Below are 144,179 nucleotides of genomic sequence, written 5' to 3'. Positions count from 1 at the left end.
AATTTCTAGATCATCAACATATGCTTAATACAAGAGAGAAGATCCCATTATTCTATTTGCAGAGTACATTTTCACCACAAACATAGTTGTACCATGTATACATCCCTGTGGCACATCATATTTCAGGATGGATAGGAGGGAAAACGCTGTTGCTAGAAGGACTTGAAATGTTACATGAGACATAAAGTCGGCTAGACATTTGAGCATTTTTCTACGGATCCATAGGTATCGCAAATATCTTAACATATGAAATCTCCAATAGTATGGTATGGTATGAATAACTTTATTTAGGTCCTGAGGGATCAGTCTGGGACTGATGCGGGCCGCTCCGACGTCGGTACAGAGAGGCCGAGCCCCTCTGCCATCACACGGGCCCTCTGGACAGCCCTGAGTTGGTCCGCCAGCACTTCACTGTGCAGCATTCGCTGCCACCACTGTTCACCTCGAGAACCATCACCGGCCAACGCCAAGCAGCGCCACAGCATGTGTTGTAAATCGAGCAAACCCCCACACTTACTACAATAGACTGAAACCCCGCAGTCCGGATTAATTTTATTCATGATGACCGGGTTAGGGTACGTCCGTGTCTGCAGAAGCCTTAATGTAACCGCCTGCGGCCTACTTAATTTAGGATGTGGCAACGGGAATGCCCAGCGCCCTAAGTAGTAGTGCTTGGTGATTTCGTTGTATGTTAACAGTTGGTCCCTGTACTCAGGAGCGGGAGATCCAGCCCCTTCAGGGAGTACACGGCACACTAATCCTCGTGCCTCCCTGTGCGCCACCTCGTTGAGGTTACGCGGGGCTCCCTCCACTGTCCCCATGTGCGCCGGGAACCAAGTAACGGTATGCGAAGTGACATCCCGACCCTGCAGCAGTCTGTTAGCCGGTTCCGCAACAAGTCCTCTCGAGAAGGCTGTAATCGCAGATCGCTAGTCGCTAAACACCAAAACTCTTCTAGAATCAATTAGTGCTAGAGCAATAGCCACCTGTTCAGCAACCCCCGGGTCTTTGGTATAAATGGAAGCAGCATTTCTAACGCTCCCTTTGCCATCTACTACCACGACCGAATAAGCATTTTCACCATTAATCCATGCGGCGTCAACAAACGCAGACTCCTCCTCCTGATCCTTTGCCTCTCGCAACAAAGCCCTAGCTCTCGCGACCCGCCTCCCTACATTGTGCACGGGGTGCACATTCCGCGGAAATGGACGAACCGTGATATTTGCCCTAAGGTTCACGTTCAACTCGTGTAGGGGCGCCCTATCGTGCGACACAGCCACCGATTCTTCAATTGACTGTAATATATACCTACCCGCTGGTGTACCTAGCAACCGCTCCCTCTGTGCGGTACGTTGAGCCTCAGCAATTTCATCTAAAGTATTATGCAAACCCAGTCGTAACAACATATCGTTTGACGTAGTCATAGGCAGACCAAGCGTAGCCTTGATGGCTTTTCTGATTAATGCTTCCAATTTATTTTTCTCCCCCCTATTCCAATTTAGCATAGCTGCCACATACGAGAAATGACACGTAATAAATGCGTGAACTAAGCGCATCCCACCTTCTTCTCCTAAACCCCTATGCCTATTAGAAATCCTTCTTATAAGTCTTATGGCCTCCTCCGTTTTCTTGGTAATACGCTGAATGGTTCTAATGTTCGATTCGTTCGCTTCAAGTACAAAACCCAGGATCCTGATTGCTTCAACTTTGGGTATCACCGACCCTTCCCTAGTATGAATTGTAATGCAAGGCTCAACTTCCGGTACCCAACTCCTCGGCCTACGACCTAGCTTCTTAGATTTGAAGATCAACAGCTCCGACTTTTTAGTGGAGCACTTGAGCCCCATGAGACCCAGGTACTCCTCCGTAAGCGTTACCACCTGCTGCAGCCTGGCCTCAAGCTCTCCATCACTACCACCGACACTCCATATAGTAATATCATCCGCGTAGATAGAATAGCCAATATCCTGGACAGTGTCCAGTCTATTAGCCAACTTCGACATCGCCAGATTGAATAACATAGGCGAGAGTACGGATCCCTGCGGAGTACCACAGCAACCCAATTTAACGACTTCCGATTTTATCTCCCCAAACCTGAGGCATGTCTTTCTATCCGTAAGGAAAGCCTTGACAAAATTGAAAAGCCGCTGCCCCATATTCAAGTCCGATAGCACCCGTAGAATGAAAGAATGTCGGATTTTATCGAAAGCTTTTTCCACATCAAGTCCAATTAGTGCCTTAGTATCCCTTGTTCGCCGGTCAAGGATCTGATGCTTAATCCTGATCATAGCATCCTGAGTCGAAAGGCCGGGCCGAAATCCTATCATCGAATGCGGAAAGACCCCATTGCCCTCAACATAACGCGTTAGCCTATTTAAATTGGCATGCTCAGCGACTCTTCCCAAACACGACGTCAGGGAAATGGGTCTCAGATTTTCAAGCCCTATGGCCTTGCCCGGTTTGGGTATCAGAACAGTAGTTGCCAGTTTCCACTGTTCCGGGAAAGAGCCTTCCTTCCATAGGCAATTGATCTGCCGCGTAAGGAACTCAATTGACCCATCGTCTAAATTCCGTAGCATTTTATTCGTAATGCCATCCGGCCCTGATGCCGCTCGGCCATTAAGATTCTGCAGCGCCATCCTGATATCACTTGCAGTAAATTCCGCCTCCATAGCTGCATTTTCGTCTCCACTATATTCAAAACCACACCAGGTGTATCGTGCCAGGTCTCCAAAGGAAGGTATCTCTGAGCCAAATCCTTTAGCAACTCCTGCTCCGTGGAGTCCCGACACGCCTGATGGACCAGCTTACCTATCACAGTCCTCTGATTAGACTTAGTGTTTGTCTCATCTAGTAAATGTCTGAGCAAACTCCATGCGCCTCCCCTCTTAATGCGACCATCAATAGAATTGCACACTTCATCCCATTGCTGCTTGCACAGTACCCGACAATGGTCTTCAATTTTCTGATTAACCACTGCTATACGCTTTCTAAGCCTTCTATTTAATCTCTGACCCTTCCAGCTCGCTAACATCGACTGCTTTGCTTCCAACAAATGTGCCAGGCGACTATCCATGTGTTCCGTGTCAATATCGGTCAGAACCTCTTTATTGGACGCCTCAACGTCACTTTTCAGCTGACTAGTCCACTGTTCCATGGTCAACTCATTTCCTTCATCATCGATTCTCTGCGCTCTTCTTTTCCTAAATGCATCCCAGTCAACCATCCTGAATGAGCGCTCCTTTTTATTAGCGACTGCCAAAGTAATCATAAGTATGTAATGATCGCTACCAAAATCTTTATTAGAATTGGACCAGGACGAATCCACCACCCCCCGAACAAAAGTGAGATCAGGTGTCGAATCTCTACATGTCGACGTGCCACATCTGGTGGGATACGAGGGGTCTGTAATCAGAGTAAAATTCAAGTCTAGTGCCTGCTGCCACAGTCTCTCCCCCTTAATAGTGCTATAAACATACTTCCACACATGATATGGTGCATTGAAGTCCCCTCCAATAAGCAACGGTGCATCCTTAGCCAGATTGGTTGCCTTGGTCAAGAGAGATTTGAAACTCTGCTTCGTGTCCCGGGGGCTACTCTACAGGTTAAGCAGGTAAACGCTCCTCTGACATGACCTTTGCCGACCTAAGATTACTTCCACCATAATATATTCAATCTTGCAATCTGCCATGTAAAGATCATGTCTAATATACGCCAACCTCCTATTAATGAGAGTAGCGAGTCCTCTGCCCTGTTCATTATCCTTAACTTCCGCTTTGAAATTCGTTAAGGTCACGTTAGACGTCAGTGTTTCCTGTAACATGATAACTTGAGGCTTGACACCATGCGTTCTAACAAACTGCTGCAGAGACGCCTTCTTATGATTGAACCCCCCACAATTCCACTGCCAAATACTAAATGAACTATTTAATAGAGCCATCTTGACCACGGAAATTTGGTGAACTAATTTTGAGCTCAAGTCCACTCGGCGACTTACCGTGCTGGGCTAGCGGCCGAGTGCACTCCCGCTCCATAACAGGGACCACTGTCTCGTTTAGATATATTTCAATTTTGCCTAATCTCTGATCCGTGATACTTTCCCGTTCTTCTATCCGCTCCAGTCTACTAATGATCTGATTTACACTTTCTTGCAATGTCGCCATCATTGCTTTAAGCTCGGAACCGACTTTACCCTGAATCCGTACGGTCGAGGATAAGGCCCACTTTTTCGGAGCAGGCGTCTCTTCGTCCGCCATGTTCTGTTCTGCGACCTCCACAGACCTTGGTACCTCAACCGAGTCATCATGTTTCCCAGTCTGTCTTAAGCTATCGTTGTTACCGGAAGGTAAGCCGTTCCTAAGTTCAGCTATCTCTTTGATAAGCCCGTCAATGGCTGCTTTTAAACTACGATTCTCTCTCTCCAATTGCGCAATCCTATCCCTATCCTTATTACCATCCACATGCTCCTGGCGCTGCTCGGGCGCTCGGCCGGCGCTGATGCCACCCTTGACCTTGTCAGCCCAGGTGGTCTGGCTCCCAGCTGCGCCGCCGCCGCCACCAGCTGCAGGAAAGCGCACCCGCGCCTCCATAGAAACGGATCGGCTCCTGGTCGTACGAGTCCCAGAAGATGGCCGCTGCCTCGACCTGGAGCGGCTCCTAGAGCGCGAGCGTCCCTTAGAGCGTTGGCGGGCGCTCACCAGCTGCACCATCTCGGCTGCCTCATGTTCCGTCGTTAGCTCCGCCCTGGCTCTCTCCTGTCGTCGAACACGCACGACGTAGGGAAGCTGGTATCGTTGTCTGCATTGTTTATCCGCGGTCAGGTGTCGTCCGCCCAAAGCTTGCAACAAGGCACACAGTTGTGATCCTCTTCAGGGTTCCGAGCCCCGCATCCTCGGCATTCAAAACAATCGGGGGCTGGGCAGACGTCCGCCCGATGTCCAAGCTTGCCACACACATAACATACATCCAACTGCTTTCGATACAGGAAGCACCGTACCAGAGTTGGCCCATATCTGACGAAATTGGGCACCTTTAACCCATCGAAAACAATGATGACTGATCGTGTGTTTTTGATGCGTTTGGCCGCCATAGCTAGCGGATTGCGATCGTTAACAATGTTCCGCTCAAGTGTCGCGGGGCCATCCATAATGTCTACATTGCGAATGACCCCCTTACACGTAGTGTGTGGGGCCGTCTCGTACGCACTGACTTCAAAATCCTTGTCTGCCACTCTGATTCACCTGAGTCTCACATATCGTTCAGCGTTGCTCCTTTCTGGCGTACTAGCCACCAAGATATTTTGCATAAAGTTCTGGCAAATAACATCTTCCCGAATCTGTTCAATACGGAGGCCTGCCGCCTCTACGATTGCCTTGCCCACCGCTGTAGAGCTAACTTTCTCCAAATTCTTCAGTCCACCCCGTGGGCGAATGACTATTTTGATGTGTTCTTGTGGCATCGGTGGCATGCGCGACGCCTTCACAATGCGATTCTTGATTGCCGAGCCTCCGCGTCGTTCACCTGCGTCCGGTCGTTCAGGCATCTCACTTGGCGAACCGCCATCACCTAATCCATGCCTCGTCGTAGTTCTAGATTTTCGGTTGGACACTGTTCCCCATCCCAGGTCTTCAGTAAAGTCCTCCGCCGGTAGCACTTCCCCTTCAACGTGCATGGCTGCCATGCCCCGCTAGGTCTACCAGACGCTAGCTCTCGGCCGGGTTCCGGGTTTCCGGGTTCCGTATTTCTCGTTCTCTTCGCACAAGGGGATCAGTTGTTGAGCAGTTTTTTTTATAATCACACTGGTAAATGTCTAGGATATTTTGTTCTTGAAGAGTGAATAGCAGCTTTGTATTTATGATGCTTTCGTGGGGTTTCACAAAACAGCCTGTGAGAGCAATGGGCCGGCTGCAGGGGGGAGATATAGGCGACATTCCGGATCTCAAGAAAATTACTATGATTGCGTTTTTCGTGATTTTTTTCATTAGTCCTGTATCGCATATTTTCTTGAAAAATTCTAGTAGAGCTTTTGTAGATGACAGTGTAAGGAGGGAGAATGTTGAGCTATAGATGCCGTGACGGCCAACAGCCCCTTTTTTCAGTGGGAAGTACGCTGTTTATTCTTGAAGTGTTAGGGCAGCATTATAGGTTTCATTCGATGTCCCTGTAATAGGCAATCCCTGTTTCTCTGATAACTTTATTTTAGAAATGTATCAGAGCAGTTCGCTGAACTGGAAACATTGAAAATGTGTTCGCATAGTATTTCATCTTTTTATTGTAGTGTTGTTTGGATAGCTGGAGCTTTGAGCAAAGGTACTGTACATTATGAATAATCATCCCTGAACTTCCTAAGCTGATCGCACAATTTTTTGGATATGAATCAACTAATAATTAAGGACGTATTTTCTTTCCATAATGACTTTTGCCAGGCCTCCAGATATCGTGTTTTCACTTTACCATGTTTAAAGTTTATAAGAAAACTATGAGGGCTCCATTCTAATGGTATTCCAAGCCTTGTTTTGTTGTTTTTTTTTGTTTGTTGACGATAAGGTGTCCAGCAGAAATTTACATTCCGTAAAACAATGTTCGATGACTGCTGTATCGCGTTTTCTACTGCGCCACATTGACTGCTGTGTTTTGCATTCATTTCATGTATGTTGAGTTCAGGTGAAAGCACATCTTCGAGTTGCAAGTTCTCCATAAATAAATGGCGGTCCACATGCTGTAATCCCAGGTAGCGTGGATTATAGATTATTATGGGTAATGTGGATGATACTTTGATGATTACCGATATATGACCACTTTCATATAGAGTGTTGAGGACTTCCCGCTTAATATCATTAAAAACAGATCACGAGCAGAAAATTAAATCTAAACAACTAAAAGTACGCCAAGTCGTTAAAAAATAGCTTGACGCACCCGAGTTCATAAGGCAGATATCATTTGGCAAAATAAAATCTTGAAATAGCTGCTCTATTGTGCCAGTTTTGTTACTGCACCAAAATACAATGAGCATTACAATCTCTTACCAGAAAACAAATTCAAGTAGCTGTTCATGTGCCTGGGCGTTGCCATAAAATCCAGCCTGAGTTCGCAATGTTCACGCGGAAATGTCTTATCGAGCATAAAAAAGACACTATGGACAAAATCCAGTCATTTCCTTCACAGGGGTTGTTTTGGTTGGCGGTGCATGAAAGGACGGAAAAATTTTGTGGGGTGAGGCTGAAGTCCTAGAATACCTCCTCCCACGCCCCTAGCTACGCCCCTGGCAAGATGTCATGTCTTGAGCCGACACTGAGCTAAGGAACTGGTTTCACGGAGCGTTCGGTTGCCTAGGCTGGATGCGTTACATAGTGCTCTCTCCTTGCTTTTTCCTTCCTCCATGTTCGTCAAGGCCGCCTATTGAGTGGAGATCACTACTGCCAATTTACGAAGCCAGTTATCCTTTAAATTGCATAAAGAAATTCTCTAGATAGCCCTAGAGTTTTGCAAGAAACAGTTGTTCTGATTGTCAATATGGTTTTTGCAAAGATATACTTTCTTGGTATGTAAATAGGTTGAAAATATACATTTTAGCTCGATTTGTAAAGTTAATTATTGATATCGCGGCATTGTTGCAGAAATGATGTGCAAGTGCAAATGTTAAGCAGATTCGTGATAACAAGTCTCCTCTTCGAAACTACATTCGCAGAACAAGACATCAGCACGTTTATATTCGCTCCACATGGAAAAGAAATTTAAGCAGCAAAACGCACAGATTGACACGAAACCTTACTGTAACTGTAAGCAAGCTCGCAACGGACTACAGCGGATTACAGAATAGTTAGCAATGTCAAAACAGTGTATCACTTCACAAGAGCAGTATAAAGTATGTTCAACAAATTTTACTTTCAAGCTGAATTGTAATGACGCGGCAACACAACGTTTGTACACTTACAAGTCATTTGCAATGAAACACTTAGATACGTGGCCAATTTTTTTTTCCACACTGCGACTCTGTTGCTTTTCCTGCCGACGGTAAATATGAGCGCACAATTATCTATGCAGTGCTCCGACCTCATAGTCATGCTCAGCGCTGAGCATATGTGTCCGCTTAAGCCAAGCTGTGGAGGTGCTGCTCTGATTGACATTACCAGATGCTTTTGTTTTGCAGGTTACAGATAAATACTCGATATAAGGGGCACATCCACACCTTGTCATTTACTTTACGAGAGGCGTTTACTGCACTGCAAAACGAATGCTTGCATCCTGGTTTTAACGGCGTAAAACGTAGGCGGGACACAAGACGAGAAGACGACAACACAAGCGCAGCGCTTATGGTGTCGTCTCCTCGTCTCGTGTCCCGTCTACGTTTTGCACTGTTAACACCAGGATGGAAAACCAACGAGCCCAAGCGGCTAGACTGCTTGCAGCAGCTCGACAGTCTTACAGCAGTTTGTTGTTGGTGCTTGGAAGCCCATCACTTTCTTTTCAAAGAAGCTTGCACTCCCTGAGCGCTGCAAAAGTACGTTCAGCCGAGTTCTGCTCGCCATCTATTTGGCTGTGGAGCCCTTTCAAAATTTTCTTGAGGGATGCACCTTCCAGGATTTTACCAATGATAAACCACTGACTTCCGCCGTAGCGTCTAGGAGCACCTCGTATGCTCCCCGCGAAATCAGACAGCTGACCTACATTCCTGAACTCACCAGTGAAATTCATCATGCAAGCGAAAAATCCAACGCCGTTGCTGACATATTTCCTGGCACTGCCATCCATGCAACAGACCACGGCAAACCGGTGATCAACTTCGCGACCATGGCTAGAGACCATGGTCCAAGTGTCGACGCCGAGCTTGAAGATAGCTTGCTTGGTTACTGCGGCGTGCCCCTCGTTTGTGATACTCCGACCAGACATCCTCGTCCTTACGTGCCTCGCCTGTACTGCCGGGCTGTCTTTGATGCCCTCGATTTTTTAGCTCATCCTGGCATTTGCTCAGCACAGCTACCCATCACTTCTCTATACGTGTGGCTCAGTGTCAACGAAGATGGTTGTCGCAGGTCACGCGCGTGCCTCAACTGTGAACAGTCTAAAGTGCATTTTCACACTGCGACTGCTCTTGGCACATTCCCGACCCCGGACGCCTGCTTCAGCCAACTGCAAATCTACATTGTTGGCCCCTTTCCTCTCTGCGGGAACCATCGCTACCTGCTAAGCTGCACTGACAGCTTCACCAGATGGCCTGAAGTTCCTAGGCATGACGTTGGAGTCCATATCTCGGGCACTGATCACACGGTGCTTTAGCCGCTACGGTGTCCCTTCCACCATTACCACTGACCGTGGTCACCAGTTCCACTAACATTGTTCGTCAATCCATCTCGTCTTCACTGCATCAATCGCATCGTCTACTTCTTACCACTCGATATCCAATGAGATCAACGAAGCTTTTCCCCGCCAACTGAATGCTTGAATCTAAGCTTCGACGTTGCCTTTCGTTATGATTGGCATCCGCACCGCTCTTTGCAGTGATCCTTGTACCCACGCCGCCGAGCTTACGTCTGGCACCACTATACGAGTCTCTGGTGAATTCTCTGATGACTCGCCCACCGCACCTGTTGATGTTACCGACTATGCCGACCCTCTACATAGGACTATGTATATTGCGCATAATGCTACACACACACACACACACACACACACACACACGCACATATATATATATATATAAATATATATATATATATATATATATATATATATATATATATATATATATATATATATATATATATATATATATATGTATACATATATACATATATATTTATTTACAAATACTGCAGGCCCTATTCGGGCCCAAGCAGGAGTGGTTACATCAATAGTAACAAAAAAAGGCTGGAAATAATAAAAAAAGAATAGAATACAGAACAATAATAAAGATATATAAAATATAATATACAGGAACATCAGCCTTTGAAATTTAGACTTATCAACATAAATACGATATAGGAACAACAGTTGTAGTTTGCAACTCAACAACAAGTACTGACAAACCATGTACACACAACAGGTCACTCAATTCAGCATTTTCACCTAATTTTATTACAAAACACAGACAATGATTAATTAATTGCTTTCCCTATGTGCATGCTATTAATCAAAAGAAAAACCATTCACAAGATGAACGAACGATTGTGTGGTATTAGCGCTAACTATTTCTTGTGGTAATTTATTCCACAATGAAATAGCATGAGAAAACAGAGAATATTGATGCATGCTAAGGTGACTGAGTGGTTGCCTAACTGTTTTGTTGTGTTGTGTACGGGCAAAGCGTATTGACGGCTCGGTTATGTGACGTTCACGCTGTATGTTAAAGTGACCATGGTAAAGCTGATAGATAAATTTTAATCTGGATACCATTCTGCGATGATCGAGTTTTTTCACCTTCGCTTTATCGCGAAGAACTGATACGCTCGAAAAGCACGAATAGGTAGAATAGATGAACCTCCAGGCCATGTTCTGAACCCTTTCTAATTTTTTAATTAAATATTGCTGATACGGACTCCAGATTAGGTCCGTATATTCTAATTTCGGCCTAATGAGAGCTTTGTATGGTGTTAACTTTACAGCAGGTGACGCATGACGTAGTTATCGTTTTAAAAATGCCAGCTTTTTCAGTGCGTTACTGCAAACATTATCTATATGGTGTTCCCAACTCAAATTAGTTGTGAGTGTAACACCCAAATTCTTCACCTGGTTAGTTTTTTTTAATATAAGCATTTTTAATGGTGTAAGCAAATTGTAAAGGTTCTTTTTTGTAACTAAATGTTATGCTTGCCGTCTTCGAAGTATTGAGTTTCAAGCCCCATTTATCACACCATGCACTGATTGAATGCAATGCATCATTTAGTATGACTTGATCAGCGTGTTGATTTATGCTGGGATAAACGACACAATCGTCCGCAAACAGTCGGATCTTTATAGGAGGTTGCACTGAAAAATAGATATCGTTGATATAGACCAGAAACAACAATGGACCGAGCACCGACCCTTGTGGTACTCCTGAGTGTACATCTAGTGTATCAGAGGTGCAGTCGTTAACCGCCAAGTATTGTTTCCTTGAAGCTAAGTAACATGCTATCCAGCGAACAATGTTGTCTTCAATACCAATAGCATGCAGTTTAGTTACTAAATCGTGATGTGGAACAACGTCGAACGCTTTTGAAAAATCTAAAACCACTGCGTCAATCTGACCCTTCAAATTTAGGGAATTTACGAAATCATCGGTTATCTCGGCTAGCTGCGTTGCAGTGGACAGACCGGACCTAAAGCCATGTTGATTGTCATGAAGCAGTTGGTTATTTTCTAGATGTATCATAATCGCCTTAAATATATTACGTTCTAACATCTTACAAATTGTGGATGTTAGGGAAACTGGTCTGTAGTTTAATTCTAATGGTGATCCAGTCTTGTAAATTGGGACTATCCTTGCGGAGCGCCAGTCATCGGGTATCACACAAGATTCTATATATTTTATACAAATATTCTGCTACCCAGGTCGCATATCTGTTAAGAAAAACGTTTGATATTTCGTCAGGACCGGGTGATTTTTTTATATCAAGTGTACGCAAAAGGTGAAGAATGCCCTCTTTGCTTAAGTTTACTTCAGGCATTGGTTCAAGAAGCGCATAAGATGGCAAATATGCGTGTGACGCCGTCAGCGTGAAAACGGACTGGAAGAATGCGTTGAATTTTTCAGAAATTATGGAGGGGTCGTCGATGATTACGCCCGACTCATTTATTTCTGTGATACCACTTTTATCTTCAGACAAATAACGCCAAAATTTTTTGGGTTGTTCTAACATGAAAGAGGACAGAGTGCAGGAAAAAAATTGGTTTCTTGCTGCGCGCACTTTTTCCTGAAATGTTTGTACAAGACTTGGAAGCTGTTGTTTGTCACCACGTTTACGACAGCGTTTAATCTTCCGTTTTGGATGAATGAAATCACGATTCATCCATGGGTAGTCCCTGTTGACACGTTTCTTTTTTTAAAGGCACATAACTGCGCTCACAATGAAGTATCATTTCTTTAAAACATGACCATAATTCCTTAACATCTCTTATTTCATTAAAATATGGGAACATGGATTCCATATAGCTGACTACTGCATTGTCATCCGCATGCGTGTAGTCCCTGATAAAAATGTCAGAAAGCTTGACGGGTGATCGTGAGCCAGAAATAGGACATGTTAACACGACTAACTTATGATCAGATATCCCATCTCTAATACTAACAGAGCAGTTTAGCAGCGAACTGCTTGCAAACGCAAGGTGAAGAATAGAAGAAGAATTGGAAATCCTGGTAGTTTCGGAGACAAGTTGGTTTAAGGAAAAGGTAAACGCATTTAGTAGTAGAGGCTCAGCATTTTTAGAATCCTTGCCGTCATGGGAAAGACTGGACCAATTAATGCCGTGCAAGTTGAAATCGCCAGCGATAAGGATGTTTGAACGTGAATTGGTATTTCGCAGCAAGTAATCATATAGTGCTTCTATATACTCAGGGGGAGCATTCGGAGGATGATAGACACCACCCAAAGTTATATTCTTATCAAAAAATTTCAATTTGCACCATATGCTCTCGTGAATGTTGATAGCATCTAAGCGAGTAAATTTAATGTTTTTTATCGCGATTGCAACTCCGCCACCACGTGATCATCTGTCTCTACGGATTAGCGTGTAGGAAGATGGAACTATTTCAGTATTTTGCAAATCTGAATGTAGCCACGTTTCTGTAATCACTAAAACATGTGGCTGATAAGTCAAAATTACATCTTCAAGTAACTGTACCTTATTAAAAACACTGCGTGCATTATATATATATATATATATATATATATATATATATACACGTGCTATTCTGTCAAGGGGTTATCACCTGCACATACATACATACATCAACTCTTTAATTGAAAGCGTGATGAACGCGAATGCAGAGAGATCCCTCGTCAGCTCTAGAAATCAGTTTAGATTCGTATTCAGCGCTCCTCCTTGACGTCGCATGTCCATGCGCGTCTCTCTTGCGCTGACGCTTTTTCAAATATGCGCCAATACGCCAAATTCGCCACGTTCAGAAAGTTGCTTTCCATCTTGCTATTTGACGATCACTAATTCTTAAACAAGCTGCTAATGATAGATAAGCGTTGGGTGATCATAATGATCCTCACAAGGGAAAGCAATTTTTTTTTGTTCGGAAGCTTTTCCGTCAAGCCCACTTATACAGCATGCACTGCTTCAGCGAGACAAGATTGTATTTACCGCCGTTCCTGCAAGAACCATCTCTGTAGTCTTAACAATTTGCGATCAGTTCTCATATTTTAATGAAATTTTGTCCCGCATTCAGGAAATTAAGACCAAGTGACAGCCTCCGCGCGGCGATAATCTTTACATGGTTTATTTATAATTTGTGCTCTGATATCATTTGGAAAATGCCGAAAGAAGTACAAACCTTGCGGGCTTTGTATTTGGCGGAGACATCCTTCTTGTGTTATTTCAATGCGCTAGGGCTACTGAGCTCTTCCTGCTAAAAAATGATAAGGCTTAATGAATTCTTTTATTACGGAGTAACCTGGTTTGTACAATGTTCAACGTTACCTATACACTCCGTGAAATTGTACCAGAAGCATTTACAAGTAGCGACGCCCTAATAAAGCCCGTGACTCTAATTCCATTGTGCTAACTTCCTGTGCACCAAACGACAGAGTATTCAACATGGCGGGTCGGGAAGGCTGTAGCTGGCATATTATGATCCTTCGAAAAAACATCCATAGCCGCCGCTCTGTAATTTTATAGTGGGGAAGGCCAGTTCGCCACCGAAAAAGAGAAACTATAAACATTGTATTTAATAGGGATTTGAGAAAACACAGTTCACCTTTTCGACAGCGAAACCTAGTAGGAAATAATACAGCTTACAAAACTAAGTAATTTTGTTATGCTAAGGATCGAAAGCTGAAGTGAATGACAAAAACAGCGACTGTAATTGGGCTGTATATCAGGTCTAAGTAAATCATAAGTCACTTGGTCAATCATGAGGGGGTACTATAAATTACGCGGCACGAAGCTGCATGTAATAAAAGACATACATGCGCCTTTAATCCTTCTATACAAAGCCTGCATTACATGATTCTATTTATTACTGCATTTCGATCTCGGAAACCCTCATCACGTGAAACTATACAACGAAGATCAAGCTCACATGGTTCCACGTATTTCATATCTCTTCGAAGTAGGTTGAAATGCAATGATGTGATGGAACAATGAAATATGTTCTAGAAAACGAGCAGTAAACAGCGCTAAACAACAGGACAAGGAGAGGGACACAGACAAAATCGCTGTTGTCTTTGCTGTCTATGTTCTAGAAAACGTCAGCGAAAACAAGGAAACCTTGCTGAATCTTGTTCATTACTTTTTGGCTGCCGGTAGCATTGCTGTAAGCTGATCACCGGTTGACATTCGGGTGCATTTAATGAAATAGGACGTGTGTGCACATTGTTCACAAGCTCTAATGAGAAAAACACGCGGATGAAAACTCATTTCACCGTATCCTATTTCTAACGACGTTTCCCTTCTCTATAGGAATTATTAGCAAAGAATAACAATAACATCACGGAAATGAATCAACCTTCTTGCGTTCGAAACCAGCGCGAGAGAGACGAAAGGTGCAAACAGTATTTCCGGGTTCGCAAATGCAACTTGCTGTTGTAGTACCTAAATCTCAATAATAGAAACATCTTAATGACTCTCCTTACTACGCATTTCCGAGCTTGGAATATGTTCATCACGGTCAATGGTGGTAATTTAGCATTTCACTTAAGGTTGCGCCTATGTTTCTGCGGTCACAGAATGCATGTCAAAACTCAATATTTGACCGCGATATATTTTGATGTTTCTCTATACTTTGTACTCCATTATAGGGAAGCCAGGCTTGAGTTCCGGAATAATTGCACCCCAAGCCATAGATGACATCATTGCTGTCGCAAGAACAGCGATACTTATGGTTCGGTATGGTTCGAACTCACTGAGTATCAATATAGAAATTTCGAGAGTTAATATGCAGTGAAAACTATTAAGATCTTATCCATCAGGCTCCAGGATTCTCCTAGGTTTGCAAATAAGCATGGCGAAAGAGGCAATGACTAATGTCAATTACATTGCATGTGTAGTGACGTGTACATAAGCGACATTGATTACTCAGCCCGTACACTTCGGTGTTGCGTTAGACTTCATTACGAAAGAAAATGTGGAGTGGGTTTGTAATATAACATCTTTTTCTAACGCAACTCACTGCTTTTCATTCCTCAGACCACATTGAAAATTGCGTAATGATGTGGTGCTCAAGTCCATTGGCAATATTAAGGCGTACTTGGTAAATACTGGAGTACGCCTAATGTGGAACACCAGTACAATGAAGGTATCTCGTAAGCTGTGGTATATTAGACACGATACCTTAGCTGAAGGCGAACAAACGCCGAAAATCTCACATAGTTTGCGGGTTATGTTCAAGCGGAATGTTTGGTATTACTAATATACATTATTTTCCTTAGACCTGTAGGGTATTTAGCAAGGTTTCCCAATGAGACCAGATAGTTCTCGTGGGAAAAGGCGTATCGACATTCGAACGCCATAGATGCACGACGACAGTCATAGTGACACGTATGTTGTCTATAACTTTTGGACGGCCGTTTTTACCAGGGTAACAACGTTTGCCAAAACTACTGCGTGGCCCAAGACACGCTTTCATTTATCAGAACCTTCTCAACTTGTATCGCTAAGGAATCTGGTCGAACCAGATCGCGTGCGCGACGCGAATAGTGATAGGCAATTCTGCACATACAGGAGCACTGCCACTGAGCTGCAATGTACGATTATACATTTATGAAAACCGAAGTCCTTGCCCGTAACTAATATATTCATGGCCAATGACTGGGGCCGCCGATATTATTGTGCTTTTAGGGTTTGATTTGCTGTGCGTTCACGCACCAAATGATTATTTAAAAACTATACCTACCTTCACCGTCACAACGGGATATCTGAAGAAGGAGCTCCATTGCTGATGCTGAAGACATCATGAATAAAGCGTCAGCTAGGACACAGGACTAAAAATATTTGAAGAGTATTTCTAAATATCCGGTACGAACTTCGTTTCACACCCAGTGCACTCAAGTTTGCCTGCGTTCTGCATGTGATGCAAAATTTGTCCCGTAGATTGATTTGCTCTCATGGAGTGTGCATGTTCAACCTACAATTATTGGTTTTGAATATGCAGAGCTACTTTTGGGGCACGTTATTGCGCTCCTGCGCCCGTGGCACTTTAGTGCATTTACGTATTCTATGTGACTCATCGGGCAAAAAACTCACATGTAAGAGCTTGTTAAAGTAATTTCCGCAAAGAACGCTTCCAGGAATGCTAAATAAAATGCAGAAAACAATAACAAACCGGTCAAACTGGTAGTTATACAGGCCTGCGGCGCAAATACGGAGAGAGATGCGCGAATTGGTTTTACTACAATTACTCGTCATCTGAGGTTTCTAACTAGGTAGCACATTGCTTTCCTTTCTTGCGTACTCTCTTATTCACCACATTATGTAGGTAATGCACTCTACCGACTCGCCCATTTTAAAGAAATTTGGTTTTAGCTATCATATTGGTGGCGTAAGCTGATTGTTCGCGAAAATGTGCTCGAGAGCTTCCGTTTACACCTGCGCAAAGCAAATATATTTTTCCAACGTTTCTTTACAGCTGTCGAGAACAGCGACGTTCCTTATTTGACTTACTTATCCTTGCAGCGAATACATATATATAAAGCTTGACAGGTCCAAGGGCAACATGCAGTTAGTTTCCTGCCTTCCGTTCATTTCCAGGTAAGCTGACAAATGCTGTCGGGAAAACAGACGCGACTACATGCTACTTTCTTTTTGATCGAATAAACGTAAACGTAGGCAAGGTATAACACACTAAAAGGGGAAGAAGATGCATTGAACGTGCAACTATTAGCCGGTGTATGCAAGTAAAAACTTTCAAAAATTGCAGAGGATAAGAGAACCCAATGCTGCAGCGTTACTTGCTACGTATGAAATGACTTATCTTATGGTAATCTATTTATTAGTGAAATAAAAGTCTACGCAGGCGGGGCTTTCTCTGAAAGCAAAATTATTAGCCAAGGAGTGCATCAGGGCTCGATTTTAGGTCCACTATTATTTTCCATTTATATAAATGATTTACGTGACTGCCTTAATTATACCCTACCTATATTATACGCAAACGATACGACTGTTGCCCTCTCGGATGAATTATTACTTTCGCTAACTTTGAAACTAAAAAAAAACTGCCAAAAATTACTGAATGGTGTATTGCCAATTTTGTAGCTATAAACCCTACGAAAACGCAATTCATGTTATTTAAGTCATCACAGAGACATTTACATTGCTCTCCGACCATAACTCTCAATGGGCATGACATTCCTGCCTCCACTTGTGTTTCTTTCCTCGGCATCAAATTAGATCCCCACCTGACGTTTACTAACCACATTGCCCACATAAAAAAACAGCATTTCGCGAAGGGTACTACTCAAATCACGTGCATTTTTTTCCAGAGAAGCATTATTATTGTTATACTTCTCTTTCAATTATAGTCATATCATTTATGGTATCACTTCTTGGGGTAATACTTATCATTGTCATCTTTCCTCTATTCAGCACATTCTAAATCAGCCTATGCGCATTATAACGCGAAGCCATTTTTTCTCTTACGCCTCTTCACAACTGCGTACAAATCGCAATCTTCAAGTTACTGATTTGTTTCACTATCATTTAGCGATATTATTCTACAAATTACTAACTTAACAAATTTCTTAAAACTTCGTTAGTTCTGATCCCCTTTTTACTCCCAATAACACAAGGTTTGAAGCACAAGAAAATTTCTTGTTGCCTTTATGTCATACTAATTACGAAAAGATGGCTTCCTCTTTTTGCGCGCTTAAACTTTGGAACATTCTTCCATATTCCCAAGTGGGTATCTACCTACCTTGTACACTTTCAAATATGAACTCAAGAATTATTTGCTGTCTGATTAATTTCCTACACTGTTATTTTGATATTTAGAAGCTGTGTAATTACCATTGATTGTGCATCTTTCCTCATCCTTTTTTCTTTTATGTGTGTTGTCACTCAGTTTCTTGGTTATATTTTGCTTATTTCATAATTTGTTTCTCTGCTCTTTATTGCGCTTTATTTTTTTATATAACTTTTAATCCAAGGGTCGCGGTGCAGCCTCTGACTTTGGGACCCTTGTCTGTATGAAATTTCTTGTAACAAAGTGTTATGAACGAATGATAAACTGAAACTGATATTTGTCACTTCTCGAATGAAAAAGAGTTCGACCAACGTCATGTGTTTCCAGGGAAGGGTGCTCTACAACCAACCAACTCGTGTGCATCGTGGCTAACATTCGCGAAGCATTAGTAAAGAAATATTACCTTTTGTGAATTTACCGTGGTATGAAAGAAACCAGCGACGTCATGTAGCACCATGGCATCTTGCGAGATCTCTAAGAAACCGCTTTTCGTTAGATCCTGCTCAACGTATGGAAAGCTACTTCACATACCGGACATTCCGTGTTTTAACTCGTAATAATTTATTTAGGCTCCTTATCCAATAACTGTGGCGCCACACAGTGGCGTAATTACTTGCATCATTTTATTATAAAAATTATTTCTTCATTTTGATCAGTTTCACAGAGTATCTGATTCTGTATTTGTCGATGAGGAGCGGATAGATTTTAGATCCTGTGAGATCGCCCTCTGTGAGCAACACGTTCAGCTTTGCCTAAAAAGTGTCCAAATAGGCCAAGAAGAATTTGTTTGTGTAAGATCACAGAAAAGCTCCTGTGTCCATCTTTACAAGAAAGGGAGGAAAGGGAGCCCCCTATCAAACTCCATGGACAGCACTTATCCATGAAAGCGGAGCACAACTATTTTCGTGTAACACTAGACACCAAACTATTCATCATTCCCCATCTTACGTATCTCGAAGTTAAAAGCTTAAAAATAATAACGTTCTTAAAATACTACCACGCACAACGTTGTGTAGTGACAGGGAGTGTTTATTCAATCTGTACAAAGCCTCGTACCATCCCGTTTAGATTACGGCGCTGTGGCGTACTACTCTGCCGCACCATTTGTGTCAGAGATGTTGGACCCAATTCACCATTGAAATATCCGGTAGGAGACAGGTTCCTTCGGAACAAGTACATTACAGAGCCTCTATGCTGAATCGCCTGAATGGTAACTTAATTTGTTTACGCGTTTCTTTTGTTTACTTTTTGTTTACTTACTTCCTGAAAGTTAATTCAAGCCCTGCAAACCATTGTAACGCCGCGATAAACAATATCACACCTGCCACTGAGTTAGTATTGGACATACAACAGAGGCCTCCTACCTGAATGTGAGAAAGGTCAGTGATGAAATGGGTGTGCCATGGTTTGAACAACTCCTTAGGCCACATGCAAAACTGCTACTTCCATTGCAGTAATGGGCAGCAGAATGTCACTTGGTTTACCGAAGTCGGGAAACGCGCTCCAAGGGCACACATCAAATGAACTTTTCAGAACTTAAGCCGAAGTGCTCTTGCCACGAAGTTTACGTGGACGCGTCACAGACACATCCTAACGTGTCTTACGCAGGTGTAGGTCCCTCTTTCTGTGAATGAAGCGTTCTGCTTCCTCAAGACGAATATATCTACAGGAGAAGTCTATGCAGTACTGTCCGTGGTTAAAAAGATCAAGGAATTAAAACTCACAGGGCGATAGTTACTGTTTCGTCAACTGTTGTGAAAACTTTGCTTTAATTACATGCAGACAAAATCCTGCTTTTATTTATTTTTATTCACTCGTGTGGACTACTTATTCATATCTTCAACATGTGCTGGTATGCTGAGTTCCTGGACATAGAGATAGAGAGAGTCGCGGATCTAGCAAGACAGTTGACTCACGTCGCGCATCTCAAGCCTTACCACCATCGATCGTCCGACTGACTCGCCCAGTGGGCATCGTATGGGAACTGGTAAGCAAGATGTGCTAACGGAAGGTAAAACAGGCGCACTAATTTGGGATCGCTTTGCGGTTGTGTTCTTAGATGGCCTTCCTCGAGCTATCATCTCTCATCCGCTAAATAAACACAACCCATCGTCATAATATTGCAGTACACTTTATAATCTCTTCAGAATGTACCTTTTTGTGTATAGTGCACTTTATTCGTAATTACCATTATTTTACTGCATGTACATTTTACCCACATTATTCGTCTTTTTTTTGGCCACTTTACTGCCGTGTCACAACCACCTCTTTGCAATTCATGACTTGATTGTCAACACACTGCTTGTAACCTGGCGCTCTTTGGCCACACATGGCCCTTGCACTACAAAACACCAGACTCATTCTTGTTATCTACAAAAACTGTCCCAGTTTCGTTCGAAATGCGAAGAATCGATTGCGATAGCAAATTATAGACAGCTATAGGAAATACGGATAGAAATTATATCGGCAGTGTATCCATTCACTTACTAACTAAATTAATACTCATGGTGTCATCACCTACGGGAAAATATGAACCCATCACACTCGATGACCGCGGACACAGGTGGGGAAACGCTGGAATGAAGAAGTGCGGCAGGAGCAGCGAGCGAATTGACCTTGGGGCTGTCTATCGTTCCACGCAAGCTGGACAGCGAGAACTCCGCACTTTCGCAGGTATGTTCCACTTTCAGATCGCTTTCAAGATAGGGCGCGTACGACCACGCATGGCCACGCAAAGTAGCGTAACCAAACATCTTACGGATCACAAAATCTGAGAAAAAACTGATTATCTGCGCAGCCTGACTCAGCCAGGAATTCGTATTTACAGCCTCTACCAGCATGTGTGAACAACATGCTCATATTCAGTTTTAGTGACCACTGTTGCATGCTGCTCGAAATGGAATGTTTTCTGAACTCCCATGGTCCGCGAACTTTGGTGGTTGGCTGTACGCAGTTTCTGCCGGTGTAGAACGCCGCTCATGTCCTTCCCGCGCAACCTTCCCCTCGTTCCCCCTTCGTGCGAGCGAGACTGAGCCGCGACCATCGGTTCCTCTTGCACGCGGTCGCGAAAAACGCACTTACTGCCGGTGTAAGCACCGCACCCCCTTCCTCCTTCCCCTACCTCGAGAGCCTTACGCGACGGAAGACGGCGAGTTTCCTCTCCGCTTTCCTTTCTTGTGTGCGCTAGATTGAGCCGTGGTCACCGACTCCTCCCGTGCGTTTTCACTTGCGTATACAGCATGTGGTGTGTGGCAACGGTGTTATCGCCGTTATACTTTATACGGAACGTCACGGCCACGGTGACGCCGACACTAAACATGTGCCTGAAGTGTGCGTATCATTTGGTATCGCAATCAAAGGTACATCTAATTTTTCTACAGAACATTTTGAAAGCAATAACAGTGCTTGTCACAGCCGTCGGCGGTGTAGGTATGCTCCGTTGTAAACAAACAGGGAACACTGAATTTGTTTTTAAGCAAAGGTCACTTGCTATATGTTGATTGCAACAACGGTTGGTTATACGTAGCAATCAGCCCTGTTCAACTTGTAGTCTATGTTATGGAAATCTTTATCTGGCCAGGGTGTTTTATCCGCTGTTGCATTTTAAAATAAGTTTAGGTATTTGTATTCCTATTGCTCGAAGACGTACGTTGCTAATGCGCCTAAAGAAATATTCAAAATTTTGAATTGCACCTGCGCAAAGCAAAGACGGGTTTTTCATGTATCTCATTTTTTAACTGTCTGGGACAGTGCCCAGAGGCTTCGAACAACTACGAATGAACACAAAATATGCTTTTGCGTATCTGAATAACCTTGCTGCCTAAGCCCATATATAAAGTTAGAATTGGTCCATGTTCCGCGCGCTGTTAGATTTCTCCGTTCCGTTCCCCGTAAGTTGAAAAATGATGCCGGAAAAAAGGCGCCACGTACTGTAATCTTTTTTTTAGCTAACAAGCGCGAGCATAGGCATTTCGTAGCCCACTGATATCGTTCAGGGGCTGCAATATGCGCGAGCTAATAATGGGTGTTGGTGAGTATGAATGCCATAAATTTGCACCGTATAAATAATAAGGAACCTAGAATAGCCTTTCAGAACTTGCTCTACAAAAGTTATGAATATAAATTTTGATAAGGCAGAAACGTTCTGAGAAAAAAACAAGGAATGCCGTTACTTCTGCTATCGTGAAAGCAACGGCAGTGTATGTTTCACCAGAGAAATTCATCTGCTGTCCTAATGCTTTGACCTACATGTTGCGCAGGGCTACAGGAATATCGTGAAGAGAGGACCTGCGTTTTTGCTACAACAATATAAAGCATTAGATAATGAAGTGTCAAAAGGCATAGATGTAGTCGTTGTTACGTTTAATATATATGTAATAATAAGAAGTAATGCACAATTTATATGACGTTCTTTGAAAGCACTCGATTTCTTGGGCCCGGACAAGATCATTTAGCTGATGTCGGTGATCTTTTCTTGTTTCTTCCGACCATTCACAATTGTGGAAACTAGCGAACCAGTACGTGTGGTGTGTATTGCTTCATTGCTATGCCTGAGCTTTTAGAACCGAGGTAAATGCAGCACCTGCATTTATTGCCATAGAGGTGTTGCCATGCAGTACGGCCTTCACTAGGAGAATGTAGGTATGTTTAGAAGAGTGGCTCAAAGAATTTTTCGCATCTCTGTCAGAGGTTTCTTCCATTGTTTAAGCTCTGCGGCTTCAGAAACAACGCTGGACCAACATGTGGACAGCTACTCGAGTCAATGCGGACATATTGCCCACCTAGTTGCAGCCATAAATGATAGTGGTTCTAGCGTTTTAGACAATAGATGTTTGAAATGTCCCTCGAAACACCGTAATAATTTACAATGAGCGTTTAATTTGTGCGTGTTGTAAATTTTCCTACATGTTTGTTTTGAAGGTAAAGTACAGGATTAAGGGTTGTTCTAAATCCAGGGAGGGGGTCACGGGTCTCGATAATGCACCTATTCATGCCTGACGCAATCTTATCTCCAAACCTTTTCCAGGAAGTTTCCTAAGGACTATGCGTCATTTCCAAGGCGGTGTCGGCGTGAAAACCGCACTCAGCATTGTTTTACTGCTGTCAATCATAGATCCGGACAAAGCATGCAATAAGCAACTCCCTCTTAAGTAATACTTTCAGCCAGAAGCTGTACTGTTGCTGGCACTCTCCACATAGAATAATCGAAATCGCTATATTTTATGAAAGCTGAGCGATATATATTTTGTTCTACATTTGGACACTAATTATTTCTCAAGTGAAATTCGTATTAGGAGAGAGATATTCCAGGAGAGAGCTCCTCAGATATTGTGTACCTACCATGTAGTCACATGGCTTCATAGCAATAGTCATATTTGCTGCAGACCATCTAGATCCAGGTTTCGGTACCTACATGTCTAGTAAACTACTTGAAAGTATGCTTTGAAGATCTACCACCTACCTTAGGATCGCAACTTAAACGCTTGCGCATTGCCGTAGGTTGTAACTACCGAACAATCGAAATTATAGAAATTTTTTCGCAAACTATTATGTGGTTATGAGACACGCCTTAGTGGTGTTTCCGGGTTAACTTGTGCTACATGGAGTTCTTTAGCCCCCATGCTGTACTCAGTGCACGGTACACCGACCTATTTGCATATTGTCACGTAGCAGTGACGGTAAAGAAGGCAGCAAAACTGTGATGAATGAAACTAGCATGTTATTGGGCGGACTTGTGCCCTCAAAAGCAGGCTACAGTCAAAGAACAGCGATAGCGGCGACCTCACTCGGCGATCGTCGAAAATCTGATCAGCGGGTCAAGCGAGTCGGCTTTTATACATCAGTCGTCGAATTTTCCAGAGTAATCGCTGAGACCCGCGTGTCTTCCACAAAATTCTACATTATTCGCGTCGCGCATACATACAATCAGATTGCACAAGATTCGGCCACAGACAGCGGATGGAACCATCGGTAACATTGTAAAAACTTACTATACATGCAGGCGCGTCCTGTGCTGTGCGATAACATTTGTTAGGCGGTGAGACGTGGTCGCCCAATAAAGATGAAGTAGTGCATGCGTCAATATCACCACCATCGAAAGACGAACGCATTAGCCAGGTTTCAATCCTGCGCCCTCAGGCTTTGGAACGCGACGCCAAACCAACTACGCAACCACGGCGACTAATAATCCAGCGTCTCTGAGCCAGTTTTCGATGTGCCCCAGTCAGACGCAGATGTTAAATGGAGAAGTACGTGCAATGAATGAATGTAATCTTCTAAGGCATGGTTATTCCTGCCGTGTTAGTCTTTCAAAGCGAAAATTTGAAGCAATCAACTTCATCGCATTGCAAAACTGTGGAGCTTGATGCAGGTTTGGGTCAGCGGCCACCTGGATGGTAGTTGCGAGGAGCCTCGGGTGGTGGAGAAAGTGAGCCTGGTGAGAGCCCGCGTTGGTAAGGACTCGGAGGAAGCAATGGGTCTCTCTCATAAATATCATAGACGCGGCGTTCGTCCTGGTGTCGTCTTCGTGAAAACGCGATATGTGCCCCCGAATACCGCAGTATCAACAAATGGGGCGGGGCGTAGGCCGGGTAGCGTAAAATCCTGTGTAAATCATGTGGCCGGGTAGTGTAAATTCCGGGGTGGTAGAGTCGCCAGATTGTTGGGGCCTGTAGCAGGAGTAGGAAGCGCTGTCCGAGTGAACGCTGGTTGCATAGCCGCAACCTGAGCATACGAGGTGGATGGCGAAGGAGGGCCACAGCTCGCAGCACAGGTCATAGAGGACTGCTTCTCTTTGATGGTGTCGCGCAGACCACGAAACGATGGCTGAGGCTGGAGAACGGGAGGACTGACCAGGCCACACGCTTGGAGCTCTTCGCGTATGAGAGTCCGAATCAGCAGACGCAGGTCGGTATCCGACGAAGGCGGCGCGTCACCGGCGACAGGTTGTAACCGGATGGCCTGCAGTGCTTCCAGGTGTTGGCAGGTCGCGATCACATCGTTTACGGTATTTGGATTCTTGATGGCCAGAGCGTTGAATGCGACGTGAGCAACGCCCTTTAGGATGTGCCGAACACGATCAGATTCCGTCATTGTGGCGTCAACATGGCAAAAAAGGGCGAGGACGCCCTCGATATAAGAGGTGTATGTTTCCCCGGGAAGGTGCGTGCGTCCATCAAGCTTTTTCTTGGCGACCTCAGAGCGGACGTTGGAAGCGCCAAAAATCTGCCGAAGATGGTGTTTGAAGGCCGCCCAGTCCGGCAAGGTGCTCTAGTGTTTCAGAAACCAAGTCCTAGCAACGTCACTGAGGTAGAATGCAACGTTGCGAAGCTTGTGCATGTCATCCCACCGGGTATACTCACTCACGCGGTCATAATTGTCCAGCCAGTCATCAACGTCGTCACTGCAAAGGCCAGCAGGCATGCTGGGATCGCGCTGCCGCGTGCTGATGGTCCATGAAGGAACGGCCGGTGGAGCAGAGACGGTGACGCCACAGGCTCCTGGAAGATCTTTTTGGGGCATCCAGGTGGAAAAGCAGAGGAAGCAGCGGCCTGAACGAAGCTCCAGGGAAACTCGAAGGCGTAGAGGACCAAGGGATCGAAAGCAGCCTCCACCACTTTCGAGACAGCTGTTAAGCCACAACGGCTTATTTCGCACCTCGCGCGCTGAAGAAGATTACGCTGGCTATGATGACGAATATATACAGATGAAGAAGATGAAGGGGTAATATAATGCTCACACAGGTTAGAAGAAATTGTTGAAGCCCAAGAGTTTTCTTAGTTTGTCAGACTCTCCGGTACCCCAGCGGGCCGAGCCATACTTGGCAAGCTGGGACGTAACCCCATGGTCGTCACTCTCGACGCTGTGAAGCGGCCCAACCACCTAAGATCCAAGCTTTCCATACACCGGATGCCACGCAATATGCATCCCACCTAAAACGAAGAACGAAGGCGAGCCAGGGGTAAAGCTCTGCTCGCCAGTGACCCCTTCCACAAGGATCGAACATGCTTCGTGGACGCTGCTTCATACGCTCAAGAAGAAGCCTTCCCCTCAGTAGTCATCGACTGTGATTCCAAAGTACTCAGCTGCGCTACCATCCGCACTTCTAGTTCCAGCTCTGCAGAGCAGGTTGCTATTGCTCTTGCATTGACCGACAGTGTACATGACACTATCTATTCTGATTCCAAGGCTGCTGTCAGGGCCTTTCAGAGGGGAATGGTGGCCCTACAGGCCCTACGTAAAATTCAAAATGCTAAAGACATCAAGCATCACTCATTGGCCTGGTTCCCTGTGCACCGTTGAACCAGTGAGGGTGCCTCGCTGAACGCCAATGAGGAGGCGCACGAGGCTACACGAGGCTTGACTGACCGTGTGCCGGGTAACGCTTCCTCTCCTGGGCGACTCAAGCCTCTCTGCACGCACAACGAGATCTGCAAACATAGTTATCTATCAAGAAGACTCCTGCCTTTGCTGCACTCGTCGCTTTGCAGTGCCCATGCAGCCACTGTGAGACTTCTGCAAAGAAGCACGCGGCGCAAAGAAGCTCCGCGGCGCTGCACAAAATGTACCCCGAACGGTTCCCAAACCCAGACTGCCCTCCGTGTGGTGGTTTTGCGGATTCGAGCATGTCATGTGGGGCTACGCCTCAGCCGGTACCCCTTCCACCCAAGAGGAAATGATGAAGCTCAGTGGAGCACAGGACCAGACCTATCGAATCGTGTTAGTCCAGAGGGCTTGCGAGAGGGCCGTCAGGTTTCACCTGACGGTCCCCGAGTGGGCCTAGCCAGGCGACGTTGAGTTACTCGCGTCTGTTGTGCACCAAATGAGGTTGTTTCACTCACTCACTCACTCCGAAGGTCACGAAGTCACGTGGTTCCTCGCGCATGCCCTCATGGCTCTGCGCACCGAAGCGCTGTTTCGCGGTGCTACAATGCTATCGCGTTACACACTTAAAGACGAAGCTTAACCATTTGCCATGATTTAGTAGTACATTTAATATCTCTTCAGAACGTAAATTTTGTTTATGTAGTGGACTTCAGCCGCTGTGCCACAATTTTATGACACATACGTTTTACGTACATAAAGCCACTTTTTAGGCCTCTTTCAGCGATGTCACAACTAACTCTCGTATTTCATTACTTCATTGTAAACCCATTACCTGAAATCTGGCGCTCTCTGCCCATACTTGTGCCTTGCGCCACAAAACGTCAAATTCATCGTGTTATTAATTAAAGAATGTCGCAGTTTCGTCAGAATAGCGCGGAATCCATTGCGATATCAAATAATTAGAAATACGGTCTAATAATAGCCGTTTTATCGGCCGTATACGGTTGCAGAGATTCGCTTACTAAATTAACAAGCATCATGTTAGTACACACAGGCACACCGAAACAGATCACATTCGTTGAACGCGGACAGTCGCTGTGAAAAGTCTGGCGTGAAGCGCGGCAGAAGCAGCGTGCGAAGTGACCTTGATGCTGTATACCGCATCAATTCAAACTGAGTGGGGAGAACGTATCCAGGGACAGAGATATGAGCCGCATGCATATCGCTTTCAATATTGGGCGTGCGCGACCACGCAGATGAGCGCAACGTACCGTCAAGAAAAAAAATTTACGGAGCCTAGTATTTCCATTTACAGCCTCTGCTAATAGGTGTAAACAACAATTTTCTCGGTTATACTGACTACTCTTGCAGGCTGTTCAGAAATAGAACATTATCTGAGAGACCGTGGTGCGTCGAGTTGTGTGGTTCACTGTACACTGATGCTGCCGGAGGCGAACGCCGTCCCTCTCCAGCCCGCGCCACCTCGTGACTTTTCTATGTTGTGTGCGCAATACAGAGCCACGATCGCCTGTTCCTGTCGCACGCGGTCGAGAAACGCGCAGTTGCTAATGCAGTGAACATCGCACCCCGGCCTCTGCTCCTCCCGGGGCCCTTAACGCGACGGAGGACGGCGAGTTTCTTCACCGCTTTCTTCCCTTGCGTGCGATAGATAGAGCCGCCATCGATGGCTTCCGTCTCGGGCTTTCACTCGCACGTACAGCACGTGGCACGAGGTGGTGGTGTCATCGCCATTAGCCTCTTTAGACAACGTCACGGCGACGGTGTCGCCGAGAGCAAAAGTATGCGTGGATTTTCCAGATATTTTGGTATCGCAATAAAATCGCCAACTAATTTTCATACAGATAACGTTCAAAGCAATAATATCGCTTTTACAAACTTCTGCGGCGTACGCGTGTTCAGTCGTGAGCAAAGGGAGAGAATGCTCAATTTCTTTTTAAGCGACAGTTAATCACGATACGTCTATTCGAAGTATGGTTGGCTATACGTAGCAAGTGGCGATCGCCTTGTGCTTATATTCCTTATTACACCACACCTTTATTTTACTAGCGCGTTTTATGGAGTGTTGCATTTTAATACACCCTCAGGTATTTGCATTCCTACGGCTCAGAGACGTACGTTTTTAATGCTCAAAGATTATTTTCAAAGCCTACGATTGCACCTGTCCAAAGCAAAGACACGTTTTTCACATCTTTCATATTTAGCTCTCGAGAACAGCGCCCCGAGGCTTCTAGCACATACGAAAGAACAGAAATTATGGGTTTACGGACCGGAAAATCCTGTGATAACGTTTGTATTGATACAGGGTCCTCTCGCCATTAATTTTCTGAGTCCCGTTCCTTTCCTTGTAATGGTGTCGGCAAACGACGGCACATGCTGTAATTCTTTTTCAGCGAATAAGCGTGAGCACAGACATATTGTAGCCCACTGATATCATTAAAAATATAAAGACGCCAAATAAATGGACACACACACAAGAGAATAGAACGGGACAGGGCGCCACCCCTGTCACGTTCTCTTCTCTTGTGTGTGTCCGTTTATTTGACGTTTTTATATTTTGTAAGGAACAGCTACGAACAAGCCTAACACGAAGTGCTTTTAAGCCACTGATATCATGCAGAAGCTGCAATGAGCGCAAACTCTACAACGGTGTTGGTGAGTAAAAACCCCTTGAATTCGCATCGCGTAAATACTAAGGGACACAGAATAGTATTTCAGTATTTGCTCCGGAGAACATATGAATGTGAACTTTGATAGGACATTAATATTCTGAGGAAAAACAAAGAACACCGTTACTTTTTGTTTCGCAAAATCAATGGTAGTGCATTTTTCTCCAGATAAATTCATGTGGCATCAAATTGCTTGCGTCTAACATTCCGCGCCAAGTTAGGGAAATATGCGAACCCGAGTCGGTAGGACAATACACAGCCGTGATCGTCTGACAAAGAGGCAGCAGAAAGCATAGCGGTACATGTTTACATCAAATGTAAAACTAGAAAGAAATGCACAATTTTAAATGCCATTTTATGATAACGCTTCATAGCCTGGGCCCTGATCATACATTTTTGCTGAAGACGGTGATGTTTTCTCGTTTATTCTCGTGCTTGAGAATAGTAGTAACTAGCGATCGCGTGACTTTAGTGCGTGTTGCTTCGCTGCAACGAGAGAACTTTCAAGACGGAGGCAAACATAGGCCAGGCAGTTATCCCAGCAGAGGTGTTACGATGCAGTACGGAGTTCAGTACGAGGATGCAGTGATGTTTTGAGGAGTGGTTCAAGAAGCATTTCGCACCTTTGTAAGAAGGCTTCCCGTTTGCTTAGGCTTTTCGGCTTCAGAAACAGCTCTGATTAAATATGTCGACAGCTAATTTACCCAATATGGAGGGATTGCATACCTAATTGTAGCCATCAAGCCTAGTGCATCAACCGTTTTAAACAATACTGGTTTGAAATTTCCCTATAAGCACTCTAAGCCTGCAATGAGCGTTTTATTTGCGCGTGTTGTAGATTGTCGTACATGTTTGTTTTGAAGATAAAATACAAGATTAAGGGTTGTTCGAAATACACGGAGGCGTAATACCGATCTCGGTAACGCAACTATTAATACCTAACGCAATTTTATCTCCGAAATTCTCTTTAGGTAGTTTGCTAAGGACTATGCATCGTTTCCATGGTGGCATCGTCGTTTTACTCAGCGTCGGTTTACAGCTGTCAATCATACATCCGGACAAAGCATGCAACGATCGACTCCCTCGTAAGTAATTCTTTCAGCCAGACGCTGTACTATTCCTGGCACTCTTTATATGGCATAAGTGAAACTGCTATATTTCTTAAAAGCTCACAGATTTGTATTTTGCTCTAGATTGGGACGTTAATACTTTCTGAAGTGAAATTCAACATAGGAGAGCGCTGCAGCTCCTGAGACATTAAATAACGCAAATCTATTGTGTACCCCCGCCCCCATCCTAGTCAAGTAGCTTCTTAAACAGTCATGTTTGTTGCAGACAATCCGGATTCATACTTCTGCAATTACAGCAGTCCTAGTAAACTACCAGAAAGTATGCACTGAAGTCGAATCTTACACGTTTGTTCATTGCCGTAAGTTGCAACTTCCGAATAATCTGAACTAAATTAAGGTAAGTTTACCCTAAAGCATAATTTCCTTGTGAGGTACCACGCATTGGTGTCTCCGGGTTAAGGTAGAAAACCTGGGGTTACATAGCGTGCCCCCAATGCATGGTACGCGGGCATTTTTTCATTCCACCGCCATAAAAACGCGGCCGCCATAGCCGGGTTTCCATCCCGTGCCCTCGGACTATTCAGCGCAAAGCCAAACTACTACGCCACCACTGCGAGTAATAATCCAGCGTGTCTGAGCCAGTTTTTGACATGTGCCTCTATCGGACGCAGATATATCCTAGAGAAGAACGTTTGAAGAATGAATCTAATTTCACAAAACATTGTCATTCCTGCTTTGTATATTTTTCACAGTGAATACTTGAAGCTGTCCATCTCATCATATTCCAACGAAGAGGAGCTTGCTGCAACTTTCAATTCAATTCAGCTTGATGCAACATCTGTCAGGTGTTTGGAGCACGGACAAAAAGCCTGAAAAGGTTTGACTGGCTCCGTGCACCATAGCGTGGCATACAGTGGCATCAATTCCATACAAAAAGCACAGGAGAAAGTCAACTTGCAGGAAATGCAAAAACTACAGAAAATACAAAAACGATGCAAAAAACAGGCAAATATGTGCATAAAGAAAATCCATGAATTTACAGAAACATCGTGGGAAATTCACTGGATCAGAAACGAGGAGAAAAGAAGTACAGAAAATACAAGTAGTTGTGATTAATATGATCGAATGCTTTTGTGAAATCAAGAAAGATACCAAGGACCAAGCTCTGACTTTCAAACATTTCTAGTATTATTTCTTTTTGCATGAGCAATGTCAGCTCGGTAGATTTATCTTTTCTGAAGCCGTACTGCGAGCCAGTTAGCATGTTGTACCCATCAGTAAATGAAATCAAACGCGTTAAAATTATTTTTCCAAGACCTTTTGAAAAGACTGGTAGAATAGAGATTGGACGGTAGTTTGTAACATCATTCCTATCACCTTTTTTGTAGATTGCTGTAATTTTTGAACATTGTATTTTACGAGGAAATACCGCACGTGAAAGACAATTGTTAATTATATGCGTTAAGGAATGTGCGATCAGGTCAATAGTGAATTTTACGGGTTTCATCTGCAGATCCTGCATAGCTGTGGCTGTGCTGTGTACGTTGTAATAACTCGTGTACGTTGTAATAACTTCCGATTCAGATACTGGCCGCAGAAACATTGTGTGCTCGCAGCGCGGCTGCATGTAAGACAGGCTGTCACCTCCAGATGATGATGGGAGAGTAGAAAGAAAGGAATCATTAAATACGTTTGCTAGTTCTGCTCCAGAAATTTCCACGTTGTCCTTCAGTATCTTTGTGATAGGTTCAGTAATTTTGCCAAATATCGTGTTCAGATTGCGCCACATGTCTCCAGAGCGTTGGCTCGAAATTGAGAGGTTATAATGGTACCTGTTTTTAGCAGCAGAAACTTCTTTAGTGACATGATTTCTGTGTTTTTTTGAAAGCACTAAGCGTATGAGGACATCTAGTTTGAATGAAAGTTTTATATAGCTTCTCTCCTTGGATAAAAGAAAGTTCTAACGAGGTCACGAAAACATTATTGCGTATTGATGCATGCGGCCTTGCCGCCTCGAGGGTTGGGCCGCTCGACACAGCAGTCAACTTTACACGGCGAATTTAGTCGTGTATCCAACCTTGAAAACGTAGATGATTTCTTCTTGAGTGTATTCTGTAAGTGCCTACCTACTGCACATGTCCAATTCATTGGCTCCTGAACTTGTGTTTAGCTGGGCTGAGGTACAAGTGACAAAGATACAGGCGCTCCAAGGCCGTCAGCACATCAGCGACAGACGAAAAGAAATGTGCACTACTTGAACACTTATATAATACCCGGTCCTTCCCACATAAAACTTTCTCGTGGCCCGCATAGCAAAAAGGTATTGTGCTATAATGATTCGTTGTGGAGAAATACAACCAACCCTTACGCTAGAGAGTACGTAGTCCATGCGATCGACAAATGCCCAGGATTACTTGCGAAAGACAAGTTCTTGAAATTCATGTTCTCTTGTTTAATATATTCATTCCGCAAATATTATGCGCACATATTCCTAGAGTGAAGAATGGTTACGCGTAAGCTGCTACTCACGCACCTTCGTTGTTATTTATTTGCATCATCCATACCCTCAGTTAGTTGCAATGAGTTGTTAATTAAGCTACAGCCAAAAGACGGAGGTGGCCTTTGTGATTCAATCACAATGCAGAACCTCCGATTTCGCCCTGCCGAACATTCTTGCAATTGTCGTCAGGGGAAAATAAACCTTATAGCGTTTAGAGAAACACGGACATCTCAACAAACACTTTCTGGTAATACTTGGAATGGACAGCCCCCTTATGTACCGTCATAGAAGAGTCTTTCACTTTCGCATGGCTGTGGAAGATTTAACATTTTTTGTTTCGAAAAGTCGCTACATAAGAAACTCATGTGCGTCTATGTTGCACTTTGCCATCATTTTTTTTCTTATTCTGATAATTGGAGAGATAACACATTTAAATTGGTGTTCTAGAGAGGTCGCATTGTTATCTTCCAGCTAGAAGAACCAATTATAATTGCAGGAGCCTTCAGCGTGAAAATATAAATATAATGTTCTCTTCGATTGGCCGTATTGCTGTAAGCATGTGGGTCAGAGAGAAATCCGCTAGCAAAAAAAGTTGTACCAATCCGGGGAAATAATTTTTATACTGCTGCGAACTCTGCACGAAGGTGTTAAATTGTTGCGTAGTGGTTGAGAAGATCTGTGCAGTATCTTCAATTTTCCTTTCCGGAATTCTCTAGAATTCTTTGCTCGTTTGTTTATGAAATGTTTGTTTCGAGCACACGCCTTGTTGCATCTAATACAATAAATTATATGGCAGAATCATATGTATTGGGTGTGGTAGCGCCTGCCTTGCAATCCGTAGTTTCTTCTACGCCTTGGTTATTTCTGTCAGAGATCAGGCGTCGTTTCTAAGGAATAAATGTAGCTTATTATATTTGAGGAGAGCGAGGTGAAACTTCGTTGCATGTACTTCGGGGACATGGCAGTGGCCATTTTTCAGTTATTGGGTAAAAGCCAGAATTATGTCATGTATTTCATTGAGTTATGTTTGCACTGATAGAGAACGTTAGGTGCAACAGAGCTCTGCTGATAATGATCATTCGTACATTGGAACTTTATTCATCGGCCGGGTCATGTTCTTTTAAACTGAAATGCGTATGCCGCAATCACCTAATTTTATGATTTGGTGCTCATTGCGTCGTCCGTACAGCTTTTGGGCCGCGTCTATTGCAAGCGAAAGCTGTCTTCGGAGATGTTGCGCGGTCATGCGCAAAAAAGATATTAGCGTACAGCAAGAATATTCGATCAGACATGGTTCGAAAGGTGCGTATATATTCATTACGAAATTGTTTTTCTTTATATGCTCGTCAAATCGCCTCTCCTCACGTTGTGGCTCATAAATTTACTTGATGATAGTTCGTTCTAATGGTAAAATTACCCTAAAAGAGATTTGTAATGTGTGGGTCTCAGCATTTCTGCAAATTCAATATGAATTGTAATTTGGTCGCCAAATCTCATTCTAGCAGGTTATGCAATAACAACACCAGACCAAGGACCCCAATTTGGGATACCTGAGATGCATTTCACAGAGGCTAACGATAATAATGTTGTAAACGTAAATTTCGTTTCATGTACTTGCAGGAAGGTTTATGTTTTCCTAAAGGAGACCTTAAAAAAAGTTGCATATCAAGACACTGTTGATACGTTTAAAAGTTTCAATAACTTTGTAGCCTGAATCGAAGTCGTTAGCTTTTCGACAAGCTTACGTGGAGTGTGCAGTGCATCGCAATGACCGCCTCTGAAAGCGTGTGGTATTTGTTCAATGCTCCTGTACAGTCTGTGCTACAGTCTGCCTCTCTTGTCAGTTTACTATTATATGCAAAACATTCTAAGTGAATTAAGCAAAAGATTTTAAGATGTAATTAGTTTACCTTATGAACTTCCCTGTGCATAGGCCCGTCATCGCAATGCCCACACGCCTATTCTTCTCATGTATTTGATTAAGTTACATAATATGTGGAAGCACTGGCTTGTCCTTCTGCCGGACCTCGCTCGCAATATTTTCTTATACAGGAGGTTTTTCAGCTGCAACAAATATAGAAATATTCTGTGACAGAGCAGCGAGAATTTAACCCATGTCGTAAAACACTTATTGTGGCGGTCTTCAGGTACGGTCAATACTTGGATAGTTACCTAGTTTATGGCTCTAATGCCAATCTACAAAGTGTAGCGCGAGCGTTCAAGGCAAATATACTTAATACATATTCTCAAGAATATACCACTTTTGCATTATTAATTTTTAATGTGTCTGACGAAATGCATTGGTGTTGCAGTTTCTTTCATGGTAGAATGCATAAAACAGCGGTTAAAAAAAGAGATAATTACAACAATAGCGCACTATTACAGGAAGTTTGACGCCACAATTATGGTAGTTGCTGCCCGCCACAGAATTAGTGCAAGAGCCTATGCATATACATAGGCTCTTGCATAGCCCCTATATTTTGCAACATCTTTTCATCTACTATAGATCGCTCTCTACACGATCGTTTTAACCATTTTATTAATGACAAAGTCCTTAAAGTGTTTCGTTACATTGACGACTTTTTAGTGGTTTTAAACAAACAGCGCTCCGTTTCGAATGAGGCTACAGTGAGAAGTGTTTTAAATGATTTTGGAAACGTGGGCAAAGGGCTATGTTTTACTTGTGAGCCACCGGATAATGATTTGCTTCAGTTTTTAGATTTACAGCTAAAGTTTTCAGACGGGCACATTTGTTGGGCTTATTCCTCTCGTGCGTAAAAAGGGCTACTGCCGTACAATCCGGCCCACTCAAAGGTAGTGAAAAGAGGCATCGCCAACCTCTGGATGGAGTCATCGCTCCGGAAGTCGTGTGTGCATGAGATGCAAGCAAGCTTTTACAACCAATTAGGCAGGCTCGTTGCAGCTGGCTTCCCTGAGTCGGTCTTGGTATCTGTGGCAGAAACACTTTTGAAGAAGTTGAAGGCTGGTGTAAGCAGGGTAGTGCTGAAGAAAAAAGAGTGGCCTATAGTTGTCCCATACATCCATAAAGTCACGCACAGCCTGAAAAAAGTGACTAACCAGTATAATGTACCGGTGGTGTTCTTCGCTCCCCAAAAGCTTGCCCAGCTAAGCCGTCGCATAACTTGCGAAAGCGAAATGCTTGGCTGTCAGAAGAAGCATGGCCAGCGTTTCGTAAAGTGTGCCACAAACGTCGTATTTGAAATTCCTCTGTCCGGCGAGGCATTCTACATTGGACAGACGGGACATTGTGTGAACGACCGGCTTAGGGAACATGCAAAAGGCATAAAAAATAATGAAAGTGAGTGACTTCTCGATCACTGCAGGGCTTTCGCCGATTGTGTTCCATGGTTCCGCGATGCGAGGATTTTGGGTAGAGGCAGGCATCAGACATCGCGTGAAACATTGGAAGCCTCCTACATGAAGAAAGCTGGTCCCAACTGTGTTAGTGATACATCGGTTTTTATTTACGAGGCTGAGCTGAAGTTTCTATCGCGCTTACTCTGATAAAACTTTGTACTTCATGTTGCCTTGTACGCATGCATGGTGTTTTGGTGGGCTATATATGTCGAGTGCTTTCACCCTCATTAAACAGTTGAATTAGCGCCCGTGGTGTCGTCGTCGTTCTTGTGTGTGTTGTTTTTTGGCGCAAGATCTTTTCAGTAAGTAATGAAGAGCTCATCAAGTATTTGACATCAAGGGTTAGAATTCCGCCATCTTCCACAGGCTCTTTTTAAAACTTTGGAGCACCTACCAAAAAGTACCCTACGTAATGCCATACAATACCTGTGTGTGGCTGCGTGTCGTTCAGCTTTTTGCTGTGAAACGCTGTAGCAGTGCATTTATACTCATTAACTAAGAACAGCGTCGGCACACAATGTCACAGCGTGTTGTCTAAATAAATTAGCTGCAATGTAGAGACCTGAACACGTATGTGATCATTGCTCTGCAGCTTATGGCCCTCACCTGCAACCACTACAACTCATGCAGGCACACAGCCCTGGATGGTAACGTTCAGCCGGTATGACCATCATTTTCAAACATTGTTCATTCGGGTTACAAAATTCCGACGGCGTCTAATATGGCGCCAAATTTAGCATATGAGTCTCCACTACTAAAGAACCAGTAAGAAAACGCGATACTCCTGTTTAGACTACGTGTTGCCCAAAACCTTGTATTGAACTCTTAATTCAAGAATATTTTGTGTCATGTAATAATGTCACGATGTGGAGGTGGTGATGTAGGAAACCGCAGCAACCCTGTGAGCAAACTCTTCGTTGGGTGAGCATGTACCAATAACTATGCGAGCAATAATTTAGCACAGCAGTAATGGCAATCACAGTCGCAGATCGTCGAAATCAGACTGGCCGGTCAAGCACCTAGGTTATTTCTACTCGGCTCGTCTGAAATTGCGGTACAATCGTTCGTGCTCGATTGCGTTCTAGAAAGTATATCACTATACGATCCGGGTATGCAGTCCGATTACACAAGGTTGAGCGAGTACACAAACAGTAAGAATCGGCGACCATATTCGAGAAAATTTCGATACACGAAGGCTCGTATATAAATGAGCGGACATTTCGTAACATCTTTTGGCCGATGGTAGACAGTCACGTGAAACACATCAAATATTTCCACAACTATATAATTGTAAACTAAAGCATTTTGGAGACTCAATAAATCGTGAAGATATGCGCGTCTTAACGCACGTGAACGCTGTAAATTTCATTAAGTTATTGATTTAGCAAGTGCGTCTAGTACCGCCAGAAAAGAAACTAAGCTTGTTGAGTGAAAGCGATCTCCAGGAAAAAGTAGGGCAAAGAGGCTCGTCATACCAAATGGACGCTAGAGTGGACGCGGTTATTGCACTGTACAAAGCAATTGAAATGGTACAGTCGGAAAGCATGGAGGAAGGCGCTCTATTCTCTATGTCGAGTTTTCCATTATACATGGTCAGCAAAATACAGCTATAATACCTCGCAAACACTGATGCTTTCGTTCGATATTAAATCAGCGATTAACATGTGGCTTTATTGAAATACTTCAAAATAGAAATACGAAGTCTGGTAGAGAACAGTTCTTTTGGAGTTATTTCTTGAAGATTGTATATCCACCTTTTATAAACATTAAGAAAGCTTCGCCTGATAGAAAAGTGCCATGGTATAAAAAAAATTAATTTTAGTAATTTATGAGGCTCCAGAATGAAACATTGCTCTTTAGTGTTATTTTAACTTCGGGCGAAATTTCAACGAAATTTTAAAATTTCGTTGATTTCCAACTTGATACCGCAAATTATCGTTTCTTTCCAGGTTCTCGAATGCTTTATCACCGGATTTGATAATAAGGTAAAATTTATGTTTCCAATTATGGAAAAAAGAAATGTCTGCGATTGAAAATATACACTCCGCACATAGAAATCAAAGTGTGAAGAACACCATTCAGAAAAAAAAAATTCGCGCTGGTGAAGTAATCTCGGTAATAGTAGTAGTAGTAGTAGTAGTAGTAGTAGTAGTAGTAGTAGTAGTAGTAGTAGTAGTAGTAGTAGTAGTAGTACCGTAGTAGTTCTGCGGGTTTCCGGAGAACGACTACGTCAAACTCTTGCCTTTGCTTCGTGTTGTCGACAAATTCGACTTCTAGCCGCCTGGTTAGCTCAGATGGCAGAGCGGCTGCCCCGGAAAGGCGGTGGTCCCGGGTTCGAGTCCCGGACCAGGACGAATTTTTCTTCAAGTATGAGGCTTTTCTTTCGAGGAACACGTATGCGTTTCCTTTGTAGGAATTGCTACGAACGGGTGGATGTCTGATTTTCCCTTCATTCATTACTTCTCTCCCCCTTGCGGGTTTCCGCAGAGCTACTACGTCAAACTCTTGCCTTTGCTTCGTGTTGTCAACAAATTCGATTTCGCCCTACCATCTGCTAGCCGCCTGGTTAGCACAGATGGCAGAGCGGCTGCCCCGGAAAGGCGGTGGTCCCGGGTTCGAGTCCCGGACCAGGACGAATTTTTCTTCAACTATGAGGCTTTTCTTTCGAGGAACCCGTATGGGTTTCCCTTGTAGCAATTGCTACGAACGGGTGGATGTCTGATTTTCCCTTTATTCATTAATCTGGGTGAACTACAACTTCTCACACAAAAAATGAATTTGCTTATACTTTGTTCGAAAGGCATATAGATTGAGAGGAAAACTATAAAATGTATAACGCGTCTTGCGCGCAATCATTCGAGGATGCAAAATTACGCGGCTAATACTATCAATGGCAAGATATGTGTAAGACCAAAAGGAAGCGTATGAGCAGAAATTATGCTTGTCGAAGATACAAATAGCGAAAGAATAAACAAATAACGCAGTAGATGTTTCTTAGCTGTGTTTGTTATTAATGCGCGACAGTCAATAGAAGGCGTTACACTTTACTTAATAGACAAGCCTGGTAACGATTTACGAAACGGTGAACCCTATGTAATGTCATTAGCGACGACTACGAAATCAATGCGCTCCAATGCGCGTAAGATAATTGTCGCTAATCGGACATGTCATGTGCCTTATTGCATACAATATCTGGTGATGCAATATGTGTGACAAATTCAAGGCAATTTGTCTAGCTATATTTAGCATTGTCTATCAATGTAATCGACAATACCATAACAAATTTATTGGATCTTCTACAGGATGCACAGGCCAGGTACATCCTATCCCTGCGAAGTTCGACCTCCTTACACGAGCCATGGTTGCGCTGTTCTTGACCACACTTCCATATTTATTGATCGCGAACCACACTAAATACTTTAACACTTTTGTGGATGTATATAAGACGCTTGGCTTGCCCAATGGATAACCGCCTGACTCTTAGGGGACAATAGGAACACGTTGATAACCGCACTGGAGCCTTTTTTATTACCTTTTTGTCGAAACTAAACTTTATGATGGCTGCGACACACAACATTAAACCAGCATTAATTAGACTTGGATAGCTTTTGCTTTAAACGATGCGGTGAAATACGTAATTACTTTTTAGTTACAGCCTGTTGCATCAATAGGTGTAGATTTGGGTCGCTGTCACATACATTAACATTGTTATAACAATAATACTAAAACATTATCCAGGGCACAGACCAGCAAACTGAAGGACGTAATCATATTTAACGTGATAGCGTTAAGGGCCCCGTGCCGGATAAAATCCGGCGTCGGCGTCGGTATCCGGCGTCCCGCGTCCGGCGTCAACCATCGTTTCCGGAATAGTCATTCCTAACCACGCATATCCCACCACACAGGTCCTCCGTGTAGCGCAAGAATTAGTGAAACATTTGATGTTCTCAAAGTAAAGCGCCTCAGAAGAAAAGTAAAGTGCGACTTACAGAAAACCTACAGATATGGTAGCGTCCGATTCTAGCTTGAATACGAGAATATTTAAAGTGTTAAATATTTAGGCATAACAATTAACAGTAACCTCAAATGGGACACCCATATTAACAACATATGGAACAAAGCTTTCAAAAAACTTTGCTTTCTACTTAGAAAGCTAAAGAAGTCCGCTTCATCTGTCAAGCTGCAGGCTTATGGTTCCCTAGTACGCCCAGTGGTAGAGTATGCTTCCATAGTGTGGAACCCGTTCATTAAAAAGGCATTTGACAAATTTGAACGAATTCAGCGCCTGGCTGCACGGTTTATTTGCTCTGATTACAGAACATCTTCATCACTTTCGGGCATGTTAGGCCAACTTGGAGTGGATCCGCTCCACGTGCGCCGTAAAATCACCAGGTTGAAATTTTTTTACTCGTTGTATCATAATGAAACTGGTTTAGCAAATGCCACATATATTACCCATGCTCCACAAAGGTCGTCGCGTATTTTTCATTCTAAAGTAGTTCAGTCATGCTTTGCTCGAAGTAAAATCTTTCAGAAATCGTTTTATCCACTTACGAGCGAAGCATAGAATCATTTACCGGAATGTGTTGTTGAATGCACTTCGTATGTTTTATTTGAAAATATGTTGACAAAGCTTCTTTTGTAAACCCTGTCTTGCTTGGGCAGCATTGGTGCCTGCACTATTGTGTCAATAAATAAATAAATAAATAAATAAATAAATAAATAAATAAATAAATAAAACATAAGTCTGTTATGCGGTAGCTGAACCAAAATACCTTTTTAACGCGATAGCGTTGTCCAGCTGCGTTTGCATTGGCGCGGAAAATTCGGTTTGTTACGCACCATCAAAAAAAATAATTATCCACAAAGATTTGCTTCGTGCACAGCGTTTGCCACCAGCGTTTCCTGGTAAACATTACGGTTACATAAGCTGCAGTTGCCGGGAAGCGTGAGGAGCACTCAGGGATCTTTCAATGGTGACGTGTTTCGCCCTTCAATGCGAAGTTTAAGCGTCCTCCAAAGTGAAGTTCACTTGAGTGCACGAATCGATAATTTGGCTTTGTCTATGTCTTTGTCTATGTCTTTGTCTATGTCAGCTAAAAAGATAGAAAAGTTGAGCGAATGGGTGTTCATTCATTGTAACCGGTCATGCGAATAGTGAGAACCAAGAGCTCTCTGCATGGTTCTTTCTTGGTCATGGTTGTTTGCGCTGCGCTTTAACATGGAAGAAAACTGAGTGGCCAGGAACCCGCCTCAGGAGTACGAAATCGCCGTAGAAAAAGAAGTGGCTGATGTCAAGTGCCATATGCAATTTGACTAGTGTTTTCATAATTAGTATTATAATCAGCGCAATCGCTTCGGCGGTTTTATGACAGGATGAGCCAAATGGCATTTGGCTCTTGCTGCAGCACAAGTGGCACTGATTAAACGAGCTGCATCTGCGACACCGGCGCTGGGCGAGCGCACATGAGGCCAGTAAGAGAAAGCAATTTTAATAAGTCGGAAGCTCTTGAGACAGGCTATCACACAGAGTAATTCAGCAGACCACCATCGATGTTGCGTCCTGTAGGTAAAATAACGTACACACACTGTTAGGGATTTGCCATTATTCCTTACATTTGGAAGGAATTATCGGACACTTTCAGAAAAGCAACACTATGGAAATCCTCGGCATGACATTCATTTGGCGACTTATTCAATTAAACATTCTAGCTTCCGTGTCGTTTTGACTAGGTGAAAAAATTGTCCTGAAATTATATTGTTCAACGTCAAGAAGTTTTTCTGTTCGCGAGTGGCATTGTGTTTTTGCTGTTGAAACAATGTAACAGTGCTGTTCTCTTGGTGTAGAATATAAATTACCGGGCTGATTGCACTATTTCATTCCAGAGTTCACTCTTTTACAAATACGTCAACGTTACTGATGCCCTCCGTGTTACTGCAGAAGAACTAGTTGTAAGTACCGACATTTTACAAAAGTCAAAGGCCTTTTTTTTTATTCTGCCGCAGACAGTTCATTCAACATCACGGGGCACGATTGCTGTAAATTATTATTCGTGTTTTGTTAGCTGACAGTACTTTGTTCATTCTTTTGCATTGAAGAGAGTGACAAAGGTGACTCCAGCAACCGACTAGTAAAAGAAAGTTGCCGTTGCTTCGATGCTAAGTCTGTCTTCAAACAGTAGACGAAAGCATGCACGTGTGCGAAAGAACTTTTTATGGAATGTTTTGGCCTACGTGTGGTGTTGGAGCATTAAACTTCGCTGAGGACATCACCTAATTGCCGCCGTGATGGCAGACGGACTGATGTCACCGCAGACTGCACCAACGGTCATTTTGTCCTATTCGTAGGATTTGGGAACATGTTGCGCCACGGATGGCCAGACATTGAGGACTTGCTTTCTGTGCACATGTTAGTGTGCAACCACAACAGGTAGAATAAAGCTCCTAAGGCAGCGATGCTTGCGAACGCCATATCCTATATTGAAGGAATGGTGAGGAGTGTTATGAAGCACACAACTAGATGGGACGTCTGTAAAGATAAACTGCGAGACTTGCTGGATAGACCTGCCGATGACAGCGATTCAGAAGGTACCAGGTACCCAGAAAACATCCAACGCACAACCCTCGTCTTCGGACATGGACTGACGTGATATGGAATAACAAGAAACTGATAATGAGGAGTATATCATCCTCCAGAGCACCGAAGATACTTAGGGACCTCATAAACGCCAGGATTACGCCGATGGAGAATGACAAAGGGCTTTTACAGTGTGCCAAAAAAGGCGTTCGCACGAGCGGGCGAAAAAGCTATTTTGAACGAGGATGGCTAAGAATGATAGGCGCCATCATCCAAGCCCCCAGTACAACAGGCCAAGAAAAAAATCTAAAATTTCGTGGCTTTCACCACTGCCTAAGGATGACTTTGATGCGATCGTACGCAGTCACTCAAGTCTCCCTTTCAGGGAAATCACGGCGCCTAAGACCGAAAAAGTAGTTATAAATGCCTGCCAAGGAAAGAATATAGTACACCATTTTCTACTGAGATTGAAAGCAGGGTAAATATTTTTATTTCTTAGCCCTTACCGAAGAAGTGGCGGATATTCAAGAAAGAATAACAGGCCTCCCCTTAAACGGTCGCCTGCACCCAGTGAATACATACGCAGCAGTAGGCGAGGACATGAAGAAAGGAGTGATACATCATCTCGCTCCTCAGACGAGCCCTGCAACCCTGCTAGCCAACCCACGTATTAGTATGCAAGGTGTCGATATACTAAGAGCTGGAAAGTTGGGTGAAACGAAAACAGGGGTAATTATCTTCTTTGGTCCCATAATACCGCGATAAGTCTATTACATGGGAGGTGAGCTTCCTTGCTTCTCTTAAAAGATTACCATATAATTTTGCAAGACTTGCAAGCAAACGGGCAACAGAACGGACGTATGCGTAAAACCGCATCTGAGAGTATCACAACTGCAGCACTAGGGAGCCCCAACCAGACCAGACTGCAACCCAGTCTGTGCAACCTACAGAGAAAAGCATTTCACGGGGGCCAAAAAAATGGAAACGTCGTTTGAAACTGCTACCACACCCAATGCTATCAAAACGGATGCAACCAAAACGCCTGGCAAGACGATCAAGTATCCTCACCAAAACCAATATGGTCTGACACAGACAATACGTACGACCCCGGCTGGCCTCCGCTGCATACTCAAGAGGTTATTCCGACGCCGCAACCTCAAATGCGACAGTCAAGATCAAAAGAAATAAAGGAGAATTGACAGAAAGCACAATCTGACCATTCCACCACGAGCCCCCACCTCAAGTCCTCCCGATCTCCCCACACCATCTAGAACTTCTTTGCCAGCGGGACACTCGGCCCAACACAAGGCGACCAGAGTGGAAACGGCCCAAAAGGAGGCTCCAATAACTGCCAACTCTGAGTACCAAAGAATCCTTTTCTTAACTGTCAACTTAAATAAACAGTAGCGGAACTTAAAATCGAAGTGAGAGCTTTTCAAGGCACAGTTTGAGAATACCAAGACTGCGCAAGCTAAATCACAACAAGGGGATATACCCGCCACCGGCAAACAGCGATTAGCAACTTCGAAAGTATGATACGCAAAGTAGTACAACAAATTCAAGGTGTGCAAACCTTTCACCAGGTAGTAAATTCTGAGGGAAGAATCGCAAAGTTTATGTCTATGAACTCATGTTTAAGCTGCAGCTAACGTCGCGTAAAAGAGCTAGCAGTGACCCAAGAAAACCAACGGCGAAGGAGGTCAGAAAAAGGGCAGTAGCTATCCATGGCCAGTAATATAACCCGAACCGCAAACACCACTGAGAAATACCAATGGAACTGCCGCGCTTCCCAAAAAAGAGCGGCAGTGCTAAAAGCATATTTAGATGCTGCCATTACTCAACCCCACGTCATTTGTCTACACGAACTTCGCCAGGGGTACAGTTGAGCTTACAGAGAACTACACTTTTCAAAATTCATTGTATCCTCGAGTGACGATGCTCGTGCACATGGATATCGTGGCCAGCGACCACTACTCTCCGAAATGTTCAACGGAGCACCAATTAATTGAGTAACGCACCACGAAGGGGGCGAAAAGAAGAATATTTAAAAGTAGAAAGAACAACAGACTGCATTTCCCAAGATGTTTCCATTGGCTGTCGGGCATATTAAAAATATATAGGTCTATTTTAGTTGGGGATTTATCACCCTACATCCCAAATGGGCATTTAAGACAAATACTAAAAAGCGTATAAACTTAGTACAAGTACTAGAAAAATATAACATGCAACTAGAGATATTAGCCTTAGGCCCCACGAGACTTGGAAATAGCGTCTGCGGAAACACGTACCCAAACCTCACTTTTACATTTAAGGCAATATACGGACAGTGTAGGAACCTGGATTAAAGAATAGGAAGCCACCATTACAACGTGGAGAAAGAAACGGTAACAAGAGCAGCAACAATGATGCACGTTGTAGATGGAGCTTTTTGAATATAGGTGAAGGTTCTCCATGTGGCAGTTTCAACGCCGGTGGGGTTTAGTTTTATAGACATTAAGAGTTCTCGTAAATTTTTTTTAATGACGTGCTGTGAGCTACAAATGTTAGCAAGGTGAGCGTCACCTGTAAGAAGACGGTGAGCTGACACCTATATAAAATGGTGTATTTCTCTAAATGACATTTATCAATTTTTTGTAAAGTTGATGTAAACTTTCTAGAAAGCTACTCATCCGATCACCGTGAAATGCTTGCCCGATGCCTTGGATCAGTGTCCCAGGACACCGTCCACCTTTGCGACGCCAAGAGATGTCCTTCACCCTTCCCTGGCCATGCTTACGGCTACAGTGAGTACTGCGGTCACCATCAGCCCTTGCTCAACGAATGCCATTCACGCTCCCTTTGCCACTGGTCGAGCTTGCACGAGTACTGTGGCCACCTCACAGTGTGAGCGGATTCCGCCCCTGGCTCAAAGGGCGGCACAATGAAGTCCATCATTTCGGCATCCTGCAGTTTCCCCATATCCAACCTTTGCGTCACCGGCTGGCTCGGAACTACCTGAGTTTCACGAATTTCAACGTTACCCCTTTTTGTGGGGGCTAGTCGCCAACGCGCTCGGCGCTTGCCATGCCTGGCCCGAAAAAACGATATGACTGGTTGCAGCGGGGCGGCTTCGGGGTGCCGGCAAGGCGTGGGACAGCTACGAAGGTCACCAGTAACGCTCCTTGGCAGAATGGAGTGCAACTTTGACCGCTTTTCCCGCCCGCTCACGTATGCCTGCTACGAGCCCAGCCAGCACTGCTCAGCGATCGGAACACCTTCACGAAGCAGTCATGCTCAGGAACGGCCCGACGGAGAGGCACGCAGGCTGCTCGGTCAAGGAAGCCGGCTCACCGGCTGTCACCGATGGCTCCACCCCAGTTGGTGCGAAGCGGTTCATGACCAGCGCTCCTCTGTCGTCTGCCCACCGGACGGCTCATTACAATCCAACTCCCTCGGCTCCACACCCATAAACACGCAACACACCACCACTGCTGCTTCGACTTCGCAGTCTCCGACAGCCGAGCCGCTGTGGCGTCAAAACGGTGAAGCTCGGGAGCTGCATGATCACGCCACTGCAGCTGTACCCGGTAAGGTTTTCGTCGATGAGCTCCCAACCTGCTCCGTAGTAAACAGCTGATGTGAGCCGTCTTTTCCTCCACGGGTCATGGACTCTTAGTCGGCCTCCGACACTAGACCCTAAGTTTTAGAGACCGTGACCGCTTTTCGTCCACAGCAGTCAGTGAAGCGGCTCCCGAATTCATCAACGTCGGAACACATGGACGCACAGGTTCCTTTATTGCTTGAAACGCTTGCACTCCGGGAACCCCATTAAGAACCTCCCGGACCCGTTATATGATCCCTGTGATACTGTCTCTTGGGGCGTCCGAACTAGGACACTCTAAATGGAACGTATTTGATGCCATATCTAGTTTTCTAACCGAAACAAAGAAAGCGTTATTGTTTTTTCATTGTTTTCTTGTCTCAGCATGAACACGAAACTATCGACCTATAAGTTCAAGATAATACAGCCTGAAAATGGATATTAACGATTAGTATTCAATTATTACAATATCTAAATTACAAAATTATATTTAAGTATTCTTCCCTTCTTAACTACTGCCACCCGATTCATGGCCGATCCCCGTAGTGGGTTACCAAACCAAACCAAAACCGGTGAACGGGTGTTGTCACCATTTCTCCTTTGCACAATCGATTTCGGCAGTTACCCTTTTATTCATAACTGAGAAAAGCTACATAAAAAATAAAGCTGCAGCAACAATTTGATACGTATTTCCTAAAATTACTGTAACGTTCTTGCCAAAATTTCCAAAAAGACGTAGACAGTAAGCTAAAACGCATTCCCCGGAAGTATGCAAATTTTCATTTTGCTTCAATTAGTAGTTTTTGCGAAGGAATGCTTAAAACGAAGGGATATATTTAGCCTGCCATGCACCCTTGAGGGGGATGATGCATCATTGATCCAAACCTTCGCACACAGGCACATCGGAGAAGGAGGAGAGTAAAAAGAGCTCACAGGAATGGACAATGCCATAGTTGATGCACCGATAACGAATGAAGAACTGTATGCCGCCATTTAGCATTAAAACGTAGCTCAGCGCGAGACGAGGAGCATTACTATTTGAAGGATCAGTGACTAGAGCGACTAACCGGATACTTAAATGAGGAAATCTGGCAACCGGGAGCTTTTCCTAAGCAATAGAAAGAAATGACCATCATGTTAATACCTAAACCGGGGAAAGAAGGAACACTGCAGAATCTCATGCTGGTATCTCTAATTTCCCGCTTACGCATACTTTTCAAAAAAGGTTCTTCATATCAGGCATATGTCACGCAGGCAGCATCAGGCAGCATGTAGGGCTTTAGACAACATCTTTCTCACAAGACATATTCATGAGACTACGAAATGATGCGCTGCAAAGTATCCCCACAGGGGGAGAGAACATCATTGAAGCGCTCGATTTAAAAAGCGCTTTTGAGAGAATCTCTCACAACCCCATATTTGAAGCGGTCAAAGGAATGGCCTGTGCAATTAAGATACATAATTACATCAGCTCTATACTCACTAGCTCTGATGTCCCAATATGTATGGAAAACATTCGATCGCCCAAACTTCTAATGCCTAACAGATGCACACCACAGTGTGCCATCCTCTCGTCCCTACTATTCAATGGCGCAATGAACCGCTTCTCGCGACAGCTAAAGAAAATGGACGACCTGAACGTCGCGTTTTACGCAGTCATCACCTCACGAACCCCCAAAGGCTCGTTAGGACAAAAAGAACAAACTATGCAAGAGACTATCGACTAACTGAAGACAAACAATGCGTACCAAAAAAAATCTGACTTTATGCGGATCCACGGCCGTAGCCGCAAAGAAACAAAAAACCGGCCATCCATTTAACGATGGGGTGGATGGCCGGTACCAGAAAAAATATAATCAGAATATCAGGACTATGGTAACAAAGTAACAAAAGAGCAACACAACACCATTGTGGCTCTCAAGTCAACCCCGAAGAACATCGCTAGGCTAATAAGAAGTAATACAAAGAAAGACAAAGGGCTCCACGGAAACAAAATCATGAGAATAGTCCAGGCTTTTATTCTCGAAGAATAGCATACGGGCGACCATATCAAGAGCTAACCCCGTCGGAAACTAAACAAATCGGCCTACTATTACGTGGCGCATATAAGCCAGCACTCTGGCTCCTTACGAATGCGGCCAACGACAGGCTAGAAGCTCTAGGATTAAACAATACATTGAAGGAGTTGGGAACAGCCATTCTTATGACACAAAGCGAAAGAATATGCCTCACCTGCAGAGGTAGAAATATTTTGTGACGTTCAGGTTAGTCATTAGTACCACAATACCCCGAGGAACAAATGACTACGATGCAGGATCAAATACGCAAGCACATGATCGTCCCCCAACCCCATGCAACACAAAAAAAAAAACAATTACACAATGAGAAGGGAAGCAAGAGCTTAGCCTCTTCAGAAAAGCTTCGGCAATAATCAAGACGTAACGTATACAGATGTAGCTAGATTTCGCAAAATACATGCAATAGTGTCAGTTCAAACTTCACGCCGCAGAAAGCTTCCCACGTCAGCCTCACTACCTACTACATGCACTGCTGCAGCGGAAGCAGTGGCAATCGCAATCACTGCCGCATACAAGGAAAAGACAGCTGAGCTTTAACAATGTCCGGCTCACAAGTGGCATGCAGAATCTATCTACAAGGCAGTACACCACAAGTCGCCCTTAAACCCATAGGTGACACATTCAAAGAAGTTCATGCAATTTTATGGCGTCCTGGCCACGAACATATCTCGGGAAACGACCAGGCACACACTGCAGCTCGAGGCTTTATTAACCGAGGTGGAGGTAGGCACAACGATGAAGAAGACGTTCCCCAATTTGTCAGCGATATACTGGAGCACCAGCAAACAACCCGACAACAGTGCGCCACACCGTACAAACTAGGTAATGTGGAGGTGCCGCTGAAGTATAGAATACAGACACATAACTCCCCATCATTAGGAAGGTACCATCAATTAAAAGCAGCGTTTTGCAATACTGCTGCCCATAGTTCGGGCACGAGCCTTCATTATTTCACGTAATTACTTGGGAGTGCGGGAAAAGACATTCGTAATATGAATTTACCTTTGGTACTTGAAGGGACCAGACGTCAGCAGTCCTATTGCCAACAAGGAAAAACCCAGCTTTATTTTAATGCACCCGATCACAGGGTAAGGAGAAGGGAACACTGGGAGGAGAAATCGACAGCCACTAGATACTTCGTGATAGCCGCCGCGCGCTGCATGCATGTTGACGTCAGAACTATCTTCTTTCCCACCCTCTCTAAGGGGAGAACCGCTGAGGAGGCCTTCGCATCCGAGTGGAGCACCTCAGAAGGGGATGGAAATCTAATGTCGGTATGCGTGTAGATGCAGGCGACCTTGATGCAGGTGCGTCATCTGGTTTTCGACGGCCCGTGGTGCTTTCCGGCCGGATTTCGGTAGGAAGCCAGGCTGATGAATTGGCCAACTAAATTTGAGAAAGTCGAAATTTGACTTGGTCCAAGTGACGGCGCGCGATCTCCCCCGTAGCACCATCTGCCGTTATCATCAGGGCTCCTTGTGTTTTCCGGATCATGGCCGGTGTCTAGGGCTCTCCTTGTCTAATGTTCCGTATCCCCACTGGATCCCCTGCCTACAAGAAGGAGAGCACATGACTATGGCTTACGTTCAGCCGGAGCAAGAGGTACCGCAGCGTTGTCTAATCTAAAACGCGGCTGGAACCCCAGCAGCCGCATTGAGGTGTTTGTGCGCAGGCCAACGGGGTCCTTCGCTAACTATGCAAATTCCTTGCCAAACAGGTTTGTAACGACACTTGCCGGTTTTTCGTTAATCGCTGCTTTATGGTTCGCAAAACCCTTTCTGCCAGCCCATTTACACTGCGGGTGTTACGTTGCGGTGCGCAAGTGTACGACGTTATGCAGCCGCAAACAGACGGCGAACTCTTTAGCCGGGTATGTATAGGACTTTGGTCGATTTCTTATAAATGTATGTGGTTTTCGTTCGTATACATTCCCGTGTGAAGAATATGTGCTGTAAGGTACACGATGTAAGTTTTATATTCCAGTTAAAGGTATCGTTATGTTTGTATTCAAACAGTATATTGGTCAAACCTGCACTGTTGAATAGTGCTATATGTTGCTCTTTTCGTTTCCTTTTTTATCACTTCGGGCATTTAGAACTGCACATGGAAGACTGGCTTCTCTTCAAGGACAACTACGGTCCAAGCCATGGATGATTTCTTTACCGTCGCAAGACAAGGGATACTGTCATATGGTTGGAATTGATATCAGTCTCAAAGATATCAAGTGAGTGAACATCTCCAAATTAGTAAAGGTTCGTCTAAAAGGGTACAGTATCCTAATCTGCTTCGAAAAGAGGCATGATTCTAGAGGCCAGATATAATGACAGTTACAATGAATGCACTTAGACATCCAGATTGATTACATGAACGACATATCGGTACATTTCGGTGGGGTCTAAAAGTGCGCTAGAAACAAAAATGGACTTTGGCTTTGAAACAAAGCAGCTCCTTATTTCGAATGATACATAGTTCTTGTCGGTCCTAAGTCCTCGTCGAAAATTGCGTTATGAGAGTGGTGCTGAAGTAAGCGAAGAAGATGAATATACGCTTGAATATGCATGGAGTACCGTTACAATTGTATGTCCTAGCATGTAAGCGAAGAGTTCAACGCTAGGTGCTGTCTACAGATTAATACAACTAAGTGCATCTGCACATAACGCGCACCTAAACACGATCCCAAACAGTTCAGTTAAACAATAATATCACGCTATTCTTGACTCTCATCTCTGCGTCGGCCCTTCGTAGCTACAGTGTCGACGCTACCGACCACGCCGACGTTAGAGGGAGTGATGGACAACGACACGCATGCCAACAATAGGACAGTATTGCTAAAGCAGGATCATTCGCCCCCCCCCCCTTGTTACTTAAGACAGAATAGCTTACTTCAGGAAGATGAAACGCCAAACAACAGAACGTTGATTGATTGCTTTCAGGACCAAGTATCGATGTGAATGAAAAAATGCTTGCTTCTTTGTAATAATTATAGGTTCTTCACCTATCTATGTGTCTACGGACCTATCGTCTTGCCGCAAAGCAGTAACACAAGTTGCCTAGAAGACTGGACCACTAGGCATGCGAACGTGGTCTTGATGCAGCCGTCGTCGTTCTGTGGTCGTCATGCCAGCTTCGTCATCTCGGTCTCGTCATGCCGCCATCGTCACGCGTTCTACACCGAGCAAGGGGTCCGAGTTGCATAACAGCTTTGGAAACAGTCGTAGTGATGCCATCGTGGTCTTTCCGTCGTCGTGATCATATTGGACAACCGGCTCTTGTAATGCCATGATAATCATGCCCATCGTGGTCACAGAGCCATCATAATACTTTGGTCGTGATGACATCGTTGTGACGCGGTCGTTATATCTGTGACATCAGGGCAGAAACGACAACCCGCTGTCGTCATGCCGTCGTAGTCATACCGCCATTGTCATTTTATGCAAGGTATTTTCTCTTCGTCATTCTAACGTAATTGGCTTGTCCTTTAATCGTGATTGCGCCGTCATCGTCGTGCTGTCGTCATCATTTGTCGTCGTCAGGCAGTCGTTGCCCCACATACGTTGTCGTAGACATGCTGTCTGTGCCGGCAACATTATTTCTGTTCCTCACCCGGTTTTCATCATAACGTTCATCGTCACGCTATCGTCGTCATGCCATTGTTATGATGCCGTCATCGCAGCACTGTCGTCGTTACAGCACTATCAGCAATTCAGAATTTCCCTATGATTGTCCTCATACTATCACCATCATATTTATTAGGATCAGTGAACATTAAAAAATCGCCGAAGTTGTCCTTTAAAGGGCAACTCAGGTGATTTTTGATATCAACCGATCTTAACGAAATTTTGAATATATGTTCTCTTTTGCACTGTGATTTTCAGTAGGAAACTATAAGGCGTCAAGTACCTGATTTTTCCTGAAAATGAATTTTAAACATTGGTTGTGCTCCTCACTCATGACTTTCTACTGACCACCTTGTGTTTGTGACGTGAAAGATTACACCGCCATTGTCACTTAAATCGTCGCTTAGCTCGACGCTGTCTAGTTCTGAAACTCTCCGAAAGGTCCCTGTGTGGTTAGGAAGCATCATGAGCTTCGCTTCTTTGGCGTTAGCGCTACGTGCTCTGCGTTTTTAACACGCGTTATACGTGTTTACATTAAGGTAGTGTAGGACTCAGCGTGACTTCACGTGGTGAAACCACCCGTTTCGCTTTCTCTATCTCGTTTATTGCTGATTTAAAATTTTTGATGAAGTTCTAAGCCAATTTTACCACTCTATGGGTGACAGGACCCTCAATACTATTTGAAGATGACAATATCTTACCATGTTTAAAAAGACGTCGGAGCTGCCCTATAAAGGGGTATGAACTATTCATTTGGGGACAGATTTCTCGTTCTGCAGGCATAGAAATGGTTAGGCATTTAACGACAGAGGTGATACTACACGATGACCACTGATCAGGACAATAAATATGTTCGTGCCTTTGTTCAAAATTCTTTGTAAGCTCTGTATCGTGTGCAAAATAGCTTCGCTGCTCACCCACCTTCACAGAGTGAAATGGCTCATGATGTTTACATTATGTCAATGGTCATCGCGGCAATGATAGATCTGTCCAGTTTCTGTGAAGAATAGTTTATTGTCTTTTTAAAGTTAGAACGCTAAGGGCCCCATGTCATAGAAAATGCGGTGTCCGCTGCATTCTGCCAAAGTACATTATCCCAAACCACAACCACGCAGGCCATCCACATGGAGTTAATTAAAACCTTCAAATTCTCAAAGTAAAATGCATCAAAAAATTGTAAAGTCCTACTTACACACAACGCACAGTCATGACAACGTCGAATTGTAATTTGATTTTACTAGAAAACAACTTGAACATACGAGAAAACAACTTTGCTGCACCGAAACCGAAACACAAATGCCTTTTTCCTTGCTTACAAAGATGTGAGCCATTGAAGAGTAACTGCATTTAGACTCTGCATTACGGGGTTATGGGCCATTGATCTGGCCTGTGCTGCCGCCAGGATCGACCAGCCATTGTACTTTATCGGGCCCCGAGTCGCACAATATCCAGTGTCAGTGTCAGCGTCAATGGGATCTCATAACGCTATTGCATTCCACTCTCAAAGGCGGAGCTTAAGCATCCTCCCATTTTTTACGATTTCAAAAACAAACACTTTGCTGTCCTTTTTACATTGAGATTTCCCATTGTGTTTGTTGATAACTGGGACGAGGTGCTGCATGCTGTTATTTTTACATAGGAGGCTGGTGTTATCGGCTTACAAAATGTAATTCGGTTTTTCACTAACAGCTTTTATGTCAATAACTTATATAATCAACTGCAATAGTCGCAGAATGCTTTCTTGTGGGACTCCTGTGGCAATGCCGCTAAAAGTAGGAATCGGTTTCCCTACTGCTGCACACTGACAACGATAGTGTAGGTAAGCTTTTAGGGTGTGAGCGGCCATTCCTCGAATGCCATATAATTCCAACTTTCTCAGCAGTGTTTCGTGGTAGATGTGGCCGAACGCTTTTCAATAATTTCTCAATGCAATAGTATATTCTTCTTTGTTTTCGAAGGCATCAATGATTCTTTGGTTTCGTTTAAGCAGATACGTTTCTGTGGACCTATTTGATAAGAAGCCACACTGCGTTGGACTAATCAGCTGCAACGTAATGCATAACATCATTAGTCATTTGTTATTAACGTTCATGAAGCTTTCAGAAAAAACTTGAAAAAAATTGGGCCTCTGAATGATCATGTCCCGTTTGTTACTACTTTTAATTTGCATGCTGTCGTTAGCTATTTCCATTATTTTTGGAAACAAGCTCTCGATAGTGAAGGTCATACATGTAGGCAACAGATGATGCTAAATTTAATTACATGCTTAGCCAGTGCAATTTGAATCTCATGAATATCGTGTGCTGTGCTGTTTCTGAAAGAACTAAATATAGCACGTAGTGCCGCCTCGAAAATGTTCGTTAGAAGTACCCGCTACAGGGATGTTATTCTGTAGCATATTTGGCAAAGCTGGGACATCTCTATATCTTGAATAAACTCATTAAATTAATCTGAAAGTTGAGATTCACCCACGCTGTGGCCTAGAAAAATTAGCTCCATGAGAGCCGGTAAGAATGACGTGTCCTTAAGTAATGTGTTGAGTTTATGCCACATCTGCGCACTGCCCTTACTGTGATGTGTACTAAAATGGTCATTCAAGAAGAGGCGTTTTTCATTTTCAGAAATGTGTTCCTGGTTTCATGTTTCCTGGTTTGATGGCCACCGCTGGACACCCATCGGCAAAAGAAAACGTTTAGTATGCTTTAGCCACGCACCTGGATTTCCTTCTGTGTGTATGATTTTCGCGCACCTCCATTCTTGATGCGGAAGAAATAAAGATAAACAATTGATCACACAATTTACGAGAGTATGGCCGGCGGTCAAATGCTGTAATTTCATATGAACTGAAGTTTGAGTCCGAAGTTCTGAGTGGTACTACGCAGAAGAGAAATCCACGCCCAGGAGCATAGTTTTACATATTTTACTGGTCGGCAACTCGCAGCAGTGGCAGTAGGCCACCCGCAGCTGCGATATATGGTCTAACCGAAGGTCTTCCGTAGTTGCACAAAGTATGCCCAGGCTCCAGTGATAAATTTAGGGACGCCTTTCAGCATGCGAAACATGCAAACCTTGTCATGAAGTCGTGATCGATAGCACAAGACATCGCTATGTACTAAAAAGAAAGTAACAGCCGCTTGGTTTGCAGTAGGGCGGAGGATGCAGGCAACCGCACATTCACTGGAGAAGCATGCCGCCCTGCCCTCAAACCCCTCCCTGTATCCCATTTTTCTTCTGAGGAGAACACTCTTTCAATTAAGGCGGCCATCAACTAGGCGTAGACGTATAGGGTCAAGAGTAATTGTTATTCTTAACGAGCAGTCTGTAGTCATTCGCTATCAATGTTTGGGTGTTGCGACAAAAAAAATTATTTGTATAGTTGCCTCGTGCTCCATTTTTTTCCGTTCTTCTACGGGTGTTTTATTGTAACACCTTAAGAGAGATTTTAAAGATCGTCCATGACATGTAGCCCTATTCTACTGCTTAAGCTAGAATACCTCAATGGCGGACGATCTTTGGACAATAACTTCAACATGAATATCTGACCAATCTACAATGTTTTTCTTAATTAGCTTTTACACTGAACCATTCACTTCAAAAGTCATATCCACATAGAGCGAATGCTGAGGATAACACAAAATTCAATATATGCGTTTGCAAAACTTGCGGCAAGAGGCATGGGTGTCCCACTAATTTTGGGCTACAACGCACAAAATGGCGTTTGGTAAAGAGAAAAACTAGAACAACAGTTTAATTTTAACCCAAACTTTGAGTACGCCAAACTCAAAACTTGTTCAGAGTTCACAATTCCTTCTCAGAGGATATGCCTTCAGAAAAGACTTGGTTCTATTCATGCATTGCAATTTCTGCGCTAATCAAATTATCCAAACATGTTATTCCTGAAATGATCTGAAATATTGAAATATACATCTTTATTTCCAATGTCGGTATTGTCGGCAGTATTGCGCAATCTAGCTCAATACCTACATTCATGCTATAAGGAATAGGCAATTTTCAAAAATTCTGTAAGGATTAAAATTAAACACCCTGTGCATATAAGCCTACTTTGACTAGCCGTGGCCATATAGAATGAATATTTCGTGTCCTGCGTACGCTGCATCGGGCGTTCAGAGCAGGCAGTATCCCAGGACGATGGGTAGCCACTGTGTATTTGCACAGTCGTGTGCTCCCAGTGCATAACCTATACCGCTGGATCTGTTTTCTAGGCTTGTAGTCACGAATCGCTCTGCTAGAGATCATTCTCCTTGTGAACGTCTGGTGGGTTTGTTACAGATGAAGGCGCGAACCGAGGGCGACAGTCACACGTGAACAATTTATTCTTAACTAAATATGGTGATCGCCCATAGAAATGGGCAGGTTGATTGTCTCGGCAACGATGTTGTGGCGGTGTCTATTCCGTTGATACCTCTTTTCGCGCCTTCGCGCGGGAGCGACGGTCCGCCGACGTCATCGAAGGGACCAGCCGGCTGTGAGCGGTCCAAGATAAGTAACGCGGAATCGAACGGAAGGCATTGCTGTGCATAATTGTGTGGGGCATAGCGTCCTTTTTCGTGGAGCCCATGAGGGTTACTCATATAGGTGCAATAACAATCCCGCGCTGTCTCATGCTTCACACTAACACCTTAATATTCTTTACGGCTCCGCGAAAACATGAGGAGCTGTCACAAGTTAAAGCCGAAATGTGGTAGTCTCTGGCTAGCGTTATTTGCACCAGGTATATTCCGCGCACGAATACTTGTGTACAGAGTCCAAAGTTCGCAAGCGGAAGGCAGGATGTGTTGTCCGAAATGGTAACGACGGTGTGAGGGAAAGCGACGTTATGCGAGAGCAGGACATCCGGATTAGGAGATACGATGTAGTCACCGTCTGAGACAGGTGGAACGGCGGAGACACCTAAGTAGCTAACGGCATTGTGAGGGAGGCGAATATGCTCTGTGGAACATAGCCGTATCGGAGCACTATGGGGAGGGTCAATAGCAGCAGGTAGAGTGAGTTGCACAACACCAGCAGAAGAGTCTATCAAAGCGGAGTGTGTAGACAGGACGTCAACGCCCAGGAGGAGGTCGTGAGGGCAGTGCTCTAGTACATAAAATAAAACAGAAGTATGATGTCCGGCGACGCTCATGCGAGCAGGACACATGCCAATAACTGCTGGTGTTCCACCATCGGTGATTTGGACCACAGGCGAAGAGGCAGCTGTGAGAACTTTCTTGAGGCGATCCCACAGCTGAGCATTCATCACGGATACGTGCGCGCCAGAGTCAATCAGAGCCGTAACAGGTACACCATCCACGTTCACGTTAATTAGGTTCCGATGTGTGGGCAAGGTCGAAAGAGGATTTTTGCGTCGGGTCGGTTTGGCAGCATCACCTCTAGGTGCTGCAACCGTTAGTTTTCCGGAAGGGTGCACCGGAAAGAACTAGGGGACGGTGATCGGAGAGATGGGGGCGATCTGTAGAAGCGGCGACGTGGCGAAGGAGAGCGACTAGAGCCGGGTAGGACGAGAAGTTCCGCCAGAATTTGCTGGCTGCGTTTGCGGCGTGAACCGGGAAGCAGCCTGAGGGTCGTGGGATGGGTGGTAGGACCAGGGGGTCGTATTCCCCGAAGACCGGCAGTGACGCGAAATACGGCCGATACGGACACAAGTGAAGCATATAGGTCTGTCGTCTGGAGTACGCCATTCGGCCGGGTTGCGATACCGCGTTGGGGCATTCAGGCTGCGGGTGCGTACGACAGTGCTGGAGGGAGTGTAGTCAGGCCGATTAACTCAGCAGACGTTGGTCAAGCCAACGTTGGCCAATTATTGGCGCACGACGGACTGTATCCATGAGACGGTCGCCTGGCAATGGTCGGGGCAATGGGTTGGAGTCGTGACAGGAGATGCGGCTTCTATTTCACATCGGATGACATGGACGATGTCATCAGAGCGATTGGGTGTGGGCGGACTACGGAGGTCTTCGCAGGTGGACGTAGCAGCCGTGTTCGGAAGGCGGGGAAATGGCTGGACAATGCGGCGACTCTTGACTTCTTCAAGCCGCCAGCATTCGGTAATGATGTCTTGCACAGTGTAAGAAGTCTTGAAGACAAGGAGATACACGGCATCATCTGCTATGCCCTTAATGACATGTGCAACCTTATCTGGTTCGGACATCTTCGCATCCACTTTGCGGCACAGAGCGAGCACGTCCTGGATGTAAGTGAGATATGAGTCTGTGCACGTCTGGACACGCGAAGCGAGGTCTTCTTGGGCGGCGCGCTGATGTCCAACTGGCTTGCGAAACAAATCTTTGAGTTTCTGTTTACAAATGCCCCTGCTGGTAAGTCCCTCCTCGTGGATCTGAAACCAGACGCGTGCCGTGCCCATGAGGTAAAATATCAGATTCGCGAGCATGATGGTCTGGTACCAGTGGTTGCTGGCACTCACCCGCTCATATAGTTGAAGCCAGTCTTCAACATCAGTGTCGTCGGTGCCAGAAAAGGTTGCTGGGTCCCGGGGTTGTGCTAAAATTACGATGGGCGTGGGCGCCGGCGGGTCTGAAGCATCCTCGCCTTCAGCTGGCATTGTAGATGCAGCCAAGGAGCGCCCGCTGCGTAAATCCGTCTTGATAATGATCCCGCAACCTCCACCAAAAATGTTACGGGGTTAAAAACAGTCACACGTGTATATACAGAATATTTACAATAATTATATAAGCTGACAAGATTGTTTCCAGCGCGCGAAGCCCAGAACATCGCCTTCTTCCGACGATGATTAAAACATCTTCTTCGTCAGCGTGTCACAATATGGATGCTGATTTGGTCACCAAATTTTATTCCAGCAGGTTACTACATAGCAACAGAAGACCGTGAGGCCAAATTTGAGATACCTCAGACACATTTTACAGAGGCTAACAGTACAAATGTTGTTCACGTAAATCGTTGTACGGAAACTTGTACGCTACTCTTCATTTTTTTTCTGAATGAGACCTTAAAAATAAGTTGTTTATAACGACATTGTACATACTGTTACGAGTGTTACAAGTGGGCCAAGACTGGTGGATTAAAGAGAATCGTGATAAGGCGTGAAAATGTGGCAGCCTGAGGGAAACCCCACGTAAAAGGCACGTCTTTCTTCACAAGTTCAGTAAGTGGTCCAGCGATTGCTGCGAAATCTTACGTGAACCGTCGGAAATAAGAAGAGAGCCCCACAACACTCCTGACGTCTTTGACAGACTGAGGTACATGAACAGCCGTTACTGCTCGAACCTTCTACGTGTTGGGTTGTACTCCGCAAGCATCGAAGAGATGGTCTAGCACTGTAATCTGTCGGCGCCCGAAGTGGCACATCGACGAGTTTAATTGGAGCCCAGCCTTGCGGAAGACGTCAAGGATAACTGCACGTGCTCAAGGTGCGTCTCAAATGTGGGAGAAAACACAAAGGCGTCATCGAGGTAACGAAGGCAAGTTGACCATTTGAAACCTTGAAGTAGAGATTCGATCATCCGTTCGAACGTGGGGGGGGGGGGCATTGCATAAACCGAGCGGCATAACCTTAAATTGGTAGTGGCCATCTGGAGTGACGAAAGCGGTCTTTCCTTGATCTTGCTCATCGACGAAACTCTGCCGATAACCATATCGAAATTTGATGGACGAAAGGTATTTGGCACCGTGAAGACAATCAAGAGCGTCATCGATTTGTGATAAAAGGTAAACTTCCTTTTTTAGTAATTCGGTTTAGGTGGTGGTAATCAACGCAGAAACGCCACGTGCCATCTTTCTTTTTGGCAAGCACGACCGGCGACGCCCAAGGACTCGACGAGGGCTCAAGAATGCCTACGGCGAGCATCTTGTTTACTTCCTGCTGAATAACTTGCCGCTCTGCCATGGACACGCGATATGGTTGGCGGTGAATGGGAACAGCATCACCAGTGTTTATCCGGTGCTGAATTAGAGCGTCTGAACAAGTGGTCAATTGTCAGTGTCAATATGTCGCGGTAGGAAAGCAAAAGGCGATATAGGCAGGCTGCTTAGTTAGGTGCGAGGTCCGGAGCGATCATCGGACGTAATGGGCCGTCGAGGTTCAAGGGGTCCTGCGGGTAATCAGGAGGATCTGAACAGGACGCACGTGATGCAGCACTACCTCCAAAAGCTGCATGTTTTCCGTCCGTCAATTTGGCGAAGAAATGCGGCGAGGAAAAGCGGCTAGGTTTGGGGAGACGGGGAGCGACGGCGTTGAGGCGACGGCGATCGCACGGCTCTCAGGGGCATCATAAGTAGGGTACAGACGGCCAGGTAGATAACAGCGAGCGTCGGCGTATGCGCGAGGAGCAGTGAATGAGCTAGAGTATGGTGGCATCCAGGTGGTGCGGCAGTGGCGGGATACATGACCAACGTGGCGGCAGCGAAAGCAGATCGGTTTGTCATCTGGGTTTCGCCATCCAGCAGAACTGCATGGTCTGAGAGCGAAATACTGGTCACAACAGGTTGTGGACACGGGAATGGGTGCCGAATCAGGTTGGGAGACAGGGCAGGCGGTAGGGATCCCAAGGTTTGCAATTTCTTGCCGCACAACTGCTTGAATAACGAAAGTAGGGGGGCGGGTGCTAGGTAAAAGCTACCGTCACGGGGTCATGGATGAAGTGCGGCCGAGCTCGCCGCTTCAATTTCGCGGCAAACTATTGGTGTGACGTTGTCTTGAAAAGGTTGTCTGGCGGTAAGAGCGGAGCAAGAGGACGTGTCAGGGGAGTTTAGGACCCGGGAAAAATGTGGGACGACGTGGCGGCTTTGGGATACCTCGAAGCGGCCACATTTTTGACGATGGCGTGGACGGTAGAAACGTCGCTATAGACGAGCAAATTGAAGGCGTCGTCCGCGATGGGTATTAGGATATGGCCCACCTTATCAACCTCGGTCATGTGCTCGTCGACTTTCCGGCAAAGCGCCAGCGCTTCCTTTGTGTGGGATACATACGATTTGGTAGACGACTGGACACGGCTGGCAAGCTCTTTTGGCGCAGCCTGTTGGTGACCTGACGTATTGCCAAATCGGTCGCAAAGCCGCTGTTTGAAAATGTCCAAGCTGGAGAGCTCGATCTCATGGGTGCGAAACTAGAGACGCAGTGTCCCGTCCAGATAACAGACCACATTGGCAAGCATGACGGTATGGTCCTAGTGGTGGCTTTGGCTAATACACTCGTACATGCTGAGCCAGACGTCGACGTCAATGTCATTTTGGGCGGAGTATGTGCCTGGATCATGGAAACTAGGGACAGTAAGCTACGTTGTGGTTGGTGCCGCAGGTGTAGGTGGCGACGGGGTAGTCTCATCGGGAGCCACGGCTGAGAAGACGACGGTGCGGCCGCTCAGAGCTCCGTGGCGAGGTGAAGGAACGTTCCACCTCCACCACAATGTTACAATGTTATGCGAAGGAGCAGTCAGTAACACGAGCAACTATTTACAGGTTATGTTTACAACAGCGGTTGCAGCGCTGACCGAATGGATTCGCAGCGCGAGACCGGTTCGTCTTCCTCCTCTTTTCTCGTGTGATGGCGCCCACGCGCCTCGTTCTTACAATCAAATACCCCACGCGTGTAGCAATATGCTTCGAAGACAGTAATTTTGTGGCTTGAATCACAGTCGTTAGCTTTTCAATAAATTTTCATAGGTACGTATATGGTGTTGTATGCCATGCATCACAATGACCCCCTATGAAGGAACGTGGGCTTTCTTCATTTCTACAGTAGAGTAAGAACGTATTCTATGAGGGCTTCGGTCTGTCTCGGTTATCGGGATTGCCAGAACGATGCCAGGTAGTGGATGATCCGGGATTTGAAGAAACATACACGCAAGGTAATGAGCAAGTACTTTTACTAATGTGTTTGAGCTGTCATCTCAGTTATAACGAACCTTTTCAATGAACGCATGATCCTTTCTTAATTCTTGCAGATAAATCTCTAATGAAGAAATTTCAGTCATTGAGCTTCTAACTATTTATTAGAACCACGGTTTTGTCGTTGAAGTCAGAAAGCCTTAGAATAATTGGACCAGTGGGAGCAATATGTGTTCGACCAAGCCTATGGACGCGTGCAATGTGAGGACAGCTAATCTTCAAAGTCTTGCTAAATACAGAAACAACGTTGGAGAGCAGCATGGCGGCGTTTTCATTGGTGCTTTCCGAGATACCGTGTATTTGAAGATAATTTCGTCAGGAACGATTTTTATATCATGATTTTTAAGACCAGCTTCATAATCTGAGAAGTTATGGAGGTAATTTCTGCGCATGATGCACAAATTGAACTAGAATCGCAAAATGAGGATTCTAATGCGCCAACATACGACTCTAAAGCATCAAAACGGCAGGCGACTGTCTGTTGAAATGATGATGTCAGTAATGTCTCGAGCCAAGTTATTTTGCCCAATCAGTAGTTTAGAGAACATTTCGGCTACAGAAAGATAATGAGTTTCATGGCATACAGGAAGAGAATGAGCATCAGCAGCCTCACCGAGAGCGGAGTTGAAACCAATCGCACTCCGGGCTCCAGGTTTATTACTAGACTGATTGATTTCACTACTGTTCGCTGACTTGGACGGTAGGCCTGGATTGAGTAGGAAGTCACCACATAGGATAAGACAACTTGTGCAACATGAAACGTGCAAACACCAGGGCACAGGACTCTGAGGGTAAGGAAGCAGCAGCAAAAATCGAGAATCATATCGGATACATGCAGCTTTGGAGTAGTAACGTACCTGCAGGAAGAGCGAGCAACGATTAAACATCGTACTGGTGCTGCTGAAACCAGGCCCACTGAAGAAATGATCGATGAGCAGGACACATACTCCTGGTGGCTGGCGTCGCAGACCGGCAGTTGTCAGTAACTGGCTGATCACAAGGCAGGTTGCCGGGATGACTTGCCTGCAGAAATTTGAAAAGGGACACGCCGGAACTATCACTTTTCGCAGTGATAGGGAACAGAAGAAACACTCGGTGGAATTCACGTGCCCGGCCAGAAACGACGCACCAAAGTCATACTAAGCTAATCCAGCCGATATATTTAATTATTTATTTATTTATTACAAATACCTGCTGCACCCGAAGACATTATTGTAGAGGGGGAGCGGGTGAGCATACATAAGTAAAGAAAATGCGAGTAAGAGGATACTACAAGGCACGACAAGGAAGTACTAAATGAAGACAACTGCACTCATTCATACATCTAATAAAAAGACCCGAAACATTCGTTCGAATCGCCACTCGGCGATTTGTTTCGGCAGCCGGTTCCATTCAGGAATTGTAAGGAAATGCGCTTTGATAAGTGTTAGCTTTACATTCAATTTCTATCCTTTTCCATCCGCGATCAAGTGTATTCGACATGAAATGCGGTGGAAGAAAACAAATACCTTTGACTATTTTTGTCATAGCGTGTTCAAATTTATTCGGCATTTCTAACTGATAGTTTCTTCGGCGAGTACCTAAATGCTCCCATCCCAACTCAGGAAGTTATAATCTCTTGATACAAAACGATCGGCACAGTTTTGTACATGCTCAAGCATGTTGGTCAAATATAAAGTTCGCGGGCTCCAAACAACGCAACCTTCCATATAGGCCGAACATAAATAGCTATAGACGCTCTTTAACTTTTAGCGGTGCCGTTTTGATATTTCGCCTTAAAAAATTCAGTATTTTACAAGCTTTAGATGAAACATGCTCAACGTGCTTATTCCATGTTAGCTCAGAGGAAAAAGAAACTCAAAGGTATTTGTAATCAGTTACTCTTGACAGTTGGACAGAATCTAATTTATATTCGGCCAGGAAAGGGGATGCCTGCGGCTGAAAGAGGTAATCTGACATTTTGTTAGATTTGAGTACATTTCCCACTTCAAATACCATTATTGGATATGATCTACGTTGCTCTGCAAATGAAATAAATCTGAATAATTGTTTAGAACGCCGTAGACACCGCAATCATCTCCAGATAAACGTATTCTACAATTCACATTTTTCACTTCATTAATATACACTAGAAACAGCAGGGACCCTGGAACTGACCCCTGAGGCACTCCCGAAGGTACAGGAACATATTCATGCTTCGACGCATTAATAAACACATGTTGCTCACGACCCTGTAGATAACATTGCAGCCAGTTTAGGAAAGAAGTAGGCATATTAAGCAAAGGCCGCTTGTATGGTAGCAAGTTATGAGGTACGAAATCAAACAATTTCTTTAACTACACGAAAATACAATCAATTTGTAACACAAGGTCAAATGAAGGAAAAATATCATGGCTAAATTTTATGAGCTGCGTTGTACACGAGCAACGTGATCTAAAACAGTGCTGAGCATGAGTGAATTGATTGTTTTCGAAAGGTTTCATGATTGCGCCATAAATTATGTGTTCAAAAGTTTTGAAACCAATATTTGTAAGCGAAATTGGCCTGTATTTACTATGTTTTAGGACCAATGTTATGAATGAGCACTATATCAGCATTTTTTTTCATTGCACAGGTATTATTCCTGTTTCCAAAGATTTTCAGTACAGGATAACCAAGTAATGCGCCAAAAGTTCAGCGCAGACCTTAAAGACATAACAAGGAACGTCGTCGGGCCCACGGGCCGAAGAAGCATTGAGCTTAGTGAGCAATTTTAACACACTGTTATGTGTTATAATTAGTTCTGGTATTGACCCTTGCACATGGACGCCCATATTTGGGATTTCATAACGCAAATTCGCCGCGAAGAGGGACTGCAAAAACTGATTGAAACAACACGCTTTATCATAATCATTAGTAACAGATTCAGCGCCATTATTGAGTGCCGGAATGCCGACTGATTCACGGCCATTGCTTTTAAGAAATTTGCACAGTTCTTTTCGATTGGTCTGAAGCTTGAAGCCCAACTAAATTAGGTATCTCTCTTTGCAGCTTTAGTTCTCACTTTTATTTTAGTACCACGGCTTCATACCTTTTCTAGCACTTTCGGATCCCGAGGTTTTCTAAACGTGCTTAAGAGACGACGCTTTTTTAAACCAATAGTTTAGTTTCTCGCGTTACGCACGCCTTTTCCTTGCGCCACTCAGCAGATATGTACTTAAAAGGAAGATATTTATCGATCACCATTACACGATTCTGTCTAAATATCTCCCATAGCGCTTTAGTATCTAAAATCTTATTGAAGAATTCAAAAACTTCTGAGAATCTAGCAAGCTCACTATGTAGTGTTGCGTAATTGCCTTTGTCATAGAAAAATATTTTTCTGGAGTTCCTCTGTGAAACTAAAGTCTGGGTCATTGGCACGTGTACCACCACATAATAGCGGTCACTGGTACCAGGAATAGTATAGCTATCGCCCACAAGCGAATCTTGGTTTGAAAGAAACAGATCTAGAGCAGAGTAGAAACCATTACGTATTCTGGTGGGCTCCATTACAAACTGATACAGGTCGTGTGTAATACTGAGGCCGCGGAACTCAATGTACATTTTGGAAAAGTTAAGGAATGGCTTATTGTCGATCCATGTAATGTCAGGCATGGTAAAATCACCTCCCTAATGATATCTCTGTGTATCGCACTTCTGAATTTAAGAAAAGATACAGATATATATGGCCTAGCCCGCGTAGGGGAACAAAAGAAGCAACCAACTGTCAAGAGCTGCCTATTTTCCAGGCGAAGATTGCACCATACGGATTTTTCACAGTTATTATGTGTGGTTTAAACAGAACAACGGAGACTCGAGTGAATAAGCAGAAATACGCCACCCTCCCAGGAGTGTCCAACACTGCGGTAACCGTCAAAATCAGCTGGAAAAATTTCATGGTTGCGAAGTGATTTGTTCAGCTTTGACTCTGTATCCTTGACTACATGAGGTGGAACTGAGAAAACAAGCGTGGTAAAGTAATCAATTTTATTCTGTATGCTGCGGCAGTTCACGGCAAGAATAGTAAGATTAGATATGGAATGAATTGTGCACAGATCACAGGGAATTTGGCATTTCAATCTACCGCGCAGTTTCTTCGAGTGCTGCTGGGGTTTGGGTTCAGTCGCTTGGTCCTGAACTGCGTCATACAGGATGCATTTTTTATGACCATTGCGTCGTAGCGAAGGTTGAAAGGTTTTTTTGGCACGCGCATAGTTTTCATGTTTAGACCGAGCTACTCGCAATGCCTGAGTGAAATCCTCTCAGGCCGGAAAATCTGTGCCTTTTAATTTACCTCCACAAGAGAAGATGCGTTTCTTGTTGCTAAAGCTGCAGAAGCAAATGACTATAGGACTTTTTTATTGTTTTGAAAATGGCCAATACGGTGAGCACGTTCTACACTTTAGCCAACAACGAGCTTACCCAAGTGGTCTTGAAAGAAAACTTGATCCTTTTCTTCGGATTCACTCCATGTTTCTGTAGCCGAGTCATCTAAGACAAGAACCAACTTATTTCTTCTCGGTCGACTATTCGAGTCATCAAGCGATGTCTTTAGCTCGGCCAAGTTCCGCGCTGGATCATCAACAGCTTGTGGCTGAGCCAATGCAGAAGCAACCTCATCTAGTTTTACAACTCCAATATACTTATGGAGGAAAGCGACTCTGGCTAGAAAACTGTCCAAAGAAGCGTTCATCGGATTTTGTTTCTCTTTTATGGTTTGTATTTGTTGAAAAAAAAAAACTGGTATTACCTAGCTCTAAGCGCTTAATCACATCTAAGATCCAAGTGACACTGGTAGCATCGGTAGTCACTCGATGTATTAGTCGGGCGAACAGGCCAAGATTACCTTCAACATCCCCGCATAGCATCAATAAAAGCTGGCACAAACCACACAATACTCAATCTGTGAAGGCAAGGCACACTGTCATGAAACGGAACAGGTCACGCGGGCACGACGCCGCAATAACACAGCGATTTGAGCTCCTGTAACAAGAGGCATGGTGCACATATCTAACCTGGACGAAAAACAGGCGTAAAGGCATGGCCGCAATGATGTCATGCCGCGGATGCCTCGCATCGAATGGCCGCTCAAGTAGCCGTTATTCAGAGGTACCGCCCCTTGGTTGTTGCCAGATAAACTATTGCGTCGCCGCCAAGCTTGGATGCACACATGAGTGGGCTTCACAGAAAAGAAGCGGCTATACATAGCATGTCCTTCTGTCTTGCTGAGCGGTAAATGAAAAGGCTCTTGCTTAATTGACATTCCTCGGCAGAGCAGAGTCCTCTGATGTAGTTCGGAGGAGTGACAGATTCAGTACAAGGACGAGAAACAGACGTAAACGCACGGCCGCAACGATGTCCCCCGCCCGTCGTGACGTCCCAGAAGTTGTGATCAGCAAAACAGGCGAGGCACTGTGGCACGAAGAGCAAGCAACGATCAGACATCGTGCTAGTGCTGCTGCAACCTGGCCCACTGTGGCGATGAGGCAATGCCTAACACTGAGGCAATGCGTAAGACCGCATGGAATATAAATCACATTACCTCAATATAGAAAAAATGAGCTATTGTACGCACAGCCCATCACCGAAATAGACGCAACAGCTGCATTGCGTTACATCTGCAATCCTCAACTGTGCGAGTGTCGCACATCTGAAAGCATTAGCTGCTGCGTGAGAACCAGTGAGGTTAATCTGGCGTGGTCTACTCTGGCAAGATTCTCAAATAATGGGTACAGATTAGGGCTCCTGCATTAGAGATACGGATTCAAGAGCTGCCATGGGGCACGTCATATCTTATTGTTTATAATACATGGACAGACATATGAAGAAATCCGAAGATCGGTCGTGATAATGCTTTCCATTAAGAGATAACTTCCTGTCAGCATAAGCAGAACTTACATTTTCTGCCCTGCGCTTACGATGCTCTGTCACCAACTGATCTACCATGACGGTGGTCGCAATGACCATTTTCTTGGATAGTTGCGCATATGTACTAACCATATTCCTTGGAATGCTAGGCAGCAGCACTCACAGCCGTGATGGCAGATGTGAAGCATCATTTCAACCGCAAGCATTACATATCGCATGATTTTTGAACCAGGCAACTTGCCAGTAAAACCTCGTGCGTTACCTTGAGGCACAGAGGCTGGCAAGTCGGGACATTTGCCTTTTATGAGCGAGAAAAATCAGGATTAGCATGGGGGCTAAATGTTTTGTTAGTAACAGGCACATGATATCCACAGAACACAATGCAACAGTGGCTGCAAAGAAAAATGGTCTAAAGCTGGAGACAGTCATTTGCAGCACACAATACACTTCTTTCTGTGCAATTTATTGGCTCAGTACAGCTGGAAGCTATTTTTCAGGATACTATTTGTACTACGCCTTCTGCGGCTGGGAATTTAAACCTGTTTAATGCTTTATGGAAACGCATAACATTTAAATAGTAAATATTTATATTGTCACGGTGTACGAGGTCCGTTGAAGTTGACTGCGCAGCAACCAAGCCAAGCTGAGGATTAGCAGCCAGTGCCGAAAGAGTATGGTGCTAGAACGAATACCTCGTCGCCAGGGGAATATGAATCGGAATAACTTGCGTCGATGAACTGAAGTTTAGAATGGGAAGGCACGCCTCACAATTCCGAACAGTAGCAATGGTGTTGGGTAAAGTAAGATGGTGGGTTAAGAGAAATTCCCAGAAGATATGCCACGCAGCCTCCGTCAGGGAGAGCAGGGAAGGGCGCCATTAAGACGTATGTTGCGCAATAAAGCGAGAGACTACTGACGGCACCGTCAGTAGTACATTGGGGTAGATCCAAGAGCACAACGCCGGAAGAGCCGCCGATAAGCGTAGAGTGCATTGTAAAAAAGGGAACATCTAGAATCAGATTATGAGGGCAGTGGTCGATGACAGCAAATATGACAGACGTAACAGGGCCGGCAATGTTAATACGGGAAGTGCTTAGGACGAGTGCGGCAATTGTGTTGCCATTGGCAAATCGAACGGCAGAAGAGGCGGCACTTTGGTAAGACGTCGGCGGAGGGCAGAACTCAGTAGGGCTATGGACAAACCATCAATGAGAATTTCGATACGGTTGCGTCAAGCAGCTAAACAGATCAAGAGAGGATTTGTGGCCTGGGTCGTCAATGAAGCGTTACCTCCGCGCACTGCATTATTTAGTTTTTCGAGTTGCAACGAGCGTACGACGAAGACAAGGAACGTTGACGCGGCGGTGAGCGGGGCTGTCGTGCTGGGATATGCGATGGAGCGGGGACATCACGGTTTGGAGCATGGGAGAGAGCATGAAATTGGCCGCGTGGGTTATCTGCCGAGCTGTTATCAAAAGGGACCTGGGGTGAGTACCAGTGGCTGCGGCAGTACCAAGAGATGTGACCGATGCGCCATAACATAAAACATATGGACCGGACGCTTGACGTTCCCCACTCAGCTGGCTTTAGAAAACGCACCGATGGGTACCACAGACTCGGTGCAGCTGAAGCGACCACTGGCGCATTTGGGAGCGGTCGGCTGCTTGCTTGACTCGGGAGACCCATGTCGCCAATCTCTTGTCGAACGATAGGCTGAATGAGTCGTACGGTTTGTCACGTCGTAGTCGAGTGGTCGAGAATAATCGATGGCTGGAGTTATGGCCTCCAGTTCCCGATAGAAGATCTTTGACAAAGTAGGTGTACTTCACGGCTGATCAAACGCTGGATCGGCGAAGCAGGAGGAAGTAGCCGTGATGTTTGGCAGGCAATTAATCCTCTGAGAAATGCTTCGGCTGTTAGCTTCTTCGAAACGCCGGCACGCGCAGGGACGGCATCAACGGTCAAACAATCCTCGCAGAAATGCAACTTGGATGCGTCGTATGCAATTCCCTTAAGCACATGACCAACTTTATCTCAATGCGACATGTTTTTCAGCTTTTTTTTGGAAAGAGCCGGCACGTCCTCTAGAAAAAAAATATATGGTTATATGGACGAGCGATCCCGTGTCGCAAGCACTTCTCTGGCTGATAGCTGACGTCCTGCAGGTTGTGCAAATACGTCATGCATTTTTTGTTTGCAGACTTCCCAGCTTCAGGTCAGGTCTTCTTCGTGTGCCATACCACACGCGAGCCGTGCTTTGCACGGCTCGCGTGTGGTATGACACAATGTACAATTGCCAGGTAAAAGGTTACGTTAGCAAGGATGGGCTATGTGTTATGGTCGCTGACGCATTCATACCAGGTGAGCCATTCTTCCACATCCGTGTCATTTGTGCAGGTGAAAATTCCTGGATCAATAGGGTGCGTTAGCACCAGATGAGATGAAGCCAGGGGTGGATGCGAACGGGGCGTCGTCGTTTGAAGATGTCATCAGAGAACCGATGGGGCGACCACTAGAAAGATCGAGCGCAGCATCGTAGCGACCGAGCACCACACCTCCTACCAAACGTGACGGTGTAGGAGATCTGCGCCGGTGTTAATATAAACGAAGCAGCAAGGGATGATGATGATGATGATGATGATAATGAAGCCTCACTCAGTAGCACGAATTCACTATGGGGGATAGACCATGAATCGGGTGGTAATATGATTGAATGAATGAAAGAAATTGCCTAATAAATAACTAACACAAAAAATTAAAATAAATATATAATACAAGAGGAAAAATAAACTGTGAATACATCAGTAAAAGTAGTGATCAATATTATAGTAAGCCTTGCGTTGATAGGAATACTAAAAAAGAAAGAGAATAAGAAAGAAGTACGGTAAATTTTGAATAATATTACTGGTAAGATTTAAACTGTGAATTTGTGCGTTTACTTTTTAGCTTTCTAAACTGAAGTAGAAATAAATCAGTTGTGGACACTAAGAACTATTAATAAGGCATTCTTTTTGTTGCACATAGAAAATTATAATTGGCAAGCCAAACGTTCCTGTGGCTGTAGGCCAATACTGTTGCTCCAAGGGAGAGAATAACAGTGCTGCTTAAAGGCAATCCTAAATTTTGAAGTGGCATTTCTACACATAGTGTTCGATGAGCAGAGAACCGCCGACTGGATAATATAAAATAATCTATAGATTCCGGTTCATTGCAGAAGTAGCATAGAGGGGATACCGCCAGACCACATCTGTGCAAGTAAAAATTACGTGCTGGAGTACGGCAACGCAGCCTAGTAAATGAACTTCAAATTTCTGGTTAGGAAACCATTCCCGGTTCCAGGAATAATTTAGGTGCAAAAAATCTGTACATTTTGCTAATGACAGGGCTTTTTGTCTTCGATCAAAGAAAATTGCCTATATCTGGCTGCAGTGATGTGCGCTGTTGCTGGCGGCACAGATAGCATAGGGCCTGCTAAAGGAGCTCGTGCTAAGGAATGGGCTTTTTCATTAATGATGTTACGGTGAAGGGAACGAAGAAGTTAGATTGAACTAGACGAAGACGATGTCTGGCAGTTGCCTGAACACCATATACGCCAGTAGTAAATATACGTTATTTTACACTCGTGGGCCTGCTTTCTTCCTGAAACATTTTGGTGGAGGTGCGGGGTACAAACACGGAACTTCGCAGCGGACGTCATCTACCTGCCGCCACAATGATAAATCAACCAATACAAGCGACAGCGCCTCAGCAGCCCGTGCCAACGGTGATCCTCACTCATCCGCGGGACCCAGGGACATTTTGTGGCACGGACAACGCCGACGTCGAGGACTGGCTTACGATGTACGAACGAGTGTGCGACAACAACAGGTGAGCTCCAACAATGATGCTAGCAAACGTCATATTTTACCTAAGAGTAACTGCGAGGCAATGGTACGACACACACGAAGCTAACCTAACGAGCTGGGATGTCTGCAAAGAAAAAATGCGAGACCTGTTTGGCAGACCTGTCGGTCGTCAGCTGGCGGCAAAAAAAGAACTTGCGTGTCGCGCTCAAACGTCCACAGAATCCTATGTTGTCTACATACAGGATGTGCTGGCCCTCTGTCGCAAGGCTGATAAGAACATGACCGAGGCAGACAAGATCGGTCACACATTGAAAGGTATTGCAGACGATGCCTTCAATCTCCTGATGTGCAAGGATTGTGCCGCTGTGGATGCAATTATAAAGGAGTGCCGGCGCTTCGAACAAGCGAAGGGCCGCCGCGTCGCTCAGACTTTGGACCGATTGCCCAATACCGCCACGACATCTTCATGCGAAGACCCGCCGCGCTTCGTTCAGCCCACAGGACCGGAAGATAGATAGAACAACTTTATTGAAGAATAAAACGCTCAATGGTTGGAGCCCCTAGACAAGGGCCCCACTGGCTTCCGCACGCCGTTTCGCTTGTCGGATGATGGCCCTTTGGACCTCTCCCTGTGAGCTGGACAGCGCCGCCTCCCATTTTGTATGATCCGTAATTTCTGTGTTTGTCTTTTGTGTATATGCCGTGCATGCCCATGAGATGTGGTCTAAGGTTGGCGTGGCTCCGCACCATGGGCATGTGTCCGCATATCTTTCAGGGTGAATTTTATGGAGAATGTGCAGGTTGTTATATGTATACGTTTGCAGCTTTCTCCATATAACCTGCTCTTCCTTACTGAGGTTTTTATCTGGGGGTGGTAGTTTCATTCTATTTCCTCTGTGGTAGTTTAAAATTGCAGAGTCATTCTGGTCAATCGGGATAAGGTCTTCAGAGGTATCCTGTGAGCACCCGTGGTGTGTAGCATGCGCACGAGCTACTCTGTCAGCCTCTTCGTTTCCCTTGATTCCCTCATGACTGGGTACCCATATAAGGTGAAATCTGGCTCGGGGTTTTATATCTCGTAGAATCCTATAGGCTGCGGTGCATACTCGTCCCCTGAGGTAGCTTCTGCATGCCGCTTGAGAGTCTAATAGGATGGTTATTTGTTGTTGGTTTGGTTCCGTCGCTTTGATAGCAAGGGCTATTGCGATTTCTTCTGCTTCCACGATAGTGGTGTTGCGAGTGGAGGCGCTAATGATTTCTCTGCCCAAATAGTCAGTGACAGCAGCTACCGTTCTTTTCTGCCTGCCTGGGTATCTTGCCGCGTCCACGAAGCGGGAGTTTGGTTTGTCGCCGTGCGTTTTCTCAATGTATGCAGCTCTGCCTTCTTTTCTGCCTGCATGTAGAGTTGGGTCCATATTTCTGGGTATTGGCGCCACTTTGATGCTGTTTCTGATTATTGTGGGGATGGGTTTAGCTTGGTTGTGTTTTTCTAGGAACTCGTGATACCCGAGTCTACCAAGGAGTTTCCTACCCGTGGTCGTTTGTGCGAGTCTGTTTCTTTGAGTTATCAGTTGAGCTTCTGCCAGTTCTTCGAATGTATTATGAATTCCAAGAGACATGAGTTTTTCGGTTGAGGCGCATTGCGGAATTTGTAGGGCGATCTTGTATGCTTTCCGTAAGCACGAATTGATCGCATCCCCCTCTGTTTTCGTTAGCTCGTAATACGGCAAGCTGTAAATGAAGCGGCTAACCACCAGACTTCTGATTAGGTGAAGGGTGTCTGATTCCTTCATCCCCATCCTTTTAGTGGCTACCGCTTTATCATTCTTGAGACTTGTTGTGTTGCCGTCTTCATGAGGTTAAGCCCGTGTTGGCAGTGTTGATTTGATTGTAGCCACATGCCCAGTACCCGGATTGTGGTCTTCTCAGGTATTGCATCATTGCCAAGTCTGATTTCCAGTTTAAGGGCAGGGTACGTCGGGACGTTACGATTCCCTTTCCCTCTCCAGACTCGTATAATCTCAGATTTCGCTGACGCGCATTGCAGCCCTCTGGCTCGCACGTATGTCTCGATTTCACAGGCAGCTGCTTGTAATCGTTCTTCTTTTTCACGTAGCGACCCGGTGACACACCAGACTGTAATATCATCCGCATATAGGGCGTGCTGGATACCCGGGATGGCTTGTAGTTTCCTTGCAAGGCCTATCATCGCCACGTTAAATAGCGTTGGCGAGATCACTGTGCCCTCGGGAGTGCCCTTGTTGGGTGCCTTGAAGGTCTTCATTTCTACTGCGCCAAATTTAATCTCAGCGGTTCGTTGGTTTAAAAAGCTGCGAACATAGTTGTATATCCGCTCTCCGCAGTTTGTTTCAGCCAGGCCATCGAGTATTCCTTGATGGCTTACGTTATCAAAAGCGCCCTTTATGTCGATGGCCATGACAACGTGTTCGCTTGATCTTGGTATATTTGTTAGGACTTCTTCCTTCAACTGTAGGAGGATGTCTTGAGTTGAGAGCTTGGGTCTGAATCCAAACATAGTGTCTGGAATGATTTCATTGTCCTCTAAGTAGTTTTGTAATCTAGAATTCACAATTCTTTCAAATAGTTTCCCCAGACAGGAAGTTAGGGAGATTGGTCGAAGGTTACTAATTGCTAATTTCTTGCCAGGCTTGGGAATTAAAACTATTTGAGCGTGCTTCCACTCCCTTGGAATAGTACCCTGTTGCCAATGTTCATTAATAAAGGTAGCATATGCCTGTAAAGCCTCATCGCTTAGGTTTCTAATCATGGAGTTAGTTATCCGGTCTTTGCCTGCCGCTGTGTTTCGGGTCATTTTCGCTATGGCAGCTCTAACCTCTTCGATGGAGATGGGTTCATCGAGTTCAGGGTGAGGCGCTCCCCCGTATTTCCTCTCACAGGGTGCGGGAGATGGGTCTGTTCCGAAGCACTTGTTATATAATTCTTCTTTGAGTTCTTGTTCCGTCCCTGGGTACGTATGGATTAGCCGTTCCACCGCTTTACAGCCCTCGTTCTTGGTTTTGGTTGGTTCCATTATTGCTCTTAGTATGCGCCAAGTTTTTGCGGTACTCAGTGTGCCATTAAGGGAGTCACAGAAGCGTTCCCAATTGGACGTAGCTAGTTGCGTTGCGTACTCCTCCGCTTTGCGGGTGATTTATGCTATGCGTACTTTTAGTTTCCGGTTCTGTGACTGTCGCTTCATTCTTTTTGTTATTCCTCTGCGTGCCTCCCAGAGATGCAGTAAGTGAGGGTCTATCTCAGGTATATCACATGTGCGGGCTAGTTTTTTTGTGACTTTATCCTTTTGTGTTCTTAAATTTTCACACCATTTACTTAAATCATCGATTGTGGTGCTTTGTTGGCTTTGCATCCGGCGGTATTTCACCCAGTCGGTAATTTTGGCTATTCCTATGCGTCGTTTGATTTTCTCAGTCCGAATTGTGGTGCTGATGATGTAATGGTCGCTGCCTAAATCGTTTAGGGTGTTTATCCATTGCGCATCTTCACAATTCTGCACTATCGTGAGGTCAGGGCTGGTGTCCATGCTCACACTGTTGCCCTGTCTAGTGGGCACTGCAGGATCCGTTATAATTGTCATGTCGAGTTGTTCCGTTTGTTCTAGAATGTTTCTGCCCTTAGCGTCCTGTTTTGGGTATCCCCAACTAGGATCTTTGGCGTTGAAATCACCTACTATTACGAGTGGTCTTCCCTTTACCAGGCGGGCAGTTTCCTGGAGGAGGCTGTCAAACTTTGTATTTCTCTTGCTTGGTGGACTGTAAATGTTTGGTATAAAGGCACTCTTTTTGTTCAGGCCTTTATATATGATTTCTATTAATAAATGCTTAATATCCGTGTCAGTAAAAGGATCATGTTTGATTGCGGTGATCGATTTCGCTACCAAAGTAGCTATTGCTTTCTCCGAATCCGGGTGTGTGTATACCTCGTATCCCTGAAGGTTTGGAGGGGATCCGACTTCCTGAAGGGCTATGACAGCTGGTGGCTCACTCTGTGAGCTTACCAGCTGTGTCAAAAGTCCCCTTTTCCGTCGGTATCCACGACAGTTCCACTGCCAGATTTCGCAATTTTCCGTAATAGTTGGTTGATGTTTAGGCATGGTTGCTTTCCTGTGCAATGGCTACTAGCCCTGGTCTGGCGTATGGCTTCTCGGCTCTCTCTCTAATGTTAGCTCCGGTAATTTGCTTACGCACCGTTTTCATGATTTCAATTTGCAGAGCCTGGAGTTTTTTGTCGGACTTCACTTCAAACTCAGACATTTGTTGCGTTAGTTGTGTTATTTGGGCTGACACCTGTTGGGTTATCTGTTCTGCGAATGATGGTAACAGTTGTTGGAAAGTCTCTTGGATTCGTGTCTGGAGTGTTTCGACCGACTGTAATCTAGGGCGCTTTTGGGGGGCTGGTACAGCTTGCACCGGAGCTTGCTCTGACTGGTCCGGTTTAGCCTGTGTGTTCTGTTGCTGCGACTGCATTTGCTTTAGTATCGCATTCTCACGCTCTAGGTCGCCTAAGCGAACTCTCATGAGTTCTAGCTCTCGTTCTAGGCGCGTTATCTGCGCAGTTGTTTGAGGTGTGGGTTGGGAGGCTATTGCTGACCAGCTCACCTTGTTTTTGTCGCCTTCATTCTTCGGACATTGTTTCTTGTTCTGATGGTTGGTGCTTTGCTTCTCCTCTTGTTTTCTGCCCCGAGAGTGGGATCGGCCTCGGGAGGTCGACCTGGTACGCGAGCGGGATCTCTCCCGCGAGTCAGAGTTCTCTCGATCCGAACTGAGCCACCTCTTCTTGGGGGTCCCTGTCACGTGGTTACGTTGTCTCATGCGCTGTCTTCCCCTTTGCGGGACGCGCTTCAGTTTTTTGGTGCACTCTTGTGCCGCTGTAGGGTGAGCTCCCCCGCACAGGGCACACTTGGGCTCACACTCATGGTCCGCTGGTGGGTCGCGGAGGCCACATTTCGCACAAGCCTTGACAGTTGGTGTTGGACAGACATCAGTCCTATGTCCTTGATTTTGGCATATCTTGCAGTATTGTCGAGTGGGTTGCTAGGGTATACATGGCGTCTCGCCACCGTAGTAATATACGTAGCGCGGCACGATGGGACCATCGAACGTCAGCACTGCCGTCCTCGATTTGCCAAGCATACGGGCGTAGAGTATTCGTACCCCTTGCGTCCGCACTCTTAGGTTGTGTATGAGTTCGTCTTCTGTAGTTCCAGGCTCCAGTCCATGTATGACTCCCTTAAGGAGGTTGTCGGGAGTGGAGATGTATGTGTTCACAGAATGTCGGTTGCCTCGCAGCTCCAGCTCCTTAATCCTCAGGATCCGTTCCGCTGTTCGTTCTTCGGGTGCGCTTGCTATGACGATGTTAGAGCCCGGCCGTATCCGCAGCAAGAAATCGTCTCCTGTGATGTTTGCAGGTCCGCCACACGCCTGGACTATGGCTCTGGATACCTCATGCGTCCGCAGTTCCCGAATCGCTAATCCTGGCTTCGGTCTAATAATGATTTTCATGTCATTCTTGGGTAGAGGGGGTGCTTTTCGGCGTGGGTGGCCCCTTTCCGCCATGCGTCGCCTCATAGCTCTCTCTCCTGCAGGTAGTATTGCGTCACGGGCCCCGTCGCTTGCTCCTCCGAAACTAGGGCGCCCCCGTTGTCCTTGTGCAAGCGCGACCAGCCGAGCGTCTCCGGCGCGTTGCTCCGCCCCTGCTTCGTGGTTGGGGTGGTTGACCCCGCCATTCGACTCGGCGGTCCGCGCTTCCTTTCTGATTTTCTTGCGCGATCGTAGTGACAATGCAATTTGCCACTGACCTTGCTTGCTGATGTCGTCAGCGTTCTCGGCGTCGGTGGTGGAATCCTCGTAATTCACCTCGTCAGGTGAGAGAAAGTCGTCATCAACACTCGTGACTGCCTCCATGTGACGTTCGGAGTCCTGGTCCGTGTGCATTGGGGTCTTTGGTTGGTCCGCGTCCATATCGGGTGGAGAGCTGCTCGCCACGTAGCGGTTACACCGCGTACGGGCTCCTGGAGCCGCGTTCTCCGCACCAGTTGTTAGGGTTAGCGTGGCGAGTCGACGTGCAGGCGACGATCTTCGATTTCGGAAGAACCGGAACTCGCATCAGCAAAAACTTGGTATTGGCAACATGCTTACGCCTTCCGGTATATCTGGTCCAATTTCGGGAGTTGTCCGTTGAGTTTGGCCGCAACAGGATACAATCGTCAAAGGAGCCGTTGAGAGCGCGTCCGCACTGCTCGGTGCCACCTGGCGTTTTCCCACAGGACCGGAAGAAATCACGCACATCGTTCGCCGTGAGCTCGAGGCCATGGCTCCGGCTCCAGTCCGTTCTGACTGTCGGGAAAGCTTGCCCGTTATCTCCGTTATACTCTCCGTGTTTCGCAGGGCTGGCCTTCAGCTAAACTCCTCCAAGTGCCATTTCCGTTGCCGTGAAATTAACATGCTCGGCCATCTTGTAAACGCCGCCGGAATCCAACCTGATCCACAGAAAGTTTACGCCGTGCGAAAATTTCCTGTACCTTGTTCAACAAACGATATCCGTAGTTTTCTGGGCTTATGCTCTTATTTCCGGCGACTTGTGAAAAATTTTGCCGCCATCGCTCACCCTCTCACTGACCTTCTTAAAAAAGACGTCTCTTTCTCTTGGGGACCTCTGCAGGAGAAAGCCTTTTCTACCCTGATTGAGCGGCTTACAACTTCCCCAATTCTGTCACATTTTGACCCTTCTGCGCCCACTGAAGTACAAACTGGCGCGAGTGGTCATGGCATCGGCGCTGTCCTCGCTCAGCGTCAACAGGGCCACGACCGTGTCATCGCTTACGCTAGCCGCCTTCTTTCCACGCCCGAGCGAAATTACTCCATTACCGAGAGGGAATGTCTTGCGCTCGTATGGTCGGTCGCGAAATTCCGGCCATACCTTTTCGGTCGGAGCTCCTGCGTCGTAACCGATCGTCACACCCTCTGCTGGCTCTCCTCTTTGAAGGACCCAACTGGACGACTGGCACGTTGGGCATTGCGTGTACAGGAATATACATTTTCTATTATGTATAAGTCAGGGCGCCTGCATAAAGACGCTGACTGCCTGTCCCGCAATCCCGTGGATCAACCGGACGATACCGATGCAGACTCGGACATCAGTGTTCTATCCATCTCCGACTTCCTCCATACCGGCGACGAGCAGCGCAAAGATCCTGTTATTCGAACACTTATGAAACGCCTAAGCTCCTCGCCCATTGATCCGTCCCTCCGCATGTTCACCTTGCGCGATGGAACATTATACCGTCGTAGCGTTCGTCCTGACGGCCCGGAGCTCCTCCATGTCGTTCCCAAGCACCTTCGACTAGCCGTGCTCCAGCAACTTCACGACGCTCCTACTGCTGGACATCTGGGCATCACTCGTACATACGACCGCCTGCGGCGCAGCTTCTTCTGGCCCGGCATTTATCGCTCTGTGCGCCGTTATGTCACTTCTTGCGACCTGTGTCAGCGCCGGAAGACGCCTGCTACGCTTCCCGCTGGTTTGCTACAACCAATGGATATCCCCACAGAGCCTTCCTTTCGTGTGGGCCTAGACCTCCTGGGCCCCTTTCTGATTTCTATCAAAGGCAACAAATGGATTGCTGTAGCAACCGATTATGCCACGAGATATGCCATCGCGCGAGCGCTACCAACCAGCTGCGCTACAGATGTCGCAGGCTTCTTACTATACGACGTCATCCTGCATTACGGCGACCCTCGCCAGTTGCTGACGGATCGCGGCCGCTACTTTTTATCTAAGGTCGTCGATGACCTGCTCCACTCCTGCGCAACAGAACACCAGATTGCTACCGCGTACCACCCTCAAACGAACGGCCTCACCGAGCGACTTAACCGCACGCTAACTAAAATGCTGGCCATGTACGTTTCCGACGATCACCGTGACTGGCACGTCGCTTTACCATACATCACTTTCGCATACAACTCGTCCCGTCACGACACTGCCTGATTTTCGCCATTTTACCTTTCGTATGTCCGCGACCCCACCTTGCCCTTTGACACGTTGCTACCTTCCGCAGTACAATCACCCAGCACTGGTTACGCTCGCGATGCTATTGACTTAGCCGCCCAGGCCCGAGATGTCGCCCGTCATCGCCTCACAGTCTCGCAAGCTTCTCAAAAGCGACGCTACGACCTTCGGCACCGAGATTACCATTTTTCACCTGGTTCCCTTGTCCTTCTCTGGACGCTTTCACGTCGCGTAGGCTTGTCGGAAAAACTACTTTCCTGGTATTCTGGTCCGTACCAGATCCTACGCCAACTGTCCGACGTGACATACGAGATCGCCCCAGTCGGTCAGCCTTCAGTGCATCGCAACGTCACCAGCGGTGTTGTTCACGTCGCCAGGCTTAAGCCCTATGTCCCCCCATTAAGTGAGGCTCTATAATTTGCACCGGGACGGAGCTACTCCACCGGGAGGGTGATGTTACGGTGAAGGGAACGAAGAAGTTGGATTGAACTAGACGAAGACGAAGTCTGGCAGTTGCCTGAACACCATATACGCCAGTAGTAAATATACGTTATCTTACACTCGTGGGCCTGCTTTCTTCCTGCAACAATATGAATGTCTCCATGGCCTGTGACCCATACCATATGAACTAAACTTAAGTGAGGCGGAGCTTATGAATGAAACGTGTTCAAGGTTGTCGACATTGTAGCCGCAGTAATTGCGCTGCATGCAGATAGACAATGTGTGACGATAATAATTATTGTAGCATGAAGGGGTTATTTCCGCAAGGCAAGAACTATTGCGAGAAGTTCGGCATTCCATGCCGAACTTCTCGCAATAGTGTAAAGCGAGGGCTCTGAACCAAAATATCGGAAAACAGTCGAAATCGTCTTCTTTCGTTGTCGCGCTACGGGCACATACCATTCAGTGACAATATGTTTAAGCATCTTCATTCATTGAATCTGTGGTCAACCTTTGCCACCATTATAAAACAATAATTATATGATGTCATACATGAATTAAGGCACTATTAATAAGTATACCTTTAGATAGAGGAGCAGTACCTGTATTAGAAGTAGCAACATTTCGTTAGCATATGGACATACATACCACGTTTAGAGGGAGCAACCGAACAGCAACCAGTACCTATGGGCATAGGTTTTTAACGAGGGAGACACAGGGAATATCTTGATAAAGACAACAAAAATATATTCAGGCACCAGAAGTAAGCAATGGCTCTAAAAACAGCAGCCGCATTGTGCAAAAAAATTAGACAAATGTGCACACAGGCAGCGATTAGGGCCTACAACAATACACAACGTCACTGCCACAAATAAAAGCAAACGCTCCTCTTGCAACAAGAAAAAAAACAATTTTCTATTAGCATACAGCACCAGCATGCGGAGTTAGCTGACGTTCTAAAAACAGCACAGACAGGAATTAAGGCTGACACAGTGTTGTTACTTGCCATCTTGTTGTTTTTGCAATGTAGATCAGAGTTGCAAAGCTACGCACGTGATCTATGAACAACGAAAGCAAGGGACATGTATATAACAGTGAGCTTATTCACACACTCATATAAATTTAATTTGGAAGGGCCCTTACATGTGGCAGCAGCAGTGAAATTATTTGTTTGCCAGCTCGCTCACAACGTACGTACAGATCGCGAAGATCGTCCAGATCGCGTACAGACGTGAAGGAAATACGTTCTTGTTATCTCACTGCAACAAAGGAAAGCATCTGATGCTCCTCCTGCGGTTAACGCAAGCAGTGAGAAAGGTAAATAAATGGTGCTATTCGTTGCATGAGCAAATAAGAGGCGCACAGCCTAGTCATCCCACGAACATGGTTTAAAAAATTACCGACCCTCCCGTAATCGAGAGTAGATGTAAGCATGAAATGGCAACCGGCAAAGCAGATTATTTGGAGGTGATACTAGCCACCAACATAAGATGGGTATAGTGCATGTTCGCAATGGAACACCACGCTGCAACACATCATACTGTGCACGTGTCTATATGGACGCTGCCCAGCTAGAACAACAAATCGGCTAACAGCGGCATGGCAGAGCACACTGCCCAGCTGCAATAATAAAATGTCCTGAAGGAGGTGCTACGCAGCGTGGCGCCACCTCTCGAGGCGATGCCAAACTCGTGGCGCTGAAGTCACGGACCGATCGCGTTCAGAGAGGACAGGCTACCCTGTCTATGTGCGAAGACATAACAGCCAAATGTATGTTGCTCTGTGTCTGCTTTTTGAACGTCGATAGTGTGAATGACAAATAAAACTTCAGCTTACTAGAAGTTACAGCTGGAGTGATATGGTGAACAAACATTAGGAAGAACTCGGAAGCAACAGCCAAGGGCCGTAACTAGCGTAAATAATGTGGTCGTGTACTATCGCGCTGAAAAGAAATGCGAATAGCGGAGGGCATGGCCGAAGCACAACTGAAGGTATAGTGTGTGAAGTTATCAGCATTGATAGGCACGCACGTCCGGTTTCATCGTTTTGTGCGATGAAGCACCCTCTATACTGCGTTATTTTTGTTACTATCTGCTTCTGTTTTACTTGAAAACAAAAAAGAAAGGTGATGGCACAGTAATGATTAGAACGAAAACTACCATCGCGATGATAAGAGACGCGGACAACGGGATGCGTGGCTTTTGGCACAGTAACCGCAGCCTAGCGGCGATCTGGTAATGCGAGAGAAAGTGTCCAACGCCCATGTACATTGGCGGTCATTAGGTGAATCTGTGTTTTCAGTCGGCGCCACCGTAGCGCTAGAGTCTTGTTTCAGATGGCGCTATCGCACCGCGTTTGCGTTCCCAGTGTATGACATCATTGGCAGATGATTAACTTTCGTTGGCAGTATTCCCGGCAACTAAGATGCAGCACACGTTCGTGTTGTCCATACTTTGAACCTGCACGATTAAACGAAAAGGACAATAAAAATTGAGGTTCCACGACTAATTCCCAGTAGGCCTCCGCTGTTGGTCAAAAGTTTTCAGGCAGCGTCGACTTCGCCTGTCTGTCACGCAACGTCACAAAACTATAAAAATTCACCATGTCCAAATGGCGGCTACACATTACAGATGCATTATTATAGCTAAAGGACTCAAATTATTCGTAGTAGACGAAGATTGCCGTTTCCGGAAGAACGCTTATCGGCAACAACTTTAGCACTGGTCACTCGGAGCTGCCAGGCAGGATGAATTTATTCATGCATAAAACAAGAAAAAAGTCACACCCTCGTCCGAGAGGCCAAGCATCGATTGTGATGGTAAATTAGTAAACCGAATTACAAAGTAACTATAGTAGTTTTGTCAGCCATGTAAACTTGTAAGCAACAGCTTGCTAACAAAATTATCAAGCACGGCATTATGTGCCCACCGGGAAACGTGAACACACCTCGATGACCGTGGAAACTCGCTGTGAAAAGGCCGGAGTGGCAAAGTACGACTGCAGCAGCGAGCGAATTCACCTTCGTACTGTATCTGGCTTAAACGCGAATTGAGCGTCAAAAACAGAGCAAATACGAAGCTACTAGCACACGGCCCACTTTCTCCACATCTCAGATCGCCCAGCAGCCGCAGCAGTAAAATGCTCCCCACAATCCCTTCCCTCTCCCAGGTGCCTCGAGCGCGAGGGAATATGACGCGCTTCCTCCCCGCTTTCTTCCATTGGGTGCGCGAGATTTAGGTGCTATCGTCTGGTAACCCGTGCGTCGTCTCGTGCATACAACGTACGTGGCGTAGCGACGACGTTGCCGTGTTTTGACTTTATAGGAAATATCACGGCGACGGTGGTGTCTGAAATGTGCCTGGCGTGTCCATATAATTGCTGCCCCAATATATATATATATATATATATATATATATATATATATATATATATATATATATATATATATATATATATATATATATATATAGCATGGCAGTATAACGACATCGTTCTGCCAACGCCATCTTCTTCGCTGAGGACACGTGTTAGGCGGAAATCCAACCCTTCCTTCAGGTCGCCGCGGTTCTCGAAAAGCGACCGTAGCTAGTCGAGGGTAAACAGGCCAATCGCAAACGCCGCCCACCCTCTTCATCCGGTTATGTACCTTCACTGCACTAACTAGGCCACACAGAAACCATCTTCACTTCTGTGTGTTCCTCGCTTCGGGCCAGACAATTAGGTAAGAAGCAGTGAGGATAGGCGATGCTATTCTCTTCGAAAGCAAACTGACATCCTACCAACGTGGAGCGTGTTTGATTGGGCTCTTCAAACAACGGTGCGGGTCGCCGGCGGATGCTTGCATCGGCAGCTGCTTAACTTTTATTTGAGGGGATGAAACTTAAAATTTATTGGAAAGTGTTTCTGTTATGGCACCCCCGGTAAACAACTTCGCCAGTTGTTGCCGACTATCTTCTTGTCATATCATTATCAATGCGCTTAAAGTTTTTTTTATGCCCTGCATGAAAATGCTGCCAATGGTCACCTCGGGTTTCGCGCATAATTTCTCTCGAGGATACAGCAGAACTATACAGCCGGCACCTCACTGCCAATGTCGCTCACTACTTGGATACCTGACGAGACTACCTGCAACACAAGACACCACAGATAAGGCAAGCGCTAGCATATATAGCCTCCCTGGCGAACGTTTAGCAGACTGGGATTGGGACCATTTAGCAGATTGAGAAGGACCCCAATAGGGGTCCTTTCCGACGCCAACATCCGGAAACAAATGAACCGTCGTCGCACTGCATAATTTACCAGTTATACAGAAACAAAAGTCCTTCTCAAAGATTGTGCGGCGGAAGTGGCGGATTTTGTTGAAACCATCCTTCTGCGACACGGTGCTCCACAAGAAATCAACAGCAGAGAAACGTTTTTTTACAGTGTAACTAATTCAACCGATAATGCAGTGCAGCCAGACGCGCCATAGCAGGACATCCGCCTACACATCGCAGACGAATGGACTTACGGAGCGGCTGAACAAGACCCACGCTCACGTGCTAGCAATCTACGTCGACGTCGCGCACAATATGGGGGAGCCGTCCTTTCGTACCTAACATTCGCGTACACCACGGCGCCGCAGAAAACAACGCACATGACGCCGTTCAACCTAGCGGTCCTTTAACGTGAAACCAATCTATTTCTTTTATTCTAATCCCCTGACGTGAAATTTGCATAGCCACCGACACCAGCATCGCGTGGTAATTCGCTGTGTAAAGTGAAAAGCCCAACCAAACGCGCATCTCGTTTATAGGGTGCCACCTTCCTTTGCATTCAAAGCAGAAAGCATTTCGCGCATTCAGTAGTCCTTTTTATCTAATTGGTAGAGAAGAAGCGAAGAGCACACTCAAGTGGAGAGCCATGAACCAGGTGTCGGAGAAAGGAAAAATCCCAAAACATGGAAATAGGCAGACGTATTCCTCATTTCCAAGCCTGGCAAAGTACCCGGCTTGAACAACATGCGACCAATCTCCCTCATTTCGTGTGAAGGAAAATTGATGGAACATGTTGTTCAAACGAGACTGGCCAGGTACATGGAGCAGAATGATCTCTGGCCGCATGAATTGGATAGATTCAGGCAGGGCTCAGTACACAAGATGTCATGCTCAGACTTAAGCATGATATCCTAGACCAATACAACTCAACCGACACCAGGACATCCTAGGCCTCGACCTCACCTAGGCATTTGGCAACGTTAGCCATAAGGCTACCTCGGTAGGCCTCGAAGTGGTAGGTGTGGGACACAGGGTAGATGTATACGTCAAAGACTTTCTGTCACAGAGGGAGGCGAATATAAAATTTCTCAATTTATAATCCCCTGCCATCACACTTGCGAGCAAGGGACCCCGCAAGGGTCGGTTCTATCACCCTTCCTATTCAACATAGTGATGAGGGGTCTCCCTGCGCAACTCAATCAGCATAAATCGATAAAATGTAGCATGTACGCGCATGATATCAACATCTGGGTTAACAGTGGGAGTGAAGATGCCATCGAACTTAAGATGCAGATAGCGTCGAACAGGGTAGAAGAGTATGCGGCCAGCAGGGGCTTGGCGTGCTCGCCACAGAAATCGGAGCTATTTATCATTGAGCCAAAACATCAAAGGGAACACGCTTGGAGCAGCAGACCCATCAATGTTTTCGTAAACGGAAATGAGGTTCCCAAGGTGGAGCAAATTACAATTCTGGGCATGTATATCCAGAGAAATGGATACAACCTCACGACAATCAAGAAGTTAGAAGGATATGCGGCGCAGGTCACGGGGATCTTTAGGAGAGTTGCACTCAAAGGCAGGGGCCACACAGAGAACAGCCTCCTCAGACTCATGCAAGCATTCATCACCAGCCAAATAGCGTATGCCACATCGTATCTTGTGTTTACACGAGAAAAAAAATTGGTAATAGATGCGATCATTAGGAAGAGCATTAAGAGAGCCCTAGGGCTCCCAGACTCGACTTCGACAGACCTACTCCTCAAAATGGGCGTTCACAACACGCCCGGTCAACTCTCTGAGGCAGTACGAGTGTCTCAGTTGGAAAGATTAGGCCAGTCTACAACAGGGAGAAAAACCATGGAATGGGTAGGAATCCAATGCGACAGGCGTGCCCCGACTGGCAAGAAGGGCATTCCGTTGGAGGTGCGTAAACGTTTCCGAATTTCCCCACCACCCCTACCTAAAAGTATGCATCTTATCTACAACAAAGAGAGCAGAGCTCACAGGGCTAAGGCTCTAGTAAAAAAACTTAAAAAACTCACCGGCGCATACAGTAGCATACGTGGACGCCGCTTGCGGCAGGGACAAGGCTGCGGTATCGGTGGTGGTTAATGGCGACGGGTGCGTTAAGATAGCGTACTCCACGTGCACGATGGATGCCTGTACAACCGAGGAGGTTGCAGTAGCGCTCGCATGTGCGGGAACAAAAGCGAGAGTCATATTATACGATAGCAAATTAGCTATACGAAATTTTAGCAATGGGATAATCTAGGAAGAGGACCTCCAAATTCTACTCAAAAACCCTCCTAGGAGGGACATAACTTTTGTTTGGTTTCTTACCCATAAGGGAGTGCCAGGTAACGAAGCCGCTTACGAGCTCACCCGAGCACTCTACCACCGGACAGGTCTAGAGCACGCTGTTTTAGGGATCAAAAATAACATCATCACGTACAGGGAAATTGTAGATCATTACAAAGCCGAAAGAAGATTCTTTCCGCCTCCGTATCGGTCTCTCTCTCTCTCTCTGGAGGACGCTCGCATTTGGCGGCGAATCCAGGGAAAAGATTATACATCACCACATTGCATATATTTAACACAGACGAGGGACTATAACGACGCCCTCTGCAAAATTTGTAAGCAAAAAGGTACGCTAGGTCATATAATATGGGAGTGTGTTGGCTCCCCAGGGGCGAAGGAAAACATTGACAGTAGAGAAGCCTGGGAGACCTTGCTCCAGAGCGAGGCTGAAGATGACCAGCGTCAAGAAATCCGCCTGGCCGTTGCAGTCGTGAAGACTCGCCGTCCTCAACGCGTGGGGACTGCTTCCTCCTCCCCCCTACCTACGTGTAGTTTAAGAGGCGGGCAGCCCAGCTCGGTGGAATAATAACGTTTCCAATCCATCAATCAATCAATCAATCAATCAATCAATAAATCAATCAATGGAGCCGAGACAGCGCAGTCAAAGTGGGTAATCGGATGAGGAGGGTGGTGCCGGCGTCTGCAATTGGCCAGTTTCTTTTCACTTACCTTGTGATAACTGGTCAGAAATCACAGCGGCGTGCCACGCAAGGTAAAAACTGCCGCTTAGATGGAACCTGAACATAGTAGAGTGGACAGAGCAGTGTCGTATACGTGCCGGAAGGTCTCGATAACGTTATACTGCCCCGACAAATCTCTTTTACACAAAAATAAATCAATGCTCCCCGGCAGCTCCGAGTAGCCACTGCTACAGCGATCGGCGGGTAGCCATCCTCTATTCCTTTTGGAAAAGGGCACTGTGCGGCTATTCAGAGAAAATTTCAGTTATGTTTGACACATGCACACACATCCCTTTGGCGCGGTGGGTTTTCGCCGTTTTGTGACATCGGATGACAGACAAGCAAAGTGGGCGTAGCCCGAGAAAGTTTGACCTAGAGCAATTGGCCAAGCAACTCCTTTTTCGCTAATGCGGTAAACTGTTTTGCGCCACTGTTCTGCCAAATATTTATTAGCATCTGGTTATCTAGGCTCGGCTAGGGTTCTGGATAGTGTTAACCAATGGTGCGACGTTCCCGCCTTGTGTGCTATGAATGAGAGGGTTTGTGACGACAACTACACGGTGAACGTACAAAAACTATGCCTTAGAACATTATCAGACGCCTGCGCACAACTCAAGGTGATCGAACCATGCTGGTTATTGGAGTCGACCCCTGTTATTGCCGAAGAGATCGGGTGTCCACGTGGTACATACGTGGTCACGTGTACGTGGTAGCACCAGAAGTGATCAGGAGTAAGGTTCGGCAGCAGTGTAAGAGTTAGGGTGGCACGTCCCCCATACCTTTAAGAAAGTGTGTTTGGCGTTTATAAAAGAGGAAATATTTGGCCTATTGTTGCAGTTACAAAGCTCTTCTCCCAAGCAGTCACCTCCGCTATCTCACCCAGTAGGAGGGCTGCACATTTCATGGTATTATTTGTCACGTTATCTCATCCTACGCAAAAAAAGCATGAAAGAACATCAGAAGCTTGCTGTGTTCAGTGTGTCTGAAATCTACGATATTTTAGACTAAAATGATCTGAAATTAGAGTACTGCATATCCGTATAATATGCAACCGAAACCGGCGACATGCGCAATCTTGTCGTGGACTTCACAAAGTCAGCTGATGAACAAATTTTCTTTTCAGCACAAAACACTATTCACAAAGCTCTATACGTGTATATGATCAGCAACCATACCATGCCTACCCCTGAAAAAACGAGCGCTTTTGTCGACAAGAGGTGTGTATGCTATGGTAGCATAGGCGCCAAGATCCGTATTTGCGTCTACAGTAAATGCATAAGTCGATACACGAAGCTTAAACTGATGTTACAGCTGCCGACGTAAGGAGAAAGTTTTCCAATAGATTGGTTGGTTGGTTAGTCGGAGTTTAATGGTGCAAATGCTACTCAGGCCATGCTGCGCAAGTCACAAGTCCACAACGCAGCGCGAAGTTAAAACAGTTAAAGCTGCCTTGCATTACAGTTGATGTAAATAACCAGTAGTCTCTAAAAATTAAAAGAAAGTTAGTAAATGGCACTAGCGATTCATGTGCCAGGAATAGGGCAGGGTGTAAAGGTATCTTCCAATAGGGAGAAAGGGAGTCTTGCACATAAAAATACAACGATCTGTGCCGCGGTTCCTGCGGCGAGTAAGCGACACAACTTCCTCTTGCAGCCGACTGGAGAGAAGTGGCTACTCATAGCCGAGGACGGCGGGAGGTTTCGTTTTCCTGGTGCTCTCTGACTGGTCATGTTAAAATGCATTGAGCATCTTTGCCGCATAATTATATTGGGTGTGTGCTGCTGTGGAAACGAGCAATATTCCGTCCGTGCTAAGAAATTTGCTTGTAGTCTGAGGGGATGTTTCTCTATGCACGGCATTCCTTCACTCTTTATACTCCTCAAGACCGTCTCTAAGGCCCATTCGTGACAACCGTCAAGCTTGTTGTTGAGTAGTTTAGAGCTATGCCACCATTCCTTTCTCATTTTAACTTGGCCACGCTTGTATAGCGACGAATGAATGCTTATGAAGGATATTTTCAAGCTACGCTTTTTCATGTGGGACGAAGGAACGACGGCGCACCTGAAAATTTATAATAATGAAAGCGTACTGCTGCCCGACAACTTCCAGTGGTCGTGCTTGCTATTAGCGCCAGAATTTTATTATATTACAGATTGTGTCAGTACGCAAATAGGTCGCTGCACCGTAGAGTGCGTGGCCACGTTATTGCTCATCCGGCAATTTACAATGCGGGGCAAAGCGCGCATACGACGGATGGCAGTCCTGTCCATGATAAAAGACGTTACCTTACTGAGATGCCATCAGAAGAATGAATGACGAATAAAATCACGTGCCGCCACTAATTGGGAAATTACGTGGAGTGCTCGAGCAAGCGTGATGCCGTGAAACAAAATGCACCTCAAGGACAGAGCGAATATTCAGTCGCTTGAATCTACTTCAATCCAATCCTGTTAAAGCAAAGCGTACGAATACTTTTCTATGAGCATAAGAACTTTTGAGCGGACTGCAATTTTCGGGCTGGTCTATGCCACTCGATTTTATTGTCTACTAGGATGCATTCCCATGTGGTGTCATAGGTGAGGCAGCGTTACGGCATCAAGCGGCCTGCCATCCCGCATATAGAATGTGACTTAACGTAAGTATTTTATTGATACGAATTTTGACAGAGCATCGAAGATGTCTGCTTTGAAACAATCGTCTTCCCTAGGTCACTTGACAAGATAATTTGGTGACTGCGTTGACCAATCAGAATGGTCGGATGATTCGCCGCATCCAGTCAACGATGTCGCACCGTCTCGCGGGACCCTACATGCGACGTTAAACGTTCGAGTGCACCTACGATGCACTGAGGAGGCAATCGGGAGGCAGGAGTTGACGGGTTTCCCTCAGATGTGCTCGAGGCCTTTTCACAGAAGCGGCGTTGCAGACACCTTGAAAGTAACTTCTTTCTTTGCCTGCTGCTTTCCCAGAGCGCTCGCTGACGAACCGTCGTCTAGGCGTAACAGCTGGAATCATGGTCTTCTCTGCAATCCAATGAACCTGGTGTACAGTCGTAAGACACTATTCTGACACAAGATCCGATAACCTCACATGGACCACCTGTTGGGTTGCCTGGAGCGTCGGTGTTCAGTCGTGAACAAGAGGCTCCCTCTCAGGAAATAAGTGGACGTGCTGCAGCTTCGGGTGTCTCTCTCAAAAATCGCAAACCCACACACTAACACAGACCACAGGAAAGCACCCTGCTCGCAACGAGTGTTATAAATCATTAATTATATATATTTTAAGTTTTTATTGGCTCATACTGCAAGGAAAGTGGGGAAGGGGTCCAACAGGGGCAGAAGAACGACAGAATACAATTGAAAACGCACTGGTTGTAGCAACAAGAAAGAAAAAAAAATGATAGCTTTTGTAAATATACACACAACAAAATGGCCAACAGAAACAGAAGGAGACTGGAGGAAAATCACATAAATATGAGCAACGGAAAAAAAGCAAAGAACAGGAAGCACTACAGAGACACTAATAATAAGATTGAAGTTGGCTGCCGAAATGTACACCAGTAAAAAAGTGTAATAACGTTTTATAGCACCGACAAACGTGTCAACTAGCAGTCAAAAGATGTCAATTCTAAGTTGCCTTTGTTTGAGGAAAGAAGCAATGATTTAGGTTATCTTACGTATCAGAAAAGCAAGGATTCAGGTTTGGGTTGCAGTTATTGTGTGAGTATGACGAAGCTGACAAATAAAAATAAACATTTTATGAAAAGTGAGATGCAGGGTTAACGATGAAATATAATTTTAATACTTCAATATCTCAACACTGGTGCTTACTGCAAATTTGGCGAAATTGTGGCAGATGAGGGGGAGAACACACGGAAGGGCCTCAGAAGAACAATGCGTATTGCCTTCTCATGGATTCAACTTTGCCAATGTCAGCTCGCCAACATTAGGCTGACAATGTCACCTAGCTGACTTTATATAAGCGCACTGCATTATAAAAAGAACGTACTATGCATTCGGTCACTAACATGTTTCGAGATGGTTTTATTCTTCATTCGAAATATGTAATTTTCATAATTTGGTACAAATCAACATGTTTGAAGAAGAACTAAAAGCCCTTTACAAAATGCTAAATAAGTACTAGAATTGATGACGCTCTTCAGGTTTAGTTGAATAACTGAGGTAAAAAATAATTGGGAATGTGCATTTAGTGAAGGGTACTGTTGTAAAAAGGAAGAAGCTGATCCTAATATGCCAAGCTTCACAGGAGTAATAAAATGGCCACATGAGTTTAAGTGTTGACTGTGCGATGTTACATAATTTTCGTGTCATAAAACACAATCGCCTGCATACCAGTAGATGTTATCTTACGTGTCACGAGGCATGTCTCCTACGTAAAGCCAAAACCATTTATGCAGATCAACAACAAAATTTCGAACCATATGAGGCCAGGCTTCACTCAAGCGGAGCGTATTAAACAAAATACAAATAACGGCGATACATAATTTTTGTTTCATACCACCGTATTCAGCGTGGAACCTCCTCAAATGTTTATCATTGTTCACCACAATACTGATAACATTATTTTCATTCAATAGTTATATTTCTATTACGCACTTCACCGCTCATAAGCTGTGCCAAAATGAGAGAACCACATCAGCCAGAAGCATAGTTTGGAAACTTTTACGCAACGATAAGAAGGGGAGGCTATATCTGAAGCTTGGAGTGGGAAGAATGATAATGACACGCGCATGAGGAGATGGGGGCGGGATCATAGAAGTAAGACACGTATCTACCTGCAATTAATGATTCTGCACTTCTGTGTGGCATATGAGCCGATGTTATACATTCAATTTTTATGTACGAATTTATTTTTTCATATAGAACAGAAGTGTACTTGCTCCCACTGCCTTATATGTCAGGAGAAATTGATTGTATTAGCGTATTTGCTGGTACTGGCGTTTGGTGCTCATCTACACATTCCATACATATCCACCAACGTATCAGCCGGCCAACCCATCGAGGCAGCAACCGCAGCCGCAGCAGCCGCAGCAGCCGCCCCCCCCCCCTAGCGTGGCATGGGTACGTAAATAATGCTTGAATCTAAATTAGCAAAGAAACTGAGCACAAACCGCTCCAACGCACATCATAAAGAGCCACTACGGAAGAAGCAACCGAGATTAAAGCAGCCTATTAATAGTACAGAAAAGTAAAAATCCAGCAGAGGGCGTCAGGGACAAATATATATTTATCAAGAAATCTACAGCAAAAAAAAAAAATATATATGAGAACTGCGGTATTTTAGCAAGGTGGCTGACTGGGGCAGTCGGTTATCCATAGCTGTACTTGAGTAGGACAGAGGCGACACAATATCTAAAAGGAGACGAGGTCAAGGACATACTTCAAGCACACTATCGCTTGAAACGCAAAACATGACGATGTTATCAAAAGCGGCAATTCTTGAAAGGAGGCAGAATAGTGCTGAAGGTAATTGTGATCGATATGGCATTGCTGAATTGTTGCATTCGCGGAATATGTTGACATTGTCATGTACACATGTATAAAGATTTTGTACGTCTCATAAAATTTTAGTAGCGAGTAACCACTTGTTCTCGCCTCAGTGTCGTCCTTTTCTCACGTTCTCGCTGTTCAGGCACGACTGCGGTGTTACAGCGATTGTACGACGGCGCCTGCCGTATGGTGGTGAGAAAGACGAACACGGAGGCCTACTGTGGAGACAGTCTGACATTCACGAAGAATATAAGCGCACGTAGGACAGCGACCGAATCATCGCGGTTAGCACAATGAAGAAGATGACAAAATTATGACATGTTCGGTATAAATAATGCGCCAACGAAAGGTCGGACGACCTTACTTTGACCACAATCTAGACGAGCGAAATGCTTTCATTGTGAGACCAGCGCCAAGAATAATTATTGCCATGAAAAGCCTCCTAAAAATAGCCGTGCTTTACTCGTTATAATGCTCTAAGTACATGGATCTTGCTTCATTTCTTAAATCTTTACAAGCCATTAATTTGGCATCCCACATACTGGGTGGGTGTGCATGTGTAATGGGAAGCGATAGAGCAAGTCTCGGGAATATCAATTGACAATTGCTTACTTATTGTTGCATTAAACTTTCAGAAATCTGACCTTCAGTTTTTTATATCTTGTTCATTTGCCTTTCTTCTTTATATGTCTCGTTTTATTTATCTCTGTATTAACTATTTAAAGTGTGCATTTCAAGTGTCCTACTGCAGCACCGCCCAACAGTGCTTCACTGAAAGCGGCTTTTTTACAATGTCATTACTTTGAAGAGCTATATATTTGGACAACAGTAAAGATTACTTCTGGGAGTAGCAGTCTGCCCGAGGAATGCAAGTTTGATAGGTCCCTGTTCTTTCCTACAGCGGTTATTTTCCCGACGGGTAAAAAATGGAATCTCGGAAACTGATGCGACATGAATTTCGTTTGCACAGCAGGAAGAGGCATGCGTTAGCATCGCTATAGTGTCAGGAAGCTCAACCATTCTAGATGAGGAACTCACACCGCTGCTCCTAAGTAAGCAGACGTGAAAACGCTTGCAGAAGACGTCCACCCGGAAAAGCTTATAGCAGAAGAAAATAGGTATATTCTTTATTTGATGTTTTAGTGCAGTGCGGCCGCATGTATTTTACAGAAAAGAAATTTGGGTGCATGTTCCAGCGAGCCTTACTTATTCAAGAGATTTTGATTTCATGGACTTCATTCAGTTTATATTTATGGCAGCAGTTTTCTGAATTTGTCACTATTTCTGCTGTAAGTCAGAGACAACTTGAAAATGATTGTACCTTGCGATTGTGACAAAATATACCAAACGCTCTTTGCTCAACTCGAAACAAATAAAAACAGTTTTGAACGTGTTGTAAGTTCCTTAGACTCGTTGGTAGCGTTTTTTTTCCTCCTTAGACCATTTGCATTTCTCCATGACTGGGCTGAATCACGTTTAATGACTGTTTTATAGGATTTGCATTTGTTTCGATATCTACAACTGCTAGACGGAGGCTGTTTCAAGATTGTTAAGGATGTACACACATCATAATGGACCAGGTTTTCTAGTAGTAGAGGGAACGAAATAAGTGTATGTCTTCGTGGCACATAACGTTTAGCCGTTGTTATAAAAAAACTGTTATAATCACTACATGCTCGCCGAGATGGCGCCATTGTGGCTTTTATGCGCAGTGTGGTCTGTGCACTTGTCTTGGTTCAATATTTGTAGGTGAGCTGTTCCTAATGAAAGTCAGTTGCGAGTTAGCGCCGGTACTGTGTTTTTGTCTTTCTTTCTGTTCCCTTCGAAGTTTGAGCTTTCAATTGTTTCGTTCATAATAGACCAACAGGCCCAGCAACTCACTTCATTAACCTACGTGTACCCTCATGTGCAAGAAAGCTGTCTTTATTCGGTTCTTTCACGTGGTAACAATCCGATACTCTGCCGTTCTTACTATATGGATGGCATATTAGCTGCCAAGGCAACATACATAGGTCACCCTGAAGCACACACGGGCTTTTGGGCAACCGTCTGGTATATCTCAGGTCAAGTTTACACATTATAAAGCTGCCACTTCTGTGTACACCTGCGTATGAAATCACCTGTTTTAGGCATCCATTCTCCTGCGCTGCGGCGATCTGCATTCGTACTTATGCGGCACTTGACTAGGTATGGTACAAGCAAGTCTCGAATATCACAACGATTGCTTCGCTACGGATATTCGCTATTATTTCCCATTTCTTCGGCGATACCGGCAGTCAAGTGGTCTTTGTTTCGCGTCACGGATCATATGCGCATTCCAAGGAAGGAAATTACTATTCATGCGTATGTAAGTCTGCAACCGAAGCATGCCTTAATGCCTGACCTACGCAGGCAAGTAACATGCACGCTCTATTTTTTTTTCACCATCACCATGGGTTATGATTCTACCTTAGGCTAAATGTCTTGGTACAAGATGAGACTCGCAGTGTGCATGGCTTTTCAGATGTCCTTCAGCAACTGCCACGGCTTCTGCAGCGGGTCGTTTGGCTCCGTTGTCTTTTTCGAAAACACGACTGTTGTAGTTACCCACACTGGGCTGATAACAAAATGAAGATATGTACCCACCGTTTAATGGTGACGGCTACTCAATATTCATTCCACGAAAACGCAATAATTCATAACCTCTACACAGCTAGAGTTGCCCATATTTATTACTGAGCCAACATAGTTCACAGTTTTTGTTTCCGTCTTTATCTTTTGTAGAAAGGACTTTTCTGTATTGCTCGCGTTTTTTTCTATGTGGTCAAACAGGAACGTCGGCAAAGAAAGTTTCAGAACATATAAATGACTATGATCTAACGTGTACATAGCACGCATTGCGAAGAGTATAGAACACACTGCAGTTTTTACTGTAGCCGCATCTCATATCAGTTTATCTGCCTACCACTAATTCACAACCAGAGCACCGATTCGACACGAAAGATGAATGACAGGGCATCGGAACATAACGTGCCTTTCGTTCTTCTGAGTGGTTCGTCGTCTCCGATGACGGTAGAAACCAGCCACGCTCGTGCTACAGTGCCTAGAACATTATTGCACGACAATAAATTACGAAATGCACTGATAAGAGGAACACAATATGCCGGTAGGAGCAGAATGGTTCGAGTAAGTTGCCACGGGACTTGGCGGAGCGGAATATTTTAGCCGAGGTACGTATTTGCCATTAGCAGTCTGATAAGTATGGTAAGAAGCAAGTAGTTCACACCACATATCCAGGTAGATGTATATCGGTAGCCAAAACTGAAACAAACAGCTGCCCCATCTTACTGCCTATTATAGTTGCACGATAACAGCGTTGCACGATAACAGCGTTGCACGATAACAGTTCGTATAAATAGGCAATAGTAGTTTGTAACAAAATTGTGAGTGCTTCACGAATTTCGTGAGTAGGTTTCACACAACGCTCTATCTGACTGTATGTGAGCGGTGCTAATTTTCATCAATCGAAACATAATTGTTAGACTCCCTAAAATGTAATGCATGTTATTCTTGGCGACTAATAGTGAGCTATTATTGGACACATTCCTGGCTGTGTCATTCATAGCGATGCGTTTCCTTCGCTGTCTTAAGGAAAATACACCACCAACTACAAGCAAGTAAGCAAAGGGAATATTATAATCTAGCACGTAAGCTTAGGCGCAGCAGCAAGATCAGAGTCAAAATTAATATTTCGCTAAGAAATTGAAACGCCGGACCATAAAGAAGTTTAAACGCTTGCGACATGGATGACATAAAGTCACAACGACTGCTCAACTTCTGGGTGTGCGTCATACTTTTTAGAGCACGATTCCTATAGTCACGCTCCTGTAGCAAGCGACGGCGGTGACATCGGCGGCGTAAGCGGGTGAATGAGCACAACGAAAGATCAAAGCGCGAACACGGAGCAGGCGATGACAGACGCAAGTCGCGAACGGCGGAGACCGATGAGAGCGGCCCCTTCAGTGACGTGCGTGCAGGGAACTGGTGTCATGGCGAGACGTCCGACCACTCGATACGTATTCGTATCTGTTCTCATTCGGACCTCTCGTTTTGTACCATCGTCTGCTCGCGTCATCTCTCGCTCGTGCTTGTTTGGTTTGCTTGGGTTCGTCTCATTCGTGCATGTTTCGATTCTCATGGTTCGCGATTGTTTTGTAATCTGCTTCTATGGGCTATGTGAATTCCGTAGTACATTCAGGAAGCCATGCGGCACCAGCGATAACACTGCAGCCCTTGACGAGTCGTCTATAAAGCCAAGGCCCTTGACCCGCAGATGAGATTTTCGACGATTGTGGGTTCTGCTACACGTTTCTCCAACACACGCTGCACGTTCGCTACACGTTCCTACAAGTTCCTTGCCTCAATATATCCGGAAATGAAAACGCGTATAGAGCTGCGCTCGAATTTCGCGTTAGTTAGTATCGTAATTGTCGGTGCGTTTTTTCTTTTAGTGAATGAAAATCTACTCGGTGAGGCAGGCAGGCAGGCAAGGCAAGGCAAGGCAAGGCAGGGAGGCAGGCAGGGAGGCAGGAAGGCAGGGCAACCCAGCCAAAAGCATGTAACGGTAGACAATAAAATCTCACATGTTTCTAACAGCTCCAAAATGGCTGAAAATTTCAGCGTTTCAAGGGACGAGGTGCTGACTGATCTAATATAGGACATAATAAATCTTACGCAATATTTGTCTTGACACCGAGAAAAATCAATACAAGCAGCGCGATGCGAGCATTAGGTTCAGTGAAGTTTGCCTACCCAGCAGGTGCAGGCTAGAAAAGTCTGTAAAATAAAACCGCCTTGCAATGATCGGCAAGAGATAAGTGCATATGTAGAGTCATTAAAAGAAAGCGTAGGCGTAGCTATAAATGCAATGGACGTTATCCGCACAAAATTCTAAAAGTCAGATATCTTCTATCCGTCAGGCGTCCTAATAGTTCCGGTGGAAGAATCGAAGTTTAACGCCCTGAAGTTCTATTGTGATAATCTCTGACAGGTAGTTTTCAGAGTTAGTATTTATTTATTATACGTAATAATAAGTGGTGTAACAATCGGTACAGGTAAATGTAACCGGAATGGTGATAGCGATCACATTGAGGCATATCAGTACTGTACAATAGCACGCTTCTCCAGCAAAGCTGCAAAATGAACATACATCAATTCCTTTTATGCACATAAATACTGTGTGGAACAAAATTGCCTCTGAGGCGTTAGAAAGCACACATCAAATGTTAAATAAAAAAACGTCTTTTATGTGATTTACAGAACACATATGGTGTAGAAGCAGCAATTTATTTAAAGCTACATCCTGTTTTGATCAATAAAAACCGTTTCCGTTATTTCCATCAAAGCGCGCATATTTCTTTTACGATTCTCCTTGATACATTTTGATCCCCGCTCTGGATATCTAAAGAAAAATGCATTGGCGTTTGCAGAATTAAAAAGTTCAGAGGCCTCCCATCCTGTGAAGGGGAAGTCCAGCGAAGTCGGCGCTATGGTTGCTTTCGCTATGTAGGGGTTTCCCTATACTGGGTATTTGCTACGTTTAATCTGACTATAACGAGTTTAGTATTGGGCGAAATGTGCAGGGTCCTGACAAGCGTCGCGCTTGCGTTTTGCCACCCGATCATCGTCGGTGAGGTATTTGCTCGACGGAGCCGCTCGCACCGACCCTTTTGCTCACGTCGGTGCTGGACGCGTGCGAGTCGCTCTTCTTCGGCAAGAGCTTCGCCGCCACTCGATATATGGACAGCTGGGCTAGTTGATTATGATTAGCATTATGAAACATCGTTCCAGCGCACAACTGAACACGGGCGAGAGGAGAAAGACCGGGTGCAGCCGCAAGGGCGGTTTTACATTGTAGGCGAGCCCATTGGCGCTTCTGTGCGCGGCGACGCCCATTGTATTCTCGCTGTTCTTCCGATCGAACAACGGGCGTCCTGCCCATGCCGAGTCCAAAGACCATTTCATAAGCACAGTGGCGCGACCTCTTGTCACAAGGCGACGGTACACAACGATTGGTGGATAGAGACAATGACGTTTACTTATAGCGCGGCTAAGCCAATCACGGAGCGCGCTCTAGTGCGCCGCGAACGCGCCCGCCGAAGAGCGCGCGCTGCGGTATTGGGCAATGTCCGGAGAGAGAGGGCGCTTGTGGCGAGGAGAATGCTTGACTTGGGTAAGAGGAGCCGGCGGTGAGGAGGATGAATTGTTGTCCATGGAGGAGAGATCCGCCACAATGTTGCCATAAAAGGCTTCGGTGTAATAAATCCTTAAGCGTTCCCGTCTTTATAAGCTTTGGGCGCCTATCTATAACGCCTGATTCATTACGGTCTACGACATTTTCTTTAAACGACGTGGGTACTCATTCTCTCGCATTTTTCTCGAGTTTGTGCATCATCAAGTTCAATATATTGCACCGATCAGAAAGCAGGTTTCGTCCATGGGGTTCGCAGCTTTGATAATCGTCTTTGGCGCCATGCAATACATCGTTGATCCCGGATCAACCTGCAAAACGCAACTGCCACGTGAGATATTGTTTTCAGATTTCATGATAGCTATTTTGTAGAATTTATAGGCCCATATCAATTCTTGTCCCACTCTTACCAATCAATTTGATGGGTATATACCCCAGGACGCTTGAGGTATAGTGGTGAAAAAAGTACTAAATATGTGTTGCAATTGCACACTCCGCTGTTCAACATTCTTCATCCGACAAGTACCAAACACCACCCTTTACTTGTGACTCTAGTCAAAAACATTGCATGACTTTGAAGTTGTGAGATACCCAGTACAGCAACGCACACACCTTGCATGAGCCCACAGCATTGCTGGTAGCTTTGAGATAATTCCGCTAATTCTAGCAACAGTTAGTAACATTAGGTAAACTTTACATATTTTGGGACCATAGCAACTTTTTTTCAGTGGCTCTAGTCGTCATTTAGCATTTTCTATAGCAGTTGCAGAGTAACTGCTTCTGCGATGAATAAATCAGTGCGCAGTACACATGTCTATAAGGCGAGATTTGCGGTGAGCGTCCAACTGGCTACTGAAACTAGTCATCTTTGCTATTACCCTCGATACAATTTTGGTATTCACCCTGAATAGCCCCATCACGTTTGAAAAATGTACGAATCTAAAAGAATATGAAAACTGAGTTTTTTTTCTCCGAAATCCAGGCAGCACAACTTCCCATGTGGTGCGAGCAAGCCTTCAATGTTCAATGTACTCTGATCATGCATTCGACTATGTGGCCATTATACATTGTCCAATTGAAGCTTTATTAGTACACCACAGATAAAGATAAACTATGTCGCGAAATAACTACCACCTGTATCCAATCTTTTAGAAATCCTTTACTCTAGTTTAAATGCAGTTAAGTATTGTAGAACAATGTATAACAAAATATAATTTTACGCCAATTGTAGGAGTGTATGTTATGCCATGCAAAAATCACTTCAACACAACGAAGCAGACCATTTGAGCCCTAGCAAACTTACAGAACGAAAAAAAACGTGAACTTTCATTGTTAAGCGCCTCTTTCAGTTCAGAAAGGGGAGAGCGTCTTTTGATTTAAAAACACGCATGCAACATTCCCTACTGCTGCTCATCTCACACAGCTCTGACTAAAGCAATTCATAGACTTTAAAAGAGAAGCTTGTCTTCGAGTGCACTACAAGAAATAGGTTTGCCATTGATAAGGTGTTGTCTCCACACAACACCCATTTTTGGTGGCCGACATTGGGTTTTCAGCTCGTTGCCAATTCATCGAAGAAGTCGAAATATTTCAGCAACAAAGCTGCGAGATGTAGTGGTGTGCTCCTTCTGTTCTCAGTAAAATAAAATTGTTACATTCTCCGCCCTCACGAAAATAGAAGATTGCGTATCTCTGGAAATGTCCAAACACCTCAAAATCCAGATCACCTCCCTGCGACTTTTTAGTAGGCGTCTGAAAGACGTAAGGTTTGGTGACATTACAATTAACACATAAAGTTAGAATGGTATGTCACCAAACGTGGAGAGTAAGTTGCAACTCCCGTGCTTAATTATGATGAGATCCTTCTCTGATGAGACGTTTGTGCCTTGGTAGTGTTGAACGCTTTCACACGTTCTAAAGGTATTACTAAGTGAAATGTGCGCTTCTTCGCACGCGAAACGCACATGTCTTTTGGTGATTCATCAAAGCTGCGTAAAGTCTGCTCTGCAGGAGCCTCTATGAATGACAATACCGACCAGCTATTCTGAAAGTACCAAAGACTATAGCTTTTCTTCAAGGCGGTGGTGGTAAGGATCTTGGTATAATGCGAGTTTTTCTCAACGCATTTGAGCTGGTAATAAATATGAACGGAAGCTATTGTGCCGAAGCTCCTATATTTAGTGTACTCTTATCCAAGAAGCAAGATGTGCATGCCATTCCTTAGGCTTTTCTTCAAGATACTGGAGAACTTGGTTAACTGGTACAGATTCGTGGTAGAGAAGTGCTAACAAACGGACACAAAACATGCTTGTGGTGCTTGTCGTGGCTTGGTGTTCTTTGACCACTTCGTTGCGCTGCTTCACCATTACCTTCCTTCGGGAGACTCAGCGCGCAATCCAGTCCAACGAGATGAACTACGCGGCCTGCAGAAGCTTGTTGAGGACGTCACCTTGCCGGTCAAAACTGTATGTAGTAAAGTGACAATTCCAATTGAGAAAGCAACCCTGTGTTTTCGCCCAACTATGAACACTTTAAGGCCGATCAGTAGCTCGCCCACGACATGGTGAAATTCGCGAACAAATTACGCGTTCCACGTGAAATTGATAGTGTGCAAGCGATGCATTACTTTCTCTTTTAAGCTAACGAATGAGCTCCAAAAATATCTACCGTCGATGTTCAAGTCATTATAGATCATCGTGCGAGTTTTGTGGCATCGGGGCCGGAATGCTTTTGAGGAATCGATCGTGCACTTGGCTCAGTGAAGAACATAACCCTAATGCGCTGGGCCACCAGTGGATTTCGGTTCGAGGTGTTCCTGCACCGTTACATAGGTACCTAAAACTGATTTCTCGAGATGGTGCATCCGCCTATCCATGTGCTGACCATGAGAACACAAACGTCGAGGTGGAGATTGCTCTCATCGACTCATTATTGCAACGACATCCGACACGTATAGTTACAAATGTCGTCTTGACAATTCGCAGCTGACTACTTCGTCTTCGCTTGTGGTACCACATGTACATGCGATTTCTAACACCGTAAAAAAGAAAATGCGAAAGCCACAGCGATACTTCGCAAGACTTATATTTATAAACGGTGGAGATACGCAGAAAGATATTTTGTGAAATCAGAGAAACAACTGGAGTCCCGCCTTAGGATTGACAAAGATTTGTCGGACTTCTAGTTTGCTTCAGTAATGTATTTGTTTGGGAAATACACCGGGAGAGAATAAAGGCAAGAGGGCGTTACACAATGTAGAATAAAAATTGGAGTTTCATAAGACGACTCACTGAATGCTGGCTCTATTAAATAGGTGTTACTGCTCTTTCAGGTACTTTGGATAATGTGAATAATAGACACTGTGCAAACAGCAACTAAGTTTCCCTGGTGATTTGTCAAGCAACGTTGGCCAAGTTCTTTGGCTAAGTCTCTTATACGATTTTTGTAATACGGGAGCAATTATTTTTCGATATTAGACAGCAGATTTGCCATAATAAGTTTTAAGAACACGTTAGGGCAGGGAAGACCAGTGAAGATAAAAATGCTAAAATTCACTTCCGATGAAGTAAATATCCGAAACAGACCTTATTAGGTTTTCGTTAAAACTGGATTTGTGGTCTTCGACATAACAAATATTTCTAGAAAAAGTTACTAACTCTGGGTTACACGTTCTATAACATCAACACAGGCAGAAGTGTGCGTGTCGCATGTACTTCTGAACGAGGTGACTACTAGTTTGAGTAATGCTTCAATTCACACAGGCTCAAAAATGCGCGTTGTTTATGCATTATTTATGTATTAAATTGATCGTGCTTCGTCAAACTCCAAAATGTGGCTTGCAAGAAAACCGTACACTTGGGAGTAGCAAATCATTATCATATTTATTTGCCAACTTTACCTTATCTTCTAGGCAAATGCGTCCGCCAATATTATTCGTTTATCACACCAGCTAATCAATTATCAATTCAAATTGGCTTCTGTACGCTTTACATTAATGCTTCTTAACTTCAGGGTCGTTCGTCATATTTTACATGCATTGCGCATCTGTAGAACACTGCTTTTAAAAAAAAATTCACAAGAACAGCGTTCACTTCACGCTCTAGAATGATTTAAATGATTGAAATATATTGTATTCGAAATTTTTCCATGCAGCTTTCGGACCGCGCCTGCTGACTGCGAAAGCTGTCTTTGGTAACATCATGCGAAGGTGTCATAAAGAAATCCTTGAATATACAAAAACACTACCGCCACAGAAGGTAGCTAAGGTAAGTCTACTTTGTCAAAGTACTAACATTACATGATCAACACAGCAGAAAATCACGCGTCGTGCTCTGTACATATCGTTGTGATTAGACATTTGTTACATTGAATGACTGCGCATTTGATAAGCATATGCAATGTGTTTGAGTATGGTTGACCGATAGAAGTGTTAACGACCGAAATTGATACAGTTGTGTTGCCCGAATAGGTGGTTATTACGTGCACGAGAAATCAAAATGCAAGTCCAGTTACTATGAAATATAGCCAGTAATATATTCTATTCACTCTTGGGCTTTATATTGCTTACAAATCGAAGCAGTAGAGTGTTCAAAGCCCATTCATTTGAAACAGATTTTTCAACTTCATCACAGTTTGAGAAACGCGCAGCCGAAATAGCCATAGACAGATCTTTCGGACTGCCTAATTTAAAAAGAAAGCAACCTGCTACGCTTTCAAGTTACAATGAGACACCCTGCATGTCCGTGCGGTCCGAAGACTTAATACTCGTCAGAATGTGCAAAAATAACATCTGACGGCGTTGGTTAGTTTTACGCAAACATTGTCTATAAAAGCATACCTGCGCCACCGACAAATATTTCGCGCACCAGCAACTGACGCTTCCGCTGACAGTCGCGAAAGGTGCTACTATGCCACAGTAGCTGGACGCTGCAGCCTGTCATATTATCGAGCACTCATTTTTACGAACACGAATAATGATTTTACTATTATTCAACATAAAAAGAAATACAAATGGATATCTTGATGCCTTCACTTGAGTAGAAAATCTCCAGCTCAAACAAGAAGCCTCGCTGACACCGCCGATATATTTTCTCTACCCGCAATTTCCCTCCCTACGGCCCCCTGTGTCACCCATTATCTAGAACTGGGCGTGGAATTGCAAAACTGGTGCACTTTCGAGAAAGCCCAATTTCATTCCGCAATATTTGCGTCAGAAACACCATATTGGCTATATTTATATCTCTCTGGGCAGCGATAGTTGCGACCCCCGACACCGCAATAATCGGTCTGACGAGGAAGAGGCGCAAACACAACGGCCGCTACGCGGCACGAAGCGTGACACGCCATGCGCACTGTACTTGGATGCGCCCATTCGATCGCTACCACCAGTGCGAGGCCACTTCCACGCAGGTTGCCGCTTGTCCGAGTTCCGATTTGGTGGCGCAATTTATCGGAACAGATAGCGATAGCAAATGACTTGATTACGGTCGTTGGTGCAAATTGGAGGCCGGATCATACACCGTGTTTCCCCTACACTTACGTCGAAGTAACATTCACAGGTCGCGCCTCTCCCTTTCTGTGGCACTTGCCACACTTAAGTACAAACAAAAGACAACCAAATGCTTTGAAACATCACCTAATCTACTCCAAGGCGTGGAAGTCCGCGTGTGGCAGACTGCCACACGCGGACCTCCAAAGTACAGCTACCAAAAATTCAGCCAACTTTTAAAAAATATGAGTGGGTAAAACTCCAAATATCTTACTGACGTAGTTCAGGTGCCTGGGCAAGGTCGCCACAGTTGCAAGTGTGAACGTCGCCACCTGCGGTGACATCGCCTCGTTTGCGTGTCAAGTGATTCAAGACGAGCTAGTCCCACTTCAGAAACTAGAGGCACGTTACCGGTGCGCTTTTTGCGAGTTCAGTCCCGAACCACCGGCATACTGGATGCGAGAATGTCACATTGAGTGCCGTCCGGCATCTGAAGAGGCACACGTCAACAAGACGTACTTTAGGTCCTAGGCGACGAGTTTCAACCGACGACAGCCCTTACCAGCCCAATGTGGCACTGTGGAGTACTACCCAGCGCCACCGTGTGGTATTGAGGAATTGCACCCGACGTCACGACTGGTTGCTCTGTAATTCTACCCGACGCGTCATCATACTTCTGTGCAATTCCACCCAAATCCAAGTAGTAGCTCCTCTAGTTAGTTTTAACAGTGGCTTACCTATATGCTACCCGCATAGTCGGAGAAAGCCCTTGAGAAAATATTGAGCACTAAAGTCGTCAGAGCCCCCTGCGAGCGTCACGTTATTTCACGTAGCCTGCTCGTGTGCGCGAACACCAGTGCCCATATAAACCGCGTTTCAAAGATCGCTTGTTACACAAGGTTACGTTCGCCTGCGATCGCAAAGAAGCTTTTCGTGGAGCTAGAGGGGGAATGGTGCACCATACTGGTTTTCGTTCGGTCTCAGTTGCGATTGAAGAACAGAGCTTTATAGCCGAGTTTACTGTATTGATCCAAGAACTCACGATGTAAGTTACGCATACATTTTCAACGTGAATGCGGTGGTATGCTTGACTGTCGGAATGGAACGATTTTAATGCGGAGCATGTTGCCAATCAACGTGCGCTTGGATAATTGTAGACCTATGAATTTGAACTTTCTTTGCTGTCTCAAGATGTGTTTCTGCCTGATTGATCAACCACGTTCTTTTGCGTTTTGTTCACGCTTCCTTGTGAGATCCAGCACCGGCCTTGTCGAGTCAGATCACATTTGTTAGATTAAGATTATTTTGTACACTAGATGGATTGTTTAGGCCATCGATGGTCGTGATTTGTCGTAATTAGTCAACGATTCTATTCAGACTGTTGCTCTGCCTGGTGGGCTTAACTTGGGATTATGTGAGGAGCAAGCCAGAATTTATGTACCCTCGGCAGCAATGTCCTCCTCGGACGTATTCCCAACTATTCGGCTGTCTTGCTACACGTGATAAACAAGTACCTCTCGTTTTCTGAGGAGGATGTGCTACAAGAAATCCTTGTCTGCCAACTGTCCGCTTCCGATTTTTATGAAAAGGAGCGTTCTCAAATGTTGCCGGGATCTCACATGCAACATAATAACAAAAGGCAAGTGACTCCAATGCATCATAAATCTTTGTATCTCACACGGAAAGAAAGCTACTCGTCAAACAGGTAAACAAGATGCTTAATTCAGGAGTCTTGCAGTGCTTGGGCAGCTCCTATTATACTAATGAAAAAGAAATAGAACTAATGAACTTGTGCCGACTGTCACCCATTCAATGACGTCACAAAAAAAAGACGTGCTCACCTACCAAGCACTGACGATCCTTTTCACTGCTTTAAGTCCACCAAAAAGGGTTCGTTGGTAGGCGTGCGGTACCTCCTACTGGGTGCTATCGATGCATCCAAATGTCAATGAAAAAGAAACTTGTGCTACATCCGCGGACACTTTGAGTTTAAGGTCCACCATGTCGCTTGGCTTTTGTGATGCCTCAATAATATTCCAGCGGTTTATGGAAACCATACTCCACAATCTCAAATGATAGACTTCTATGTGCTAACTAGATATTCTTAGTATTAGCCCAAAAGCAACTCGGGGCTCTATTGGACAGCATCCAACCAGCTGGCGTCACTTTAAACTCTAAACTTAATTTTGGTGAGTGTTGAGGCCTTGAGCTGTGATATCTCGTCGACAAAGTTGGCACATCGCCAGGCTACCAAAGGTTGCCGCTGTTTGAAACATTAAGCAACCGAAGACAGTGACAGACTATAAAAGCTTCATCCTGGGCTTTTTATCTTACTTTGCAGGTTTATTAAAAACTTCACCTTGGTATCTTATCCAACAACAGACCTGCTTCGATAGGACATTCCGTACGAATGGACTGCTAAGGATGGAACTGTTTAAAGTAGCTGAAGTTTTTGTTGACCTCTTGGCCACTACTGCACCATTTCGATCGGGAGACGTGTACAGAACTACATACTGCTGCATGTGGTGTGGGCGCTAGTGCAGTGCTTGTCCAATTTCACGAAGAAAACGAACAGGTGTGTGAGTACACAAGTCGGGCTCGAAACGAGAAAGCAATTATTAAGTCATCGAACTTAAATGTCTTGCAGTTGTCACCGCCATCGGCATGTTCAGACTACGTTTGTGCGCCCACCATACCGACTATCATTATCTCTGCCGGCGCGTTGGCCTTTGCGACCAATCTGTCTGGTTGGCTTGGTTGGACTTGAGGCTTTCAGAAGACGGCTTCTTCGTTGCTTACAATAGTAGTCGATGCGACACAGATGCGACTGTTTATCCTGCCTATAACATCCGATTATTCATGGTTTGTACAGCTTTTGATTATCACTCGTTACTCAGCTCCTTATGTCATCGTAAGTGACATCGGTTGGCACGTCACAGCTGGCGTTGTGGTAGAGCTACTACGCCTTTGTAAAGGTCCGTTATCAGTATTGGAAGCCTGACGACCTGCAAACGATCAGCCTAACCAAACGCACCAATCGTGCCCTCATTTGCAAGCTTTAAATGTCTGCCTCAGCGGATCATATGAGCTGGGATGCCGCATTAGCATTCAGCACGTGTGTATTCAACACCGGCAAACCTGATGTAACAAAATATGCGCAACATGCTTTCTCCTGGAGGTTTGCCATCCGCAATATTTTCTTTTCACCATACGTCCATTTTGCGTAACAAATATGCTCTTATTGCGTAGGTCTCTCGTGCCGAAGCGCCACGTGGACTTACGGGACTAGAACTCTGCCGTCGCATGCTCATGCTAAGGCTCTCTACGACGCACAGCACTTCTCCTGCATTTTAGCTTCAGGTGACAAGCTTCTTTCCATGTACTCGGGTCCCCTAGTCCTTCTCAGGTGCTCAAATTACGTCCCCAACATAATTACTAAAGGGACGGCTGATAATGGCCGGTTCACGGAAGGCGCAAATTTTGCATATCAGGCGATCGACGCTCTGCCTAAAACGCGCACTCTGACTCGCTCGTCGTGCCTCGTCTGCGCCGGTTTAAAATACAACGCCGCACCAGAGAAACATAGAAGAAAAGTAAGGAGCAGTAAAAGGTTTAAATGCCTTAGCATTCTTGGGCTACTTCGCTACGAAATCTGACTGCCCATCCTTCTGTCTGCAACACCTGACGCGATGCGCTCCATGCTTGTACATGGGATCGTATGTGGTGTATATGAGTATGCCCCACGTATAGGCATGGCTACTGAGATTGATAAGTATATTGTCATGTTGCTGTTACGTCCAAGAGCACAGTAGCGAAAATGTTATTAGCGAAACGAACTTTTTAGGGGGCTTACGTTTGCCCGGGAAAGCAAGTGCCACTCGAAGCACGATAGTGGCAATCCCAGACGGCGTTCGTCGAAATTTGATGTGCGGGTAGAGCACCTGCACTTTTTATACATGACTCGTCGAATGATCCAGGGTAATCGGTGGTGCCTGCGTGCCTTTCAGGCTATACAATTTCTGTGGCGCAGACAATCTGAATAGAGAAGTTTCAGCGACAACATGCACAGCAGATCGAGTCAAGGACAGCATTCTTTAAGTTCACAATGATGCAGGCGGGTCTTGCGCTGAACGGCATTTGGTTGTTGGTCCGTGAAATGTAGTCCGCCAGAAAAAATAAAGGAGTACGCATGTCAATGCCCTTTTTTAAAAAGAATTGTCCCGTTACTATGTCCCAATTACTCGGCGCTGCGAGAAAAAATCCGGAAGAAAGCGCCTATAGTACGCAGAAGGGCCAAGGAATCTGCACACTGCTTTCATGTCGACGGGCGGAGGTAATTTTGCCGTCGCAGCTGTTTAGCTGTTTAGCTCGTCAGAACTGACTCCGAACTTTTTACTGACGTGCCCCAGGAAGATGTGGTCTTAGTACGCGAAGTGGTTTTTTTCTAGATTGAGGGATAGGTCTGATGACTTAGTTCCCTCGAATTCGGCTCCAAGCCGTTTGAGTTGATTGTCGAAGTTTCTGGCATAGGTGACGACTTAATTCAAGTAGACGAGACACGTCTGACACTTTAGGCCTGTCCATGACACTCTGCAATATTGCAGGTGCCGAGCAAAGGCCAAACGGCAGTACTTTGAATTAGGAGAGGCCATCCAATGGAATAAAAGGGATCTTTTTTCTATCTTTCTCGTCCGCTTCGATTTTCCAATATCCATCGAAGAAATATATTTTCCGTCGCAGGGTCCCTTCTGTGCGTCCTCTCACTGAGGGAGGGAACATACGTTCTTCTTGGCGACCTTGTTGAGGCGACATTAATTGACGCAAAAACCCGCACCTCCATGCTTCTTCACCAAGAAAAAACGGCACCTCCACGGGCTTTTGAACTGCTTGCTAATTTCGTCACGCAGCAGATCGTCAGCTGGTAGCTTTGTAGCTTCTCGTTCTCGTGACGAAACGCGGTAGAGGGTCTCGTGGAGGGGTTGAGCACAATCTTCATATATTATTCGACGTTAAGCAATTTGTGTTTGTGGAATCTTGGATGACGTTGCAAAGCAATCTTTGTACCAATGTATAAGACTTCGAATATCATCCTGCTGATGCGTGGGACGACGAATTTATGGCGAAAGCTTATTCGGCAACTAGGGATGTTGAAGTAGAGGCGACGCAAATCAAGAGCGTGAGTGTATTGCTGGGTTCCACGTTTTCCTCGATGTATTGCCATTGTTGATGTGTTTGATACCCTGGCCTTAAATTTGTCCATGTCACTTTCACTTTTCCCCCGTGAAGTTAAGCGATCCCTCTAGCGAAGGAAATTTCATGGCCGAGTAATAGACGTTGGTCATCCTCAATAGCTCCTTTTTTGACGTCTGCGGGTGTTTTCGTGCCGACGCAAGTCACGATGCTATAGCGAGGTGGGATGCTTGTTTGATCTTTCAGCGTACTGAAGGCATAGTGACTCCTAGAGCTCTCCGGCGCTTTCGCATGATTTTCAAGCTTAAAATTGAGGTCGATGATTGCACCCTGTTGGTTCAGGAATTCTACGCCGGGAAATACGTCTCGTGATCATTGTTGGAGGATAACGAAGGTGGCAGGGTAGGTCCAGTCATGAACAGTAATTTTTGCCGTGCAGGTTATAGTCGGTGTCATAAGGCGTCCTCTAGCTGTTCACATTTGAAGGCCTTCCCATACAGCCTTATCTGTGTTCCACTGGGCAGCGAAGGGTAAACTTATGATGGAGTAGTTGGCACCCATGTTGACTAGGGTGGTGACGTCTTGGCCGTAGATAGGGACGTCGAAGTCTGTTGCTCTCAGCCTTGCGTTGCGGTTACGCCGTGGGGTCGTATCCTGGCTGCGGTCACGGGGCTTTGGCGCCAGCGTGGAGGGTGAACCTGCTCTCGGATAACGGCGGCCTTGGTAACTGCTTCAGGCAGGGACTGTGGTGATTCCGGCTGCACTTCAGGAGCTCCAATGACCACTCGATCATTTTGCGGACGATGCCAGCGATCAAGATTGGGAACGCCTTCAGTAGCTCCTCGCGCACGATTGCTCGGATGGTCTCTTTGAAGTCATCCATACCAAGTGATTCGACCTCATGTGTCTGTGCAATCATTTGATCATCATATTGTGTGTTTAGTATTTCCAGCGTTTTCTCGATGGCCATGGCTTCCGAACGAAATTTGGCGACGGTCTTTGGTAGCTGCGAGCTAGTCCGGCGGACAGATTTTGCTTCAGAGCCCTCATTAGGAAACGAAATTTCTTTTTGTATGCCGAGGCCAACGTGACCAAACAGTCTCCTCCGCAGTGAAAATGGCGACTTCTTTAATTAGGGGTTCTAGAAAGACTCCAGCCATTTCACTTTGCGTATTGCTCGTAAAGGCCTGAAAAAAGCTGCTTCGAAACGGGTCTCATGATGTCACTGTTCACTCCTGATCGTCAAACGATGCCCGAGCAGTCTCATCCTAAGAGAAAGAGTAAAGGGGCAGCTCTTCCTGGCAATTCTAGTTGTCGAATGCGGCGATTGATCCATGGGTCTACAGCCATGTTTCAGGGTCCTCAGAAGATGATGCATGGAAAGTTGGTAGATACCGAGGTTGTCCTAATAGGACAGGCGATGCTGTAGCTGTCATCATAACTACTGACTTGCTGTTGGTCTTTCTGGTCTGTTCGGGTAGAAGTCCGTGGTCCGGGGGCAGGTATGCTAGCCTGCTGCTAGCTGGGCGGTCTGGGTAGGTGTTTGAGTCCTTTTCACACCTCGGACTAAATTCTAGGTGGGACGGCGAGTCTGGCACATGGCTAGAAAAGCTCCTCTACTAAATGTCACGTTGTAGTGGCGTTCAAGAAAAGAGTAGCAAAACTATGATTACCGAAATGCTTTATTGGGTTAACCTGTGCCCACAAAAGCAAGTGACACACGAAGTACAAGGATAGCGGCAAACACAGTCAGCGATCGTCGCAAAAGAATATGCAGATCAAGCGCGTCGGCTTTCATACATGACTCGTCGAAATTTCTACGGTAATCGCTGGTGCCCGCGTGCCTTCCTCAAACTACTACACAGTTCGTGTCGCGCACACAATCTGATTACAAAAGGCTCGGCGAGAGCATACAAAACAGATGGAATCAACGAAAGCATCCGAGAAAGTTGGAAAGTTCGTTCTAGCGAGCGTTGTCTTGTCGTGCTGCCGTGCCCTCCGGTACTTCTCGATACAATGTCTGAGGTACATACATAACGAAGTTACTAGTGTACATTACAAAGTTACTATTGCTTGCCGGCGATGTTGAAACTGACCCTGGACCGGAATTAGCGGAACATTCACGACAGTTGCAACAGATTGCACAGGACATAAAAGTAATAAAAGATGAACGGCTAACGGCAACACGGCAATTGACAACAAATTAGAGCACTTAACTTTCCTAGAAGACAAGCTTTCCTCGTGTACGCAACACGTAACCAATTTACAGCAGGTGGTGTCATCCTTGGAACTAAGGCTAGACGACCTCGAGAATCGCTCCAGAAAGTCGAATATCATAGTCCGTGGTATGTCAGAAGAAGATGAAAATAACGAGTCGCTGGAGCGCTCTGTGAATAAAAAGGTTGTCAAAGATCCCTTGAAATTGGAAGAAGTCGCGATCGAACGGATTCACAGATTAAGTAGACCGGAAAAAAAACAAAACAAGGCCAATAATACTGAAGCTTCTATATTTCAGGAACAAAGCGATATTTTGCGAAATTGTGACAAACTAAACGGGACTGCGTTTGCCATCAGTGAAGATTTTTCACCCCACGTTCGCGACATTAGAAGAAACTTGTGGAAATACGGCAAACCAAAAAAAAATTTCGGCGAATAAGTCTCTCTGGTTTACGACAAACTAAAGATAAACGGGGAGCTATATTTTTGGGACGATGTAAAAAAAGACGTGTGCCTTGTTACACGTGCTTCAAACCAAACAAAAAACGAGGACACAGAAGCACGAACCGTTCGCCCGCGCCGCCAGCAGCGTTACAGATAACTTTCATGAACATAAATGCGCGTAGCATTGTCAACAAGCTCGGTCACCTTGAATCATTACTAGTGGGTTTCGAGCCGGACTTCCTAGCCTCCAAGCTGCCGTTGATTTTATTAATAACCAACCGGCTAATCGGTGGGCTATATTCTGCGATTCGAAGGCGGCCTTACAATGTCTTCTGGCATCTCTTCGACGCGGGTCATGTGAACAACTCGTGACGGAGATACGAGAAATGCACCATCACATGATCGCGAAAGGACACGACGTCGTGTTTCAGTGGCTGCCTGGTCATTGCGGTATCTCCGACAACGACCTCGCTGACCAAGCTGCTAGAAAAGCACACGAAAGAGCAACCCTTGTTCCAACACCTTTATCGCGGACCGACGCAGCCCAACACTTAAGCAAGCTAGCGCACTCTTTAACATTGGAGAAGTGGCACTCACCTGAATTCACTCAACATCGCTTGCATTCCCTCGATCCCTCTATGCAACTCCGGCTGTTACCAGGTCTTCCGCGAAATGAGGAAACAGTGCTGTGCCGCTTACGTTTGGCCGTCACATTCACCAATGCTTATGCATTTCTGATTGGAATGGCTGATAGCACCGAGTGCAATGCCTGCGGTGTCGAGGAAACCATAGAACACCTACTGTGCTACTGCCCATCTTTTCAAAATGAAAGGCAAGACCTCTGCACAGCTCTCAATCAGCTAAATGGAAAGCCGTTCACCTTGAACAAGATCTTGGGACCATGGCGTCGCATATCGCAGCTACAAAAGGCCCCAAAAGCGCTGCTGCGATGTTTGAAAGCGACCGGATTGAGTCAGCGTCTGTGATCCGGACTGAGTGACCGACTGATATCTCCAGTGGGCTTTCTCTTTTCTTTAATCTTTCCGTCCGCCTTTCCATTTCCCCTGCGTAAGGTAGCCAAGCGGGCTCAGTCCAGGTTAACCTCCCTACCTTTCATTTGTCATTTTCTCTCTCTCTCTCCTAGCCATTGCGGAAACCTGGCTAACAAAAGACATTACCAATTTTGAAATAATTCCCCCGAACTACGCTATAATTCGTAAGGGCCCCCCGACACGTGGTGGAGGCGTGGCTTTGTTAATAAAAGATGAAGTCCCTTTCCTTACAATGCCTAAAGTTGAAGGGGTGGAAGCGATTTTTTGCAAACTCTGTTTTTCTAGTAGCGATATCATAGCGTGATGCGTTTATCTCAGCCCTTGTTCTGATTCAGACATATTTCAATCATTCTGTACTTATATACAACGTCATGTTAAGGGCACCAGACTAATACTTCTAGGGGACTTCAATCTTGCTGACATCAACTAGAGTAGACTGCAACATCATCCACCTTGCGCGGAAGTTGTTTTCGATATGATGCTTTCTTTATACATCACGCAGATCGTAACAGAACCTACCCATGTACAAGGAACTAGCTTTAACATTTTAGATTTGGTGTTCCTGAGCAATCATTTCTCTTATCATAACGCGAATGTAGAAGTACTTGAAGGCCTGTCTGGCTACAAACTAATAATGTGTTCTGTCCCGTTTCATTACAGTACACCCTCTTCCCGATCAACAATAACATATCCTGATTACAGCCGAGCTGATCACGCTAGCATACTTGACACATTATCTGAAGAGCTATCATTCATCCGTCTACTCTCAGATGACAATAATATCGATATGGAAATTCTATGGCGTAGGTTAAAATATTCTATCATATTGCATTACTAATATCGTTCCTAGTAAGACTAAAATAACGCGAAAGAATAATCCTTGGATTACTCGAACTGTAATTCATGCCAAACGGAAGGTCCGGTGACTGAAAAAAAACGCAACGACGCCACCTCTCAAAAGGAACAGCCGAAAAATTAGCATTAGCCACTAATGATTTCAAATCTAAAATCAAAATAGCTAATATTTTCTATTTTTCAAATACGCTCACAAATTTCCTAAAATATTCGCCCCAAAAGTTCTGGCGTTACTTAAACCCTAAGGCACATAATGAAAGCCATCCATCCTCGGAGCAAAATCGAAATACTTCAACCACACTGAATAACTACTTTTGTTCCGTTTTCACTATAGACGATGGAAAAGCACCCCGAAATAGCCTCTACACCGGCAAGCAACTAGGGCCCCTTACTGTGACGGAAGCTGGAGTCTTAAACATACTACTAAATTTAGACACTAAAAAAGGATCGGGGCCTGATAACATTTCAAACACATTCCTGCGCAGATATGACGAATGGATTGCGAAGTTTTAGTAATACTCTTTAACAAATCCCTGTCATCCGGTACCCTTCCTAAAGAATGGAAAACAGCTAAAATAACACCAATACATAAATCAGGAAGCAAATCAGATCCTTCAAACTTCTGACGAATCTCACTAACCAGCACAGTACGCAAGCTACTTGACCACATCATCTTAAAGCAGATAACAACCTATCTAGAAGATAACCAAATTTTAACACCTTTTCAGCATGGCTTTCGAAAGGGACTTCCTTCCATTACTCAACTAATTGAACTCGTGCATGACGTAACCACCTCTATTTATCACCAGAAACAAATTGACCTAGAATGTTCCTAGAATTTCGAATGCTTTCGACCGTGTGTCACAATCAAAACTTATTAGGAAGCTTGAAATAACTTTAGGAACTGGCCCAATTTTAGACTGGATTACTGATTACCTCACTAACCGTACTCAGTTTGTCGAAATTAACAACGAGAAATCCGTAACAGCTGATGTCACGTCAGGCGTACCACAAAGAAGCGGCTTAGCCTCAGTGTTATTCCTAATTTTTTATAAACGACCTTCCTCTAGCATCTTTAACAACATCAGACTTCTTGCCAATGACTGCGTGCTATATCAGGAAATTAACTCTATCGTTGACCATATTCACATGTGTACGTATCTTTATCGGGCGACCACTTTCTGACGCCTAACAAATGTTATCGCACAGCGCGGGACACGACTGCATTTATCCGAAGTTTCTGGAAAGTTATCGATGCTTCTATCCACTGTCTGTTCTCGCCGAACCATATGTTATCCGATTTCATCGCCTGACGCGAATGGTGTAGAACTTTGTGGAACGCCCGTGGGTCCCAACGATTAGTCCGGAACATTCGGTGACTGCTGTATAAAAGCCGACGCGCTTGACCTGCTGATTAGATTTTCGATGATCGCCGACCGGGTTCGCTGCTATCGTTGCACTAAATGTGCAGCCTCTTTTGTGGGAAGTTAGTTTTGTCTTTAACAGGATTGCTACTGTGTCCTTCGACGTCACCACTACGTGACATCTGGTGGAGGTGCTGGGTACATCTACCGCCGATGCCCACACCGGGAGATGGGACTTCGAGCGTTCGCCGTTAACGCGCCACGACCAGAGATTGGCGAACGACCTCGCGATATCGCCGACTACCTCGCCGCCACTCATTGGAGCCCTCGACGACCGTCCCGTTACGTCACCAGGCCGTTACCTGTCGCCGCAACGCCGACCCTACACTGGCCCAGCCCGGAGCCGGTCTGCGAGTCCATATCGGGAAATCTAAAAGCAGCAACCATGTGTCCTTCGCCCCATCATCGACGTGTTTTGAACCGGTACGTTGCTCTTCCGCATACGCTGGTGACGATTACTGATAACGACGTCGTTCTTCCGCTTCTGAATTTCAGCCTGTGCCCTCAAGTGCTTCCAGCCGGCATGTTCTTGGCGAGCGTTTCTAATACTTCTGAATTTGACATTGGATGTCTGAATGCCGAAAATCTTTTCTTAGCACCAATTGCAGCTCACAGCTATGCTTCAGTAACGGACCACTTGGCGAAGATGATTGCACCTGACCTCACCTCTACACAAGGCGCGGAAATACGTCTTCTCCTCGAATTGTACCTTGACATATAGAATTTCTGTGACAAGCCTTTAGGACAAACATTTGTTGTTCTCCGCCGTATCAACCCTGGAGACACGAATCCTATTCGTCGGCATCACTATCCCGTATCGCATGCTGAACGTCGAGTCATCCAATCAGAACTGGAAAAAATGCTCCTCAAAGGGGTTATCAAACCATCAACCAGCCTTTGGGCTTCGCCTGTCGTCCATCACTCCATCATCGCCGGAGTGCAATCTGGCCACACCGACGGCACGTGCAGCATGTTCGTGCTGTATGGCGGCATCTTCTACCGCCGCAGTATAAAACCTTACACTCCTGAGTTGCTCCTTGTCCTTCGTTGTCATCTGCGATCCGTCGTTCTCGAGCAACTGGACGATGCACCGACGGCGGGACACATTGAAGTTTTGCGTACACACGACCGCGTACGGCGCCGGTTCTTCTGGCCGGGCCTCTACCGCTCTGTGTGTCGTTATGTCGCAACTTGCGAATTGTGTCAGCGCCGGAAGAAACCTCCCCTGCCACCTGTCGGCTGACCTCATCCAATTGATGCTTCCTCTGCACAAGTCTTTCGCGCAGGCCTGGACCTGCTTGGCCCTTTTTCGAGTGATGACTAGAAGGAATTAGTGGATCGCTGTCGCTACTGTTTACGCGACACGCTACGCGATAACAAAGACGTTGCCGACTAGTTACGCAAACGATGTCGCCAGTTTTCTCTTTCAGGACGTTATTCTCCAGCACGGCACACCTCTACAGTTACAGAGCGCGGCCGCCCGTTCTTGTCTCTAGTTCTGGAGGACCTCTTCCGCTCTTGTTCCGCTGAGCACAGGCTGTTCACCGCCTACCACCAACATACGGACAGTCTTACAGAACGTCTGAACCGAAGACACACAGAGATGCTGTCGATGTACGTTTCCAGCGATCACCGCAACCGGGACGCCACGCTGGCCTACGTGACATTCGCCTGTAACTCGTTCCGACATGACACCGCAGGATATTCACCCTTTTATCTTTTGTATGGTCGCGGCCCCACTTTGCCCTTTGAAACCATGCTACCGTCTATTCCCCGTGTTGCCGCTGAGTACGCTCGCGAAATCATCGATCGCGCTCACATGGCGCGTCAAGTCGTCCGATCTCGATAATGAGCTTCGCAGCATCTGCAAAAAGAACGTTACGACCTGCGCCATCGCGATGTTCCGTTCGCCCCAGGAGCTTGTGTGCTGCTTTGGCCACCATGTCGTCGGGCCGGCCTCTCCCAGAAGGTTCTCTCTCGCTACACAGGGCCTTATGAAGTCCTACGTCAAGTTAACGACGTCAATTACTTCAAGTTCGCGCCGTAACAGTTTTATCCATGCTCAAGTCCGCCGCCTCTTGACGTCGTGCTCGTTTCACGGCTGAAGCCATACTTCGCTCGCAGTTCTTCGCCTACCGTGCGCCGAGACGGCGCTTCACCACCCGAGGGTCCTGTTTTGGAAGGACGAAGGAAGAGAGGAAGCAGATCGTGAGATGCTGGCTGCTGCGTATTGTTACTAGTCAGCCATTTTAGCCCAACTGACTCTCCTTCTATATACATTGTAAGTACAGTCTGATACTCCCAACATCCAGGTAACAATATCATTCAGATTGGTTCTGCGTTTGCCTTAGGTGAGCATTTGTTGTTTCAGATGTTTCCTATTCGGAAGTTGGAATCGGCCGTGATATAATGTGTCGTATTAAGATTGGTCCTGTTATAATAGATTATATAGACTGCTGATCATTTGCCATTGAACATTGCAAAAGGTAGTCCATGCACAAGAGAAAACTCTATGAAGTAATATTACTTTGAGACCCTTCTTCTCATATTCTATGAACACGAAGTTCTGATGAGGAATATGAAACACGTTAATTTTTGCAAGTTTATTGAAATATTGTGACTGAATTGGATGTCTCTTTTATTCTCCCTACAACCTCGTACTTTCTTTGCTTTTCTTCTAAGGCTCCTGGAGAAAGCGTTTACTTCGATCGGATGTGGACTGTATTAATTTGTGCGAGCTCACGCGCTTACACCCTCACTTTATTTTTCAGGTGCTTGCCATTGCATGCTCTGTGTACAACGCGTGCCTTCCGCTGGCTGAAGAGCACAACCTGAAACCGGTAGGCGCTGCCAGTTCTTTCGCATAACTTTCTCGAGACGATTGACCACTGTCACAGTTGCATAAAGTGAACGGCCGGCCGCATTCTTCGCTGGTGGTACTCGCTGGTGCAGAAGCAGCAGCAGTCCCATGTTAAAGTGCGGAAACACAGGCAAATATTTGTGCACCATGCGTCAGACTTGGCTGCTATATATGCGCGTCAGTTCGTCATGGGATCGTCATCTCGTTCGTCATCTCCTAAATGGCTCGACAATTGTGGGTTCATGCTGCATCCGGTTACAAAAGCAATTTTAAAGCGTTCACCTGTTATTACAATGTTGCAGTTGGAGGCCCTTTCTTTAGGCTACGAATAAACTTAAACTGATTCGTTCACTTTTCCGAATACCTAGAAGGTGTTTCACACCGCAAAGCATCGGTATATACCCATGAGCAGCTACAATGAGGCTACGCATTTGGTAGACGCAACTTCCTTATTATTTCAAGGAAACCTCTAATCTTAACGCATTTTCTCTTTTGAAAATCACATCATCCCTTCAAATACAACATTCCAGCAAGCAAACGACATTCACCTGCCCTCAACTATGTGCAGTGGCACATAACGAGTGCATTTTTGTAGCACGCATTTTTTCGAATTAAACAATATAAATCATGTTTTCATTATTCGTGTCATTTCAAGGCGCATATTGGCAGCCTATTGATGAGGGGTACCTTGCGAAGTTGTTTATGTGATTAAAAAGTTGCGTTCACTTTACTCACATTGGATATTTAAAAAATGAGCCGTTTAGCGCTGGTCCTCAAAAATAGCTAGTCAATTGAGTAATTTAAGAGATAGGCGAGGTTGTATTTTCTCGCTTTGAGGGACAAGGAGCACACTTCCTCTTGGCACTTAACTCTTAAGCAATAATGCGATTTGGGAGGGTCGTGAGGAGGGTCGTATTTATGTTTCTTCGTTGTGCCAGCGATGGTACGGCACTGCGGACTCACATGAAAAGATTCCTAACGTAACAAGCCTCTACAATGTTGGCAACACGTCGCCGAGGTGCGAGCTCAGGAAGCAGACGAGCTCTTCCAGTCGGATGTTGATGTCTGTCCAGCTCGCCATGCACCTAGAGCACGTCGCCCGCAGAGACCGTTCCAAGCGCGGTTGTTCTCCGCGAGCGCTACAAGCTCGACTAGTGGGCTTGTCGCGGCACCCTGCTGCGGCAGCGGCATCTACGCTACGCAGTACAGGCAGATACATGCAACTTTAGTGTGTATCGCTAGTATAGCAGCAATATATGATCTATGTATGACAGGGCTGAAGCTCCCACTCGCGCTCCTGTGCTGCGGCCTGGCTACACCACGTTCTGCGGACCGGTTCTGTCTTGCACAAGCTTGACCGCTGGAAAGGAAGCGCCTCCAAATTGCGGGGACAGAAATGCTATCAACTTCTCATAGCAAACCAAGGTGACCAGGGTTACTGGCTAGGATCGGCCAGTAGCCAGCATTGAAGGCAAGCCTAGGCGCGGTGGGACGTTCCTCGTGTTGTGAGGCTTGTTGGGCGTTGAACTCTAATCTAATCTAACTCTAATCCCTGCTGAAATACTAAGTGTCGTAGAATGGTGGGCAGCAACGTAGGGAGCAGAGGATACATGCAGAGCAGAGTTTTTGGCGTGTTGTGTCAGGTAGTGGACTACAAAACTGTCGAGAGATTTTGAGCAGCAGTACACGGAAGTGGCACATGGTCAAGTATGTGTAGGGCACGGAATCGGCTGCAATTTGCCAGGCGTATGAGATAGTTTGCGTCGTTGACACGCAGGAGCCGAACAAGTGTATTTGATGAGATTGCGCGTCACAGAAAGGGCTGGCGGTGCAGCTGACACGTTGTTTGCACGCCAGGTTGAGCCTGTTCAGTATTGGCAGAACATTACGGCCATACGTCGGAATGCGAATGCGAATGGGTAACAAGCAGCCTTTTTGCGGCCATCTGCCTCATAGTTTCTGTGGCACAAGACGGCATCCAGAAGCAACAAATGCGCAATGTGGCATCGAAAGGTCCGCGGATATGTAGCCGTTGTCGAAGCGCCGAGAATCTCGATGAAAGAAGTAGCTCAGGCACGTCTTCTCCATTATTTAATCATATCGATGACAGTAAAAGTCCGCGCACCATTGGCCTACACGACATCAATGCAGAATGAACATTGAGAAGGCGCCGACGATCGGCTGAGTAGTTGTAAGACTGTGTCGCTAAGAAACAGACTATAGAAAGCACGGGGAAGGGGTCAGGTGAATCTTCAGAACGATGAGCAAATCAAGGACAAGGTGTGTGCTAGAGCCAACGTTTCGACAAGTGGACTTGTCTTTTTCAAAACAAACCCACTGAAAAAGACCAGGGCACTCGTCAAAACGGTAGCTCCGGCTTTCACCTTGTTTTCACTTGGCTCATAGTTAAGAAACAGACTGTCATATTACGCTGAAAACAGTGGCGACACGACCAACATCAGTCAGCCGCCGCATTGAGAGAAAGAAATAGCAACGAGAGGAAAGTCAGGGAGGTCAAGCAACCGACCATCCGGTTTGCAACCCTACACTATGGGTAGGGGAAAGGGGGAATAGAAAGAAGAAAAGAGGAAGTTATTAGTGTGTTTGTGCAGTGATGCGCCGTTACACCGATGAGGAGTTCCGTTCCAGGCGATCTGCGTTGATGACATATGGGTCGTCCAAAAAGCCAGTGGGTCACTTCGCGATTAGGAGGCTGGGAATACTGCGAGACTTTAATGTACTGGATTAAGATCGTCCAGAAATAGCACTGAAGTTCACGCTGACGCAGAATGCAGCTTGCTGAAAAGTGCATAATTGCTATTTGTGAGCGACCTAAGCATCACAACAATTTGCCCGTCTTTTTCGGACACTTTATCGGAAGTAGGCGCTGTGCACTCTATCACATTGCACTGTATCCTTTGATGTGACTGTGCCTGCGTCTCTGGCTTCGGCTGTGACATCAGCTGTAGCATCGGTTGTGCCTTCGGCTGTGGCTTCAACTGTGGCTTTAGCTTTGTCAGCAGCTGTGGTCCCGGCTGTTTCTTTGGCTGTAGCTTCAGCGTTGGCGACATCTGTAGCATTGGTAGTGTGGGCAAAGCTTAAGTATGGGTATCGCGCTGTACGACCTTGTTGCCAGAGTGACACTCGACTGCGCCAGGCCTAAGCGGCAGAGGAGAAAGAGTTGAATGTGGTGCGCTCTTCACGGAGCATCTGGGTTGTTTGAAGACCGACAGTGTCTGGAGCGTTGCTTTCTAATTGCAGCGACGCCTTCGCAACGAGACGAACGGTCTCTCGCGATCTGCTTCAAGATCTCCCTCTCGTTCTTGATTTTGGGGCAGTCCCTTGAGGTAGCATCATGAGACCCAACGTAATCGGTGCATTTGAGAACCGTGGCCACGAAGGAGTCTGCAGCATGCGGCTCTGCGCAGTGCGAGCAAACTCTCAGGTTCTCGCACACAACGCTCACGCGGCCCAACCTCATGCAATTGCCGCATTGTAGTGAGCTTTGAATAAATGGTCGCAGGGGGTCTCTAATGTGGCCCAACTTTACGTGTCAGGGAAGAGATTCCCTCTTGAAAATTATCTTCACCCATCGAGATGCTCCTAGTCGAGACACGTGAGTTACGGCGTAGCGATCAACGGCTGGCTGCAGTGGAATAGGCAAGTCAGGACTGGAGATGCGGACATCCACGTCGTAGGTGACAGCAGTAGCGGTGTCACTGGCCAGAGGAACATACGTGCGGACCATCATGGTCGTGCTTTTCCAGTGTTAGAACAAAATCATCAGGCTGTCAAGCGTCAACTCCACATAGGCGGACTCGCCGCCGATTTGGTCCTCGGCAAACCGTATTCAGACTGCTGGCATCTGCGCTCTTTAATAAATGCAGCGACACTATCGACAAGGCTGGCACGGGAAGTCGGCAAATCAATATCGGTGTTGTCTCAGCTTAGTGTGATTGAGCCTTAAGCATATCTTTGGGGTTGTCAGTAGTTGTTACTAGGCATTCTGCTATACAGCACACGCGAACAAAGATCTTTATCAAAGTTTTGACACCCGGACCGACAGACGAAAGAAATGTACATTTTTTAGAACCGTAAAGCTCCACGGCAAGGACGACCACATGGATCTTTCAAGGACAACAACCATCAAAACACGTGGTCTGTTAGCATGTGGATGAGATTGCAGTGAATGTATTGGTGAAATTTATTTAAAGCCCATATAAATAGCTACATTTATTTATTGACAAAGTAAGACGTTTCTGATTAAGGAGGATTAGACTTGCGCAGCGACAAAGTGTTCAGAAAAGCCGGTCTTCAGGTGTGAGTGGACCGCTCCAAGGCCAACGCCACTAGCTTCTTTATGAATTTTGGTGGCAGCACTCGGATTGGGATAATATACAGGCGGCGATGTAATCAGAGAGCACAGCATGATGATTACTTCGTCACATGACTGGGACTAATCCCGAAGGTATCCAAGGCCGGCCATGAATTTGTTCAACGGTTCAATAATGGATGCATGTTTTTGTTCAAGAAGACGACATGCAAGCCTGGACTGACTGAACTTCAAAACATTTAATGATGAGGTTTTACGTGCCAAAACCACTTTCTGATTATGAGGCGCGCCGTAGTGGGGGACTCCGGAAATTTCTACCACCTGGGGGACAGAACTTTGAAGGTTCCACACAGTAGTTGGCTGCCGGAATTCTGTGACAGCACGGAAGTCTCTGCGAATCTAAAACGCCGGAATATAGTAGTCGGTGGAAATGTTGCACCGCACTAGGACGCGGTGTTTCCGTTGCTTCTCAAATCTATATCACACTTCGATGACAGAAGCTACTGTGCATGAACCATTCGACAGATACTTTACATGTTATCGTCATCAAGGGCTTCCCCTATGTCCTTGATCTTCCATGTCGTCACATATCTATTAACGCGCTTGCTTCAGTCAAAGACATGTTCTATCGCACTTTTGAAAATTTCGCCACGTATTGAATGCGTCCTCGCTGTCATTGTTCAGCGCGACGCACGTGCGCCGCGGGGCGGACAAACACTTCGAAGAAGCCTTCTTTAACACGCTTGAGTTCGTAAAGTCATGTTCGTGATTCCAGAGAAGCAAAAGTAATGACTTCCATTCTGTAAAGCACACATAGTGCCAAATTGTAGTGTCATCTCATTTGCTGTATAGGCTCACCTTACACAAAGTCGACAACCAATCCTGTAGGTCCTGGACATTGGTGCAACCAAACATGGTTCGCTCTCGCAAAGGCAACATGCAGAAAACTACGATCATTTAAGGATTCACTGGTGTTTGTCACTGAGTAGCTTCTTCTTGCATTGTGGGAGCAGTAGGAAACGCGCGCTTTCGAATTTACAGGGTTGCAGGCCTACCCAGTAAATCCACTAAATACTAGGAGGAGCTTACTTTCCCTATATGAGGTGATATATACGCGCAGACAAGCAGCCTTATGCTGTCGAAAAAAAGTGGAAGACCCTAGACACGCGCGACAGAATTGGGAGCGCAGAAAGCGCTGATTCCGGCTTCTCTCACGTAATATATATATATATATATATATATATATATATATATATATATATATATATATATATATATATATATATATATTACTTGACAGAATATATATGTTTCACTAATGGCGAGCCAGAAGGAGAGCGTGCGGCTTACGCACTTCATCGTATTTCGTGGCGCCGACCTTTGCGCGCGCCGTCCTGCGGTGCGGGAGCCCCACATCTTTTTGTCAATTGCCCCCCATGCGAAAAGCGACCTTCTCGGTCGCGTCAAAAAGTTCTTTCAGCGACATGAGGAATGGAGCTCCTCAGATGCATCTCGGCGTTCACGTACGCGCGAAGTTTGGCTCCGTGTTCACTACATGAACAACTTCAGCGCGAGCACGACGACGGAGTAAACCGGGGTTAGATCTGCAGGCGACGACTTCGTAGGTAACGTCACTGAGGCGGTATGTAAACTTGTAGGGACCAAAATACCGGCGCATCAACTTTTCCGATAGTGCACGACGACAGACGGGCGTTTAGATCCGCACGCAGGCGCCGGTATTGTAATGGACGTCGCGTCGACCCTGGTTGTATCGAAGGGTGTCGGTATGCTTTTGGCCATGAGGCACTACGGCGTGCTTCATAATCAAAAAGTGGTTTTAGCACGTAAAATCCCATAATTTAATTTTAATTTTTACAGGTAGCATGACGTCAAGTGCTGACGTGACGTGGCACCCGTATACAAGTTCGAACGGCGTACACTGCTTAGTCTCCTGTACAGCAGTGTTATACGCGAAAGTCGCATAGGGTAAGATCTCGTCCGATATCTTGCGCTCTACGTCGACATACATGGAGAGCACATCAGCCAGCGTCCTATTCAGACGTTCCGTTAATCCATTGGTTTTATGGCGATACGCAGTGCTCTTGCGGTGAGAGCTATGCGTCAGCTGGAGAACGTCCTGCATCAGTTCCGCTGTAGATGCTGTACCGCGGTCGGTGATGAGAACAGGCGGTGCACCATGTCGTAGGACAATGGCGTACAAAGAACATGGCCACTTCATATGAATTTGTTTGCGGAATAGCTTTGGTTTCGGCGTACCGGGTTAAGTAGTTGGCAGCGACAACTACCCATCAGTTGCGCGAACAGGTCACTGGATATGGCCCAAGTAGAGCCATTCCTATTTGTTGGAACGGTGCTTGAGGAGGGTTCACAGGATGGAGAAAGCCAGCCGGTTTAACTGGCGGTGTCTTGCGGCGCTGACAATCGCGGAAGGTCTTCATAGGACAAGGAGGTGCGTATTGGGACAGCTTGCGCAGTTTTTCCAGTAAAGGACGTTGTTCTGCAAGTATTATGATGATAAGCCGCGCACGAGCGAGCAGGGTAAAACACCTTCAACTTCTTGTAGGTGCTCGATCAGCGGCAGCACCTCAGCCTCAGCGCGCTGGTCCTCAGCCATCTTTATGGTGTCGATAACGCCGACAAATGGCAAGTCATGGCCAGGGCCCGATGACGTCGTAGGGAGTGGTGCGCATGACAAACAGTGAGCGTCACTGTACTTCCTTCCAGATCGGTAGACAACCGTAATACGGTACTTTTGTAAGCGCAGTCTCCAACGGGCTAGTCTGCCTGAAGGATCCTTGAGGTTGGCAAGCCAGCACAGTGCGTGGTGATCGCTCACAGCCTTAAAGGGTGCACCGTGCATGTAGGGTCAGAATTTACCAATTTCCCACCGAAGCGCTAAGCATTCTTTTTCAGTGATTCAGTAGTTTTTCTAAGCCTTGGTGAGACGGCGGCTTGCATAAGCAATGGTGCGTTCCACACCAGCTTGCAACTGTACAAGAACTGTGCCGAGACCCGCATTGCTGGCGTCAGTATGAATTTCAGTGTCAGCGTCTTTGTCGAAATGAGCAAGTATTGGGGCCTCTTGAAAATGCTTGCGCAATTCATTGAACGACTGCTGCTGCTCGTCCGCCCAAATGAAAGGTGCATCGTCGCATGAAAGCCGTGTCAGAGGCTCAGCAATTCTCGAGAATCCCTCGACGAAGCGCCTATAATGTGCGCACATACCAAGGAAGCGTTGGACAGCCTTCTGGTCTTTGGGTGGTGAAACTCGGCGGCGGCACCTAACTTGTCGGAGTCTGGTCGGACACGTTGAGGAGCAACGACATGGCCAAGAAATTTGAGCTCTTGGAATACGAAGAAGCATTTTCAGGCTTGATGGTGAGGCCGGCAGTATGGATCGCAGCGAGGACACGCTCGAGTCATGTGAGATGTTCTTCAAACGTGCTCGAGAACACGACAACGTCGTCCAAGTATACGAGGCAGGTTTGCCACTTGAGTTCAGCAAACACGGTATCCATCATCCGCTGAAAGGTGGCAGGTGCGGAACACAGAGCGAAGGGTCTTTGAACTTTGAACTTTGAACTCATAAAGCCGTTCAGGTGTCACAAATGCAGTTTTTTCACGGTCCTGTTCATCATCTTCGATTTGCCAACACCCTGATTTAAGATCCACCAAAGAAAAATATTCGCCTATTGTACACGATCCGATACGTCGTCAATGCGTGGCAATGGGTGAACATAGCACTTGGTGACACAGTTAAACTTTCTGTATTCTACACAGAAGCGTAGTCTTTCTTTTTGACCAACGCTACATGGGAGGCCCACGGTCTGGTGGACGGCTGGATCCCGTCGACTTCGAGCATCTCTTTCACCTGATGCTTCATCGCTTCCCTTTCTACTGGAGATACTCTGTAAACATGCTGACGAATAGGGCATGCGAACTCGTCCGTAATAATGCGGTGCTTTGTGATCGACGTGCGCCGTACTTTCGATGACGTTGAGAAACTATCCGCAAATTTATTGACGAGACTCAGAAGACGGTCTTTCTGATGGTCTGGCATAGCGGCGGTAACGTGAATCCGTTCTTTTAGGCTGGGTAACTGAGATTGCTGAGAGGGTGCTGTTTTCAACGTAGCAATGTCAGTAACATCAGTGATTTCGCGAAGAAATGCAATTGCCCTTCCTCGCGGTACATTAAGATACTCGTTCCTAAAGTTTGTTAGCAAAACGAGTGAACATTTGTTTCGTACCTGAAGAAGCCCTCTGGCTATAAAAATGTGGCGCTGAAGAAGCAGGAGCATCTTTGCCTCAGCGATTCCTTCGGTGTCGTCCTCCATGTCGCATCGTGCAAGGGTAAGCACACTGCTCTTGCTTGGCAACGTGAGGTGATCTTCAGCTATGCAAAGCGGGATGTCAGGGTCGTTGTCTCCCCTGTTTGCTATGGCTTGCGCAGTAGCGAAGCTGACTCTAAACTCTTGCTGGTCGATGATGGCACCGCTCGCCTGAAGGAAATCCATGCAGAGTATGAGGTCCTTTGAACATTCAGGCAGAATGACGAAGTCTCCGATGTACGTGAAGCCCCGAATGTGGACTCGTGCCATGCACCGGCCCATTGAAGTTATGAGATGCCCTCCTGCAGTACGAATCTGAGTTCCCGTCCATTGCGTCGAAACTTTGTTGAGTATACGCGGGAGATTCTGGCTCATAACAGACGTGTACGCACCCGTGTCGATTAACGCCGTGGCTTCCTGGTCATCTGTGGCAACTAGTACGTTGCAGGATACTGACACGGAACTACACTGCTTTCTCTACGTCTCAATTAGACCATATCGAGGTCGTCGTAGTGGAGGATCTTCAGGGTTCACAACGTCAGCGACCTCACCGTCGCAGGTCGCTGGACTCAGTTTTTCCTGGAGGATGGGCTGAATAACCAGCGCTTCCTTGCTCTCGGCGTGAATAGGGGGCTGGAAGACCTGTTTCGGGTGGTCGGTGGTGACCGGGGTTCACGGAATCGTGGGGAAAACGAGGTTCTCGCGTCTGCGAGGTATGCTTCAATCTCCAAGGGGTGTTCACCATTGCACAGGCACGGCGCATTCAGTGCAAATCCACGGAGCCCAGCCCGGTGGTAAGGAACGCCCTGTACAGGTGATCGGCTTCACCGCAATGAAAGCACAAGGGCATCCTGTCTGCGGTGCGCCATACCTCGCTCTTGCAGGGTGGTCGTGTGTCAGCCATGAATGGCGTGCGGCGAGTCCTGAAGTCGCCAGTGCCTTGTTCAACGGCGTGCACACCATGAAAGTCCGGGACGTTGCGCGCATCGTGAAAAGTCGGAGACAACGAACTTCGCGCAGCTTCCGCATGCGACATGCGAGGTTGTGGCTGCCGTACCTCGTGCTGTGGTGTCTCGCTTCTCACTGGGACTTGTACTGCCTGCCTGATTTCTTCCCGGACGACCTCAACCAGAGTGAGTCACGATACCGATACTGGAGCCACTTGAAGCTTTTGGAACTCTTCTCGTACAAGCCTAATGAGCTCCCCAAAGGCGTCGGTATTGCCCAAGGGTATAGTGAGAGGGTCACGCGATAGGGTCGACACGTCGCGGTTGTACTGCCTTGTTCGTTTCTGCAGTGCCTTTTCCATTGATATGGCTTCGGCGAGAAACTCTGCAACGGTCTTTAGTGGGTTGCGTATTAGGCCACCGAATAACTCTTGCTTGACACCGCGCATTAAGTTCCTGACCCCCTTTTCTTCCGGCATGGATGAATACACGCGTCGGAAAAGTCGGCACGTATCTTCAGCAAACATTGCGACACTTTCGGTCGGCCGCTGTACTCTGACCTGAATTGCAGATTCAGCTCGCTCCTTGCGATCGAGGCTGGCGTATGTGTTGATTAGGTGCCGTCGGAATTCGTACCATGGCCGTCTCATGGTTCTCAAACCATGTCCGCGCATAGTCCTCGAGGGCAAAGTAGGCGTTGCGTAGCTTGCGCTCTGGAGTCCAGCCGTTGAATTCTGCGACCCCCTCAAAGTTATCGAGCCAGTCCTCAAAATCCTCGAAGGTGTCCCCATGGAAGGATGCGGATTCGCGGCTAGTTAAGGACGACTTCGGCGGGTGCCGTTGAGGAAAAAGACGGAACCGATGTACTCATCCTTCTGACGGTATTCGGTAGAGGCACGTGCTGAGGTGGCAGTCCTTGAAGTCGACGGCTTGTCCGTACGTGAACAGGAGTCAGCTCGACAGGACTTCGTACTGGGCTTGTAGGCGGCGTTCGATCTGGGAGTGGTAGCATGTACCCAGCACCTCCACCAGAAAAATGTAACGTAGATTGAATACGGAGTCCTATAAAATAGATGTTTCTCTTTAATGGCGGGCCAGAAGAAGAGCGTGCAGCTCGCCTTTGCGTGCGCCGTCCTGCGGTGCGGGAGCCCCAAATCTTTGTATCAATATATATGTATATATATATATATATTCCAACGTTTTCGGCAACCCATTTGATCGGCATATTGCTGCCAAGCAACAACCCAGACGTCACATGGGCCTGGCGTTGTGTCGTTGTGAGGACGGGCTGCCGCGGTGTCGACGAGCTAACGGAAAGATGATAACAAAAGCGAGGGTAAAAGATAGTACACATTTTGAAGGGTTCGATCCGCGATGACGCGTTCAATCCAATCAACTTCACCAACGAGACTACCATTGACGGTGTTATCCTAGTGTCATCGTTTAGATCAAGTGAAGTGCAGATGCATCTCTCCTCTTATCGAGTGTCTGTCGAAAGCCGCTGCAATTTTGTCCTGCCAGACAACTCCTCAAGAATCCGAATAAGATGATGTGACGTCCATCGTCGACTGACAGCTCAAGGCAGCATGCTCAGCTTCTTATAAATACACAATATCCGACACCTCGAAGCCGGCTGTTTGAGTGATTCAGGCCACTTCGAACCAGGAGTTTCCGAACTCTGGCGTCTTCTCTACTGTCTTTGCCGTTGACACTACAGACGCCGCTCTAGGCTCCGCGGTCAGGCCTCATCGCAGACTTTACACCCTTCATTGTTCCAGAAACCAACTGAAACGGAGAACAGCGGATTAAAAACCTGCTTGTTTCTTCTCCAGCCGAGGTGGACACAGTTTGCCATGGCTGCAACCAGTAGCCCTCTCAGTTTCCTAGCCCATTTCCAACTTACTCTGGTTCCTGAGAAAGCTACCCGCCACGGTCATCCGCCTCCGCCGAGTCGTCGACTCGCCCCCGCGCTCCTTCGCCGTCCTTTGTCCGTCGCTTTTCGCCGGGAAAGGGGCCTGCACACCTTCTGGAGGTAAGTTGCGGTGTCGATCTTGAACCAACATCCTCTGTTGCGCTTACGTACCCACCGAAAGCCTCTTGAAGTCCACGTCGCTTGCGTCCCTTTCAGAGTTTTTGTGGATACTGGGACGTACGTTTCTGCCATGACTACCAGTTTTTGTTGTCGCGTGAAGATCTCTACACCTGCCGCGGCCCGAATCGTACGTGTGGATGACTTTGCGATGGTCGCTGTTGCTGGGTTGTGTATAGCTCGCGTTACCGTTGCTGGTCATGGGGTGGTTGTTACTTTTACGGTCATACGCAGTGGGGCTTTATGAACTCACACTTGCTCTCTATTTTGTTTCTGTCGATTCTGACCTCATTGTGTGCGCGGCCGGTGTCCTAGGCCTAGAACTGCGTCGTGTCTGTGAAGCCAATAACCGACCTTCTACTTCTGGCTTAGACTGCAGCGACTTTGTTCGCCTACCATCGAAAGCCGGGACCTATGTCGAACTGTCCATGTTACCAACTTTTCCAGATGGCGACTAGAACATAACGCCTGTTACAATGCCCTGCTCACGCACGGTATCACTGTACCCTATGTGTTCCTGAGCATTAAAGCCCACAGAACCTGTCTTATACTTGTGAATTTTGGCTTCATAATGCATGCACATCCACAAGGGTATTCCGTAGCTCCCCGCTTTACCCTGCAAAGCTTTCAGCTCGAAGTTCTTGCAGTGGATGCTAAATGCCCTCAGCATGGCACACCGACGTCAACATCTGGCAGACGCAATATTCGCAACATCATCGCCAAAGACCTTCTGCCTGAGCGCACGGAAGCTTAGAGACGTATTCACGAGTCCAATAGAGACATTTTTGAGTTCGGTAATCGGCTTTTGGCACAGGCGTCGGTCGGCACGCTTCCCCTAGAAACAGGCGATTCCGGCCCTGTTAACTGACCGCCCTATCAAGCGTCTGCGTGTGTACGAAACATCATCCATCAAGATATCAACGAAATGCTCGGCAAGGGCATTGTGAAACCATTACCGAGTGTCTGGGCGTACCCTTTTCTTTAATATAAAAATAAGCATAAATCCCGGTATTTTTGTGTGGACTTTCGCTACCTGAACAACATTATGAAGAAAGATGCTTGCTCGTTACCGCGAAGTGAAGGTGTCCTTTATTGTCTGTATGGTGCCTCTTACTTCTCTTCTATGAAACTTCGATCTGGTTATTAGCAGATTGCTGTGGACATTATGGATCGAGAGAAAACGGCTTTTGAAATTCCTGATGGGCTTTGCCAATTCAAGGTCATGTAATGAAGAGGAAGAGCACAAGAACAAGGCCAGCCAGGTCGTCTCTTCCATGCCTGCTGTGCAACCAGGGGGCCAGCCGGATCGCCAGTGTTCGGCACGAGTGTGAGCCGTTCGGGCAACCAGATGTTCCTGCTCTGCGTCACCTGCCTCCTCGGTTACGAAGAGACGTTACCCTAGGAACTGTTCAGTGCACCCATTACAATTGGTGGAAGGTGCGGGGAACTCAAGAACATTTACACCTTGGAACTCCAGGTCTCGGACTCGGCCTCCCGTCATGCCTGACTCTCCCTAGCCGACGTCGCCGCCACCCCCCATTGCCTGCGCTGGCGCTGTCCCGCAACGCCATCCAGCGGTTTTCAGTGGTACCGTTGAACAGGACGTCAATGACTGGTTGGCTACGTACGAACGGGTGAGCTTGCACAATCGGTGGGATGATACCGCCAAGTTAAATGCCGTCATATTCTACATTGCGGTAGTGGCTCACCTGTGGTTTAAAAATCACGAAGCTGACTTTCAGTCCTGGTCCGCGTCCAAGACCAGTTTCGCTGTAGTTTTCGGTCGCCTGGCCGTCCACAAGTTGCGCGCCGAGCAGCGGTTACGTGAGCGATCGCAACAACCCGGTGAAACATTCACCTGTTGTACTGAAGACGTTCTCGACCTATGCAAACGTGTGGATGCGTCTATGCCCGAAAATGACAAATTGAAGCACATATTGAAGGGCATCGCCGATGACATTTTCTAAATGTTGATCGCCAAGAGCCCGCGCACCGTAGCAGATATCATAAACTTGTGCCAAAGCTACGACGAGTTGAGGAGGCAGCGCGAGTTGACCAGGCACCCCTCAGTGGCTGACAAGGCCCTCTCTTCCATGACAGCCTTCTCTGATCGCACCTCCTTGCTCACACAAATCCCTAAGTAGATGTATTCCCTTGTCACTTTCTGCTCCTGGCTACCTACCGTAAACTGCTGTTCTCTGTCAAACATTATTTTAGGTTTCTTCACTTCAATTTTTCGACCCACCCTTCTGCTTTGCTTCTGCAGGTCAGTGCGCATGCATTGCAATTGGTCCCCTGAGTTACTAAGTAACGCAATACCATCAGCGAATCGCAAGTTATTAGATTATCCATTAACTCTTATCCCCAATTCTTGCCAATCTAGATCTTTGAATACCTCCTGCAAACTTGCTGGGAATAGCATAGGAGGGATCGTGTCTCCCTGCCTGACGCCTTTCTTTATTGGGATTTTGTTGCTTTCTTTATGGAGGACTATGTTGGCTATGGAGCCGCTAGAGATATTTTTCAGTATACTTACATACGGCTCGTCTACACCCTGATTCCGTAATGCCTCCATGACTGCTGAGTTTCAGACAAAATCAAACGCTTTCTTGAAAAACAATGAAAGCTACATATGAGGGTTAGTTATATTCCGCACATTTCTCTATCACCAGACTGATAGTGTGAATATGGTCTATTGTTTAGTAGCCTTTACGGAATCCTGCCTGGTCCTTTGGTTGACAGAACTCTAAGGTGTTCCTGATTCTATTTGCGATTACCTTAGTAAATACTTTGTAGGTAACGGACAGTAAGCTGATCGGTCTATAACTTTTAAAGTCTCAGTAGCGGCCAGGAATAAATGTTCTACTTAATTTCCTCCAAACAAATATTTGTTACACTGCTTGAATAATGGGCTACAAAACAAACATCGATAATGATTGCCTTGGGGCCAGTGTAATTCATGGCAGGATTTATTGTCCATGGTTGCATACCAGCTTTAAGGATTTCTTTGTTACGAATAGGAAACTTTGAATCACGAAGACAATATATATAAACTGCACCTTAGGACACACATATGACGGGCGTTACCTACTTAATACCGTAATGCTATGTACTAAAATAAGCCAATTTTGTTGATTACAGGTACATGATTGTGGTGTGCGTGTGTTGCTGAATAAGGTATGTATAGGTGCCTATTTTGCTTCACGTCAAAAAAGACCCTCCACCGCACTTTACGTTAAACCGAGGCCCGCTTTGGTAATAATTAATCACAGAAACGTTGAAAACAAATTGCACGGAGAAAAACACCCTTGAACGCCACGCATGGTGAAAACCTGCCTCGTACTATGACAACTCTCCCGAGAGAGCTATGAAAATGATTGCGAAGGATCTAGCACTCTCCTATGTAAGCAGACTTGTCAAATTCAGGCATGAACTCTTCGCAAATGCAATCTGGACATTGTTTTTCTTATCAGTCTTAGTTGCAGCAGCAAAATTGTTGATAGCCGGGCTAGTTCTTATCAAGATAAAATACCGCAATAGCGCAACAATGGGAAATCGATTACACAGATTCACGGCACGGACATCAGCACGGGGTTTCCTGTTTGTGCACGTATTCGTTTCGCTGTGGCGCTTTTTGCCGAATTACCTCATCGCCGATGAAAATGAGGTATCCGACCTACCTACTCATTCTTTATTTTTTATTCGTTAGAGCTCTGAGCCCGCGGAGTGTTGGAAATAATGTCTGATTTAATTTGTGTTCACATATAAAATGCACTCTCATTATTCCTGCAGAATAACTTGGCCATGTGGCGTTGTGTATTCGCCCGACTGCTCCAAAAATTTTTTATTCTGTACATCAGACGGGACTATTGTGGTAAAGCGCAGGGTCTACAAAAATACAGCGTGTTTCAACATAAAAAAAGTTATTCAGATGATCGTGCGCGGTCATCCTGCCGAGAAGTAAGATCCATGCGAAAGAGGGGAGAAAAAATCGGTGAGACCGTAGAGAGAGTGTGTTCACTTTATAAACAAATTTGGCGCGAGAAATAAAATAAATGAGAACAGTATGCAGAATACAGAAAAAATAAGAAGCGAGAACCATGAGCGTTATATTTTACGAGATTTTAGGTCTGGTGACGGAGATAATCGCTCGTGTAGTCAAATATTTCAACATTGTGATATGTCATAAAAGCATTAAAATGAAATAGTGTCTGAATAACACCATTGCATGACAAAAGCAGCATAAACGTGCACAAAAGCAATTGAACTATTTCCTCATGCTTGTCAAGGTAAACAATGCATTATTTAGCTTAACAGTTCCGGATGTGACGCGCGTCCGCATGCTGGCGGTTCGTATTGTGGCCGGTACGTTCAAATGTGGTTTAATTATTTCCCCAATCAGTTCGCGGCGAATGTTTCCAAGAATTGAACACAATGTCAATAATAATCTGCAAGGCATCGTAGGAACCAAGCCTGAGCTTGCCAAAGCCGGCATAGGGGTTGATGGAGTTACGAATACCTAAATTCAACTAACTAAAGCCCAAGAACTAGCATCATCCCTAGAGATGTTCCAGGGATATTGGTGTTCTGGAAGTTTCAGGGATAAACGCTAACTTGAGATGCCGCTGGACTCGGGCAGTCATTGTCGTTCCTGGTTCAAGGGAATATTTAGTAACATGACGCCTGTTTCTGAACACCAGTCAAAGGCACACACGTCCAGATTAACATATGCGTAGAACAGGGAGTACTTCTGCCTGCAGCTTTGCGCCTACATCATGAACCCGTGAGTGAAAGGGCTTGCAATTTGTGTAGTATATATAACACAAACTGCATGTACCTTGTGCACTTCGAACGGGCTACATTCCAAGTAAAACCGCATCATTGCGAATATAACGTGTAGAACATCTATAAAGTGGGTACTCGTACTCCAGAATGGACTGATATTACTTCCGAGCATGTTTGCGATTAATTTTAACGAAGACAAATCAGTGGTAGATAAATAGAGGGAGAACCGCTCAGTTGAGAAAAAAAATGGCACTATGCGGTTTGCATTCGCACGAAGGCAAGCACAGAAGACTTCGCTGTTTAGAGTTGGAGGTCTTGGCAATGCAACTTCAACTGCAACTGCATTACAGACTCAGAACAGTGTTTGTATGAGTATATTCAATCCAGCTATTTTACTGTGCGTTGTTTTCTCGCAGAGTTCGTTACTATATACAAAACTACACTTGCCTATTGAGTACGGTCACGCTGGAGAGAAAGTTTTGGTAAGTGCTTCAAGCTTTGCCAGGCTCTGGCAATGCGTCAGTGTTCCTGGAGGAAATATAAGCATAATATGAGCATGAAATCAAAGAAATAAAATTTTTGACATGCGGCATTTAGTATCGGTTGTTCTAACTCTGCTGCTGGGGCAGCTTGTGTATAGCACGTAAAACTATAGCGCTAGTATTAAAGCGTGTACGCATCCCAGAAAAGGCGTGTGTTCTAGGCCAAGTTTTAAAAAAAAACATGCGTTATATTCCTACATGATTGCCATGCGCAAAACTTCTATCTATAAATTCACGCATTACTTTCTCCAGGTCTCCCACAAAAGTGTTTCTCGCTACCTTGGTGCATCCCGTGTGGGCATTTAAACTGCCCTCTGCTCGAGAATTACTAAATCCAATAACTTTAATCTGTTATAAAGACATTTATCTCCCTGTTACCTGGGCGAGCAGTGCAAGAAGAGGCTGCACCGACTATAGCCATAGAAAACGATAGAAAACGCACACTCAATTTTATGGCCGGAAGATTACTTTTCAACAGATTACGTTCTCTTGACCAGTGATCAATCAGAGTGATCGGTTGGTCGTACGAAGCTTAAATATACTCTCTAATAAGGAAGACATCAGTTTTACTGCTATCGTATGTCTGTAATGCGAGCCGTTGGTGACAGCAATGTAAAATTCCTACCTTTCGCAGCGAAACCTCCAATGCCCTGCTTTGCACACTTACGCATAACACTTTAGCAATGTTGTACTGGAATCACCTGCAGTAGGGCAACCAGTTGTTAATGGTCTAATGAGCATTGCTGCCAATTTAAGGATGATGATGCATAACTCTTCTAGGGATTAAGGTTGACACAACCAACGGTAGCGAAAATCTTTAGTGTCAAACGCGGCAATATAGTGTGCTGTTTGCAGTGCACCGTCGTCTGGAGATGACAATGCCTGAACAAGGTGAGGCTGTTAGCGTGGGAGAAAGCAAATACTTTGTGCATCAATGCTGCTATGGATTGAACTAAAGCGAAAGGCACTGCTCGGCTGGAATGCGGAAACAGTAAACATGGCGCCATCGAGCAGCCTTGGTGCTTGCAAATCACGAAGCCTTTCGGGCCGTGTAAACCATAAGGAGAGGTGAAATAGACTTTAAATAAATTTTAAATAAGATTGTATGCGCATGAACCATAATACGATTATGAAGCACACCGTACTGGGTGATAGTGACAATTTTTTACCTCCTGGGATTCCTTAACGTGCCACTAAACTAAGCTTCGAAAGCCATCAATCACGTCTTCATGTAGCCGCTGCCAGCGAACTCGAACCCGTGACCTCGAGCTCACGAGCGCAACTCCATAGACACTGTGCTACAGCGGCTAATGAGTGGCCCCGAAGGTGCTTCGCTATATGAAGCGAAGCTAAGAAATGCATAAGAGAAAATAACGGTGGTGAGAACCGCAATTCATGAGAAGGAAAGACGTACACGCACCAAGTAAAGCTTATAAAACTTATTCTACTCGGAAGCCTTGTTCACAATGGGGCGACAAAGGTTGCAGTGCCTGATAAATAGGTCTTAGTATGGTGGCAGAAGCACCACGCGCAAAATGGGGAGGAGGGTTCCGTCGTTTTGATTGAGCGTATGTTCTGTTGATTGTCTCTCCAGAAACTCCAGTTACAGATGAGACCTCCAGTTTCTTTCCTGGCCGATTTGACTAGATTTCATCCAGTCAGTACTGTGCGTATTCCTTTCTGGGCGCCCTGACAGAGAACTTGAAGCCACTCTTCTGTTATCCAGCTCGTTGTGATGTCGGCGCAGTCGGTGTTTAAATTTGCCCGTCTCTGCTATGTAGACGCAGTCGCAATGGGCACAGGAGATATTGCAAACAGCGCCAGGAAAGGCTTCCTTCGGTAGCTTCTCCTTCGAAAGGCCGTAGATCGGCTTTTGTCAAGTAGCGCAAGTTCCTCCTATCCTAGCACGCTTTCCCTTGCGGCTCGCGACGGTCACCATGTTCTGCACTTTTTCTTTCTACCGCACTTTTTCCGTGCTTTTTCTTCGTAACGCGCATGTCGGCGGCGGCGGCGGCGGAGGCGGCGTCTGCTGCGGCTACTGCAGCAGCAGGCAGCAATCAGCATCCGGAAAGGTGCGTTGCCTTCTAGCAATGAGCGGCAGATATACAGAACTCGCCTCCAATGAAAATCTGTAGCCGACTGCACAATCAAGAAAAGAAGCGTGCTAGCGCCATAGAGCTCAGCAGCTGGACTAGCCAAAGGAAAAAAAAAACATTGCGGAAGAAAGCAGCTCCCAGCCGGAAGTGGGCACTGTCCAATAATATGCGTAGGCGCCGCCGCAAACGTTTTCGGAACTTAGCTTTTATTTTTTGGAAATGCTCATAAAGGCCCTTTAGTCTTGCTCACTAACCAGTCTGTGCTTCAGTTTGCGCACGGGAACGTGAGCCATCTCAACGTCATATTTACGCAGCACGCGTGATAATGTCTCGCTTATCCCGAGCCCGTAAGGAATGGAGGCGTGCTTCTTCATTTGGGCACTGCCAGATTGGAAAGGGTTGAACAAACGGTTCTCCGCAGCATTCATGAACGCATGGTATAACCGGTTGTTGAAAGACCACTGACGATTGTCTGCGCGTCGGAATTCAAGTCTTCAGGCTTGAAATTTTTTTACAACTTTCAAACTTTTTGCAAATGCAGCTCGAACGGCCCAACATGAAGGCTACTAGTGACTTCTTGTGAGCGTGTGGCTGCACAGACATGAAATTCAGGTACTGGCCAGTATTCTTTCTAAAAACGACAAAGGCACACCATAGCTTCTTTTCATGAATAGATAAAAAAAGGCAATTTCTGGTCTGTCTCCATCTCAATCGTGAACTGAATGGATTATGCTTGATTGTTTAGACGCGTGATGCAAGCGTCCAAAGCACAGCTCCTGAATACGCAAAAACAATTGTCAACGTAGCCTAGAAAAGTTCTTGGCAATGGGCTTAAAGGGAAGCTGAAAGGTTTTCCAGAAAGAATGACTGAATATCTGTACATAATGGTTTTCAACCCTCCGAATTCGAATATCGTATCGAAATTGAGCGAAAGAAAGCGCAAATATATTTTATTTCAACGAAAAGTGCAGCAGCGGACACGCCCAGCTCGCGCGTTTCGTTTCCGCCTGTGATTGGTCGGTGCGCCTCATGACGTCAACTCTGCCGCTGCCGACCGCTGCCGCTACACATGAAGCGCGGTGCCAGGTAGTTTGGTGCTGTTTTTCTGAGACGGTAATGGAAAATTTAGAGAGACTGCGTTTTTCTGAGTCCGGCGTTACTCCCTACATGTACGAGCCGATTGCGAAGAGCCGGCCTCTCGAAGAAGCAAACGATGCTGGTGCAAGCAGTGCTTTCGACGCGAACGAAAGCAAAGTCTTGGGATCTCCTCGTGTTCGAAATGCTCTTTGGTGAGTATGTTTTTTGCAAAGCGATCTAGTGATCTCGCCGATCTTTCGCGATCAAGTGAGCTAGTTTCCGGTCAAACAACTGTAGTGTTGTGTTCCTGCATGCCTCCTCGTGGAACGTAAGCGGGGATGCGATCGCCGGCATTTGTGCGCTGTCCAAAGCTGTCGGCAAACTACAAAGACGGTTTAAACGCATGAAAAGCTTCCCGGTTCATGCAGTACGTGTAGTGACCTTCATCTGTTGACTACCACTCACGTTGACTACTACGCACGTTGACTACCACTCTACATACACGCAGATGCACCAACAAAGGAATGCAGGGTCGATCGAAGCAGATTACGATGGCACGCACGCAGAAACAAGCGCGGTCAGGCACGGTCGCGGACGCTGCGAAGGAACGAAGCAGAGTTGACGTCACAACACCGCGGTTTCCGGTCTCCGCTCCGCTCGCTCACTCAAAGGGGGGGGGGGGGGCGGAGCTACAGCGCGATTTCAACCGACGATTACGTCGCTCCTAATTGAAAAAAAAACCCCCAAATTTTACCTACATGGTTTATAAGGTTCCCGCATCGGTATATGAGCGTCTTATTGAATTCGACAGACTCTTCAGCTTCCCTTTAAAGAAGCGAGCGCGCGACTTTCAGACAATTCCATTGTCGGATTCGCACCGGACACCCAGACAGAGGCACCCATTGGCATGGCATGAATTTGTTTGTAGATGGCGTCCTCGAAACAGAAGTAGGTGTTGCCCAGGCAAAAATTGAGGAATCCCTTCAAGTCGGAGAGATCAAGCGGCGACCGTTCCGGTAGAGCCGTATCGGCATCGAGAGCAGAAGAACACGTTTCCACGGCCATGTCAGTGGTAATGTAAGTAAACAGAGACATATCGTCAAACGAAATCATCACCTCTTCGTCGCCGAGGACGATATCCTGAACTTTTTCAATGAAGTCGGTGGAATTTCGCCCATGCGTTAAGCCTTTTCCGACGAGAGGGGGCAAAATTCTCTGCAGAAAGCCGGATATTTTGTCCAGGAGGGAACGGGTGAAGTCCACCATGAGTCACAAAGGTAGATCCAGTTTTTTTAATTTTCGCTAAGCCATGAAGCGCAGAGGGCGCTTCATCATGCCGAAGAAGCGAATAGTAGAGTGACTTGAGCCTATTTAAACAGGCGCTTCAACCTTCTTCACCCCCTTGTGCACAATGCTTGTGGGCGCAAGCCGAAACGTCTTGTCTTTTATTGAGTTTTACTTGGTCGGTGTACCTCTTTATTTGTTTAGTCTTATCCCAGCCAGATGGGCTTCCGTCAAACTTTCAGTTACATTAGCCGCGATGAAAAAATACTAAGGATTAGATAAAAGGAAGTGGAAGAAATGACAGCTTGCCAATCGTGGGAGCCGAACTATCATATTCCACGGCATGCGTGTGGTGCTGTACGAATACAGCTACGGCGGCGACTGTCATCCCGTCTAGTTTCCTGTGTATTGTGTATGTGCACTACATCTGCAATTGGAAGAGTACGCAGCGCCATAGCGGTGGATGCACAGCACCATGTTAACAGAGCCCTCACCTTGTACCTGCTCCTTAAACCGGAAGATGGCCAATATGCTTGGTATACTACCTGAACGCATAAAAGCTGCCGTAGTCGAGAACGTCACAGGGAAAGAACGATAATGGAAACAGAGAGTCCTGATTTCCGTTAGTCACAACTAATGCGTGAGGTCTTGCTTTGCTAGTGCGGAGGGGAGGAGAGCTGTCAAACATATTGCATGGTCTACTTGCATCTATGTTTGAACGTACGTACATGTGTACGTGCGCACGCATATATATCTGCGTGTATGTATGTATGTATGTATGTATGTATGTATGTATGTATGTATGTATGTATGTATGTATGTATGTATGTATGTATGTATGTATGTATGTATGTATGTATGTATGTCGAAATAGAAAGGAAAATAGAAAGAAGGGCCTGCCCCCTCTCGAGCCCTTCCTGATAGTAATTACTGGTCACAATTAATGAAGCGATGAGAAAATGAACCCGAGGAAAGCGTACGGGAAAGCAGCTGCACGCATTATTGAAGTCGGAAATTACAAGAAATATAAACGAAAGTAGATGAAACAACTTGCCATTGGTGGGTGCCCAATCGGTAAGCATCTGCCATGTATTGCTTAAAGTGCGAGTGCGGTTTGCCGCATGGTGTAGAGTTAGAATTACTGAATATAATGTTGTTTCTCAGATAGGTACTTTCTGTGATTCTTTTAGGTGTGCCTCTTTAAAGTGCTCGAAAGTACTGGTGCTGGAATACAACTTCTAGACGACACCATTGCAGTTGGCCGGAGGGCAGTCTTGACATTTGGATGGACCTGAAAGAAAATATATTTGTAGGTTGTGCTTTCAACCAACGGAATTAGCAGCATTCGCGACTACGTCAAAGACGTAAACTTGTATTCTCGTTGTAATCGGAAATAAAGAAGATGAACATAAAGGATTTAAACAACGGAAGTCACACAAAAACACTAAAGGAAAGGTGATGCTGTTGTTTATTGCGTAGGGGGTTCCTTGGTATCTCATAGATACAACAAGTTTTTTGTCAACTAATGGAGAGTTTAACATGAGGAATGTGTGAAAATGTTGCATGCATCCAGTGAAGAAACGTGTGTTTTCTTAATGGTAGGAAATGGTTGTCTGCGCTTGTTCTTCAGAAGTTATAAAAATGTTACCTTGGGATGTTGTCCACTTTCAGCAGCAATTCGAAGGGCCTTCCTAGAAGATACATGTTTTAACGATTGGTTCGGCAAATTAAACAAACAAGCAGCTTAGAGATATATAGACTATAATCTCTAATACCTAAATATTTGAGCCAAATATAGGACAAAAAGGAAATGCAAGCATACAAGAGACATGAACCCTTTCTTGTATGCGTGTATTGCAGAATACACGCTCTTTCATAGCGAGTTACGACCACTTTTCCGCATCTGGTATTACTAGCCTTTCATTTTGGGCTGATCCCGGATATATCTAAGTAAAGAACGGATGCTAACAGGTGACCCATAGCACGGTAACCCAGTGTTCTAACCTTTAGACTATAGGAAATAAACCCGAACAGGTTGAATATTGTTTCCAGGCGCATTTTCAAGACGTAAACCAGTGCGCTGGGGTGCATTAAATGTTTTTGTGCATTAATCATTTATATGGACATTCCATGCAATCATTTGCCATCACCGATAATTACAGATAAAGATGCCGATTTTTGTAGTTTTAATACGATTTCTACAGAAGAATGCACACATTAGTCGTAGGTATTCTGCTTGGATTTTAGTTTCAACACCAAGTGATGAAATATGTCTACGCGTGTCATTGAATATGTCTTTGATTGCTCGAACATATTGTAATGCAGCGACCTCCCTCGGGTGGCGCCTCAAACGCGGATAGCGCTCTCCCACATGAGAAGAAAATATAGACGATTCCTGGTCGTGGAATGCGAAGCCATGGCTTCGCCGCGGCTTCATGTGCCTTCCTAATGCGCTCGCGCACCTTGATGATGTCCTCGTCGACAACCTTATGCCTGAAGATCATGAGCACCATCTACGTGCTTTGTTCCAACGTCTACAGCAATACGGAGTGGTTGTGAATGCCTCTAAGTGTGTTCTTGGCGCATCTGAGCTCGATTTTTTGTGTTACATATATCATCCGAAGGTATACGCCCACTCTCGTTGCACTTCAAGACCATCCAGGCTTATACCCAGCCTGCACCAGTTACGCCTATTCCTGATGCTTGTGAATGTTTCCAGACGATGTTATACGGCAATCTGCAGAGAAGCTTCGTCCGCTCACCGACTACCTTCGGTCAACCGCAGGCCCGTCCTCTGCCATTTCTTGGTCATCGGAACTCCAGCCTGCCTTTACTGCTGCCAAGGAAGCAGTCAGGAACGCCGCGCTTATTTTCAAACCACGCAGCAACCTCCCATTTTGGTGATGTTGGATGCCTTCAGCGTGGCTGTTTGTGCCCCTTACAGCACTACAATAACTCCGATTGCAGAAAGTGGTCTTTTTTTTCTCGGAAGCTACTCCCTGCTCAGACCCGCTACAGCGTCTCCAGCCGAGATCTACTAGCCAACTACACTGTGATACGGCATTTCCTGCATTTTCTAGAAGGATGCCAGCTTTTCGTGCTGACCGATCGTAAGGTATTGGCGTATGCTTTCCGTACCAACTCATCGAAGTACGGGTCACGCAACATCTGCCATCTGGCTCATATTTGAGAATTTACGACCCACACGTGCCACACGAACGGTGCCGCCGTGACTACCGCTGGTGCTATTTCCCTTATAGTTGCGGTTGACATTCATCTACAACCGTCGACTGCGCCGAATTCTAATCCGCACAACATAACGACAGAAAGCTCCCCCATTCTCGGGAGAGCCCCGTTCTCTCCTACTGCGGCCTGTGCCCCATCCATGCTCGCCTGAGCCTTTATGGTGAGATGTCTTTGCAGATCCTTCCCGCCCTTTTGTTCCGGTTTCATTACGTCGCACCATTTTCCACTATCTACACGACATATGTCACCCAGGTATTCGGGCTACTCAGCGCCTCCTCACTGAGCGCCATGTCTCGCCCGGAATTAAAGCTGATGCACGCGCTTGGACGCGTACGTGTCTGCACTGCTTGACTACAAAGGTCTCCCGTCGTACCAAGAGGCGTCTCCAAACTTTCCTTCCATCCAGCCGTTGTTTTGACCATGTTCATCTAAACATCACGGGCCTCTACCCATGTCTGAAGGTCTATATACACGCATGGTCGACCGTTTCACACGCTGGCCGGAGGCTGTCCTCTCTCTTGACATCATCGCTGATATTATTTCCACGGTTTCATTTCTTCGTGGATGTCTCACTTTCGTTGTCCTGGCACCATGAAAACATACCGTGCACGCCAATTGAGTCCTCCCTATTTGCTTCCCTTAACCGCATTCTGGGCGCCAGAGATTGTCATACCACTGCGTATCACCACTGTGCCAATGGCCTGGTAGAACGTCTTCAGCGATAGCTGGAGGCCACCCTGGCTACCCACGTCAATTGTGCCACCGGGGTTGGCGCCTTATCCCTTCTGCTCCCGGGCGTACAGGCCGTGCTCCAGGCAAACCTACAGTGCTCAGCAGCAGACCTTGTG

The 144,179-nt window shown here is 45.8% G+C and overlaps 2 protein-coding genes across 7 annotated transcripts; both read left to right on the top strand.

Moving 5' to 3' along the window:
- Positions 1-21,990: 21,990 nt before the first annotated feature.
- Positions 21,991-54,709, top strand: LOC142564919 (uncharacterized). 3 transcript variants are annotated; one of them, XM_075676125.1, is made up of 8 exons: positions 21,994-22,130; positions 30,084-30,197; positions 33,872-33,984; positions 36,653-36,721; positions 38,010-38,045; positions 41,947-42,012; positions 50,391-50,519; positions 54,534-54,709. In XM_075676125.1, the coding sequence occupies exons 1-7, from the start codon at positions 22,106-22,108 to the stop codon at positions 50,496-50,498; spliced, it is 531 nt and encodes a 176-aa protein (XP_075532240.1). In that variant the 5' UTR covers positions 21,994-22,105; the 3' UTR covers positions 50,499-50,519; positions 54,534-54,709. The 3 variants fall into 3 exon arrangements, with proteins under 3 accessions (XP_075532242.1, XP_075532240.1, XP_075532243.1); XM_075676128.1 differs by lacking the exon at positions 21,994-22,130 and adding an exon at positions 28,936-29,098; XM_075676127.1 differs by lacking the exon at positions 38,010-38,045 and having other exon boundaries at positions 21,991-22,130.
- Positions 54,710-69,987: 15,278 nt separating this feature from the next.
- Positions 69,988-141,522, top strand: LOC142564918 (uncharacterized). 4 transcript variants are annotated; one of them, XM_075676123.1, is made up of 4 exons: positions 69,988-70,047; positions 103,204-103,316; positions 135,503-135,568; positions 141,276-141,522. In XM_075676123.1, the coding sequence occupies exons 1-4, from the start codon at positions 70,023-70,025 to the stop codon at positions 141,378-141,380; spliced, it is 309 nt and encodes a 102-aa protein (XP_075532238.1). In that variant the 5' UTR covers positions 69,988-70,022; the 3' UTR covers positions 141,381-141,522. The 4 variants fall into 4 exon arrangements, 3 of the variants coding, with proteins under 3 accessions (XP_075532238.1, XP_075532237.1, XP_075532239.1); XR_012824710.1 differs by lacking the exons at positions 69,988-70,047; positions 135,503-135,568; positions 141,276-141,522 and adding exons at positions 99,146-99,382; positions 118,493-118,561; positions 133,443-133,532 and having other exon boundaries at positions 103,204-103,307; XM_075676122.1 differs by lacking the exon at positions 69,988-70,047 and adding an exon at positions 99,146-99,382.
- Positions 141,523-144,179: the final 2,657 nt, after the last annotated feature.

Source organism: Dermacentor variabilis, chromosome 11, assembly GCF_050947875.1.
Source record: "Dermacentor variabilis isolate Ectoservices chromosome 11, ASM5094787v1, whole genome shotgun sequence".
NCBI classification, from domain to species: Eukaryota; Metazoa; Arthropoda; class Arachnida; order Ixodida; family Ixodidae; genus Dermacentor; species Dermacentor variabilis.
The sequence above is the reverse complement of the archived record's forward strand: the minus strand, read 5'-3'. Positions and strand labels throughout refer to the sequence as shown.

Coding starts and splice junctions, on each gene's coding strand:
- LOC142564919 (XM_075676125.1), top strand. CDS start 22,106: ATGCGCGAGCTAATAATGGGTGTTG. Junction 30,198..33,871: donor ATGCAACGATCGACTCCCTC/GTAAGTAATTCT, acceptor TCGTCCGTACAG/CTTTTGGGCCGCGTCTATTG. Junction 38,046..41,946: donor TCACCGGATTTGATAATAAG/GTAAAATTTATG, acceptor ATTTCATTCCAG/AGTTCACTCTTTTACAAATA.
- LOC142564918 (XM_075676122.1), top strand. CDS start 99,298: ATGGGGTTCGCAGCTTTGATAATCGTCTTTGGCGCCATGCAATACATC. Junction 99,383..103,203: donor CTGCAAAACGCAACTGCCAC/GTGAGATATTGT, acceptor TTTTCCATGCAG/CTTTCGGACCGCGCCTGCTG. Junction 103,317..135,502: donor CGCCACAGAAGGTAGCTAAG/GTAAGTCTACTT, acceptor GTTTTCTCGCAG/AGTTCGTTACTATATACAAA.